Genomic DNA, 144,179 nt, shown 5'->3' on the forward strand with positions numbered 1-144,179 from the left:
GAGACACGTCTATTCACGAAGAGACACGTCTATTAGTCGCACCCGTTGGAAAACTATAAATAAGGGTCATTTGATTTCATTTGAAATATACACTCTCATTCGAAATCAGTTGTACATATACACACATTCAGATTGTGTTTCGATTTTTATTCAAGTTATACAAGTTTGTTTATCACGTTCTAGAGATCAAAGATCGTGTCGGGCCAACAGCTACAAGAGAGTTCAGTCCAGATTTGTTATTGGGTTGGGGATGTACCGGAGAGGTGTTCTTAGGTTGGGTTGAGCATAATACATTAGCCCCTTCAAAAGAAGGTGTTGGAATTGCTGTTGCTGTTAAAAGGCTCAAGAAAAAATGGGAATTAGGTCCTGATGAATGGGAATTAGGACCTGATGAATTGGTGGTAAGTATCACCAAATGTACATCCATTTATATCTGTAATGAAGGTCAATTTTTTTTAATGTTTATAGAAGAATGTAATACCTTGAATGCTCCGGTTCTATTTTAATACCGAACATGCGTAATCTAGCATACTTATATTAGGAAATCAACGTGTGTTTTCAGCCACAATGGCGAAGCTTGAAATTTTCATCGGAGGGGTCGAAAACGTATATACCCAAAAATTTCTATAGAACCGGGGGGTTGAAAACGTATATACTCAAAAATTTCTATACGAAAACTACACACTCTCCACTACTAAGCGAAAAGTTCAGGGGATCGGCCACCCCCTCCCGCCCTACTTAACCTGCGCCCCTATTCGGCTATATAAATGCTGGAGTGATGTGTTATGGTTGGATGGTCTAATTTGTCATGATTTTGTATGTTTTCACTTGGAATTATGCTTGGAATATGGTAACTTTGTGTGTATTTTGGTTGTTTAGGTTTGCAGCAAAGATATCATGATTTGTTGGAGCTTTACATGTACACAAGGATGGAAACAAAGCAAAGACAAGCATAGACATAGCCCTACTCCCACTCAAATTTGATATTTGGGTGTATTGCATGGGAATTTTAAAGATTCAGGAAAATGGACTTTAGAGAGGCCGTAGCCCTACTCTCCTGAGCGTAGCCCTATTCCTGCAAACGAACAAAAACGGTTCCAGACGGTTTTTGATGTTTTTCTATGATGTTTTGACCAAGGATCTCGACATTCAACACAAGGAAGTGCCAAGGGACGACCAAGGAAGAAGAATCTTGAGTGACAAAGCCTTTCTATCATCCTAATCATGTCTTTCACTTCCGAATTCCACACTTCATCATCATTTCACACCATCATGAGTAGCTAAATCATTCATGGTTGCATCAAGGTCTAGGGTTTGATCTCATTTAGTATTCAATCTGAATTGTAAGTACATTTGACATGGATTTGCTTTGATTTGTTAAGTACTTGACATTTTCTTTGTGATTTCATGTGTTTATCATGTTTCAATGTTGAACAATGTACTATTTTGAACACTTCACAACATTGTTTCTTCTATTTGGTGTTTATCATTAGAGAACAAGGTGTTTTGATTGATAGCGTCGGATAGTGTTTTGATAATTGATAATAACCTCATCCTACAACATAAATTATTCGGTCTAGAATCGTTAAAAGAGTTGTTGTTTGATTGAAGAGTCTATTGATTATCCAATGTGTGAATGTGGTAAACTTCACTATGTCTATATAGTGATTAATGTGCTATTGAATTAGATTGTTTATTGAATGTGCAACCCGATCCTTGGTGTGACCATCTCTTAATTACTTGTGATAAAATCACTTTAAGTTTTACTTTTGCGAATTACTTAATTTAAACAACTCAATCAAAGAATCAAGTTTACATTATGTTCATGAATCAATTGAGTCTAAACACTAACCAAAAGCTCTTCGTGGTTCGAGACCCTACTTGCCCTAACTAAATTAAGGTATTTAGGAAAACAATTCTCTCTATCTTTGATCGGTACATCAACGCCGATCAAATTTTGGCGCCGTTGCCGGGGAGTTTCTACGCTTAGTGTTTATTTTAGTTGATTTGTTTTAATTTTCTGTTTAAAAAATTCCAAAATCCAAAAACATCATAAAGATTGCTACTTTTTATTCACGGTTACGCGAGGTGTGTTGATTGTGCAGGTAATAGGTTTGATGGATGCATACTAGATTATCTGGAAGATCATCACCGTTAGTATTTGAACCAGAGATAGAAAGATTTGCAAGACATAACTGAGTTGTCCATAGAGCAAGCTTGACTTCAAGCCCAATTTCTTCAGACATTTCTGATTCGGAAGGAAGTGATACCGAAAGCACAAATATGGCAGGTGGCGAAGGTGACCCACCACTACCCGGAGTAGACACTCATTTCAGGCCGACGATCTTTAGAAACCCATCTCCAATTGTTACACCGGTTTTAAATGGGAGAGTATTTGAAATCCGGCCTCAGTACTTGGCTATTTTACCAACCTTTAGGGGAGTTGCATCAGACGAGCCTTACACACATTTGATTGACTATGCAACAATATGTAGCACCATTGGGAAACAAGGCTTTACACCCGACGAGGTAAAATTACGTGTTTTTCAATTTTCACTCAAGGATAGTGCTAAACAATGGTTTTCAACTTTACCATCCGATAGTATTCGAACATGGGATGAAATGCAAAGAACTTTTCTTGAGGAATACTATCCGATGAGTAAAACTAGTGAAGCTCGAAATGCTATCAAATCTTTTAGTCAACATGTTGGGGAAACATTTCATGAAGCCTTCAAACGTTTTAATGAGATGTTTAGAATGTGTCCTCATCATGACATCCCTAAATGGGATTTGGTCAAAAATTTTTATGATGGTTTAGTTACCGAGGATCAAAAAGTTGTCTTTGCATGTAGCAGTGGAACCTTTTTGACTCATGATGAGAATTATGAATGGAACTTTTTAGAAACTTTAAGTAAAGGTTTAAAAACTCAAGCTTCCGCTGATCGAAGTGTTAAACCACACCAAATTAAAGTTGTAAATGACCAACCTAGTAATGAGAGGTTTGATGCATTAGAAAAGAAAATTGATATGATCTGCCAAAAGATGGGAAGGGATGTTTCTCTTGTTTCGCAGGTACAAGAGTTATGTGAAATATGTGGAGATATGGGGCATGTTGCTTTTGATTGCCCTATGAATTTTGGAAGTAGTGAAGAAGTTAATCAAGTACATGGGGAAAGGAATATGAATTCTAACACGTATCATCCCGGATTGCAGAATCATCCAAATTTCCGATATGGCAACCCCGCTAATCTAATGAATCCTAACTTTCAAGGATCAAGTCAACAAGGTGGACAACAACAATTTCAGCCCCGTCAACAAAACTTTCAAGGTAACTATCAAAGGGGGCAATTCAATCAAGGCTTCAATCAAGGTGGGTACCAACAAGGAATACCTCAACAACAAGGGTACTCAAGAAATTACCAACAAGGTCAAAGTCAAAATCAAAATCAAAATCAAGGCCAAGCAAGTTCGTCACAAGGAAATGCAAACAATGAAGGTTCAACCAAGTTAGATGAGATTTTAGGAATCTTGAAAGGGGTGGTGCAAGAACAAGAAGTTCAAGGTAAGACCGTAGGATCTTTAACCCAACAAGTTGGTCAACTAGCAGAAGAAGTAGCTATAAGATGACCGCGAAAGCTTCCAAGTGACACAACAATCAATCCACAACATCAAGGATCATCATCAAAGAGCAACAAAAATGCACACATCAATGAGGTATGTATCCTTAGAAGTGGTAAGTCTTATAAGAACAACGATGAATTTTCACCACAACTTGTTGAAGGTATAGTGGAGGATGTTAGTGATGAACCTGAAAGTGATCATGAAATTGATTCAAACTCCACTAATGTCCAACCCAACAAAATTCCTGAAAGCTTAACAAACCAAAATGTTTTGAACAAAGAATCAATTAAGGCAATGGATAAGGGCATGGAGGCTAATACCGTCCCATATCCCTCTGCTTTAGTAAGTTCATCAAAAACATCATCCTTTGGGAAAAAGGGGCCCCAAGCTGAAGAAATGTGGGAAACTTTTCGTCAAGTGAAAATAAATTTGCCTTTAATTGATGCAATTCGTCAAATCCCATCCTATGCAAAATTTTTGAAAGATTTATGTACTCAGAAAAGACAACATAAATTACCAAAGAAACTTGATTTGACAGCTAATGTAAGTGCAATTTTATCAAATTCTCTCCCACAAAAACTTAAGGATCCCGGGGCACCCCTCATCTCCATCCAAGTGGGTGATGTTGGCATTGAACGAGCACTGTTAGATTTGGGAGCAAGTGTTAGCATTCTCCCAGGGAGTTTATATGACCAACATGACTTTGGTCCACTTAAACAAACTGACATTACTGTGGTAATGGCTGATTTATCACCTAAGCTCCCTAGAGGAATGCTACATGATGTAATTGTGAAAATTCAAGACTTTTATTATCCCGTCGATTTCTTAGTGCTTGATTCTACATCAAAACACATAGATAAACAAGCTAATGTGATTCTGGGAAGACCTTTCTTGGCTACAGCCAATGCTCAAGTTGGTTGTAGGGATGGGACAGTGGACCTCACTTTTGGGAATAGGAAATTGAGATTAAATGTGTTTGCTAATGTTACTAACCCATCTGTTGAAAGTGATTGTTTTGTAGCGGATGTCATTGATGGTTGTGTCCAAACTTACACTTCATGTGTAGAGGAGGATAACAACACCAAAGAAAAGAATTTTGTTTATGACAGGGATGCTTTGGAAGAAATTAGAAGCATGATGGATGAGGAATGCCCGGAAGCAGTTATGGCAATTGAAGATGGGAGGCCACCATGGACCTTGCAAGTAGAAAGCCTTCCTGAGCATATTGATTCAAAGCTCAAGCCATCTCTTGAAGAATCACCAAAGGTAGAGTTAAAAGAGTTGCCTAAACACTTGAAGTATGCATTTTTGGGCGAAGGGCAAACTTTACCGGTGATTATTGCTTCAAACTTGCAACCCGAGCAAGAACATGCATTAGTGGAAGTATTGTCAAAGCACAAATCGGCTATTGGATGGACCATAGCTGATTTGAAAGGAATTTAACCCTCTATAGTGATGCATAAGATCATCACTGATCCAAATACCAAACCAAGTCGGGATGCTCAAAGGCGACTCAACCCAAATATGCGTGAAGTTGGTAAAAAAGAAGTTCTTAAATGGTTAGATGCGGGTATAATCTACCCAATCACCGATAGCACATGGGTTAGTCCAACTCAAACCGTTCCAAAGAAATCAGGTATTCAAGTTGTTAAGAGTGAGGATGGTGAGCAAATCGCCACTCGGCCCATAACCGGGTGGCGTGTTTGCATTGACTATAGAAAATTGAATGCAACAACATCTAAAGATCACTTCCCACTTCCATTCATTGATCAAATTGTTGAGAAGCTATCAGGTCAGAAATTCTATTGCTTTTTGGATGGCTATTCCGGGTATAACCAAATAGCGATTCACCCGGAAGATCAACAAAAGACTACATTCACATGCCCGTACGGCACTTTCGCATTCAGGCGAATGCCGTTCGGTTTGTGTAATTCCCCCGCCACATTCCAACGATGTATGATGAGCATATTCTCCGATATGGTGGGGGAGTCTTTAGAGATTTTTATGGATGATTTTTCGATATTTGGTCATACTTTTGAGACTTGTCTTGGTGAATTAGAAAAGGTTTTAAAAAGATGCACCGAGACAAACCTTGTGTTGAGTTGGGAGAAGAGCCATTTCATGGTTCAAGAGGGAATTGTATTAGGTCATGTGATATCTCAAAGAGGAATCGAGGTAGACCGGGCCAAGATACAAGTCATCTCTACTCTTCCCCCACCAACAAATGTGAAGTGCGTACGATCATTCTTAGGACATGCGGGTTTTTATAGACGATTCATCAAAGACTTTAGTGCAATTTCAAAACCGTTATGTAATTTATTGCAAAAAGATGCACCATTTGTTTTTGATGAAGCATGTCTTAAGTCCTTCAATGCATTAAAACAACACCTAGTTGAAGCTCCTATTTTGCAATCGCTCGATTGGTCCTTGCCTTTTGAAATCATGTGTGACGCGAGTGACCATGCAATTGGAGCTGTCCTAGGGCAACGAGTGAACAAAAAGCCCGTTGCAATCTATTATGCTAGTAAAACCCTTTCCGATGCCCAACTTAATTACACAACCACCGAAAAGGAATTACTAGCTGTTGTTTATGCTTTGGATAAGTTTCGATCGTACATTTGGGGTAGCAAGGTGATTATATTTTCTGACCATAGTGCAATTCGTTATCTAATGGAAAAGAAAGATGCCAAACCGAGATTGATAAGGTGGGTGCTATTGTTGCAAGAATTTGACTTTGAAGTCAAGGACAAGAAAGGTTGTGATAATGTTGTTGCTGACCATTTGTCAAGAATCCCTGAAATCAAGGATGAAGATACAAGAGAAATCAATGACAAATTTCCGGATGAACATTTATTTGTTGTTTCTAAAATTCCTTGGTATGCTGATTTTGGGAATTATTTGGCTGCAGGTAAGATTCCCGAGTTTTGGACATCAAGAAGAGCGAGCCGGTTCAAGGCCCAAGCAAAGTACTATATATGGGATGAGCCTGATTTATTTAAAGTTGGTGCAGATCAAATTATCCGCAGGTGCATTCCTGGAGAAGAGGTTCCAAGTGTCTTGGCACATGCGCATTCATTTGCATGCGGAGGCCATTTCAGTGGTCGAAAAACAGGTCATAAGGTTTTAGATTGTGGTTTGTATTGGCCTTCAATTTTTCATGATTCCTTTGAATATGCTAAACAATGTCATCGTTGTCAACAAGTTGGTGCATAACCAAACGAGATGAGATGCCTCTTAACCCCATCCTTGTGGTGGAAATCTTTGATGTTTGGGGCATCGATTTTATGGGTCCCTTCCCAAACTCGTGTGGTCATCTTTACATTCTTGTGGCTGTAGATTATGTATCTAAGTGGATAGAAGCCATAGCCACAAGAACCAATGATCATAAGGTAGTTTGCAATTTTGTTCGTTCAAACATTTTGTCAAGACATGGAATTCCTCGTGCTATCATAAGCGATGGGGGTTCTCATTTCAAACATTTTCAATTTGGCAAACTACTAAAACATTATGGCATCCACCATCGTGTTGCAACCCCATATCACCCACAAACAACACTACAAAAAAGACGGGCATTCGGGACTAAAAAATCAGTCTTTGATGCTCCCTAATCAGTACCTAATGGTTTTCAGGGACTGATATGCCAGTCCCCAGTCAGTGCCAGATACCTAGTCCTAAATAGTGGTTTTAGTAACTGAAAATCAGTCCCCATTGTATGACACCATCAGGTACTAACAGTCAGTCTCCGATGCATAAAAGTTCAGTCCTTAATTTGGCACTGGTACCACATCATTTTAGTCCCTAAAACATATCTTCAATGACTGCAAATCAGTCTCAGATACTATGATATTTCTGTCCCTCTGTGTAACTTTAGGGACTGAAAATTAGTTATCTAAACAAGTATATATAGTCCCTATTGGTTTCATTACATCATCATTCCATATCAAATTAGTCTGCAATAAACTGTTTTAAAGACCGGGAATTAGTCCCAGGTACGACTCGATTTCAGTCGTTAATATGGCAAATTTAGTGACTAAAAATTAATATCGGATACTATGTTATTTTAGTCTCTAATATGTACTTGTGGAGTCTAATAATCAGTCTAAGATAACATTCATGTTCAGTCTCTAATATATTTATTTAGGGGTCTGAAAATCAGTCTTCTAAATCAGTCTCTAATATGTTTTGCAATGACTATTTTTTTAGTTTATATATTAAAATACAGTCACTAAATTACAGTAATATAATTCATAAATTTGCCTTTTGCTTCCCAAAATCCTAATACATTCAAGCACTAATGTCATAACAATAACCAAGCAAAATAACACCAAATAATCGGTTCTAAAGTTTGAAAGAGTACTAGATGAAAAAAGATAATAATCATCATAACTAACTACCTAAATTGTATTATCACTAACAGCTTCATCACTCGCATCTATGGGTATTGTGCTTTCAAAGTCTGGAAACTTTGTGCCAATGAACTCAAACATTCTTTCATATTTCTCCTTATCTCGTTTCTGTTTCGCTCGAGTGCAATAACCTTATTTCTCAGACTTTCGTTCTCACTTGAGTCTCGTTGAGATGATTCAGCTACCGATTTCATCCAACTATCTTTTTTCCTCAACACGGGCCCAACACCAACCTCCCATGCTGATTGTATTGTTTTCTTCCTTCCACAAACACTTTTTATGGCTTCTTTCTCAAGTTGATGCTCCATAGTAGCGGTAATTGTTATTCCTTTTGAATTTAATTCATCCAAGGCTGCCTGCTTATGTTCAATGATGTTTTCCTATCATAATAAAAGGTAAGAGAATAGTATTTAAAACTAGTAGCAACGCCGAATATATATTTGACAAAAAAATCACAATCAAAAGTTTTTAACTAGAAGATACTTACATATTCAATACGTGAATTTTCATTTAGCCATCCTTGTTTCGTGGCATTGAAATGCAGCTTGTGATAAAGTTCTAACGGGCTAGGCGGCATCTGAGTCTCGGGTTTATCTAACATTATAAAAATTATAATAATGAAGATTAGATTTATTCTGAAAAGAGTAAAATCAATCTTTTTATAACAGATATAAGCCTAAGAAAAACTCATGAAATTCTACTACTACATTAACATCAATAATATATTGCACTATGAGTCGAAAGTCTAAATCTTACCATTTGAAATGTATGATTGGCTATCGACCGAGAGCCCCCTCTGCTTATATTAACTTGTTTTGCTCTATTAGCTTCCATCTTATCACTATATTTCTATAAATAATAAAAAATCGTCATACATGTCAGACCCGAAAATTAAGAAAATAATTCACGTATATGTATTGGATTTGTAAAAAAAATAGCATACCTTAGTTTTTTCTAACTCCCAATAGTCGCACAAATGATTCCATTCTTGAATCGAGCAATCAGATTTCCTTTTAGATCTTGCTAGCTGCGGATTGTTTTTCCCTCCATTCTTCTTCCAATGTTCACTCCATTTACCTCGGGTGCATTTCCACTGGGCATGTAGTCGAGCATTCACATACTCCACAAAAATGGCATTTGTTCGCAATAACTCGAATTTTCCCTACATCGAATCGAATACATTGTTAATGATAGAAACGAAAATGTAACATCATAATAGCTTCTAAATATTTAAAAGTAAAAATAATACAACTTACTTCTAATTTCTCATACAAGCGAAAAATGAAACATTTTGACTAAACTGGCAAAATGGCCTAAACCACAAGCACTAAAATGGCATTTAACTCTTTAAATTTAAATGCGAGTGTTGATAAATATTTGTTTTTTATTTAACATATAATATATTATATAAAATTTGGTTATTTTTTGTAGGAACCGGTATGGAGAGCCTCATCCCCAAGGGGATGGGCCGCCACGTCACCACCACGTAAGCGGGGGCCTAAAGGGGATGGACCTATGGGGTGGGGGATGAACCCCTTTATATATATATATATGTATGTATGTATGTATGTATAGCTGTATGTGTGGGAGTGAGGGGCGTCGAGACCGTCGCTGGGGAGACGGAGAAGCCGGGCCTGGCCCGACGCCGGAGCAGGGGGGTGGGGAAGACGGGGCGGCGAGCACAAGCCGGGCATGGGGACGGCCCCCATACCCACTAATCTAAATGGTTCCATATGACCTTCAACAACCTCAACTGCCTTTTAGTGACCATAGCATGGGCCCCGCCCTGATATCTAATAGGAAATAGCCACGTTTTTAAAGAGTCTAGATAGACACTATCTAGATTCTTTAAACACGTGGCTCTATCTAGACTATTTAAACACGTTGCTATTTATTATTGGATATAAGGGTGGGGCCTACATGATTTAAAAATCTATTTTGTAGACGCTTCAGACATGTGTTAAGGTCTGAAGTGAATAAATTTTTGTGTGTTCCCTTACCTTAGCCACTTTAGATGTTTATTTTGGTAAAATGAGTTTGGTCAACGTTCATTTTCGTCAAGTTTAGCTCACGATCCAATCCGCCTAACCAGCCTTGTTCTCACCGTTAACAATACAAAATAGTGGTCGTAGTTCGACGCGTTAAGGTGGCTTGGTTATGTTAATTGAAACATAGATAAAATTAAAAAAAAAAAACACGTTGTGCGGCGAGGATGTTGAATTGAAAGTATATTTTTGCGGCGGCTCAGTTTTGCATATTGAAACGTTGATAAGACACAAACTTAGATAAAATAAAATGCACGGTGGTAGTATATTCAGAACTCACAAAAAGTTATGTCGTAATAAAACGTTAAAAAAATAAAAAATGATAAGTATTCATTTCAAAATTTGTTTATTAAATAAAAAAAATCTAAAGTAACAAAACTTTCTAAAAAAACATGGAAAAAAACAAAACGAATAAAGAGAACAAAATATAAAAAAGAAAAATAAAACATTCTTAGTTGGTGATGAATTGGGAAGAGGGATTCGAACATTGGGACAACAATATTAAAAGCTTTAGAACAAACAAGGATCACCAATAGACCACTCTATTTGTTTGAAATTAATGCAGCTTATTTTTTATATATAAAATATGATAGATGAATGTTGGATGTTGGTAAAAAGGCCCAATCCAATTCGTTTTATCGATCATAAACTCCAATACCTATTAATTATGGCGATTAATTTATCGATCATCAAAACTGAATATTTTCTATATCAAAAGGCATTCAAGACTGAATATTTTCAGTCCCAAATACATTTCTTTTATATTAGAGACTGAATAATAGTTTCAAATACATTTGTACCATATTTCATTATATAGGAAATATATTTGAGACTGAAATTCGGTAGCCAATTAGTATCCCTCCAAAATTATATATGGCACACACATATTTGCGACTGAAATGTAGTCTCAAATAAGGCACCTATATATCAGCGACTACTGAATATCAGTCGCTAAAATGTGTTGTGTAAACATTAGTCCCCAATGTTATCAGCAACTGAAAATCAGTCCCAGATACGATATATGCGAGACTGAAACATCAGTCTCTGATAATTTAGTCCCTACTGGTCACTTTTTTTGTAGTGCAAGTGGGCAAGTCGAAGTTTCCAACCGTCAAATTAAAGATATTTTGCAAAAGACGGTACGTCTCGATCGCAAAGATTGGTCTTCACGTTTAAACGATGCTTTATGGGCGTATCGTACCGCTTTTAAAACACCGATTGGCACAACCCCTTATCGACTTGTATATGGGAAGGGTTGTCATTTACCTCTCGAGTTGGCTCACCGTGCCCTATGGGCGGTGAAAGCCGTGAATGTTGATTTTGATGCTGCAGGTAAAGAAAGAAAGTTGCAATTCGCGGAGTTGGAGGAACTAAGAGATGAGGCCTATGATTGTTCGGAAAGTTATAAGGCTAAGATGAAAAAGGTTCATGATGCTAAACTGCGCCTCAAGACGTTTGAGGTAGGGCAAAAAGTTTGGCTTTACAACTCCAAGCTAAAGTTCTTTCCGGGCAAACTAAAAAGTAAGTGGACGGGCCCATTTATTGTCAAAAGTGTTGGAAAGTATGGAAATATAGAGATTGAAGACGAGAGTGGAGGTCAAAACCAAGTGGTAAATGGACATCGTCTAAAACCTTACATTGTTGCTATTGATCAAGAAGGTGCACCGATTGAAGTGGTGAAGTTCCTTGTGGATTCACCAACTTATGAGGTCGACTAAATGGGCCAGGTAATGTCGGGCTGAGGACATAAAACTTAGCGCTACCCGGGAGGCAACCCGTTTGTTTGTTTTTTTTTCTTTTTTTTTGTGTGCGTTTTTGGTTGTTTTCTTTTGTTTTTCAATCACCACACCAAACCGTTCATTGTTCACATGGTTCCAAGAATCTAAGTTGGGGAGGACACAGTTGGCAGTCACAAATATGTTGTCACGTTTTACAAACTCATTTCCACTATGAATGCATTAAGGGCAATGCACACTTCTAAGTTGGGGAGGGGAGTCTTTTTAGATGACAACATGTGTCTTTTATGAAAAATGGTTTTAAAATGTAAAAAAAAAAAATTTAATGTGGTTTGAAAATGTCGATAAAAATTGAAACCATTTCAAGAACATTATTGGAGTTGTTAAATGCATTTTGGGTCTAAAAAGAAATTGAAATTTCAGTAAATGAGTTTTGGGAATTAAAAGTTTGGTCAAGAGTATCACGTTGTTTTTTTAATAGAAACAGAAATCTGGCACATTTCACAAGGTGATTTGGCAAAATAAATCATAAGTGTACGCTGGGTGGTGCAAGCATACGTTGAATGCAAAGAAAATCTCAATTTCTTATTGTACTACGCTTGCTGTACGCTGATAAAGTGTTTTCAGAACACCGTAAGCATACGTTTGGCACCGTACAAATACGCCGATGCTGCTGAATAAGAAGTTGAAAAAGGGGGGCAGTTATAAGAAAAAAATTCAAATTTCTCTCTCCAAACGCCCCATTATCCATCAATTCTCAGATCATTAACCAACTTTTCCCTCATCTATCTCATTTTTTCTTTCAAAACCTCTCAAGAACCCTAGCCACCATTTTCATAATTTCTTCAAAACGCAATCAAAATCAATGAGTTTGGTGTCAAAACATTCATGTTGACGAGTATATCGAAACCCATGGAGTAATTTTTCAAAAACATTCGCGAGTCAAACGATTTCAGTGGTTGAAGTTCACGAATTTGGGTTGTTTTTGTGTGTTTTTGGTGCGAGCTTTCATCTAATCACATTCTCACCATCACGAGATAAGTAAGGTAAGAAATTTTCGTTTTTTATTTTGCTAGTACTTTCACGAATGCTGAAAATCTTGCATATTTATCATGCTAAATAACTAGAAATGGTGTTCATGCTTAGATTATTTTCCTGTTAAGTTGTTAGGGTAAAAATGAAAAATTAAATTGAATAATTGTGGGTTGAACATGCTGCACTGTGAGATGTGTGATGGATGTGAGAAAAGTTGAAAATTTGAAGTTTAATTTTAAGATAGAACATGAAAAATGATAATGTGGGATGCTGTGAGGTCAAAAAAGAAAAAAAAAATCATATGTTGTGTAATTTTGGGTGAACAAGGTTAGGTTTGATTGCTGACATTGTGTTATGCTAGATGGATGGTACAGTTAAGTTAGGAAGGAAGTTTGTGAAATCGCCAATTTCAAATGTTAAATTGTTAAAAAAAATGGTTAGACTACTTAGATAGGAAACAAACACACATTTACAATTGATTTTATGAGAAATCGTTATATCATGTGAGCTAAATGGTGGTTATTTTCTTCGTTTTCGCAAAATGGCACCCAAAAGGAAAAGTTCAAAGGAAGTTGCTGAATCAAGCAACAAGAAGCCATCTTGGGGAAGCAAAAAGTTATTGGACATAGAAAAGAATTGGTGACCACAATTATATAGGGAGAAACTGGAAGATGTTAAGTCTGAAGAGATTCTTGTGCAAGAATGGAAAACTGAATTGGATGATTTCCATCATTTTGGGTTGGTTGAAGGATTTTGAACGTTTGGGATGGTTGGCTGCACTAACTTTCAACAACAAGGATAATCCGGAAGTATATCAAGAAGAGATTATTGAGTGGATGTCTACTTTAAGGAAAGTGGAGGGTGATAATCATCCTTGGGACACAAAGTTAATTGGTACAGTGAATAAAACTGAAGTAACAATGTCTATGAAGTCTCTATTGAAGATTGCTCCCTTTGACACTTTACCTCAAGCACAATATGAAACTCATCCGGATAACTACATATGTCTTGATATAAAACAAGCAAAAGGGCCAGAATGGGCTGAAATGTTGGAGACATTGTTTGAAGTTCCACTTGAGCAATTTTCTGAGTCAATGCCTTTGAAGGCGAGTGATTTGAAACCATTGCCTCGATTAATCTCAAAAATTTTTACTTGGAACATTATCTCAAGAAGGAGTGACAAAGCTAAAGTAAGACATTGTGATGTGAGAGTTCTTTACGCACTTGTGACCGGTAAACCAATTTTCCCTTTTCGTCAGTTAATCATGTTAAATGTTTGGGAAGCACATGAAAAATCAAAAAGAGCCATCATCCCACATTGTCGGTTGTTATCGTGTTTATTGAAGAATGCAAATGTCATCTCTAAAAGAAGTACACCAAGGATCGTGCCTTTCACAGATTTTTGCAGATCGCAATTGGGAAAAGGAGAATTTGCTTATAAGGAAACTGTGACCCATTTTGTTCTACATGATATGAGTAATAGGCGGGTCCATGAGATAGCTAAAGACGTAGTTATGGGGGAGAATGATGGGGGTCCTAACGGTGAAGAAAGAGAGTATGATCATTTAGGGAGAAATGGGCCCATAAATCCATATCCAGGTCGGCATCCCGCATATAGAAGCTGGAATTCATTTCAAAGAGCAATGTGGGATCGAAGTACAATGGAGTATGAAGAAGCGAGACAATGGAGGAGCGAGCAACGGGAATTGCTGCAATTGTGTGTGTACCAACAAGAAAGGAACTATCAAAAGCTCTTTGATTATGCTGAACAGGTTCGTCATCATGAGGACTATCGTGCAGGTTTGAATTACTTCGAGAATGTTTCAAGGGTGGACTATAGCACTCTACCGCCTTGGGATAAGGATGATGAAAACTTGACACTCCCGTATTACCCACGGATGCCATTTCCTAGTTGGAGATCAATATTTGCACCAGCTCAAGTTTATGATCAAGGAGAGAGTTCAAGCAATGAGCAACATATGGATCCGTACACAACTCGGCCTCTTGCGCGTGGTGTTATGGAGTCTTTCTTTGGCCCCAATCGCGGGCCAAACTGATCAGAGCACTCTCTGATCTCAATTGATCAGGTCCACGTGCACTTTCTATCCCTTGTACTTTATCGTTGAACTTTTTAGTCTTTTGTGTGTTGGTGTTTGGTGAACTTCGTTGCTTTAGTTTGTCATGTTTTTAAGACTTAGTTAATTTTCTTTAGTTTAGTTACTTCATCAGTTTGAATATCATTGAAGTCCCTTATGCATGATGCAACAATGATTCAAAACCCCATTCGCACATACTTTCTAGCTTACAAAATATACATTGGGGACAATGTATAACTCAAGTGTGGGGATGAGGGGAAATTTTAAAATTTTTGACGAAAAGTCCTTTGAGTAAATCTTAATTGTGCACGAAAACAAAAATTTTCAAATCATCAATTCATTACTTGCCGGTGCACATGTATAGGTCCTTAATCATGGTTAATTCTTTAAGCTACAATCTAAAGTTTCTCATCAAGTTGTTTTCAATATAATAAGAAATGCCTGATTAGGGGTAACATACTAAATGGGGGACAAATCTACATGCTTCACATCGGCAACCCTATTTGTAAGGCCTCCTAATCCAAGATCTCACTCACCCAAAGCAACCAACAGGTGTGCGGAATCCACCTGATGATCAACCACTGTAGATGAACACAAGAATGCAAGGATTTGAGAGAGAAATCAAGAATACACTGAGTATTATTGATGAAGATGAATGGCGTCACTCACACAAAGCGCCGCCAGACAAAAAGCACAATGATTAGGGCACAGAAATTCACACAGAAATCGTTACCTTGTCTATTCCATATTAAAGTATATATACAAGGTGAAACCCGGACTTTCAACACTAAATAGAAAGCCCGGACAAAACATAGAGCACAAAGCCAACACAGAGTTTTTGCCACAAAACTCAGACAAGCCTAAACTATACAAAACTCAGACAAAGCTAGTCTATATAAACTCTGTCTAAAAATAAACTCTTTCTAAAATAAACTATTTCCAAAATAAACTCTTTCTAGCCATAAACTCTTTCTAGCCATAAACTCTTTCCAAAACATAAACTCTTTCCAAACTTTGGACATTGTTCAATAAAGACCCTAAATGTTGGAAGCCTTGCACTTATCACCCAAAAGTGCATTAACAAACTCCCCCTTGATCAGTGCATGGTCTTCATTGAACTTGAGATCTTCAATTCTTCCATTGGTAACATGGGAGTCATGCACTTATCACCCAAAGTGCATTAACAAACTCCCCCTTGATCAGTGCATGGTCTTCATTGAACTTGAGATCTTCATCCGTTCTTCGAGAGCTGCTTCCTGCCCAGACCTTGTTCTTCACACAGTACTGAACCACCTTGATGGACTGGTCAGCTAGAACACGATCTTCTTCATTGTATTTTAGAGGCAGGCGCCGAAGCTTCTTCAGATGTGCTCCCCTTAAGTTTGCAAGCCAAATCAGATCCAGCACCTTAGCAATCTCCTCCGTCACTTTCGTTTTAGAAATCACTGATTCCCCAGTCTTGAGATGCATGATCCAGATGCACACAGCTTCTCCAAATATTCCATCTTGAGATGAACGATCCAGATGCACACAGCTTCTCCAAATCTTCCATCTTGAGATGAACGATCCAGACCTGAAACACTTAACCCAGGATTAAGAAACTTGACCCCGAAGATATCGGCCCAAACCTGGATCCCAAAAATAACTTCCAATACCCCAGAATAAACAATTGAAATATTAAACAATCAATATTTAATAACTTATTTAAACAATTTTCACAACCCTAGAGTATACTTAATATGATAACTCGCACATAGAAACAAGAAAGCAAAATCTTTTTGTGATTTTTCAAATTTTGACTGAAAAGGAAATAAAACCTAGAACGTATTTACACTAATTATCTTTTTGTGAAGTCGGAGCAAAGGAATCATATCGGTTTTTCTGTCGGTATCCAACACAAAAACCATAGCATTTAGCTTTAACGTTTTAGACTAATGTTGACAGTTCAAGACGTTCAACGGTATTGTGGTCCACTTAAGTTTTAGCACGCTTTCGAACACTGTTTTCGAGATATGGAATTAAGTGTATTAAGCTGACATTAACTGTGTTTACCCACCTCAGAATATACTCCCGTATCAAGGTATGCGCGAGAGATCATCTTACTGGTGAGTATACCATTTATCATCTGTTTTTGACGTATAAGCTAATGTGAGATACTCACTTATTTGAATTTCAGATGCAAAGGGCACAGGAGCAAATCATTTGTGATAGAATCACTTATTGAGGATAGACTTGACTCCCGCAAGATTTTGAGGGACATGTGATTGTTTATCACTTATTCGGGTCGGATGCATCATGTTTTGAAGATATTTACACGTATGTATGGTATCATGGAAGATCTAGACTTGCGTCCCCGTTGTTTTCCGGTAAAAGAAGCAACCATGATACCCAGATGATAAACATCATAAAGACCACGTATCTCAGAACCTCGGCAATCTATCAAACGAAATTACGGTACCAAGACCATATATCCGAGAGATGCGCCACACGAGTTACGCAGATCATTATGTTTATATACCAAAAACGGGTTCTTATTTACGCGTAAAACCTACCGATGCAACGTATAATGAAGTTGTCACATTTAACAGTTAATCTCATATATATATAGCCATAGTCCTGCACCAGATACGACTAACCGATGTACTATCATTTCCCTTATATCTCAACACGACTTCATTTTAGATTTTTCAAATGTTTTTGTATTTTTCTGAAATTTATCCTACAACTAAGTAAAATATTTTTGGAGTTTTTCAATATTTCGAAAGCGGTAAGAACTATACAGAAAAGATAAAATAAAGTTTCTATGCGAGTTTTGAAAGCATTTTACTCTGGGTTGATCATGCCAATCATTCGGACCAGATTTTCAAATCTAGCCCGATCGAATGTTTTCATAAACAGGTCGGCAAGATTATCCAAGGTGTCTACCCTAACCACTTCTATCAACCCCTTCTCAGCACAGTCGCGAATAAAGTGATGCCTAACATCTATGTGCTTAGTGCGTGAGTGATTTACCGGATTGTTTGTTATGAAAATGGCAGAGTTATTATCAACAAGGATAGGAGTTCGAGTAAAATTTAAACCGTAGTCCCTCATTTGCTGCTGAATCCACAAAACCTGAGCACAACAGCTTGAAGCAGCAATGTACTCGGCCTCGCACGTGGATAGAGAAACGGCAACTTGCTTTTTGCATTGCCAAGAGACAAGACGGTTTCCAAGAAGTTGTGCGCCGCCAGAGGTTGACTTTCTGTTCATCCGGCACCCTCCGAAATCTGCGTCAGCATACGCCATCAAATCCAGACCACCTTCAGCTGGATACCACAATCCAAGCTTAGGCGTTCCTTTCAGATATCTGAAAATACGCTTGACAGCTTTCAAGTGCGATTCCTTCGGAGTTGATTGGTACCTAGCACACAAACAAACAGAGAACATAATATCTGGTCGTGAAGCAGTTAGATACATCAATGAACCTATCATTGCTCGATATAGAGTCGGATCCACTTCAGGATCTTTCTCATCATCGGGTGAAAGCTTGAGATTTGTCGGTAGAGGCGTGTCATAGGGTAAGCTATCTTCCAATCCAAATCTCTTGAGAATCTCGTGGACATACTTTGTCTGATGCACATACGTCCCGGTTTTTTCTTGACTCACTTGAAGACCTAGAAAGAATGATAACTCGCCCATCGCACTCATTTCAAACTTTGACTTCATCACCTTCTCAAACTCACGACACAACTCTTCATTTGAAGAACCAAAGATTATGTCATCAACGTAAATTTGCACGATCAGAAAATCTTCCCCTTTCTTCAAAATGAACAGTGTGGAGTCGATTGCACCACGCGAGAACCCATGCTCCAAAAGATGTTTTGACAACGTCTCGTACCATGCTCGAGGAGCCTGATGGAGACCATAGAGAGCCTTGTCCAACAAATAAACCTTGTTGTCTAACCCTGGAGCTTCGAAACCCGGCGGTTGGGACACATACACAGTTTCATGCAATTTCCCGTAAAGGAACGCGCTTTTCACATCCAACTGATAGACCTTGATACGCATGTGTGCAGCAAAGGCTAGAAACAAACGAATAGCTTCCAGTCTTGCCACCGGTGCATAAACTTCTGTATAATCAATCCCTTCTTCCTGATTGAAGCCTTGAACAACCAACCGTGCTTTGTTTCTGACCACGACACCCTTATCGTCTTTCTTGCACTTGAAAACCCATTTCGTGTTGATTGCATGCTGGCCTTTAGGAAGATCGACCAAATTCCACACCTTTAACTTGTCGAACTGAGCTAACTCTTCTTGCATCGCCTCACACCAAGAATTATCCTTCAGAGCCATTTGATAGTTCTTCGGCTCTATCTGAGAGATAAAGCATTCATGCAGGCTAAGATTGTAGATTTCTTCTTTCTTGATAGCAGAGAACAGACATTGCATCTCTGAAATACTCCTTCGCGTTTGCACTTCGGCAGTTGGATTCCCAATAATATTATCAACAGGATGATGAATATTTGTTCTTGGAACTGGGATTGCCGGAGCTTGAAGATTGTTTCCCAAGTTCGATTGAATCTCCCCCTCAGCATGTGCACTACTACAAGAAGCTTCACCATTACCAGAAGACGCAACAACATTTGGATATGCTGAAAAGTCAACGTATAGATCACCACTCGTAGTTTGAGCCGCTGCATTGGGAATCTGCTCAGCAACAACATCATTTACGATCGAAGAATCAGCGACTGGAACATTCGAAGACACATTAGTAGGAATACTTGCTCTCCAGCTCGCATCCACTTCATCTTGGTTCACAAGATGTGTGTATACAACCTCCGAATCTTCTTCTGAAACATCAGGAAGATCAAACGAATCAAACAATTTATTATAATCATATCCGCTTTTGGGACCGAATTCGGACGGTGGAGGATCGAAACTCAAAGGAGTTATATCAAACACGATCTCCACTGTTCGCTTCTTGATGTTATAAACGCGTTTGTTTGGAGTTCCATTGGCATAACCCAAAAAGAACCCAATTTCACCAACTTCCCCCATTTTCGGAGTATCTTTGGTACGTTTGATAACACACTTAATCCCAAAAGGCTGAAAACCAGATAAGTTCGGTTTCCTGTTTTCAAGCAATTCATAACAAGTTTTATCTTCTCTTTTGACAGTAAGCACATGATTTAACACATAACATGCAGTGTTCACCGCCTCGGCCCAGAAGAAAATTGGTAATTTTGATTCAGAAAGCATAGTGCGGGCCGCCTCAATCAGGGTACGATTCTTCCGTTCTGCAACTCCGTTCTGTTGAGGAACATATGGAGCGCTGAACTGATGAATTATTCCCATTTCATGACATAACTCATCCATATACTGATTTTTAAACTCAGTGCCGTTGTCACTTGGGATTTTCTTAATGGGAAGTGAATAATTTTTCTCAAGTTGTTTGAATAAATCTCTTAAAATACCAGCGGTTTGATCCTTTGTTTTTAAGAAAAATACCCATGAGTAACGTGAGAAATCGTCAGTGACAACTAAACAATAAGACATACCACCGATGCTAGCAACATGGATCGGGCCGAAAAGATCCATGTGAAGCAACTCAAGTGGTTTTTGGATTGAGTTAACTGTTTTCGGTTTATGAGGTTTTCGTTTGATTTTTCCTTTTTCACAAGATTCAGATTTGTTGTGCATATTAAAACTACGTAAAGGAACCCCCAACACCAAGTTGTTTTTCACTAAGTGGTTCATTTTTCGCAGATGCACATGGCCCATTCTCCTATGCCAGAGATACGATTGATCTTCAGTCGCCTTTGAAAGTAGACAAGTCACTGGAGCAGATGAGTTAACCAACGGGCGCATGTCCATGACATATGTGTTATTCACCCTTGGAGCTCTCATGACGATCCAATCTTCAGGAACAACAAATCCCGGACGCAAAACGAAGCAAGCTTTATCAGTGAACAGCATCGTGTACTTGTTATCACAAATTTGAGAAACCGACATCAAGTTATGCTTCAGTTCTTCAACGTAGTTCACTTTATGCAGCGTGATTTTTCCATTTGACACGGAGCCTTCACCGGTGATGTAACCACCCTTTTCACCGGCAAAATTCACATAACCACCACGAATTTGTTTAAAGTTGTTCAATAATTCTTTATTTCCTGTCATGTGTCTGGAACAGCCACTATCGATATACCAAATATAGATAGCCCTCTTCAGCTGCTCCTACACTCCCCAACAAAAATTTAGTTAGAGTGTGGGACCCAAGCCATGATGGTCTTGGGTCGTCCTGATTCGTCAACATAAGAAAACTCTTTGAAATAACCATCATCGCCTCTGTGTCCACCATTTCCATTTCGGAAATTGTTGGAATGAGTCCCCGCAAATCGTGGATTGTACGGAGTTGACGATCTGTTGGTATAACCAGAGTTTCCATACCCTCGGCTTCCATAGTTTTGGTAATTGTAATTTTGATTCCTGGGTGACTCAAAATTCCTACCAAATCTAGGAGCATCTTCGTGTCTTGAGAATGATCGTGGATGATTATCCGAATGCGGTCTTTGATTTGGAAATCGGGGGGGTGACGCATTTCGATCATTCACGAATCTGTTCTGTGCATGAGGTCTAGCATAGTTGTTGTTCGAACCTCCAGAACGTTTGTCATTCTCAACTCCTTGAAAGGTGACATGATTTTGTCGTCTGTGAGGGGTTTTCTCACGAGTATCATGTCTTTGAGGCACATTTTCTGATCTGTCCCCACGGTTAATAACAGCGGGTTTCTCCTCTTGATCCTGATTTTGTTGTGATTTAACATTTGGTTTAACAACTGGTTTTACTTCTTGTTTAATCACTTTGTTTTTCTCAACCTTTTGATTTTTACCATTTTTCTTTTCAACATTAACTGATTCATTTTGTGGTTTGTCAACAAAAGGTTTCTTTTGATCAGGATCAACAAGTGATTTACCCCTGTCATCTGGACAGTCTGCTGCTAAGTGTCCTTTCCCACGACACTTGTAGCATTTGCGAATTTTCGCAGCATTCTTCGGACGTTCCTCATGATCGGTCGAAGATGATGAGTCGTTGGTGGAAATTTTCAAAATTTGGTTCACAAACTGAGAGTTGGAACCTGTTTCAATTTTTACTTCTTCTTTGATAAAATCCTCCCCTTTAACAAACTCAGTTTTAGGGACATTTTTCAAAGCCTTTTTATTTTTCCCACGTGACTTTGGTTTTGATTTCTCATTTTGAACTTGATTGAAAATTTCCAAAATCTTGTTGCTTATCAAATTTTCAATGTTTTCAAGATTTACTTCATTTTTCTTTGAAACTCCACTCATCTTCGACTGATCTGAGTCAGTAACTTCATCTGGCTCAGATTCTGACTCACTTTGTGGTTCAACCGTTAGAGGAGTCTTTGGTACAAAGTTTGCCAATTCAGGATCGATGCTTGGCATTGATGTATAATTATGGTTTACCGGTGGAGGCACCTTGTTATAACCAATGCCAAACATTCCTTCCTCAGATTCTTTGAGACGTTGGCTGTTAATACAGAAGTTCATCACTTCAGATGAATCCCTGAACTTTTCAATTTTTCGTTGCAAATCCAAAATCAGATTATCTTTTTCCAAAATGATTTTGTTCTTTTCCAAAACCGAATTTTGATTCATTTCAAGTTCAGATTTTAATTCCTGATTTCTAAGATTACCCACAGCCACAAGTCTCTCAAATTCAGAGACATCATTTTTCAAAGCTTTTATCTTAATTCGGTGTTCTTTATCCGAATTAGACAAAACCGCAATGAGTTCTCTGGATTTTTCTAAATCTGCAATTAAGTTTGTGTTATGAAGTGCATATCTATCAATCTTAGTCACAAACTCAACACATCTAGCACATCGCTTATCTACAGAAGATGATTTTACCTCAATGCCAGCCATGAATGCACAAGCCTCGTTTTCTACGGAATTTTCTTCCAACCTTTTAGCTTCTGCATCCGCAAATTGCTGCATTTCAGCTGTGGAGATGTTGAATTCAAAGCGTTCTCCTTTTTCTCCATCTTCTGTCTTGCTAGGCTTTTCAACAGTCTCTTCGATCGAAGGACTTTCATTCTCAGTAACATTTCCGGAATCCAACTCTTCCCCAAGAACTTCAGCTACAACTGCAAGCTCCTCAATGCTTGTCTCTTCAACCACCTCTTCATACACTTCTTCGTTCACAATTTCAGCTATAAAAGCTTGTGACACAATAGCTCCTGAGATGTCTTCCAAAGCACAACCCCAGTCATAAGGCTCAGTCACACTCTGTAAAGGTTGAGCCACCATAGCATTGTTTGTCGAAGGTGTGGTATTTTCAGACCCACTTGAACGAGCACTTGAGTTGGAGGTAGCATTTGATGCATTGTATTGAGGTCTTGAGTTGTTTCCTCGGGAGTTGTTGTCTCTGTCAGATCTTTCCATTTTCGGCTTTCGACAATCACGTGCGAAATGCCCGTAGATCCCGCAGTTGTAACACTTTACCTTTGACATGTCGACCCCCATTCGAGTCTTTGTCTGACCCCCTATGAACTTCCTACCCGTCTTCAGCAGAAACTTCTTCGCTCTACGGACTAGCAATGCCATATTGAGTTGTAGATCAAGTTCTTCCATCTCGTCTTGATCTATCTGATCGAAGTCTTCATCGAGACTTGACGGTTCAACGAGTTTTCCAAGACAGAAATTCTCGTATGCAGTCATGAAGGACGCCAACAGACCCATATTTTCTTCAATCAACTTCAACCCGCTTGCATCTATCTTAGGAATGTTCACACTTGTTCCTTGAAATTTCTGAGCGCCACTAGAAGAGTACATCCCTTGATTTGAATTGGTTGTTCCACTTGAACTGACTGTGTTGCTTATGAAGGCGTGTTCACTTGCATGACCTTCATTTTCCGAATACAAAGCAACACCGACTCCACCATTACTACCCTTATCCGTTGGTTTCGAAGCCTTATACAACTGAGGATCTTGGATCTTCTCGAATTCAGATGCTTGATCTTCCATATTCCAAGCGTAACCCCTCAGCTTCTGAACAACTTCTTCCAATGTAAGCTCTTCGTAAAGAACACCCTCTCTGATCAAAGCGGTGTACATATTCCATTCTCTCGAAAGACAATTCAGAAACTTCTCAACCTTCTCGAATTCAGTGTAGATACCCTCTTTACTTCTATCAAGTTCGCTCAGCAGATGATAAAATCGATTCACTGTGTCATCGAACGATTCATTCTTCAAAGCCTTGAACACAACGAATTGAGTCTTCAAACGTTCGAGACGTCGTTTCTTATACATTTCGTTTCCTTCATATCGCTGGATCATACTATCCCACAATTCATTTGAGCTATTTCTCTTACGGAACGTATGAAGTATAGATTGTGTCATTGCCATCGTTATCATTGACAAAGCTTTCTCTTCACAGTCATAAAACTTTTTCTGATCATCAGTGAGTGCCAAATACGTATCAATCGTCAACGTACGTACCGGAGTAGCACCACATCCTTTAACGATGCACAACCAGATTTTGATGTCTTTTGCTCGAACATACCTTTCGAAACGCTCCTTCCACTCAGGAAAATCAAGTTCGTTGACCAACAAAGGAGGTTTGTCGTTACTTCCTACCTCAGTATTGTGCTTGAGGCTTTGCACCATCGTAGTCAGATTGTTGTTTGCCATTTCAGACAACAAGAGAACTTCCAAGCAATGAAGTGAACTTTAATCAGAGTGTGACACCGGATCACTGAAACCTGAAACACAGAACACAAACAAAAGAACTTGGACTACACGGTTAGAAGTTTAACCTCAGACACCCTAAGAGATAAATATTAAAGTCGGACTCTAACAAATATTAAAGACGGACTCTATATATATTAAAATATCTCGGACAGGACAAAATCAATTAAACTCAGACTAAGTGATATTATAATAACCTCGGACTCAAAGATAAAAAGAAAACTCGACTTGAATTGAAATTAATTAAACTCGGTTGATATTAAAAAAATAACCTCGGACTCAAATATTGTTTGAAATTAATTAAACTCGGTTGATATAACCTCGGACTCAACTATTTATCTCTAAACTCGGACAAAAGATTAACTAAATAACTCACTCAAATATAACACTTAAGTAACTCGGACCTTAACATATAAAATAAAAAAACTCGGACACTTTAAAATAATGACACTAAACTCGGACACAACCTAAAATAATGGAACTAAACTCGGATATAACAATTAAAACTCAGACCACCTTAATATTTAAACTCGGACAACACAAAAAATTTAAACTCGGACACCTAACTATACTAAATAACTGAATAATTAAACTCGGACTCTAAAACAACTAAATAACTCGGACTTAATATGTTTAAGGAAATTCGGACCTCTCCTAAACTCAGACTAGACTAAAGAAATAAACTCAGACTCAAACTAAAAAACACAAACTCAGACTCAAAATTACCTAAACTAGAGGAATTCGGACCAAACTAACAAAGAAACTCAGACACAATTTACTCCAAAAGGAAAACTCAGACAAGGAGAAAGCTCAGACTGAAAGAACTGAAACTCAGACAAGTTTCAAAACTCAGAAGGAACCAATCTTCGGAGTATCTCCCCAATGTGACTACACACTGGTTCAATAATACCCCGGAGACACAAACACAAAGTGTAAACCTCAGACCAAGCTTCCAAAGATCAAAACTCAGAATTTTTATCTCCTTCAAAGCTCTGTATGAACAAGAACAAAAACCCCTGTAAAACCCAGATGAAGAAAACACTAAAAACTCACTAAACTACTCAAAATCCATCATCCAAACACTAGAAATGAATGAAGAATCATGAATAACACACACAAACTCACTAAAATCTCACTAAACCCAATCAAAGTATGAACTAATCTCACCAAAACCTTCAAACTAAGAACACCTACAGTAGTATGAGCACACTGCTCTGATACCACTTGTAAGGCCTCCTAATCCAAGATCTCACTCACCCAAAGCAACCAACAGGTGTGCGGAATCCACCTGATGATCAACCACTGTAGATGAACACAAGAATGCAAGGATTTGAGAGAGAAATCAAGAATACACTGAGTATTCTTGATGAAGATGAATGACGTCACTCACACAAAGCGCCGCCAGACAAAAAGCACAATGATTAGGGCACAGAAATTCACACAGAAATCGTTACCTTGTCTATTCCATATTAAAGTATATATACAAGGTGAAACCCGGACTTTCAACACTAAATAGAAAGCCCGGACAAAACATAGAGCACAAAGCCAACACAGAGTTTTTGCCACAAAACTCAGACAAGCCTAAACTATACAAAACTCAGACAAAGCTAGTCTATATAAACTCTGTCTAAAAATAAACTCTTTCTAAAATAAACTCTTTCCAAAATAAACTCTTTCTAGCCATAAACTCTTTCTAGCCATAAACTCTTTCTAGCCATAAACTCTTTCCAAAACATAAACTCTTTCCAAACTTTGGACATTGTTCAATAAAGACCCTAAATGTTGGAAGCCTTGCACTTATCACCCAAAAGTGCATTAACACTATTCCACCGTTTCCGTGAGATTTTAAGCCTATTCACATTTATGTGTTTGCTTAGATTCTTTGGTTTGAGTGTTGCCATTATGTATTTCAATTTCAGAACTTGTGTAGTTTGATGCATATCAAGATCATGAACCAAATGCTTGCACGAAAATGATAGAGGCACTAGGATTAAACCTTTGTTTGAAAGCCCGTTTCTTTGGTTTATTTTACCCACTACCTTAACACGATCCCTTAGTTGCCACTATTGAGCCTTTACCTATTCGTTTGTTAAAACCCATTTACACTACCCATTTAGCCTTTAGCCTTTTTTTTTTTTTTAACCTTGTGTGGTGAAATCCGAGTAAATTTAGGTCTAGTAGTTATGTATTTTTGTGTATTTTGTTTAGTCAAAGAAAAAAAAAAGAGTGATATATTGGGTCAAAAAGACCAAAGCAAAAAAAAAAAAAGAATAAAAAAAGAAAGAAAGAAAGAAAAAAAAAGGAAAGAAAAAAAAAGTAGAGCTACGTGTATGGGTCACATTGATCCAAAGTTTAGTGTTCGTGCGTTTAGATTGTTTATATAGCCTAACTACTTGGATTTTCACCACCTTAGCCATTTTTTTTTCTCTTTCTATATTCCTTTACCATACCCTTAACCTTAGCCAAATTACAACCCAATAAGTCCTCTTGATTCGCGCATTGTGTTTGTGTTATTTGGTGGCGATTTGATTGCTATACAAGCTTATGGTAATGATGTGCATATTGGTTTTGAGTGTTTACATATATACTAGTGCATCTTGACTAGTCCAGAAATAAACCGAGTGGTGTGATTAATTGTGAGGGGTGTGAACGCATGTAGACTAGAAACCTGAAGTATGTTAGGCTTGGCCAGGTAGTGTCTTGTTTATATCAATATAAATTGCTTGTTGGGTTATAAATATGTTTGTCTTAAGAAGTGGGCATGACTTTGGACCTTAGTTCACATATGGTAAAGAGATGTTTTGATGCGTTTGTCTAATTATTGTCATAGTGTTACAAGAGAGTTTGCTTGAGGACAAGCAAAACATAAGTGTGGGGATGTTGATGTGTTATGGTTGGATGGTCTAATTTGTCATGATTTTGTATGTTTTCACTTGGAATTATGCTTGGAATATGGTAACTTTGTGTGTATTTTGGTTGTGTAGGTTTGCAGCAAAGATATCATGATTTGTTGGAGCTTTACATGTACACAAGGATGGAAACAAAGCAAAGACAAGCATAGACATAGCCCTACTCCCACTCAAATTTGATATTTGGGTGTATTGCATGGGAATTTTAAAGATTCAGGAAAATGGACTTTAGAGAGGCCGTAGCCCTACTCTCCTGGGCGTAGCCCTACTCCTGCAAACGAACAAAAACGGTTCCAGACGGTTTTTGATGTTTTTCTATGAAGTTTTGACCAAGGATCTCGACATTCAACACAAGGGAGTGCCAAGGGACGACCAAGGAAGAAGAATCTTGAGTGACAAAGCCTTTCTATCATCCTAATCATGTCTTTCACTTCCGAATTCCACACTTCATCATCATTTCACACCATCATGAGTAGCTAAATCATTCATGGTTGCATCAAGGTTTAGGGTTTGATCTCATTTAGTATTCAATCTGAATTGTAAGTACATTTGACATGGATTTGCTTTGATTTGTTAAGTACTTGACATTTTCTTTGTGATTTCATGTGTTTATCATGTTTCAATGTTTCAATGTTGAACAATTTACTATTTTGAACACTTCACAACATTGTTTCTTCTATTTGGTGTTTATCATTAGAGAACAAGGTGTTTTGATTGATAGCGTCGGATAGTGTTTTGATAATTGATAATAACCTCATCCTACAACATAAATTATTCGGTCTAGAATCGTTAAAAGAGTTGTTGTTTGATTGAAGAGTCTATTGATTATCCAATGTGTGAATGTGGTAAACTTCACTATGTCTATATAGTGATTAATGTGCTATTGAATTAGATTGTTTATTGAATGTGCAACCCGATCCTTGGTGTGACCATCTCTTAATTACTTGTGATAAAATCAATCACTTTAGGTTTTACTTTTGCGAATTACTTAATTTAAACAACTCAATCAAAGAATCAAGTTTACATTATGTTCATGAATCAATTGAGTCTAAACACTAACCAAAAGCTCTTCGTGGTTCAACACCCTACTTGCCCTAACTAAATTAAGGTATTTAGGAAAACAATTCTCTCTATCTTTGATCGGTACATCGACGCCGATCATAGAGCTACAAAGCCAATTTTTCTTTTATTCTTAGTTTAAGACCAATGTAATTCAGTGTTGTAGTGATGTATAAAATCATAAAATTACATGTTTCTTCAGTTTGTTGCTACCTTTGTTTGATTAAAACTAAAAGCTAGTACAAAAAGTATTCAGATGAGTCATGAGTGAGAGACAAAACACATGTAAAGAATGTTATGCTTCAACAACTTAGGAGTCTGTTTCATAGAACATTAGTAAATACTATTTTTTTTTTGTCTTATGATTTAATTTCATCCATGTAACCTCAAAATTTTGTGAGTTCAGGAAGAGGTATACTTTTTAGGACTGTTCACTCATCCTAATATCAATAGACTCTTGGGATATTGCAAAGATGAACATGAGCACTTGCTTGTTTACGAGTACATGCCCAACAAAAATTTTGGGAACTTTTTATGGAAAGGTAAACTGTATTAGGATCTCTCTAAAACCATTATCCTTTTATTTTTTCTTAGAAGTTGAATTACTCTAATTAAGTAACTATGTAAGATGAATAATTTTGCACCTGAACCAGATATTGCCAAACAACTTTCATGGAGAACACGACTTTTGATAATGATAGGAGCTGCCCGTGGACTAAATTATTTGCATTCGAACAATTTCAGACTTGGCGGATTAAAACCCTCTAATATATTACTGGATGAAGTACTCTTTAACTCTTAAGCTATTTAAGATTGATGTTTGTGATCAAACTACTTTGAAATTCTGCTTTTATGCCATAAAATTAACCATGTGTTTTGCTCTTTCTTATTCCAGGATTTTAATGCAAAACTAGGGGGGTTTGAGTTGGCGAAATATTACTGGGAAGATAGTTGTTATGCAGGCCCAGAGCATAATGGTGTGTCACCTTTTGTCTAAAATTTGTATTTTAAGCACAATTGAAAACCAAGTTCATTTATGTAAAAAACAAGGCCTGATTTTGGAACCTAATTGGCAAAACTAACCCTGTTTCAACCCCCACCACGGCCACCATCACGGTCACTATATGCCACTAGCAGCCATGAAAACAGATACATCGGATGGACTCATTTTGATACTCTTTTCTAATCTTTTCCAATATGACCTGTTTCGAATGGGCTCATCTTTTTCAAAACTAGTTTTGACACGTTATTCTACTTGACCCACCTGCATCGCAAAATAAAAAAAAAAACTGTTAATAAACTTAAAACACCATAATTTTGTGATCCTGAACATCCTTCACTTTTACAGGTAAGTATACTACAAAGAGTGACATCTATGGGTTCGGAAGGGTGCTGTTGGAAAGTATATTAGGTATTGAAAAGGAGATCAGCCATCCTTCCTATGGGGATGATGAAGGGTACTATTATTGGGCGGATTTAATCAATTCAGACAAAAGAATGCTAAAGGAAATACTAGATCCACGTTTTAAAGGAAAATACCCTCTAAAAGGTGCTTCCAAATGCTTGGCACTTGCATTAAGATGCGTTTCAAACAATGCCAAGGATAGGCCGTTAAGTGAAGAAGTTTTGCAGAGGTTGGAACATATATATGCGCTTCACAATTAGTAACCTAACCTTATTGCTAAGTATGGAGGGAGAGTTGTCATGTGCGAAGCTATTAAGGGGCGGGAGGGGGCGTCCGATCCCCCGAACTTTTCACTCAGTAGTGGAGAGTATGTAGTTTTCGTATAGAAAATTTTGGGTATGTATGTTTTCGACCCTCCGGTTTTATAAAAACTTTTAGGTTCGGTGATTTTCGTCCCACCGGTCGAAAATTTCAAGCTTCGCCGAGTTGTTGCGGCAACATTGCTGATTCGTGACAGATTTTTAATATTTATTTAATTATCATTTAATGCAACACATATACCAGATTTTATTTTCCTTTTTTATACATAAGCTACAATACAATATGCTCTTAGGTATATATCATGTTGAAAATAACAAGTTAATTTTACAAATTGGGTTGTTCAATAAAAAATATCACAAACAAAGATTAAATAAAATTTAACTTGATTTGTTTAAGTTTCATATTAATATTGTTGATCATAACGGTTGAAGGGTGCTACTTTAGATAATATCACTACTAGAAAACTACATTTTTTTTCTACAAAAGTTTCCTACAAATTTTACACAGCTCATTTTTTGCTACAACTTTCTTACAGATTTCCAACAAAAAAAAAAAAAAAACAAGAAAAACCCAAAACTTTTCCACAATTTTCAAACAAAATTGCCACACAATAAGTATTTGTAGTAATTTTGTTGAAAAATTTATTACCTTGCGAAGAAATTCCTACAAAATAAATTAAACTTTCATATTGTTTGTTCATACCGCAAAACAAATAATTTAAAAATTAAAACTCCTAAATTTGCAAGAAATTTGTAGCAACTAGCTACAAATTTGCGATAATTGTTAGTTATTTTATTTTTGATTTATGAATTTTAATAAAATAAACAACTTAAAATCTAAAATGTTAAATTTGTCGAAAATTTGTAGCAAATTGACCCCGTTTGCTACAAATTTCCTAAAACAAGTCATTTTATTTATTATTTCTTAATATTAGTAAAGTAAATAATTTTAAAAAATAAAATGTTTCATTTGTCGAAAATTTTATAACAAATTGACCTTGTTTGCTATAATTTTCTAACAAAAAATAGTTATTTTATTTGTTGTGTCTTAATTTTAGTAAAGTAAATCATCTAAAAATAATGTTTTATTTGTCGAAAATTTGTAGCAAATTGACCTTGTTTGCTACTGTTCCCACAAAAAAAGTAATTTATTTGTTGTGTCTTAATTTTCGCAAAGTAAATAATTTAAAAAACGTAAAATGTTTCATTGTCGAAAATTTGTAGCAAATTGACCTTTTTTGCTACAGTTTTCCGACAAAAAAGTTATTTTATTTGTTGAGTCTTAGTTTTAGTAAAGTAAGTAATTTAAAAAAAGTAAATTGTTTTGTTTATCGAAAATTTGTAGCAAATTGATCATGTTCGCTCCAGTTTTCCGGCAAAAAAGTTATTTTATTTGTTGTATCTTAATTTTAGTAAAGTAAATAATTTAAAAAAGGAAAAAGCTTCATTTGTAGAAAATTTGTAGCAAATTAATCCTATTTGCTACAATTCTCCTACAAAAAAATTATTTTATTTGTTATTTCTTAAAGTAAATAATTTGTTATTTCTTAATTTTATTCACACCACTCTTTCAACCTATAGGGAGGACAAGTCGTCCCTGCAGGACAAATTTATATAATTTTTTTTTATTTCTATTTTATCCTTTTTAAGAACTATTATTACTAGGTGTTTTTTCTTGTCGCGTGTTGTCACACCCCGATTTCCACGTGTCACCGGTGGGCCCGGTGGGGGAGTATCGTGACGTGGTTGGCAACGTAATAGTCAAACAACACAATATTTAATATGCACAGCGGAAGCAATTTAAAAGATGTAATACAACTGAATTTAATTATTGTAATATCAAGTATCACAACGTTCGATTGTTTATTCATAGACGGATCGAAATAAAATATGAGACAATAGTTCAACAGACTTCAAGCATCCTAAGCTTGCGAAACCTTTTTATTGATGCTAAGGAGATAATCCAGCCAATTTCGTTTAGTACCAGCATTCAGTCTTTTTGGAAAAATACGTCAGTTTACACTGTTAAATACAATCAACCGACTCATTTTGGAAAATGATTGAAAATTGGTTTGGATGCACGTGGCATAAACATTTTTATTTTAACTTGGGAGAATTATTTAATATTATAATCTTGTGAACGAATTACATGTTACTTGTGCGTTCAGTAGCCCGGATCTTGTCCGGGTTAAAGATTAATAGACACACCACATCATAGAGTTATACACTGACAGGCGTACGCCTACACCCCGTGCTCAGGTCGTGGCCATCTCGTAAGATGATGCCAAGGATATCCGGGACATGGTCATTAACCCCCCAAAGACTTTAAGTAATCAAGACTGTTTAAACGAGCCGATCAAATTATTCAACTACCCACTTCACTGTGGAGATTTGATGCTCGATCAAGCGGTATGCTATATACCGTAACCCAAGCCCGTATAGGGAAAATAAGTTAAAAGTATTTACCTGAGTAAGTATTAATCACAATAAGCAAAATGCACGTAGCTTTTACTGGTCCTCCTTATCTGGAACGAAGGTTTATAATAACCTATTAGAATTCTAACGGGTCTTTTATTAAGCTTAAGCTTAGACCGGCTAGTTTCAAGATACGGTTCGTACGCACGATTAAGCGAAGACCGGATAGAATGTGATTCAGACCCGACAAGTTTGAAGACTTGCTTAATATGGGTTTATTATCCACATTCTGGATTTTGAGATAAAACCGTTAAGGTTTGACCCGTTTCGGTTAATTTATGTAAACTTGTTACATAAACCGAACCGTACGCGTAATAAACGTGATGGGTAGTCATGAGAGCTATACACAGGTTTCCTAAGTTAATTATGTCTCAAATATGTTGTGACATCAGTAAGGTGTCTTTCATTATGCCCGAAACGTGTTTAAACACAAACTAGGCCTCGTAGGGGTAGTTTGGTCATTTTAAAGGTTGTAAAAAGGTTTAAGTGTTTAACTGAGTTACAGGTCTGATTTAATCAGTAAATATACTCCAATTAATGAGTTATATCAGTAAGATAAAGCATATGTGTGAAATTTATCGTTTTTAACCAAACTATGCCCCGAAGGGGTATTTTGGTAATTTCACATAAGCCGAAAAGCTCAGAACTGAAGTCTGAGTTTATCCACCTTTGCTTACTGTTAAAATATTATAATTTGCCTCTCATATCAGTAGGTATCAACCCGGGTATGTCCAATATGATTTTAAAACATACTATGCGTTAAAAACGCTAATTAAGGCGATTAAAGGCCATTTCCGGGTTCGATACTTAAATCTGATATTTTTATATTTCCAGAAGGCTTAAAAGAATTTATTTATCATATGTGATCAGTAGCAAAAGGTTTGGAGTCGTTTAGATATGTAAATCTCATTTTATGGCCCGTAAGGGCAAAACCGACATTCACCGAATTAAGCCTACGACTATGAGTTATGCTCAACCTAAAATTAATTAAAAATCTTTAAAAATCCCAAAATAATATATTACATCAGTGGGTTAAAGATTTGATACCAAAAAGTATGTTTAACTAGGCTATACGCTAATTACGCCATTTTATTAGCATAAAGCATTCATTTTGCGATAATGAGCATAACTCTTAATCTACAAGTCAAACTGATGTCAAACTTTGCACACAAGTCTATATATCAGTGACTAAGGTTTCTACACTTTTACATTTTCATAAATCACGTTTTAAGGTAATAAGGGCATAACGGTCAACATATGAGCAATAAACGGAAACATGCATATTAATTGGATAACTAATGAACCAAGATGTATAATCACAGAGGGTTGTTCTAACATGTAACCTAGTCCAATTAAAGCTCTGGGGCATTTCTAAAACATCCCATAACGGGTCAGAACTGAAGGTCAAAGTATAAGTCAAACTATGCGACTTTCGGTTCCGAACCGGGTCTAAACAAGAAATTTTCGGGTTGAACATGTTTAGACATGTCCTTACACTAGTTACCAAGTTATATTAATGATAAAACAGGTTATACGTGTTCTACATTGTTAATCATGCATAAATCGCATTTTAGACTTCCTGTTGACTTTTTAATTACACGTTTGACTCGACATTAGACCTAGTTAGAATGGGAGTCAGGGGAAACCCTTTTAAGGTTTTATTACCCACAAATATACCCACCTAAAGGTACTTTTAATTCGAGATTTGACTGAGTCGTTTATAATTAATCTCGAAGTCAAACCGTAATTACGACGGTTTGACTCTTAGCTAAATTACTAAGCTAAAGTCAATTTAGAAAGGTTAAGACAACTTACAAAGGTCTAATGGATGATTAGGAAGGCTTGGAGAGTGCTCTTGTGCTCCACACTTGATCAGAAGATGTTGAGGAATGAATGATCAAGTGTTGCACTTGTGAGTTCCTTATATAGTGATCCAAGACACCACAACATGTTGACAATTAAGTCTAGGACTAACCACAACATTCCCACAGGTGTCCTACATGTTTAGGGGTTGTTTAGGGGCCAAGAGGGATGAGAAAGAACTGTTAAATCTGGTTTCATGCGCGTAAAACAGGTAACAGCCGGTTTTCTGGTCGCTGGCACTAGCTTACGGACCGTAAGCCCTCCCTTGCGGTCCGTAAGCCTGTCATCAGGCACAAAAATCTGTTGTTCCTTGGTGTTTCAAAGGGGCAACCACTTGTTTCGAATTTTGGGACATCTTTTATCAATTAGGGGCCTCCAAAAGTGCTTAATACAGTAACATACCCTACCATTTTGGTATGCTTTCTTGGATTCTTCATAAAAGTACCGAAAACTAAGAGTTACCGTAGGAATTTCTTCGTAGGGGACCACCGATTGATTCATGAATCAGTCATTGCTAATATTCCCTGATCTTGAACATACACTAGATGTTTTTAATACGTTTTTGAGTCTTGGGATTTATAACGAGGTCGTTCAGGGGTGAAATAGTTAACATGACGACACTTTTAAATCCTGTCAACCATCTTTAATAAATCTGAGTTTATAACGCTTTTTGTCTTACACGACACGTGTCGTTACTTTATTTAACACGAATTTTCGAGGTGTTACACGTGTTGCGGCGAAACAAAACAAATGATAATATAAAACAAACATTATTTGAAAATGTAGTATGGTGCTTAGAAAGCCAAACCGTTAGAATCGGTTCATTTTATCATTGTATCATTTTACGATATCAAATAGATACTATATTTTGAATATAAATTCGTTTGTAAGGATGGAGGGTATGAGGGCGCCACCCCCGCCAGCTCACCATGTATAGCGCCCCATAGGGCTCCATCACCACACCCTCCATTTTAAGAGGGGGACGCCATAGTGTGCTCGCCATTTTGTTAACGCTAAGGTTGAAGGGTTCAGGTGGGGCCCATTTATTTTGCACCAATGAAATCGTTTTTTATTTTGTTTAATATGGGGCTCCATCCACACCATGCAAATTAAAGGGAGCTCCATGGCTAGGGTGGATCCTAGGTGGCGTTAACGTGGCCTGATAAAGCCCCTAGAGGGCTCCAACCACACCCTCCAGCCTAACAAAACTTATACTGATCGAGTGTAATAATTACATAACTATGTACTTTAGTTTTTGGAAAAAAATTAATGAACATAAGTTATTAAAGAAATAAAAAATTAATTGATAAAGTAAAGATGATTTAAAAAAAAGAAAAAATATTCATTAAAAACAAAAATAAATGATTAAAAGTAAAAAGTAAAATTAAATAGGAAAAAATAAAAATATGTTAAAAGTAAAAAGTAAATATTAAAAATAATATATTGATATAATAAAATATTAAAAAGATATATATTATTTTAAATTTAAAATTACTATTCATGTTACTTCGTAAACTATATATATATATATATATATATATATATATATATAGAGAGAGAGAGAGAGAGAGTAGGAGTTGTGTGGAAAGTCTATTTTTCCTAGAAAGTCTAGGAAGCAATGAGAATTGGACATGTGACATTGAGTTATTTTAACTAAAAGGGCAACTATGTAATTTCACATTTTAATTTTATTTTTGCAATTTATTTTTCATTAACTAACATTCCATGATTTTCGGAATTTTTGTTTTTTTCGAATTCAAATCTGGAGGTCAATGTGTTTATTTGGAAAACTATCAGCAGGTCTTGGCGATGTGTTCTACCAGTCAGAGAGGTTGAAGTCAGTGTGTTTTAACACTCTGAAGTCAATATATAATCAGGTTGTGTTTTAACAGTTCTTTTTGCATTTTAACACTCTGAATGTGTTTTATGTTGTTGTCTATGTCACATTACATCACATTGTGTTTTTTGATGATTACATTACATCATAATGTGTTTTACAACAGGTTGTTTTTATACCGGAGTTTAACAAATCTGATTGTGTTTTAAGTCAGCAGATTTGCTGGAGGATTCTTGATATTGTGTTTTAACAGCAAGCAGATTTCTTGACATTGTGTTTTAACAGCAAGCATATTTCTTGACGCTGTGTTTTAACAGCAAGCAGATTTCTTGACGCTCTGTTTTAACAGCAAGCAGATTGCTGGAGGATTCTTGACATTGTGTTTTAACAGCAAGCAGATTCCTTGACATTGTGTTTTAACAGCAAGCATATTTCCTTGACGCTGTGTTTTAACAACAAACAGATTGCTGGACATTGTGTTTTAACAGCAAGCAGATTTATTGACGCTGTGTTCTAACAGCAAGCAGATTGCTGGAGTATTCTTGACATTGTGTTTTAACAGCAAGCAGTTTTCTTGACGCTGTGTTTTACCATCCATGCTGGTAATCCTTCCATTTATCAAGAACGACTCAGAAAACACGGTACAAGCCTCTCTACAATCATCATTTAAAACAGCAAAAATGCAGCCAAGTTACAAGCATATTACGACCGAAAACGTATATGCACTTCAAGAACTTTAATCACAACACAAGATATGAATACCTAGTGAAGAAAAGGGGTATGAACAAGCCTTGGAACCGAAATCTGAATGCTCTTGGGGTCTTGTTTTGCGTCGCCAGCAGCAAGGGGAAAGAGATCGCAGGTTTTATTAGGTTTAGGGTTGGATTGGAGAGAGAGAGAGAGAGAAAATCAAATTAATAATGGAGAGAGAGAGGGAAAATCCCATGAAAGTAGGGATTGCGGTTATCTAATTGATTTAAAACACGGTACATTGACAAAATTGCCCCTAGTCTTTTAAAACAATGAATTAAATAAACTAAAAAATTACAAGATTGCCATTGACTTCATCTCAACCATTAAACACACCCATTGGATGACCCAGATCGCTTTCTAGACTTTCTAGGAAAAACACACTTTCCGCAGGATCCCTACTCTATATATATATATATATATATATATATATATATATATATATATATATAGGGGAAGGTTCAAATGAAAACCACTAGTTAACGCGAAAACTCGAAAACTAATTAAAAAAAGCCAAAAAAACATGCAAAAAATTTTTTTTTTAAAAAATTTTTTTTTTCAATCAAATTTTCGCAGGTTTTTTTATTAAAAAAAAAAAAAAAATTTCAAAAAAAAAAAAAAAAAAAAAATTTTTTGTGTAGTGCACATGTGTAATACTGCACATGTGTCTGTGTACTACACATGTGTATTATTACACATGTGCACTACACAAATTTTTTTTTTTTTTTTTTTTTTTGAAAAAAAGTTTTTTTTATATATAAAAACTAGCGATTTTTATTAAAAAAATTGAAAAAAAAAAAAAAAAATTTTTTTGTGTGTTTTTTAGGCTTTTTTTAGTTAGTTTTCGAGTTTTCGCGTTAAAAGTGGTTTTCATTTGAACCATCCCCTATATATATATATATATATATAGAGTAAGGTTAACATACAAAAAGCCTTATCATACATTACGTAGGAGACAATGGTAACCGTTGGATCAGGGGTATAATCACGCATGGGACCACATGATCACGCATGGGACCACATAATCACGCATGGGACCATAATCACGCACGTTCTATGATAATAACGCACGTTATATTTTGTGTCATGTATGTTAATGTAGGTTAAGCCTTGAAGTACATTATACTTTCTCTATATATATATATATATATATATATATATATATAATAGGAAAAAATAAAAATATGTTAAAAGTAAAAAAGTAAATATTAAAAATAATATATTGGTATAATAAAATATTAAAAAGATATATATTATTTTAAATTTAAAATTACTATTCATGTTACTTCGTAAACTATATATATATATATATATACATATATATATATATAACTAGTTTATAGCCCCGTGTGTTACACGGTTTGACGAATAAAACCAAATGATGATATAATAATATTTCCATCATAAAGGGAACAACATATTGTTAGAATATCGTAAAAACCAGATAGTGTTTCCCAAAATCATCTTCTCGATCTTTAGGATTAAGGTATTCAACAGTCTCGGACAATATAATATAAAGGTACACGTTACATTCTACAAATCTCTAAAAACTTCTTTGTACACGACATTTGTAGTTTTGTTTGTAATTTGACCATCATCATCAAGTATCAATAGGTTGAGCCCATCTCTACTTTTTACTCTTCATAATGCCACATCTAGCTGGCCATGTGTAAAAACTGGTTGTTTTAGAAACAATCCAACCTGCACCAACATAAACAAAAAATACAAAAAAAAATAGATAATAGCGATCTTGGTAGTTAAAGAAACATGTTGAAGAAAACAGGACAAAAAGAAACATGGACACTTGAGGCTCATAATTGATAAGACGTTGCGGCTGCAATAGAATGACCAGGAGAAATCCAACTGCTACCTAAACCTTGATGCTAGATCCATGCCACTAAAAAAATAAAGTGGTGTTAGGCGTGTAGGATTTCTTATGGTCATAGGCAAATTACACCGGCAAAAAAAGTAAAAAACAACTCACATCTTTAAAAGATGTATCTTAGTATAGCAGTCCTACATATTTCTTTAAATCAAAGCTCAATGACACCTAGCATTATAAAATGGAAGGCCCATGATAAATTAATTGTTTAATTCAAAAGCAATGTATATGTCCACTTAGTTAACCTGGGCTTTTAATTGGGTTTAGATCCTATTATTTTTATTAAACTCGGAGATGCACGACTGAAGACCAATCACCGAGTGATGAATTTTACAATTCTATAGTGCAAATTATAATTCGCCACAATCAGAACATGCCTACACCCTAAACCTTAAATTATAAAACCAAAAAGATTGTAGTAAACTGTTTCACAGAAAATGCAAGTACCTTGATTACACAACCCTCACCAATGACGCTCTGTGTAACATCAGCATTCAGCATCTTTGAAGGTGGTAAGTATCATGGTTGGGTATATATTGGAGTAGAGCGATCATAGAAACTGCAGAGTGATGAATATGTATTTTCTGTATATTATGCTGCCGATTTAACAAGTTTATTGTAAGTTGTATAACAAGCTGACCTGAAATCTGGTACTGGCTTTTTGGTGATCCCCAGATTTGCATGATAGAAAGCCTCTATGGTACCAATATCTTCCCAGTAACCATCATACAGGTAGGCTTGTACCTAAAACGAATAAAACAATTGTCTTAACGTTTAGGCATACTATCTACATTAACTTTTCAGATGAGTTTCTATGGGTCGTGCTTGTGGGTTAATAGATCAAATCAAACACGAACCCGAAAATTTGACACAAACCCAAACACGACACGAAGCTGAAAATCGTGTCAAACACATGAACCCGGAGAAGACACGTGTTTTCATGGGTTGGCACTAACTTAACCCGAAAATATATATATATTATATTGTTTTTTTTTTCATATTCACTTAGATTACAAATTTACAACAAAAATATAAATATATATAAAAAAACATTTAAACTATAAAACCACATGCTCATTTCTGTTTTAACTTCACAAAATATCCAATTAGTTTAACCTATGATTTAAAACACATTTTTTCAAAAACAAAAAATAAAATAAAACAGGTTAAACGGGTGAAACCCGAGCACGACCTGTTTAGCTAAATATGAAGTACCATCTAAACACAAGTCTACAAATTTCGTATTAGGTTTATGTCATATCTGAAATGCATGCCCCTAAATTATGATAAATCGTTAAAAATGGGAAAATGCATAAAGTAAGCGCCTATACTTACCCCCAAACCGATTGAAGTTGCACCTGGAATTATCTCTCAGCAAATCCAACATTACATTCTTACTGAAAACATATATTCCCATACTTGCAATAAACGGCATTTCTTTGCTCGCTTATCATCCAGACCGAGAATGGAAGTATCAACCTAAAGTTAATATCTAAAATCAATAACATTTACACGAAGAAGATACAATCAACTTAGACTATCTTTTCCTTTTTAAGCAACCATAAGATCCCATTAAGCAAAACTCACGGGCCCCACCAATACACTGCTAACAGTGCAGGTGACCTTCAAAGGGTTAAGGCACCCACCCCTTGAAGGTTCAAATTCGACTATCTTCATACCTTCATTGCTTGTAACTTTTCTCCCTTCGGCTTTTTTGAAAACTCGATTATCCTACCTTCCTTTTCAATTTTCATCAAACCGAACGCAGTGGCACGTTTCTCATCCATGGGCAGCGCCGCAACGGTTATATCAGCATCGCTTACCCTATGTGCTTGAATAAACTTTTCATAGTCCGTACGATACAAATGATCACCAGCAAAAACCAAAAATTCCAACACATTTTGTTCTTCAATCAACCATAGATACTGCCTTACAGCATCAGCTGTACCCTATTCATTGTCCACAACTAAACATAAATCACACATAAAAAATCCAACTCACCAAGTCTAAACTCACTCACTCAGTTGATTGTTAACAATTACCTGGAACCAGTCGGTATTCTCGGGACTTTGTTGGGCTGCAAGAACTTCAACAAAGCCTTCATTCTTGTAGCCACTCATGTTGCTTGCATACGCGCGCAACTAATGATAAGCAAGTTCAACAACTCCAAAAAAAAAAAAAAAATCAAAAGCAAACTGAACCGACCATATGTCATAAAAGAGAAGCAACATGCCCACAGAGCATGAAGAAAATAAAACTCACAAGTTGTTCCTTACAATAGGTCAAATAAAGGTATATGATAATAAGAACATACCATTTTTATAACACTCTCTGCACAAATTCAAGTGCCTTTCGGATGTGCTTTCAAAACCCAAAAATAGTTGACTGCAAATCGAATAAGATCTATGATAACCTTAACTTCACCATCATCTAGTCAATAACAGGAACAAAATCAGCATCTCAAAAACGAACTACAAAATTAGGGTTTACACTCATCATCGAGTCAAAAAGGAAACAAACCAGCGACCTCAAACCAGAATAGAGGGGTATGTGGAATCATTCGTCTAAAACAGATGCAAGTTAACCAGAACCATAACATACCATAGATCAAGACCCAATACGTAGGGTGATGGTAGGCATACGACAGTTTGAGGCACAGAACAGCACCATCGCCGCCTAGGAGAACGCCAAGAACAGAAGGTCCCGACAGCCCCTGTTAACCCCGCATCTTCTCTGTATATTTTTCTTTCTCTAACTCCATCTCCGTCGTGGATAAGGTTGATTAGGGTTTAGGAGAGATGGAAATGCGAATTAGTGGTGGTGGGGAGGGAGACGGTTGTGAACGTGAAAAGGGAGACGCTGATTAGGGTTTCGAATGAAGCATTAGAAAATGCCACGTGGCATTTGAATGAATTAAGGGGAAGAGAAATGTTGACACGTGGACTTTCTTGGATTCTTTTATTAGATTTAGACGAGTATTAAGCCCCCGCGTTGCAGCAGTTGTTATAAAACTGTGTTAAGTAGTAGCAATACTATACCATTGTCAGCGACCACCAACATCGGAAAAACTCATAAAAACAAAATAAATAAAAACGGGAAAAAAATAACGTCGAGCGCAAAGGCGAAGTTTAGAAGGGGCGAGGGGGGAGGGGGCGCCCGACCCCATGAACTTTTCGCTCAGTAGTGTTATATATGTAGTTTTTGTATAGAAATTTTTGGGTATATACGTTTTCGACCCCCCCCCCCCAGTAGAGGCCCAAATGTACTGGGGAAGATTAAGTCCAATATAAGACAGAAAGTACTTCCTTTACTTTAGCAAATCTCGAGGTTGAGATTTCTTTTAAGGGGGTGAGGATGTAACACCTCGTAAAATCACGTCCAATAATGTATTGACACGTGTAATAAACCATAATAAAGTCAAACCTTGAATTTAAGGGACTAATTTTTTGAAAAATCGAAAAATATTAATTATAAAAGAACTGGAAGTGCTAACATACCTAAAATAAGTTTTTAAATAACCTCGTACGGTTTTATATTCACAATTGGGCCACTTGTTGATCAAGTGTAGCTATTTGTGTAAATAATTGAAAGTTTGCGCAATAAAGGGTTGAAAGCGTCAACATGTTAATTCTTACCTTTGAGTGACCTTTTAACAAACCGAGAGCTACATGATGTTTGATTATACTCTCGGGAATGCCAATCGTTGGCCGTCCAAGGCTTTTATGTCTTTAAGTGACGTTACGCGCAACTTTGCAAATATAAGGGGTTAAAAGTGTCAATATGTTTAATTATACCTCTGAATGATCTTTTAGCAAGCCCGAAGCATTATGATGCTTCATAATACTCTCATAAATACCTAATATGGATTAGATAAGGCTTCGATGCTATAAAATGATGATATGCGCAAGTTCGCACATTAAAGGGACTATTTGCGTTAAACTGCAAAAGTATACCGATTCATATGGTATCGAACCTTCTGGAATATGGTCATAAGTTAAACATGCCCCAAATATCCTTTACATAACTAAGAAATAGGCTTTGAGGTGTTTGGTGCGCAAAAATAAACTTATTTGATCAACAGGGACTAAAAGCGTCAAAAAGTGCATAAGTTTGCATTTTCGCGCATATCTTACGTTTTGAATATATCCGGACATCCAAAAATTTATGTAAGCACTAAAATATTTTATTTTAGTGATTGTCTTGATAAAATTCCATTCGTCGCGTAATTTGGTTCGTTTTTCACGTCCGTCCGTGTTTCGTCGTAATTAACCGAACAACGTGACTGTACGACTAAACGAACCGACATCCGACATGTTTTGACTTTCAGTTCTGACCCGGTTCACAACCGAAAGTCGCAAAGTGCCTTAAATATGTTCCTCTAACATGTTTTGGCCGTACGACCAAACGAACAACGTGACTTAAATATGTTCCTCTAAGTATAGGCTCGGTTCACAACCAAAAGTCGCAAAGTTTGACCTTTTCTTTGACTTTCAGTTCTGACCTGAATTAGATTAGTTTAATTATGCCTTAGGGTTCCTTTGTGACCATATTATATGTTAGTATAACCCCCTGAAGTTATACTACTTGGTCCTTTAGAATTAGAGTTCATTGCATGTTTCCATAATGCCTAAATGTTGACTATAATGCCATTTTAATATTAAAACAAGATTTTTGAAAATGTGAAAGGACTAAAACCTTTATTACTGATTTATAAACATGTCCATAAAATTTCACACCAGTTCGCAATCTAAAATAGGAGTTATGCACAATAGCGTAAAATAAAAGCTTTTTATTAATTAAACGACATTTTTGGCATAAAGCCTATTTTAACTCAAATTTTGCCATCAAACCTTTTACCTACTGATATAATATAATATTTTGGGATTTTTGGAAATTTTTATAAAATTTTAAACTGATCATAACATAGAATTATCGCATAGACTCGGTAATTGACGATAATGCCCTTTTCGCTAATAAAATGAGTTTTACACATCCCTTACATACCAAACCTTATTCTACTGATTTTATATATTAAGTAAGTCATTTTAAACAGTAAGGGCTGATAAAAATCTCGGATTTCATTAAACAACCCGAATATCGTCAAATACCGACTTTTATGCGATTAAGGCACATAGTATGGTTTAAAACCATATTAGGCACCTAAAGCTTGACACCTACTGATGTTATGAGTAAGTTTTTATACTTTAACAGTAAATAAAAGTTTTGCACTCAGAATTCCAAAATTTACCCTTAAAGCATATGTGAAATGACCAAAATGCCCTTCGGTGCATAGTTTGGCCATAAATGATAAATTTCCCATATGTAATATATCTTATTGATATAACTTGATAAAATAAATATTTTTACTGATTATTTTTTACCAGAACCTCAGATTACTATTCAATCTCTTTTATAATATTAAAAATGACCAAAATACCCCTACGGGGCAAAATTTGTTTTAAATTCGTTTTGGGCATAATAGAAGGTATCCTACTGATATCACAACATATTTAAGGCATATTAACTTGTGGAACATGTTCATGACTCATTTGGGTACCCGTTATGCACTTTTTGCGTTCAGATCGGTTTATGTAACTAGTTTGCATAAATTAGCCGAAACGGGTCAAACCTTATCATTTTCACTTCAAAATCCAGAATGTGTTTAGTTTACCCATATTAGACAAGTCTTTGTACTTGTCGGGTCTAAATCACATTCTAATCCGGTCTGCGCTTAATCTTGCGTTTTTAACCGTAAACCTTTCCTGAAAACTAATCGGTCTAAGTTACAACTTAAACAAGACCCGTTAGGAATCTGATAGGTTAATAAAACCTCCGTTCCAGATTAAGAGCCCCAGTAAAGGTACTTGTGCTTGCTGATTAGGATATACGGCTGAGTATAAATTGCATTGCTAGCTCAGGTAAATACTTTTAACTTATTTTCCCTTATACGGGCTTGGGATACGGTATTATAAAAATACCGCTTGGTCGGGTGTAGAAACCTTTTAATCGGAGATGATTAAATTGCATAATCCCGTTTTAATCTGTATTGCTTGATAACAAATAACATTAGGGGTTAATGACCGTGTCCTGGATATCGTTGGCTCATTTAAAAAGTGAATGGCCACAACTTAAGCACAAGGTGTAGGCATAACACCTCCTGTTGCGTATGTAAAAGATATACTCACTCGTAAGGGTGTCTTCTTGTGAGATTATATTTGTGGTGTGTCTATTAATCTTGATCGGTTTGTATAATCACCGGCCCTAAATGTTGGACAAACATGTAAATCGGATACAAGATTTTTATTAAAAAAATTGTCCCAAGTTATAAAATAATTTTTGTGCCTTGTGCATTCAAATCAATTTTCTTAAACATTTTCAAAATGAGTCAGTTAAATTGTATTTACCAGTGTAAACTGACGTATTTTCCAAAAAGGTTAAGTGACAGGTACTGTACGTAATTGGCTGGGAGCTCAGGGCGTTAATAGGGAATCTTGCAAGTTCTACATGCCTAAAGTCTGTTGAACAGTTTTTCTTTTATTTGATCCACCTGTGGATCCTTTACATACCATTTGTAATACTTGATATTCTCATTCGGTTTGTAATATATTATCTTTTGCTTCCGCTGTGCATTTAATTTGTGTTGTTTGACTATGATGATATCAACTACGTCACGATACTCCCCACCAGGCCCACCGGTAATATGTGGAAATATCGGGGTGTGACAGGTGGAACACTATCCTCCACTCCAGGAGAAGTGATAGGATTTACAATATGGAATGGTAGGAATTTAAGAACATGGTAGAAAGAAAATTATGCCTTCCCAGTGAAAAAGAACAGATAGCAAATAAGTTCCTAAACCTTAGGATGACGGGAGTGGATAGTAAGGGATACACTACGTTATGCTTTGAATATGCTAGAATAGTGCCAACCCTTGCATCACCTGAACCAGTGTTAATCTCTCGTTATATTTGGGGATTAATTAGTGAAATAAGACATGTAGTCAAGGCGGCTAGACCTCAAACCATAGAAGAAGATGTAGAACTAGCAAACACCTTGACAAATGAATTAGTACGTACACGGGAAGAGGATAAGAGGAAGAACTTAGATCAAAGGCTTACTGACGTGATGTCGTGGTCACGCAAATTTAATCCTAAGAACAACTATGTAGATAGTGGCAAGTGGGTATCGAACACAGGGAGTTTGTGGAAAATGTGTTATTTAGAAGTGTATCTAAGTTAACTAAAATTAAACTAATTGCAAGAAAAAATAAAATTCAAGAGTTGGTTTGATTTGATTGGTTTAAAAACTAAGATTAATTAACTAATTTGCAAAATGAAAATTTGGATTGTAAACAATTGAGAGACAAATGACTATCTTGAGTTTCCGGTTTGGTTCGACGTTTGTGTTAACATTTCACTAGAAAGAACTACATAGACATAGTTCATGTATAATCAATTGCAGTGATGAAAGGGGACTAAGTACTCAGATTCCTAGAACGTGAGGTTGTCACCCGATGATCAATCAACCCTTACCCAAACCTAACTATACCCATGATATCTCGATTGCCAACGACACCAAGAACGTATGGTTTCTAATTAGTTCAATTTAAGAATTAACAAGTTACTAACAATCAATCATACACCATAACAATCAATTCAAATAAAAAGCAATTGTTATTCTAGAAATATGAAATAAAAACACATAGTCTTACTCAAACCTTCAACACAAGATAATCACCAAGTATTTAGCCACTCATGGCTTTAACTAACATCATACCAAAATAGAAAGGAAATATTGTTCACAAACTTCACCAACAAGAACTAGATCAAGATTTAGTGAAAGGATAGTTCCAAGATGATTAGATATCCAAAAGATAATGTTTTAGAGCTCCCCAAGTTCCCTTCTTATGCTCCTCCCTCATTTTTTCAGCTTTGTAACCGAAAATCCCATGATAAGCACCATCAAAATCCATCAAAATGGCATTAAATGCCATAGGTAACGTTTTTGGATCAATCGGAGCCGTAAGCTACGGCTCCCAGCCGTAGCTTACGACTGGCAATGAACTCTTACGCCATCTTGCTCCTGTTTTACGGTGGCACATCATTGAAACTATTGGGGCCGTAACCTACGGCTGGGAGCCGTAGGTTACGGTGCTAAGTGTTAAATTTCCTTTATTTCTCCATCAACCCTTGCATTCTTCAACACTTTGATTCCCTAACTTTTAGCGTCCACTCGTGCCTCCTAAAACCCACCTTTTGAGCACTTTAACACCTGCATAACCAAACACAAAGTGGTTATCTAATTCAAGCAATTAACCGAATAGAGTGAAGAATATGCGTTGTATTAAACCTTTTAAGGGTTGTCCTACGGACCACCCGTCACATCCCCACACTTACCCGTTGCTTGTCCCAAGCAACCACCTCAAAAACTATTTTTAACCATAAGCAACCAATCGTGCGAAACAAACTAAAGTGCCGTCCTTTTACTAACTTTTTATCATACCACAAAACACACCCCTCAAAAAAACTCTCGGTGACAAGAAAAATTAGCAAGTTATGCTAAACCACTCAATGCGTATATGTGTGTGTGTGCGACAATAAGCTTGTATGAGAATCAAGTTTCCTCCTAACAAATATTTAACATGCTTATGAATCAAGGGAACTTACGGGTTGTAACGGGGCTAGGTGCAAAGGTAGGAAACGGTGGAATACATATAAGAAGACTAATTGATTTGACCCGGTTTTATTTCCACTACTAAACAAAGCAGACGACTATGTACAAAACATCATAAACTTCTAAACTACTATTGCAACTAATAACTTCTTTTTGTATTTTTCTCATATTTTTCTCTTTTTTTTTTCAACAATATATACAAGGAAATCACAATCACAAACTAAATTCCTAAACCGAGTCATCTCAACAGGGTATAATTTATATGGGAAGTAGGCTTTGGGCTTCAATCGAATGGCTTAAGGATCAAACATAGCTTTCTAAAGACCAAACCCCCACCCCTCACAATACCAAGCTCATATATGTAAAGTATGAGGTCCAACCCACCAATCCCGCACTCTCACACATCTAGACGAGGCTTCCTAAAAGTCCCCTATCATCCTCAAAAGCATGCTAACTCTAGGATTTAACAAGTATTCACACACAAGTTCTATTAACACACAACACACACCGCCACTCAAACAATGAAATATCAATAACAATCATGCGTGGCTCAATTCTCACCAAGAAAAGACTAGGAATGGGTGTCGGTGTGCCAAATGGAACAATATCAAGTTTTCAAATTTGGACACTTTTACTTGGATTTGCAAAAATTTTGAATTTCTCAAAAATTTCCCCCATCCCCACACTTGGGATACATTGTCCCAATGTATGGTTTTGAGGGAACGATCGCTTTATCCAAAAACACCAACATTTGCTTATACTCTCAAACCCCAAGTTTTTTTTTTTTTTTTTTTTTTTTTTTTTTTTTTTTTTTTAGAGATTATAAAAGACACCACCAACTCTCACAACCCAAGAACATATTAACACAAACACCACCCAACCTCCCAACCGCAACATAAACATAAACACATAGACATATATACAAAAATGTACAAAGGAGAAAAATACAACCTGGCTAGTAGTACTTCGGCTGTGGAGGCCCAAAGATGGATGTCATCATATCCGTCCACTCACCAAAGCCAAATGCTCCACCGCTACTACTGCTTCCTTGATCACTGCTTGGATTTGCTTGTTGATAACTCATAGCATGCGGGTCCACCCACTGAGAATGGTGCAATGGCGGGGTGGGGTATGACACACTACCATCGTATGGTGGCAATGTGGTGTAGTCCACAATGGGCGGATCTCCTACCACTGGCTGCCCCGCATGCCATTGGTCATGCATGCGTCTCTGACGATCATCCAAGTAACGATTGTTTGTTTCTTCTTCACGGGCATATCTATGAGCACGGTTCCATTGCTCATTTCTATCGTACCTTCTTTTGATAGCCCTTTCCACACTAGCACCCATGAATGTTTGTTGATCAAAGAGCATCTGGTTTGGTTCACTCCAATCACCAAAAGTGGGTGGCCGCCTTTGTTGAATGATTTGACCCATATCCCCCGAATGGGCCCAGTATGGGTCATAAGCCTGCTGTGCATAATCAAATGCACGACCCACATAACCAGATTGTACGCCAGCTCCTTGAACCCCCGCTTGACCGGCAACCCTCACCTGAGCATCTACCATGAATGTGTCTTCACGATAATCATCATCTCCACTTATTTCATCATCCGCTGATTCGGGTTCCTCTTCCTCTCCCGGTCGTAACGGTCTCGCATCAACTTTCAATGCTCTCCACCTTCTACCATCCGTTTTCAACATATGAAACCTTTCCGATTCTGTGTAAGTCCAATCCGACCCAAGATTCTTAAGGTCGAATGGTCTAAACCTCTTATAAGAACCTTTTTCATCTCCCCGGCAGCGGCGCCAAAATTTGACGTGATGTCGTGGTCACAATCAAATTTAATCCAATTACTACTAAATAGATAGTGGCAAGTGGGTATCGAACACAGGGAGTTTGTGGAATATGTGTTATTTGAAGGATTATCTAACTTGACTAAAACTAAACTAATTTGCAAGTAAAGTAAAATTCAAGATTTGATTGAGTGAATTGGTTTTAGAACTAAATTTAACTAAATAAATTGCAAAATTGACAAGTTTTGGTTGTAAGCAAATTAGAAACAAATGACCATCCTAGATTTCCGGTTTGCTTTGACATTTATGCTAACATTCCACTAGAAAGAACTACATAGACATAGTTCATGTGTGATCAATTGCAGTGATGAAAGGGAACTAAGTACTCAGATTCCTAGAACGTGAGGTTGTTACCCGATGATCAATCAACCCTTACCCAAGCCTAACTATACCCATGATATCTCGATTGCCAACGGCACCAAGAACGTATGGTTTCTAATTAGTTTAACATAAGAATCAATAATTTACTAACAATCAATCACACACCATAACAAGCAATTCAATAAAGAGAAGATTGTTATTCTAGAAATAAGGAAATAAAGCATAAAGTCTTACACAAACCTTCAACCCAAGATAGTCATCAAAAGTTTAGCCACACATGGCTTTGACAATCATCTTCACAATTAGTTCAATGTTCATATGGATTCAAAACACTAACGAAATGATTAGAAATTGTTTCCAAGCACCAAGAACAACCAAAAATCGTCCCTTAATTGCCCCGTACTTTTTAAGCAATGTCGTAATCAACCGGCAGTGAGGTATAATCTTTCTTTCCCCACTATTCTTGCTCAACCAAATGTTGTTTAGCACCAAAAATCGGAAAGGAACCTTGGGTGACCCATGCATCATCATATATAAGATTGGCACTTCTTGATGTCGCACTTCCATCTTGTCACCCCGCCTCGGCATGACATTGTACATGCACAACGTCAGTAACAACTTTGCTTCCATTCTTAAATTTCTTCTATATAGCTTCCCATGTGTTGTACCCGGAAGGAAGAGGTAGTCAAGCATATTTTGCCATTGTGGATGTTTAGCGGGCTCATGGTAAAGATCCTTGAGACTCGGGTAAATGTATTCATTGACCGCCCCATCATCAAACTTTGCTACCCGGCGCAAAGAGTCATATCACATTTCTACTTTCACTCCATTACACCACCCAACTAACCGCATCTTGTTCGGAGCCTTGAACGGGGGACATTCAAGTGATGCCACCCACTCTTGAATCTGCGTATCATACATTTTTTTCTTCTCACCATCATAACATTTTGTAGCCGCCCCCCAACCCAACGTGTTAAACTTGGCTATGATCCCGAATGGTCCGAAATCAACCTCCCGGATCTCCTTTTCACAAATAAATGCTTCTCCCCTTTGTTTTAGCTTGTTCATTTGTTCATGAAATAAATCCTCTCTCCATTCCGCGGGTTGGTCTAACAATGAACCGGATGTCCAATCCGGCTTTGGCCCCCTTGGTGGTGCATCCTCCACCGGGTCCGGGTCACCAACCCGAACCAATCTCTTCCTTTTTTGTTGTGCCGCATCCCCTTGAGAAGAACTTGCAACTCCTTTCCCTTTCCTAGACGCCATGCCTACACACATTCAAAAATCATGCAAACAAATCAAGTTAGTTTTCTTATCCAATCTTCCCCACACTTGCTTCATGCTATGGGTATAGATGTGCAAAAACCAAAAATTTTATTCTTTCAAACAAAATTTTGGCATAATGTCCCCTAAAATCAGAATTTTTCCAAAAAAATTTCATTAGGCATCAACACATTTATACCTATAGCACTCAATGGTTCACAATGTTCTATCATCTATCTCATACAAGCAAGTGTGTAAGCAAAAACATAATGAAAACTTACAAACCTTAATGTACTTCAAAGAATGAAAAGAACTTGCATACCTTGGTGTTGTAGAAGATGAGAATCACAAAAGCTTGAAGTTCACACAAAAACCCACAAAAAGCCCCAAATTTTTGGCACTCTTATACTCAAATCCGAACCCAAAACAAAGAAATCTTCAAAATACAAGCGTAAATCTAGATTCCTTGTGAAATTTCACCCAAAATGGACCCAAAAATCACTAAAATCGGGTTAGATTTGAAGGAGATATGAAGTAATGGGGGTTATGGTGATCTAGGGTTCTAAAGAAAGAAGAAAAAAAGTGGAGAAGAAGAAGATGATATGTGGTTGGGGATTGATGATGGAATTGTGTGGGTGGGGTTGTTTTATAAAAAAAAAATAATTATTATTATTATTATTAATATTTTCGGATTTTATTATTTCTCTTTTTTTTTTTTATGAAACGACGACACCAAAGGGACCCCAAGACCTGCTCGGTGCCGTAAGCTACGGTCACCAGCCGTAGCTTACGGCTGGACCTGGAAAAAAATGAACCTGTCGTAAGACAGGAGCTTGGGGCCGTATGGCTCTTTTTTTTCTTCTTGGGACCGTAAGCTACGGCTAACAACCGTAACTTACGGCTAGAGCTGGCAATCACATTTATTCAAAATTTTTTTTTTTTAATTTTTAATTTTTATGTGTTTTTTATAATTTAAGTGAAAACATAAAAATATTATCCTACCCCCCGTTAAAAAAAACCCGTGTTGTCCTCAACACTATGTTCGGGAAATCCGTAAAAATTTCCCCACACTTGTTTCAAACACCGGTTTAAACGAGACTTATTCAAAACGCAATAAACTAAACTAAATATTTACAAATACCAAACCTGGGCCTCTTTCACGTTTCCTCGTCATCCACTGGGCGTAAAATGTAACCCACTTTGTCTAACTCGAGATTGTTGATATCCTTACCTTCCAGGTACGGTTTGAGCCCATGCCCGTTCACCATTTGTTGCTTATTTGTTTGTTCGTCTTGAATATCAATATCACCGAATCTTCCCACTCTTCGGACAACGTAAGGACCCATCCATTTGCTTTTGAGTTTCCCCGCAAACATTTTCAACCTTGAATTGTGCAACCACACCTTTTGACCCACTTCAAAGTTCTTTTTCTTTATCTTTGCATCATGAACTTTTTTCAGTTTGTCTTTATATGCAGATGCACATTCATATGCTTGATCCCTTATTTCCTCTATTTCGTTCAATTGAAGCTTCCTCGCTCGACCCGCTTCATCATAGTTTGCGTTCACCGTTTTAATTGCCCAATACACCCGATGTGCCAACTCCATAGGCAAATGACATCCTTTCCCATAAACCATCCGATAAGGAGTGGTATCAAGTGGAGTTTTGTAGGCCGTTCGATAAGCCCACAACGCATCGTCAAGCTTGCTTGACCAATCTTTCCGATCCGTTCTCACCATCTTCATTAAAATTTCTTTAATTTGTCGGTTGGAAACTTCGACTTGACCACTCGTTTGCGGGTGGTACGGTGTAGCAACGCGGTGGTTCACATTGTATCTCTTAAGCAACTTTCCGAAATTGAAATTTTTGAAATGCGAACCGCCATCACTTATTATCACCCTAGGCACACCAAAACGAGCAAAAATATTAGATTGCACAAACTTACATACGACGGAGTGATCATTGGTCCTTGTTGCAATAGCTTCAATCCATTTCGACACGTAATCAACCGCAACCAATATATATAAAAGCCCATTTGAGTTTGGAAAAGGATCCATGAAATCTATTCCCCAAACATCAAATACTTCTACTACCAAAATCGGTTGTAACGGCATTTCATCACGTTTCGAAATACTTCCCATTCTTTGACAATTGATGCAATTCCGAGCATACTCACAAGAATCCTTGAAAATCGTGGGCCAATAAAACCCACTAGATAACACCCGATAACCCGTCTTGTTCCCACTAAAATGCCCTCCACATGCCGATGAATGAGTATGGATCAAGATCTCTAAAACTTCCGTTTCGGGAACACATCTTCGTATCACTTGATCGGCCCCGATTTTGAACAAGTCGGGTTCATCCCATATGTATTGCTTCACTTGACTAAGAAACTGTTGTTGTCTCTTCTTAGTCCAATGATTTAGTATTGCACCCTTAGCCAAATAATTAACGTAATGGGCATACCAAGGTGCAATATAAGTAGAGACAGCCAACAAGTGTTCATCGGGGAACCGTTCATTGATTTCACTTGGGTCATCAACACCTTCCAACGGGATTCGGGACAAATGATCCGCAACAACATTTTCACATCCCTTTTTGTCCCGAATCTCAAGATAGAATTCTTGTAGCAAAAGCACCCAACGAATCAACCGGGGCTTCGCATCCTTCTTTTCCATCAAATATCGGACCGCACTATGATCCGAATACACTATCACTTTGCTCCCCCAAATGTAAGATCTAAACTTGTCCAAGGCATACACCACCGCTAATAATTCTTTTTCGGTTGTGGTGTAGTTGAGTTGCGCCTCGGACAAAGTTTTGCTTGCATAGTATATCACCACCGGTTTCTTATCAACTCTTTGACCCGAAACCGCTCCAATGGTCGTGTCACTAGCATCGCACATAATCTCGAACGGCTTTGACCAATCCGGTGGTTGCAAGATGGGAGCCTTCACCAACTGTTCCTTCAAAACATGAAACGCTTGCAAACATTCATCAGTAAAATCAAATGGAACATCTTTTAATAATAGGTTACATAAGGGTTTTGTGATTACACTAAAGCCTTTAATAAACCTTCGGTAAAACCCCGCATGTCCCAAAAAAGATCTCACCCCCTTAACATTCTTTGGTGGGGGTAAAGATGAAATTACCCGAATCTTTGCTTTATCTACCTCCATCCCCCGGTCCGAAATGACATGCCCCAAGACAATACCCTCTTGAACCATAAAATGGCTCTTTTCCCAACTTAGTACCAAGTTTGTCTCAACACACCTTTTTAAAACTTTTTCTAATTCATTAAGACAAGAGTCAAAACTTGGACCAAAAATGGAAAAATCATCCATAAACACTTCAAGAGATTCCCCGACCATGTCCGAAAATATACTCATCATACATCTTTGGAACGTGGCAGGGGCGTTACATAGTCCAAATGGCATTCGCCGAAAAGCAAATGTACCATATGGACATGTAAACGTGGTTTTGTGTTGGTCGTCCGGGTGAATAGCAATTTGGTTATATCCCGAGTACCCATCCAAAAAACAATAATATTTTTGACCGGAAAGTTTCTCAATTATTTGGTCAATGAAGGGTAACGGAAAATGGTCTTTTGAGGTAGCCGCGTTTAATTTTCTATAATCAATACACACTCGCCACCCGGTTACCGGGCGGGTGGCGATTTGCTCACCTTGTTCATCTTTCACTACTTGGATGCCGGATTTTTTAGGCACTACCTGAGTTGGACTTACCCACGCACTATCCGAAATGGGATAAATGATCCCCGCATCCAACCACTTGATAACTTCTTTCTTCACCACCTCTCTCAAATTCGGATTTAACCTTCTTTGTGTTTCACGGGTCGGCTTTGCGTCCTCACTTGTAATAATCTTGTGCATCACAATGGATGGACTTATGCCTTTTAAATCGGCTATCGTCCACCCAATAGCCGCCTTATGAGCCTTCAACACCCGCATCAATTCTTTCTCTTGAGCTACCTCCAAGTTGGAAGCAATGATCACCGGTAAAGTGTCATTCTCCCCCAAAAAATGCATACTTTAGGTGCTTTGGTAGCTCCTTCAACTCCACACTTGGTGGACTTTCCAAAGAAGGCTTTGTGCCCGAATCGATTTCCACCGGTAAAGTATCCGTTTGGTAGGTCCATGGTGGATTCCCTTCCTTCACCGCAAGAGCTTCTTGCTCTTTCTCTTCTTTTTCCAAATCACATGCGTGCACCTGCAAAGACACACCACGAACACAAGAACCCAAAATCTCTTCCTCAAACTCCTTTGGGTCATATTCATCTATGAAGTTTGCTACAAAACACTCATCATAAACATTAGTACCATTAGTAAAAACGTTTAATCTCATCTTTCTATTACCGAATGTCATGTCGACCGTACCATATCGACAATCAATAACGGCATGTGCGGTGTTTAAAAACGGCCGACCCAAAATAATATTTTGTTGTTGAACTGGGTCCGCGGATGAGTAGTCTAGCACAAGAAAGTCCACGGGATAATAAAACTCATCAACCTTAACTATCACATCCCGTACAATCCCCCGAGGAAGTTTATGAGACAAATCGGCTAATACCACCGTTGTCTCAACCCGTTTCAATGGACCGAAATCATATTGGTCGTATAGTATAACCCCCCCGGTAAGATACTTACTCCGGCTCCAAGATCCAATAACGCCCTTGCAGTTTGAAAATTTCCTATTTGAATATTTATAAAAAGGCGTTCCCGGATCTTGTAACTTAGGAGGAAGATCTTCTTTTAAAACCGCGCTTACCTGCTCTTTCAAATCAACCAATTTAGGCACTTTTTGTTGCCTCTTTTGGGTACACAATTCTTTTAAAAACTTCGCGTAAGCGGGTACCTGTTTAATAGCTTCAAGCAAAGGAAGGTTGATTTTAACCTGTCTAAAAACCTCCCACATTTCCTCTTTTTGAGGACCCCGTTTTGAAATAAAATTTTTTCTACCCGGATCTAATAAAGCCGAAGGAAACGGCACTTCACTAGACCCCTCACCCTTATTTACTTTTTCTTTTTCTTTAATAATTTCGGGTTTTTCAAAATTGGGTTTTTTAGAAGAAACAATGGGTGGTTCATTTTCTTCCTCACTATCTTGACCCGTTATATCCTCAACCACCCCATCAACCAAATCCGGTGAAGGATTGGTTTTGTACTCTTTCCCACTTCTCAAAACACTTACATGATGGATATTAACATTGTTACCTCTTGAAGTACCATGGGATGGATTTACCTTAGTGTCGCTTGGTAATTGACCTTTACTCTTCTTCAATTCGGACACTTCGGTGGCAAGTTGACCCATTTGAGTGGTCAAAGTTTGGATTGCTTTGTCTCGAGCTTCATCCTTTTGTATGCGAGCGTCATCCATTTGGTTCCTCTTTTGCATTTCCGCTTGCATGCTCTTCAACATTTCCATCATTTCATTACCACCCGAAGACCGCCCTTGTTCTTGACCCGTTCGATATTGCCTTTGGTATCCTTGGTTGTTCCCACCTTGATATCCACTTTGATTATTGTAAGGTTGGCGCGAACCATAGTTCCCTTGGCTACCTTGAAAGTTCGGGTTTGATTGATTCGAAGGGTTCCCATAACGAAAATTCGGGTGGTTTCTCAACCCGGGGTGATAAGTGTTAGAATTCATATTGAAATTTCTACCACCCCCTCCTTGACCTTGAACGACATGAACTTCTTCAAATTGCCCTTCCACCATTCCTTGGCAATTTTTCACCGCATGACCTATTTCATTACACAATGCACAAACATCATAAATTTGATTAGAAGTTTGTATATTACCGTCATCAACCGCATGCACTTGTGTTCGAGTAACGGCCGGTCGTGCTCTCCTCGATGCTTGAGCCTTCCTTTTCGAGGTGATTGCCATTTGCTCCAAAAATTCCCAATCTCATGCTCATAGTTTGTGCCAAATGTCCCATTTGTAATGGACATCAAATCTCGTGCATCTTCGGCACACAACCCTTCATGAAAGGCGTTCATTAACTCCCAAAGCTCAATCCCATGGTGTGGACAATTTTTAATCATCATGTTTAAGCGCTCGAAGGCTTCATGGAACATTTCGCCTTGTTGTTGTTGAAAGCTCCTCAACCCTTTTCTCGCATCATTGGTCTTTTGGGCGGTATAAAATTCGTCTAAAAATGTTTGTTGCATCTCCCCCCAAGTATAAATAGATGCTGATGGCAAAGTGTAAAACCACTTCTTTGCCTTATCTTCCAAGGAAAATTGAAATAAGACCAACTTTACATCATCGGCCGAAAAACCTTGACTCCCAAGAGTGTTGCAAATCGAGTCATAAGCCTCTAAATGGAAGTAAGGCTCCTCCGTTGCCAACCCTTTATATTTTGCTAAACTTTGCAAAGAGTTGGTCCTTACTTCAAATGTTCTTCCTTGGTTATTATGAGGGATGACCACCGGTGAAGGATTGTGAGTGATAACCGGTCTAAAATGTGCTTCAATACCCCTCGCATTTTCCCTAAGATGCCTCCTTGGCACACCAAATCGACCCCTTGGACGAACTTGACCCATTGGTCTTTGTATAGGCCCTTATGGTGCAATTGGTTGTTGAAATTGTTGTTGTGGCACCGGTGGGTGTTGAATTGGCCTTTGGAATTGTGGTTGCACATTTTGTGGGCGAATTTGCTGCAAAGGAACCGGACGTTGCAATTGCGGCCCTTGTGGCCTTGGCCTAATATGTTGAGGTATGAGTTGTTGTTGTTGTACCCCACCAACATTTGGAATCACTTGTACTTGGCCTTGCATATAACCGTACTCTCCTTGCTCTCCATCACCCCCATAAGCGTACCCGTCTTCATCAAAACCTTCAAACTCCTCATAACCTTCATCATACCCATCTCCTTGAATTCCCGACGATTGCCCAAATGGAAGAGTCGAGTATTGGAAACCCGACTGATTTGATGGTCGATACGGTGTAGCATGGACAATAGATGAAATTGGTGCTATGGTATGGGGCTCGAATATGACGGACTCGCACTCGGGAAAAAATGGGATAATGGTGGTATAGTAGTGGAAGGGTTAGATGTGATGGTTGGTTCTTCTTGTGTAGTAATGGGCTGTGTGGTGTTGGTTGATGTGACATTTTGAAGTATGGTGGGTTCGGTAGTATTTAGTGGAATGGTGGTATTTGGTGAAGGTTGAGTGGATGTTGGTATAAATGATGAAGTGGATTCACCCGTAGTGGGTGGTGGTGGTGGTGGATCCATGTATCGAAGTGGTGTAATCGGTGTAATTGGTGTTGTTGGTGAACTGCTGATTGTATTTTCCCTTAACAAAATTCGGTTTGCTCGCAAAGTTCGCTCGATTTCTGGATCAAACACTAGTGGTGAAAGCTTGTGAGAGCTTCTAGTACGCATGCACCTGTAAATACCTGCACACTAAACACACCTCGCGTACACCAACAAAATGACAAACTCAAAGCAAGAACAAAAATAACACACGTTGCGCACTACTCCCCGGCAACGGCGCCAAAATTTGACGTGAGGTCGTGGTCACGCAAATTTAATCCCAAGAACAACTATGTAGATAGTGGCAAGTGGGTATCGAACACAGGGAGTTTGTGGAAAATGTGTTATTTAGAAGTGTATCTAAGTTAACTAAAATTAAACTAATTGAAAGAAAAAATAAAATTCAAGAGTTGGTTTGATTTGATTGGTTTTAAAAACTAAGATTAATTAACTAATTTGCAAAATGAAAATTTGGATTGTAAACAATTGAGAGACAAATGACTATCTTGAGTTTCCGGTTTGGTTCGACGTTTGTGTTAACATTTCACTAGAAAGAACTACATAGACATAGTTCATGTATAATCAATTGCAGTGATGAAAGGGGACTAAGTACTCAGATTCCTAGAACGTGAGGTTGTCACCCGATGATCAATCAACCCTTACCCAAACCTAACTATACCCATGATATCTCGATTGCCAACAGCACCAAGAACGTATGGTTTCTAATTAGTTCAATTTAAGAATTAACAAGTTACTAACAATCAATCATACACCATAACAATCAATTCAAATAAAAAGCAATTATTATTCTAGAAATATGAAATAAAAACACATAGTCTTACTCAAACCTTCAACACAAGATAATCACCAAGTATTTAGCCACTCATGGCTTTAACTAACATCATACCAAAATAAAAAGGAAATATTGTTCACAAACTTCACCAACAAGAACTAGATCAAGATTTAGTGAAAGGATAGTTCCAAGATGATTAGATATCCAAAAGATAATGTTTTAGAGCTCCCCAAGTTCCCTTCTTATGCTCCTCCCTCGTTTTTTCAGCTTTGTAACCGAAAATCCCATGATAAGCACCATCAAAATCCATCAAAATGGCATTAAATGCCATATGTTACGTTTTTGGATCAATCGGAGCCGTAAGCTATGGCTCCCAGCCGTAGCTTACGGCTGGCAATGAACTCTTACGCCATCTTGCTCCTGTTTTACGGTGGCACATCATTGAAACTATTGGGGCCGTAACCTACGGCTGGGAGCCGTAGGTTACGGTGCTAAGTGTTAAATTTCCTTTATTTCTCCATCAACCCTTGCATTCTTCAACACTTTGATTCCCCAACTTTTAGCGTCCACTCGTGCCTCCTAAAACCCACCTTTTGAGCACTTTAACACCTGCATAACCAAACACAAAGTGGTTATCTAATTCAAGCAATTAACCGAATAGAGTGAAGAATATGCGTTGTATTAAACCTTTTAAGGGTTGTCCTACGGACCACCCGTCACTTACCCAAGAATTTCACTCTGGAAATTCCAACCGTGGGAAAAATATAGGTTCTACCTTGCACCCTACTGCAAATATTGCAAAAGGAAGCATTCTGGAAGATGCTCCATATATTGCAACTTCTACAAAGTATCCGGACACAAGGAAGAAGACTGCAGGAAGAAACCTAACAATAGGATATGCTACAACTGTGGAGTAAAAGGCCACATCAAGCCAAACTGTCCGAAATTGACTCCAGCAACGAACAACAAGAACACCAAAAATGCTAGAGCATTTTTTCTGACTGCAAATGAAGCCAAGATGATTCCGGACGTGATCACCGGTACGTTTTTAGTTAATGATGTTTTTGCTAAAGTATTATTTGAATCTGGTGCGAACCAAAGTTTTATTAACACTTCGTTTTGCAAAATTCTTAATCAACCATTAACTAAACTCCCACAAGAATGTCTAGTAGAGACAACAAATGGAGAAACTGTTAGAATTTCTGAAATCTTGCAGGGAGCAAGAATAGAGTTTTTAAATCAAAAGTGTAGTGCAAACCTTTACCCAATGAATCCGGCAGGATTTGATGTTGTATTAGGAATGGATTGGTTAATAGCCAATAAAGCCAGTATTTTATGTGATCAAAAGTCAATTCAAGTAAATTCGCCAAGGGGTGAAAAGATCACAATTAAAGGAGATAAGCCATCTAAATCCACAAAATTCATCTTTGTGATGAAAACAGCAAGTTATATAAGAAAAAGGATCATTAGTGTATTTGATTTCTATAATCACCAACACTAAAGGAAAAGAACTAAAAGATATTCCAATAGTATCTCAGTTTTCAGATGTTTTCCCAGAAGAATTACCAGGACTACCGCCAGACAGGGAAGTTGAATTCAGAATCCACCTACTACCAGGGACAGCACCAACTGCCAAAGCAACTTACCGTTTGGCACCCGCCGAAATGCAGGAATTGAAGAAACAGTTAGATGAATTGTTGGAGAAAGGATTCATACAGCCAAGTTCATCACCATGTGGAGCACCAATTTTATTCATTAAGAAGAAAGACAGATCGATGCGTATGTGCATTGACTACCGCAAATTGAACAAGGTCACGATTAAGAATCGGTACCCATTACCAAGAATCGATGATCTGTTTGATCAATTGCAAGGAGCTTGATTTTTCTCGAAAATCGATTTACGCTCAGGATATCATCAATTAAAGGTACAGGAAGAGGACATTCCTAAGACTACATTTAGAACAAGGTATGGCCATTATGAATTTACTGTCATGCCATTTGGTTTAACCAATGCCCCAGCTGCATTTATGGATATGATGAACCGAATATGTAAGCCATATTTAGATAAATTCATAATTGTTTTTATAGATGATATTCTCATTTACTCTAAGAGTAAAAAGGAACATGCAAAACATTTGCACGCACTTCTAAGTCTATTAAGAAAGGAAAAGCTATATGCTAAGTTTTCGAAGTGCGAATTTTGGTTAGAACAGGTACATTTTCTTGGACATTTAGTCGGCCATGAAGGAATTCATGTGGATCCTATCAAGATCGAGGCGATTACTAAATGGAAAACCCCTTAGTCACCAACCGAGGTTAGAAGTTTCTTAGGATTGGCCGGTTATTTTAGAAGATTTATTCGAGACTTTTCCAGAATAGCCATTCCTTTAACTAAGTTAACCTGTAAATCCATTAAGTTTGAATGGGGACCAAAACAGGAAGAAGCCTTTAGAATTCTTAAGCAAAGATTAATCAACGCACCCATACTAGCGTTACCATAAGGAACTGAAGATTTAGTAGTCTATTGTGATGCTTCTAAGTTAGGTTATGGATGTGTGTTGATGCAATGCCAAAAGGTTATAGCATATGCATCTGGACAACTGAAGAATCATGAAGAGAATTATTCAACCCATGATCTAGAGTTAGGAGCAATAATATTTGCTTTGAAAATTTGGAGAAATTACCTTTATGGTAGTAAGTTTACTTTTTTTACAGATTATAAGAGTTTAAGGTATGTTTTTGGGCAAAAAGAGTTGAATATGTGGCAAAGACATTGGATGGAGATACTTAGTGATTATGATTGTAATATCCAGTGTCATGCAGGAAAGGCTAATGTGGTAGCCGATGCTTTAAGCCGAAAGTATCACGAAAAGCCAAAAAGGGTACGTTCTCTTAAATTAAATCTACAGGTAGATTTAAATGAACAGATTAGGAGAGCATAAGAATAAGTAATCAAGGATGATACTAAAAAATTAAAAGGAATGATTAAGGAATTAGAACAAGGAACCGATGGAATTTGGAGATTCCATAAGAAAAGGATGTGGATACCTAAATTTGGAAACCTACATCACCGTATACTAGAAGAAGCTCATAAGTCTAAGTATACGATGCATCGTAGAAGTAATAAGATGTATCGGGATTTAAGAAAGAATTTTTGGTGGATAGGAATGAAAAAAGATATAACAACTTATGTTTCTAAATGTCTAACTTGTTCACAAGTTAAAGTTGAACACCAGAAACCCTTAGGTTTGTTACAACAGTTAGAGATGCCATTTTGGAAATGGGAATTGATAACAATGGATTTTGTTACTAAATTACCCAAAACAAGAAAATGTAATGATACAATCTGGGTGATTGTAGACAGGCTAACTAAGTCAGCTCATTTCCTACCAATGAAGGAAACTTTTAGTATGGAACAGTTAGCTAAGTTATATGTAAATGAAATAGTTTCATTGCAAGGAATTTCTTTATCAATTGTTTCTGATAGGGATAGCCGTTTTACCTCACATTTTGGACAAGTTTCCAAGAAGCCATGGGAACCAAGTTAAATCTAAGCACAACTTATCATCCTCAAACGGACGGACAAAGCGAAAGGACAATTCAGACAATGGAGGATATGCTTAGAGCTTGTGTAATTGATTTCGGAGGTAATTGGGACGATCACTTACCATTAATAGAATTTTCTTATAATAATAGCTTTCACACAAGTATCAATGTTGCACCATTCGAAGCACTTTATGGACGAAAGTGCTGAACTCCAGTCTGTTGGGCAGAAATTGGGGAAAAGCAATTATCTGGACCTGAAATAGTGCAAGAAACAACCGACAAGATCATTCAAGTCAAGGAACGACTGAAAACAACACGTGATTGACAAAAGAGTTATGCTGATAACAGGCGAAAACCGTTGGAATTTCAGGTAAGAGACAAAGTATTACTGAAAGTCTCTCCTTGGAAAGGAATAGTAAGATTCATCAAAAGGGAAAAGCTAAGTCCCATGTATGTTGGAACTTTTGAGATTATTAGAAGAATAGGACCTGTAGCCTATCAGCTACAACTGCCAGAGGAAATGGTAGGAATACATGATGTGTTTCATGTATCTAATCTCAAAAAGTGCTTAGCTGATGAATCACTCGTAGTGCCTCATAAGAATATAGAGGTAAATGAGCAGTTAAAGTTTGTAGAAAGACCTCTACTGATTGAAGACAGGAAAATTAAGAACCTCAAACACAAGAGATTAGTTCTGGTCAAAGTGAAATGGGACTCCAAAAGAGGACCAGAATACACATGGGAACTTGAATCAGAAATGCAAAGGAAATATCCACACCTATTCCAGTAAGATCTCGAGGACGAGCTCTAAAACAAGGTGGGGAGGATATAACAACCCTCAAAATATTTTTGACACCCTAATATTAAAATGTCCCAATATGTCCTAAAATACACCCCATATGCGAAAACAAACCCCGAATACCTTTATTTTTATAAAAATTAAATAAAAACAAGAAAACTAGGTCTCTCGCGGGGCGCGTAAGCCACCCCCTTGACCTATGCGGGGCGCGACAACTCAACAACGAGGCGCAGCCCTGAGACGACACGTGTCAACATCGTGTCAAAGCTATATCCGGTGAATCAGCAACCCTAAGCTCTACACCCCTACTACGCGGGCCGCGTAGCCCATGGCCACGTCTTACGCGGGCCGTGTAAAACTCGAAATCAGGCCCTATATAAGGAGGGCATCGGCAGTTCAGTCGAATCGTTCATTTCCTTTTTCTCTCTCGAATTTCTTTATAGTAGAAGCTATTCTCGGGTATAATACCCCCCTAAATAACGAAGTTCTGCTCCGTTGTAAGTATCATAACCCCGGTTACGTATTAGATACGCTGCCCGATTGATCCAGGGTTCCGTAACGGCTGTCGAGGTTCTGCCCGACGTAGTCGTTGGAATACCGTCTCGGGGAGGGTATTGCTAATGTAAATATTGGGTTATTATACTAACATGCGTGCATTTGTGTAAATAATAGATAATCACCACGAAACCCTTACAGAAAACCTAAGACAACAATGTGAGTAATCTCCCTTTTGTAAACTCACAAAACCTTAAATATTTTACAATGTGATTAGCAATGATTGAGTCTTTGTAATTCTTCAATTACTACCGGTATGTTGGGGTTTTAAATACAAAATGTGGAACACATTACCATTGGATAAAGAGTTAGCCAATGGGTAATATGACCCACCAGTCAGGATTGACAGTACTGAATGAGTAATTATGTAGATGCAAACATTGTAATCGCTCTCAATACTGTGAAAATTGATAAAACTCTTCTTGATTAAACTGGGATTCACTCACCAGTATTTCCCATTGACAAAATGTTTTTAAGCGCGTTTCAGGTAACAAAATGTGAAAGCCAACTAGAAGCTAGCTGGAAAGCACTGAAGGCTTGGAAAAAGTGGCTATAGAAGTTACCTAAATAAAGAAGATGTTTTATTTCAATAAAATATGGTTTACCCCTATAAATCAGTTTGTAATGAAAATTTGGGTTTTATCCCAATATGCTTATTTATATAAAAGGTGGTGTTTTACTCTGATAAAATATTTCCTAACTACGGTCCTGATGTAAATTCCGCTGCCAAAATTGATATAACAGCAGATACCACCGAAACTGAGCTCGCAGCCGCCCGTTCCCGGGACAGATAAGGAGCGGGGGTTGCGACAGCATTCGAAAAGCCGTTTTAGGGACATCTTCCTCTCGGACTCTCATCTTATGATAGCCCGATCTTAAATCGATCTTCGAGTAAAAAGTTGACCTTTGCAACTGGTCAAATAGGTCGTCGATACGTGGTAAGGGATAACGATTCTTGACGGTCACCTTGTTGAGTTCACGGTAATCTATACACATACGAAAGGACCCGTCTTTCTTCTTCACAAACAGAACTGGGGCTCCCCAAGGTGAAGAACTGGGTCGGATAAAACCCCCATCCAACAGTTCTTGAATTTAATTGGACAACTCTTGCAACTCTCCAGGTGCAAGACGATAAGGAGCACGAGCGATTGGGGCCGTTCCTGGTGTAAGATCAATCTGAAATTCCACTTGACGGTGAGGAGGTAAACCAGGAAGTTCCTCAGGAAACACATCGGAAAACTCACGAACAACCAGCAGGTCTTTGATCTTCCTCTCTTCAGGCTGAGGATCAGTAACAAGTTCTAAAATAGAAGGATACCCCTTTCGCAGACACTTCTGAGCTTTCATAGCTGAGATGATACCAACCATTGCACCACTGTGATGCCCTTGAACTGATAGAGATTCTCCATTGGAGAGAGGAATACGTACGACTTTCTCTTTACAAAGTATGTCAGCACGGTGCTTGGACAACCAGTCCATACCAACCACTACGTCAAAACTATCGAGGGTAACAGGAAGGAGGTCAATATCAAACACTTGACCCACAAAATCGAGTTTACATCCCATAATAATGTGTGAGGCTTCAATTGTCTTACCATCAGCTAATTCTACTACATGCTTAGCTTCTAGAAGTGTTGGAGTTAACCCTAATCGTTGACTGAACTCTAAGGACACATCACTCCAATCGGCACCGGAATCAAATAACACAGAAGCAAAGAGGTTGTTCACAGAAAACGTACCAGTCACGACATTGTCATCGTTCCTAGCATCACCAGCCCCAATCGTAAATACCCTTCCACGAGCACCATTGCCCCCATTGTTGTCGTTATTGTTGTTCCCAGCATTGTTATTGTTATTCTGACGGTTGTTGTTATTGTTGGCATTTTGATTCAGCTGAGGGCAATACCGTTTAATGTGACCCTCGTCCCCATGCTGGAAACACCCCTTTCCTATTGCCTTGGTTCTGATGGGGCTGCTGCCTTTGCTGATGCTGATGCTGCTGTTGTTGCTGCTGATTCTGCTGCTGCTGTTGCTTTGGGAACAGAGCTCTACAGTCCTTTGCCATATGGCCCACCTTATCACACCTATGGCACGCTCGGACACACGGTCCACGATGATGATAACCGCACTTATTGCACTTTGGCTGCCTACCAGCGTAGCAGCCTTGACTCGGATTGTTGCTCTGGCCTTGGTTAACAGAGGAGGACTGACTGAAACTACGATTATTGTTGTTGTCTGGCCTTTTCTGCGATTGATTCGAGTTGGACACCTTGTCCGTATCATTCCACTTGCGCTTGTTATCACTAGCAGCGGTAGTAGTAACAGTAGGAGTAGCAGAAACACGAGGCGGTAGCGAACCGTGCTCGACCTCTTGGTCTGTAATCTTGTGTGCTAAACGGATGATCCGAGGCAAGTTGTTAAGATTTGCAGCAGTGACCAAACTTTTAACTTGCGGTGCTAAGCCTTTGATGTACAATTCGATTCTTCGGGGTGGTGCTCGTGATAAGTTAGGGCACATGTTTGCTAGCTCATGATATCGTTTCGTGTAAGCCTCAATCTCGGACCCTTCCATCTTCACGTTGTAGTACTCGTTCTCGAGTTTCTGAATCTCGTCACGAGGACAGTACTCCTCCCGCATCAATTCCTTGAAATCCTCCCAAGTAGTTGCATTAGCCATTTCGATGCCCAACATCTGCACTTGGGCATTCCACCAAGTTAAGGCACCATCCTCCAATGTGCCTGTAGCATACTTCACCCGTCCCCCACGGGATAGTTACACATAGCAAAGACTGACTCAGCTTTCTCAAACCAGCGAAATAGCCCCACAACTCCTTCAGTCCCACTGAATGTCTGTGGCTTACAATCCATGAACGTCTTAAACGTGCAAACAGGCGGATTGTTTTGATTCTGATTCACTTGTTGACCTAAGGACGAAAGAAAATACAACACACGGGTAAGGGTTGAGTACACGACACAAGAATAAAGAGTATTTGGCACATTTCGTACCAACCTGTTGAGCCGCCAAGGCTTCAGCCACACGAGTATTGATCAAATCGGTCAATTTAGCCTGGGTCATATTAATGTTGCCACGTCCACCGCCGCGGCCACCACCACGTCCACAATTACGTCTACCACGTCCACTCATGATTCTATATAAGATAAGGGAAAAGGTTAAGGGTCGGAATTGAGTAGGAGTAAAACATCATGATGACTTCTACAGACTACTAAGTTTACATCAGACAACAGAGCGGAACCCCTTTCACACTCGTTAAGCCTCACTGGGACTCACATTCACCCCACATTATTATTATGTGTGCACCCATAATAACAATGCAATTTGCATGTTTATCTCAGCTCCTCCCAACTCGTGCTAAAAGGTTCCTCAAATTCGAGTAGCAAGACAAAAGGCATCACAAAACATGAACCATGAAAGTCTAGAGGAATGTTGCATTGTGACTCTAGCAACCACATCACATAGGCAAGTAACACATGAATTCAGTCTGTAGTGCTAAGTGTGCAATAACATCATACATAAGTGTACACTAGATATGATATGCAATAAGTAAACGAGAGACGAACCTTGCAATCTGGAGCTGAGTGTCATGGTCGATTTCGAAGCTGCTCGGTTATAGTCTGGTTTTATAAAAAACGTTTTAAAACCTAGTTCACTATAACCAGTGTCTCTGATACCAAACTGTCACACCCCCAAAATACCACATGCGGAAACACCGCGGGACGTGTGACGTACCAGGATCCAGCCACCAATCACATTGAACTATAACATGATATTAAATAAAATTTTCCATTTATTTCATAAAGAAATTCCAAATCACAACTTAAAACACATACGTTCCGCCGGAAGCATTATGTAAATCATTATTCAAGTGTTTCAAAACAAATGTGCGAAACCAATAAACATGTATCCAAGAGCCACGACCCATGACCACTCCAGCACTCCTAGATAGCAAGTTCCATAACCATGAATCTAACGACCTGCAAGCATGCAGAAAAGTGTATCAGACAATGCTGGTGAGTTCAAAGTTTGTTATCACGTTTAGTTACCAAGTATAAGTTTAAAGCTTTTCAGAAATACAATGTTGTTAATAACTCGAGTACCGCCAGATGGCTCCAGATTATTTGCCCTTCCCCAATGCTCTATCAAACATCGGTCGAGTGGTTAAGGTAATTAGTTCACATCCGTCCTCCCCGGTACGGTGTGAGCGTGCCAAACCTAATAGCGCTATCAACTAATAACCCCGTTGCCTTCCCGGCAACTAATTCGGTATATAATGGGACTTAAATGATAGATATGAGTGTATTAACCAACATCCCAAGTTTAACATTCCAGTTAAACCCATTTACCCTATATTCCTCCCCGAAATATTTACCAGATGTCCCTCCCTGGGACGCATGCTTGAAAAAGACAGTGAACTCACCTTAGATTTGCTCGGTATATTAAGTTACTCGTTCCAGTTAATTAACCAAACCCTACTGTGGTTACCAATCGAGATCAGTTTCATAATCAACCAAGTCACGTATTCTCACTCATGGCATTAGCCGCAAAGTTCACTGATTAACACATAGCAATTTCTCAAATCTCATACACATTATAATCTGTATATTTTTTTACAACCGTTTTGATTGTCAACTAACAACATCTCCACGAAGAATCAATTCTTCGTGGGGACGCTCTTACGGCGAAGAATCAAGATGACGAAGATCCCCACTTGGCGAAGATTCAAACTTCGTCAAACATGATTGCGAAGAAGTATCCCGATTGTTCGTCACAGGCTTGTCGACGAAGGATCAAACTTCGTCGACATGGATACTTCGTGGGGAATAAGCCTTTGTCGCTGCCTTAACAGTTTCGTGATTTGCTTTTTAAACTATTCTCCCGTAATTTCAGTTAACATATTCAATATTACGAAACGGATCAAACCATAGGATTTCATCAGTTATCATTCATGATCATATACGAATTCCATAACTGCAACATACAACAGTTTCCTTAATTTTCATAACCACTAATCATAAGCAACCCTAATCATCATGCTCATCATATCACAATCTAGATCATCCAATAACCATTCGCAACAGATAACATAACATAATATAAATTCAACAGATAGAATTATCGAACCGTGTAGCGAACATGAACGAATACAAGCCATCAAACCCTCATCATGCACGTTCTAATTTCTTTGATTAAACAATGAAACATCAAAACCCTAATTAACACAATATGAGAGTATGGTTTCTAACAAAATCCTATGTCCACAGTAGATCTCAAGCATCACAAAACAATCATTAAACAACGTGGAGTGTGGTGGGATGCTAATCGAATAATGAGATGATCACGAAGGTGCAAAAAGGGCTTCGAGGGAGATGAAGGGTGCTGCCGACGTTCACAAATGAGGAGAAGAGCTTAGGGTTTGACAGGTTTGTGTTTAAATAGTGCGAACAGGGCCGAGCCACAACTGGGTTTCATTTGGGCCGAGGCCCTTGCGGCGAACAACACCCTCGATGGAGGATCAAACTTCATAGAATGACGGATGACGAAGAATCAATTTTCGTCGAATGGCTGATGACGAAGAATCAGTCTTCGTCGAAAACTGTTTGTGACAAAGAACCATCTTCGTTGTGACGAACTATCAAAGTGTAAACATTAAACAATTCCTAAGTTTCATTAAATAACCAAACATAACAATACTCCCATTTATTCACTAATCATGTATAAGTTACAACGCAAAACGAATTATGAAAACAGAATCGTGAACAAGTGATGCGTAGAGAAAAGACCTTGAAATCTCGGGTTGTCACATTTACATTCCTACACGAACCCAAAATTACACAATTTTTTCAACATTTACATACTAACATATACATATTTTCACCAAATACACATAATTTATACATTCTTACAAACACCTACATAAACACATACGTAGACTCACATACACATATTATAACCAAATACACATAATCTATACATACTTACAAGCTAACATACACTTATACATACTAGTATACACACATTTTCACCAAAATACATAATCTATACATACTTACAAACTAACATACACATGTACATACTAACATACACACATACATAAACTTACATACACACATTTTCACCAAGTTTACATATATTATACATTTTCACATACATTTACTAACATATACACATTTATATACAAACATACATCCTTACATACACATTTACATACCAAAATTACACAATTTCACATCTTTAAACAAAAATAAACATAAACTATCCTTAATTTGAAGTTTCTGGTAGGTGGTGACGGTGGAGACGAGGTGGTGGCCGGAAAGGTGATAGTGGTGGTCCGATTTATCTACCATACACACATACAAACACAAAAATTAAAGTGGATGACATATATAACATAAATTATAGAAGAAATTTAACAAAATCTAACAAAAAAAAACCTTTTAATCGATCTTGGACCATTCACGTCGACGGAGGGGAAATGAGGTGAAGAGATTTGGGGGAAAAGTGAGAAAGGAGGGAAGAAACCCGCCTTTAGAGGTCTGCTGCATTTTAGGGTTTTACAGGCGACACATGTCGCCGCTATTGACCCTTTATGTCGCCGCTATTGCCTTAAATATACCCTAGATGTTCGATCATGATAAGGAATGAGTGGCTGGGGTTTATTGTGGGACACTGGGTTTCGGATCGACCAATAGCGGCGTCATATAACGTGTCGCCGCTACTGGTGTGACTGCTATTGCCCTATATTCTTGTCGTGTAGAGACGTGGTGTGCTATGTCTTAGTGTTTATGCAATGAAGGGATAAGGCTTGTGACCTTATGGTCTCAAGTTCGAATCCTGGAGCACACCCGAGTTTTCTATTACAGTGCATTTACTCCAGAGAGTCTTGACTCTTGTGGAGGATGCAACTGCCGGGGATGCCGGTGGGCTGGAAATTTTCTCGGGGAGCGCCAAGCCAAACTCTGATACCAAGCGTGGGCCCGGTTAAGACAACATAGTCTTGTGCCAGAGTGAAGTGGAGAGCCTGCTAAACGGATTCGATACCTATCGCGTGTTGTAGAATATCGCCGTTAAAAAAATAAGTAGAGGGTTCAACTTTAAATCCTGGAAGGTGTCCATATAGGAGTTTCTAGAAGCAAATTAGTTTATGCTTAAAAAAAATAAATGACCTAAGTTCTAAAAACACTAGAAAGCAGAAGTTTTATGCCAAGTGTATAATGATACCGTGTAGATATATATTTAAACTATATTGTACTATAAATGATTGAATAATTTTTACAAAACATGTTACATCAACTTTTGTTATCTTTTATAGAGTTAACTTAACCTAGAAAGCGTCTTATGGTACAAAACGTATAAAAGTCATGAAAAAGTAAAAAAAAAAAAAACACGGTGGTATTTTCGTAGTTATTTGCTTGTAGGGTAATTATCAAAATTACTCTACAAATAATCTTGTATAGTAATTTTGATCTTATAGGATAATTTTGTAAAATGTGATTGTAGGGTAATTATCAAAATTATTCTACTAGTTTATCAAACAACATAAAATTATGATACTTTACAAAATTACCCTACAAGATTAAAATTAGCTTACAAGATCATTTGTAGAGTAATTATGATACTATTCAAAATTACCTTACAAAGATCAAAATTACCCTATAAGATGGTTTTACAAAATTACCCTACAATATCAAAATACCCTATAATATCATTTGTAGAGTAATTTTAATAATTACGAAAATGCCACCGCGTTTTTTCAGCAAAACCTTCAATTCGTACATTTTGTACGTTAAAGATATTTGTATTTAATCTTTAGTTTCTTTTGTATTGACTAATGACATAGACGACAAATTCAACATAAAGAAGAACGGATTGGTTTATTTGTATGTACGTAATACAAATGTTGACTTGGTACATGCGGGGTCCACCTCTCTTCCTAGCAAAATGATTCTCATTTTGTAAGTTGAGTATAATCCTTTTACATATCATCATCCATCTATGTTCATCCGGATCAATTTCTACCTTTAGCACATCCATAATTATACATGATCTTTTCTGCTGGCGATGGCAAGGAGTCTGAACCCTCCACTCCACTTCCTCCTCCATACAGTGGTCACAACCATGTCGGTGACATCGAATTTCATGAAATTCTAGCAGGAACTGATAACTTTGATGAATCATTAGTAATTGGGAGGGGAGGTTTCGGCAAGGTTTACAAAGGTTGCATAAACCATGGAGAGAATCTGGTTGTTTCCGCCATTAAACGTTTGGATCCCGAGTCAAGTCAAGGGGCATCCGAATTCTGGTCAGAAGTTCAAATGCTTTCAAGGTTGCGTCACTGTAATATTGTCTCCTTGATTGGTTATTGTACTCATGAACAAGAGAAGATACTTGTGTATGAATATATGCCCAATGGAACACTTAGTGATCATCTCCATAAACAAGGTACCCCTCTCTCATGGTTTAGGCGACTTAACATCTGCATAGGTGCAGGTCTTGGGTTACGTTACCTGCACAATGATGTCGGAATTGACTCCGGTGTTATACATCGAGACTTTAAGAGCTCGAATATTTTATTAAATGAAAGTTGGGAATCTAAAATTTCAGACTTTGGGTTGTCGAAAACTTGCCCAACAAATCAACTATCTACTCATGTCAACACACTTGTTAAAGGCACTTTTGGGTATTTGGATCCCAATTATTTCAGAACTGGAAAGCTAACTAGGAAGTCTGATGTGTATGCTTTTGGGGTTGTGTTGTTGGAAGTGTTGTGTGGGAAGCCTGCACTGGAAGAACTTGTTGACGGAGAATGGAGGAATTTAGCGACGTGGGCTCAAGATTCCATCAAAGAAGGGAATTTAAAGAATATAATAGATTCAGATATAATGGGTGAAATTTCCCCAAAATGTTTGAGGAAATTTGTTAAAATGACAGAGAGATGTTTGCATGACAATACAGAACAGCGCCCAACCATGGATGCGGTTGTAGTTACTCTTAAATCCGTACTGGCCTTACAAGAGAAATTGAGTATGCAAGCTGCAGGTAGTAGAACAATATTTGGACGCATGGTGGATTTGCTTCCCTTCCCCACCAATGGAGAAAATTCTGGTATTTTTAGCTCCTCTTGAATTGTGTTGACATATTCTATAATGTATTCTGTATTAGAATTTTGAGGATATAAGCAGTGTCGTCTCCGAGAATAATGAAAAAAATTTGGGCCTCAGACGAAACAAAAAACTGGGCCTACTTATTATCAGAGGCGGACTTAGAAGTTTACTAGGGGTAGCACGGGCTACCCATCAACCCCGTCTCCGTAGTGTAAAAATAACCTTTAACTCCATTTTCGTAGTGTAAAAATATCCCTGAACTCCGTTTTCGTTATATAAAGGATATCACTGATCCTAAAAAAAATTAGGATACCTCTAACTTTTTGGACTAGTTCCACCACTGCTTATTATAATATAAACTCATCAAATATATATCAAGAAACAACAATACGACGATAATTGTTATAAAACAAACCAAAAGTAGTGTAGTTTGATAAAATATGTTTATACACCCATGTATATATAAATATCTGATTCAAATTAGTGATGTTAGTAGGCATAACATGTCGTGTAATCTTACTTTATAAAACATTTGTTAACGTGCATTAATTCTTGTCCATTCATTTTCCCTTTATTTATTTATTGTATCCACATGGTATAGAGCCAGTCTATCTTTCTTACTTTCTTTTTCCCATATTCCCCCCTCCCCTTCGTCTTTATCTCCTGTCCATGGCCTCCCCTTCTGTCCCTAATACTCCTGCACCTATGAACTCCATCATGCACATGATAGCCCTAAAACTCACTCCCACAAATTACCTCTATCGGAAAAACCAAATGATTCCTCTGTTCAATGTGCAAAATCTGAGTGCACATATCAATGGTTCTGATCCACCCAATGCTGAGATCGTTGATGGTGATAAACGCACCCCGAACCCGTTGTATGTTGCGTGGCAGACTGATGATCAAAAAGCTGTTATGCTTCTAAATGCTTCCCTCACTGAAGAAGTTTTAGGAGAAGTCATCGGTCTCCCCACTGCATATTCCATTTGGCAGGCACTTGAACAGGCCTTTAGCAATACATCCGTTGATCGGATTCAGAATCTGCGCGATCAACTGCGTCTGATTTCGAAGGGTACCTCTACTGTGGCTGATTTTGGTCGCCGATTCAAGCACATCGTGGACCAACTTACTGCCGTCGGCCAACCCGTTGACGATGCTGAGAAATCGCACCTGTTTCTTCGTGGTCTAGGCCCCGGATTCGAGATGTTTTCCACAGCCACTCGCACCGTCAAGCCCCTGCCATCTCTTCGTGATATCATAACACAGGCCGAATCATACGAACAGTTCCATTCTTCGATTCATGGTACCGGTACTCCTCCAGTTGCTTTTAATGCTAATAGGGGACGTGGTAATCGTAGTGGAGGTCGTGGCTATCGGGGATCTGCTTCTGGTGGTAGGGGTCGTGGTTCTCGTCGACCCCCGCACTGTCAGTTGTGCCGAGAAAATGGTCACTATGCATCGGCATGCCCCCGTTTGTCATCATTTGCTGCCTCAAATTCCTCCACTGTCGAGGATATAGCCAAGGCGTTTCATGCTACTTGTAACATCAACCGCTCCACACCTGACTGGTTTGTTGCCGATACCAGCTCCACCGATCATATGGTTCATAATACTCAGTCTTTGCAACACAGTTCTCCCTATGGTGGTGACAATAAAGTAACATTTGGCAGTGGTAACTCTTTATCTATATCTCGTATTGGCCATAAAACTATTTCTCCAAATATACGATTGAACGAGGTTTTAGTAGTACCTCGCATCGTGCAAAATCTGTTATCTATTAGCAAATTAACCAGTGACAATAACGTGGATGTTTTGTTTTCCCAACCATATTTTTATATACAGGACCGGGCAACGAAGCAAGTTCTAGCACAAGGAAGGTGTGAAAATGGCCTTTACATTCTCCGGTCTGAGCCGCGTGCATTTTTGGCGTATTCAAATAAAGCTTCGTTTGAGTTGTGGCACGCACGATTGGGTCATGTATCTCATGATACGCTTATGTTACTAAATAAAAATGGTTGTTTAACATTTACTTCAGTTTTACCTAAGCCGGTTGTTTGCAACTCTTGTGAATTGTCAAAATCGCACCGCTTACCCTTTATTACTAATGAACAACGTGCATCAAATCCGCTTGACTTGGTCCATTGTGACCTATGGGGTTATTCACCTGTCACCTCTATCGATAATAGCCGCTACTATGTTATTTTTGTCGACGATTATTCTCGATTCACCTGGTTTTACCCATTGCAAACAAAGTCTCAGTTTAAAGATGTTTTAATAACTTTCATCAAGTTTGCTCAAACACAGTTTAATCGTAAAATTAAAGTATTTCAAAGTGACGGCGGCACCGAATTTTTAAATCATCGTGTCAAGAAAATATTTGAGGAGAATGGCACCTTTCATCGGGTATCTTGCCCGTACACGCCACAACAAAACGGGCGTGCGGAGAGAAAGCATCGTCATATCGTTGAATCCGGTTTGGCCCTATTGTTCAATAGTCATGTTCCGGCTATCTATTGGGTCTATGCCTTCAGCACCGCAGTCTACATTATAAACCGTAAGTTCGAGACTTTTGGATAATAAATCTCCATTTGAGGTGTTATTTCATACCACACCAGCTTATGACAACTTTCGGGTATTTGACTTTTGGATATTGTTTTTAGAACATTAATCGTTACAAAATCATTAACTAAAAATAAAAGTTAATCATTGGGTTTGAACTCATTACCTCAAAACTATAACCCAAAACATTAACCAATGAATCATATAATCATCTTGTTAACAAGATCAAACTGTTAATTAATTAAGTGGATTGATAAATAAAAATGTAGGAGAATAATAGTTGAAAATTGTATGAATAAAAATGCAAGGGAGTTAATTAGAACCAGTGACTTTGGGTTTCATATTTAAGTGTCTTAACTATTGAACTAGCTTCATTTTTTGTTATTGAACTCATTTATTAAACATTTAACATAACGGTGCTCACTTAAAAATCTACCTTAAAATTTTGTCGGGCCCTATAAACTCTTTGGGCCTTGGCGTCTGCCCGGGCTGCCCAGCCCTAAAACCGGGCCTGGATATAAGTTCTGTTGAAGCTATGTATTATCCAGTGTGACATGGTTTGCAGAGGCTAGCAGAATGTATGCTAGGATAGAGACTGTCATATTACATGAAATAAATATGTTGACAGCAATGACCCTTCAAATTGCATATTGCTGTATTGGAAAACTTAAACTTACTCATATACGTTCCTAGGTCGGGTTGAGCATAACACATTAGCCCCTTCAAAACATGGTGATGGCATTGTTGTGGCTGTTAAAATGTTAACTTCAAAAACTCGTCAAGCATATGATAAACGGCAGGTAAGCATCACCAAATTATGTATGTTACTTACACATATAATCTTCTTTTTGTTATTGTTTATTAGCGTAATGAAAACCAATTTTCCTATTTCAAAATTACTCAGTTGTAACATGTGTTAAATATGTAGCCGTTATGGTTTTTTTTTTTTTTTTTGGAAAAAGATTCAGTTTTTGTTTAATTTACACATTTTATACACAGATGAACAAGGAACTCCCCGCTACTTTGTAACCCAGACCCCACAAGGAACCAAATATTGGACTCCTATTGTTGACAAGGAGTTCCATCCGGTTCTTGGAAAATCATACGACATATTTGAATTCCGTGACAAAGTAATGCATTTCCCCATATAAAAAAATTACAAGTCTAATCAAACAAGTATTCATGAAACTTTATGAAAAACTTTCTCCTTGATAAATATTTTAACGTAAAACTAAATTGAAAAATATAGATAAGAGTACAGAGATCCCAATGAGGTAGTGGTACGTGGAGTGGTTGGGGAAAGACTTGGTGTTCCTTGTGACCCATGTTCGACTCCCACTCTCCGCATTATTTTCTGCAGCATCCAGGTGAAGGGCAAATACGGGTGGTGCCGGTTTGTCATGGATGGGAGGCGAGGTTTTACCGATTATTCCACTGTCGTGCCTTCGGGCGGGTGGAGGTCGGGTTTCCGCGCATCTGGGAGAGCCAAGGGGCTGGCAGCAGTCAAGTAGTCAACCTTGGCCACAACGCCTGGTGTCACGATGGTTGACACGTCGTTACTTGCCATTCAAAAAAAAAAAAGAGTACAGAGATGGTTTAGATGAGTTTTACTCGGTTAGTTTGTTAGTAGGTAGTTAAAATTCTACTTAGTTGCAAGTTATTGCAAGTTGTAAACGTAAAGTACCAGACACTTAATTAGCTTTCTCTATCTACTAATTTCATATTAAGGCATCAAGTGATCTTGATTATCAGATTTATGTTTGAAATTAATTTAGTTTTTTGTTTGTTTATCCAGTTACCAAATCAAGTTTCAATTCTTAAATCGTAAGCAAATGGTTTTTAGAAAGAAACTTGTGAACATTCAGATCAATAGACTGTAAAGTCTATTTAGACTAGTTAGAGATAATACGCATAAGTAAAAAAATGATATGACTGGTATTCTACATAGTAATATGTTAACTTTTCGTTCTGTAGATTTTATATTGTGAATGAAACTAAGGAGTCTCTTTTATAGAGAACAATACCATCTTCTTTTGTTGTATGAATCTTTTTTCTAAACGTAACTTACAAATTTGTGACTTCAGACAAAGCACATAGCAGAGTTGGCTCATCCTAATATCAATATCGGAGGAATCTTCGAATGCCGTGATTCAAAACACAAATATTTCAATCAACTTTTATTCCCAAGTAAACTATATAAGGATCTCTCGAAAACCATCATTCATTTATTTATATTTCTTGATAGTTGACTTATTGCAGTAAGTATTTTTCAGATAGAGGTAATTTTGCTGAACCACTTTCTTGGGGAACACGACTTATGATAATGATAGGAGTTGCCCGTGGACTCACATATTTGCATTTGAACAAAGTACATTGTGATATAAGACCCTCAAATATATTATTGGATGAAGTACGTATCTTGAGCTTTTTCAGATTGATGAAACCACTTTGGGATTTTGCTAATTATGTTAAACCACTTATATTTGCTGTTTCATATTACAGGAATTTAATGCAAAACTAGAGGGAATCACTAAAACTGTAACCAAGGAAACACATATAAGCACATGGGTCAGGGAAACAATGTATTATATGGCACCTGAGTATTTCTGGAATGGTATGCTACTATATAGTGAAGTTGTGTCGATGTTCTATTTGTCCGGCTTACCAACCGTAATGGTTAATGCCCTTCAAGAGGCGTTTTCCGCCACATCAACATGATAATGCCCCTTTAAAACATGTGTAATGGTTAACGCCCCTTAATACCCTTTCAATTATTACTTTCCGTTTTGTTTTGTTTTCTTTCCATTAGGCATTATACTAGAAATGTTCATTCCTCTTCATGGCTCTATAATGCCCAGTTGGAGGCGTTATCAAGCTCCTTCACATCTCTATAATGCCTCATTACGGATGACCTTACAAACCAGACGATAAGAATATGAATTTTTATATTATTATAAAAGCAAACATTGTGCTTGTCACCTTTTCATTGACGCAAAACCCAATGCCTCCATTTTGGAATCAAATTTTGCAAACTACAACTGATATTTTAGAAACTTAAACTATCATAATTAGCATCATAATATGTGATATTTAGGCCGGAGGGTGTGGGGGCTCCATCACTGCCACTTCACCATGTATAGCGCTCATATGCCCCACCTCACCATGTGTGGGGCCCATTAGTTTTCAACCAATCAAATGTTTTTTATTTTTTAATAGGGGCTCCATCCACATCATCTAAATTAAAAGAGGGCTCTATAGGTGAGGTGGATCCTAGGTGGACTTGATAAAGCCCCATGGGGCTCCAACCACACCACATATCCTTATAACCCTTCAATGATACAGGTGATTTGAGCATGAAGAGTGACATCTATAGCTTCGGAGTGGTGTTATTGGAAAGTATGACAGGCCGAAAGGCCTGGGTCTACGGTCATATTGAAAAAGCTAGCTTGGTGGATTGGGCAAGTACGGTCAAATCAAGGATAATATATCTAAAGGAAATAATGGATCCACGTCTTAACCACAATTACCCCCTACAAGGGGCTTTTGAATGCTTTGACCTTGTATTAAGATGCATTGCCAATGAATCCAAGGATAGGCCTTCAAGTAAAGAAGTTCTGCAAACTTTGGAACGAATTTATGCACTAAACAAGTAATGAAAGGAACTCAAGACAGCCGTACAGCGGGCTACTAGACAACAAATATAAAGCAAATATGGTTGATTTGTATTATTAATAGTTTTCCTAACCAGCTTGCCAAATAATAAAAGGTATGATGTTATAGACATAAATAAAATTCAGGCGTGTAATGGAGGAACTTCAATATATGAACGTTTTGTCCTCTCTAATCCTTCCTGGCACAAAAGCGACAATTTACAAATACAATTAAACTAGAACTCCGTGTATTACACCGATTAAATAATTGTAATTTTATATATTAAATAACAAAACAATATATTATACAGATTGAATAAACGTAAATTTATAAATTAAATAATAAAAAAAAATTAAATCTTTAAAAACCTCGTGTATTATACAGATTGAATAAATGTAACTTTATATACCAAAAAATAAAAAGTTATATCTTTAAAAATCTTGTATATTACAAGGGCTGAATAAATGTAATTTTATATACTAAATAATAAAAAAATTATATCTTAAAAAAACTCTGTGTATTGCACGAGTTCAATAAATCTAAGTTTGTATACCAAATAATAAAAAGGTTGTATTTTTAAAAACATCATGTGTGACAATTGGCAAAATTCCGGTAATTCCGTACAACCCGGACACTTATTACATTATTTATTTTCATATGTTTAACTTGATTTTATTTGATTAAGTCTTAAAAGTCTAGGAATTATAAAAATCATAGCTTAGTATGAAAACAAAGCAGTTACGATTGGAAACTATATCCTAGACTGACTGTAGGAACGCGAACAGACAATACTTGTCAGTACTAGTCGATGTACAGTCTGACACGATAAAAACAAGACACTAGTTACTTTTATCTAGTGTCACCTTACTTTAAAGTATGAAAGCTTTAAACATTATAGAAATTTTTATATAAATTATCAAAGTTTATGAAGGTTTGTATAAAAATCAAGTTTTTATAACCCCCCCCCCCCCTTGCCACTCACCTTTCTAAGTTGTGGTGTTGGAACTCTAAATGGAGGATTAGTGTTTTGGAAGATCATAATCAAAAAGAAATCTTTACACTCCATCTTTTTCATTTTCCAACACAACACTCAAAAACTTTCATCTCTTCTTCCACTCTCTCTCTAGAAATCGGCTAGAACCTCCTACCACCATCTTCAACGACACTCAAAAACTTTCATCTCTTCTTCCACTCTCTCTCTAGAAATCGGCTAGAACCTCCTACCACCATCTTCAACATTCAAAAATCTCAAACTCAAGAAATCATACTAACATGGAGGTGCATGGTTGATTCAAAGCAATTTCAAGACTTGAAAATACACTAGAAGCACACTAGGAGTTCTTGGATCATCATATTTTTGTCATCACCTTCATCTTGTTCATACTAGCAAACTTGTAAGATTCTTCACTAGTTTCTACTTTAGTATTATTTTCGATTTTGTATGAATACAAGTTCATCTTGAATCAAAACATAACAAAACCCACTTGAAAAACATTAAGAAAAACCAAAACCATTATTTTGATTTTATGATTGCTTGATGATTTTGGATGAACTTGAAAAACACTATGTTAAAAATTATGAATCTTGTTTATTCTTGAACAAAAGTATGATCTAAACACATGCATGTTAGATCTAACAAGATTCATCAACAAATGTTATGAACATGAGTTTTTATGATTGAAATAGTTACATGCATGCTAGAAAAACATGGGTAATTATTTAAATCCAAGAAACTAATTTTTTGTTAAAATACTTGAATAAAGTTTCCATTTCTAGAAAGAATCAAGAACATGAAATGTGTTAGTAAAAAGAGTTTTGAATACATGTTTATACTCTAAATGACTACATGAATCATCTAAAACATAAATTTTGAATAAAATTATGTTCTACAAATTTTTGGCAAAAATCATTAATAAAGTTTCCTTTTTGAGAAAGATAGAGAATACAACATGCTCATAACACTTTTGTTGACAAAATAGCATGGTTATTGATACTTGATGGCATTAGAGATTGGAATGATTTGAAACACAAGTTTTGTATAAACTTGGGAAAAGTCCATAATTTAAAGGAAACTATGGCAAAAATTTTATAAATTTTGTTATGATCAAAAGTTGTTAAACAAAGGAATTGGTAACTAGAAAACAACTTGAAATCTTTAAACTTGGTTAAACGAATTTTTGGACAAAAAGTTATAAGTTCATGTTTTATAAAGATTTCTAAACTAAAAATGACAAAGTATATATTTTAGATAAAATGTATACTTTAAAGATTCATCAAGTATCATAATTATACATTCTTGTATGTATATTATGTATTTAGTTCATGTAGGAATAAATACAAAATTATACACTTCCACTAAAATTACAAAAAATATATATTAACACTTGGAAAACAAAACTATAAAAATGGAATGTCCATCCTTGGACATAAACAAACAATCGAACAATTCGGACACTTTGGACAATATGGACACTTTGGACAATATGGACACTTTTGACAAATTCGGACAAAATAAAATATGTGGCACGGACGAAACAAACGACATAAACGCGACGGACAACACGAACGGGACAAACGACACGAATAAACCAAATTGACATGAAATTGTCATAACAAAAATACAAGCCGTCGCACACACTTTAAAAAGCTTATGCACTAGAAAGATTAAATATTGACATACGTAACAACTTTTATAAAAACTAGGTTTTTTTTTAAAATACAAGTATTATGATTTATGATTAAGTCCACTTTTAATATTGGGCTAGGCCCACTTTTATAAAAAATATTTGGACTAAAACCTCTTTTTAGTTAAATTGGGCTAAAGTCCACTTTTGCAAGAATACTTGGGCTAAAACCCACTTTTTATAAACTAGCATGGGCTAGATCCACTTTTTAGAAATTAGTTTGGGCTAGGCCCATTCCCACATAACCTATTTGGACTAAGCCCACTTTTGTAAAACTATTTTGGGATAGGCCCACTCCTGCACATCAATTTTGGCTTGACCAACTTTAAACAAAGACATTTGGGCTATGCGCATATACACTAAGCATACACATTGGACTTAAAACCTAACATATGGATTAGACCCATTCAAACATAATGTCACATCCTAACCGATGGCGGAAACATCGGAGTGGGACGAAATAGATTGCAAGAGACTTCATAACGCTAATATTTGTGACAAGTATTTAAATAATAAGTTTCATTCCATTTCTAAAGTGTCAATTACAAGGATTTGAAACAACACAACATAAATAACGAAAAACAATACAATAAGAATACAAGTTTAAAGTGTGTATCTAAGCATCCTACTAGATTCCATACATCACCAACATCATCGCTAAACCTGCAACATGTTTTAAAAGTGTAGTTCAATACAAAAGTATTGGCGAGCATACAAGTTTGGTGCGTAGTATATAAGTATAAAAACGATATGGAACAATCCACATGACAAACCTAGTTATCAAGATTAACGTATAAACTGGCATGTGATTTACAAGTCAACCCTCTGTTTACGCAAGTATGAATGAATAAACCTAACATGACCTCTTGTTCACGGGTGGTGCGTTACTCCTATAGCGCTATACATATTAAGTGGAGGCTAGTACAAAGCTAATGACAAGTTCATCACATAAGAATCACCCAGAAAACACGAATCAAGCATAACAAATAGTAAGCATGTATTGGATTGTTTGTTTATGTATTTGCATAAGAGTATGTATACTCAGTGTGTTTTGTATATAAAAACATGTTACACCCAAAAGTGTGAAAATGGTAAAATGGGTCAAGTATACTCACAAAATTGCATATGCTTTCCGATTATCCAATGTGACGAAGTTGTTGAGACTAGAAAGTTGAATGTGTTCGATTTGGAGTTTAAGAGGTGTTTACATATGGTTCTAGGGATTTGGAGTTTAAATAACATGAAAATAAACATATGAAAATAATCATCTAACACCTATGACACTTGTTCTTGACACTATGAAACTCTAAAAGAGTTTAAATGTTTTCATGGAACAAGGTTCCATTAGAATCGTGACAAGTTGTCAAGGCCTAAGATGATACAATCTACTAACTTGACGAATGTCCATTAGTTCATCACCAAGAGTTTGATTATTTGGTTGTTACATAAGTATTACATAGTGTATATTGCATCATATAAGTCAAGCATGAGGCAGAAGATTAAAGTCTTCATTTAGGCACCTCTAAGTATCATGGAATTCATACATGAGGTAGGAAGAACAAAGCTTCCATTTAGGTACCTCTATTGTTCACCACTACACTTGTTATTATAAACAACAAGGAGGGTCATGAACTTATAAGAAGTAATGAGATAACAACAACTTATTCTAAGAGGAAAAACATCGAGCCTTGTGTGGATTTTTAAGTAAGATAGCCCAAGCTAATCCTAAATCACACAATCATCAAACCTTAGGCTTGAACATCACTGTGGGTTAAACCCTTGAACAAAACAGAAAGTTTGTGAGGTTTTAACCTCTGATTTAACATGTCTCAACCTTGTGTTTAAGCCTAACTAACCATAGATGAGGTTATAAGCATTAGGATATAGGTTTGAGATGAGATTAACTCAAGTTTACTAAGTTTAACAAAGTTTAGATGAAAACAGAAAAGTCAGTCAACTTTCGAGCCTTTTTGTGACGTTCCAAGGCCTCGTTCTCCATGGAAAACCAATGGAAACGTAGCTAAGGTCAATACAAAGAAGTAGGAAAAAGAATCGAGTGAATCAGATAAGAAATGAGTGAGTTATGCTCACTTTTATGAATGTTGGTATTTCTACTCGAACTTATGGAATCAGCTGTGATTTAGAGATTGTTTAAGAGTGTTTTAGTGTTGCAAAAGTGGTAAGGAGACTGGTTATAAGTGGTATTTATAGGGGGAAGGATTAGGATTAAGTTAGGTTGGCATTTAATACAAGTAGCTAAGAGTTTAAGTAATAAAAAAGAGAGATAATTCAGCAATATATGGCTAAATTGCAAGGGCTGTTTGGCAGCTTTTGTATTTTTTTTTTTTGTTGTTTAAATGATGTAAAATGTATAAATAAGATGTATTTTATATATGGTTAACATGTCCTACAATGTCTAGTGTGTATTGAATATGTATCAAGGCCTAAAGGTATATTAAACATGAATTAAAGTAAGAGTAAAAAAATATGTTATGCATAAGTATGTGTAACAAACCAATATAACAAGTATGTACGACATGTGACTTGAGGTATCAAATAAGCGTAAAGAACATGAATTTGCGTCTTGCAACATGTGACCAAATGTTTGCTTAAGAATCACGAACACATGGTAGTTGTTTGCGAGTTAATCTTCGTAATTATGAATTAAGTATAAACAACATGAATTTCATATAAAAGATCATCTTTTACTACAACCGAAGTCTCGGATTTACAATGGCTTGAAATGAATTACGATTACAAAGGAGACGGATTTTTGAAATTAGAAATATACGACAAGTTTTCAAATTAGGGAAAGTGCGGAAAAGCAGGGCGTTACACATAAACTAAATAAAATATATATATGGAAGATATATATATATATATATGTAAACATAAACAAAGAAAACAAACGAATATAAGAACTAAAAACGAAATTCAAGATGAAATACTTGTACAAAAAACAAACATATACCTAAGTGTCTAATGAGATGAAACTTTGGTGATATAAAGCGATGGATGTCTCTAAGAAAGCTAAACGGGTCAAATTGATGTCTTGGTGTAAACCGGGAAGGTTACACGATTAAAGACTTCAAAATGATGCCTGGATAATGATGTAATAGTCATTATAGGCGTTAGCCGAGAAATGGTAACGCGGAATACAAGTAAAAAACTCAGGTGTGAGTATGACTAAAAGATGCGTGAATTCCATATAAAGGATTCATGTTAAGTTTGTTCAACTAGTTATAGTTGAACGGGTCGAATAAATGACACACATATAAATAACGGCGCATAAACTTCACGGGTAATGCCCCGGAAATTCAGAAATGTTCATATAGATCAATCTCACACAAAATGAAAGTAATAAACCAAATTTATGGTTTAAAAATCTAAATGGGTCAAAATAACTTGAAAATAATATAAGCAGAGAGCTTAAATTTAAGAATTTTATTGATTCAGATGTCGGGTTTTGACTCCATATTATAGAGGAACGAATTACGATCATGTAAGAAGAAACGGGACGTAATTCGGATCAAAATTGAGAAAGTTATGGTCATTTTAGTGAACATATGTTTAGCTAGGAATATGCAGCTCTGAACTAACATCTTTCCGTCGAAATAACATCCTCGCGCCCCGCGACAAGATGTTGAGCCTCGGTCGCGGCCCGCCACAGGGTGTCATGGCACGCGACAGCCTTCCCCTATTCTGCCGCAGCACGCGATAGCATAACAGATGGCCAATTTGTTGTTGTTTGCTTGTTTTGGGCCAATTTGTTGTTGTTTGTTTGTTTTGATCTTAGGGACTTGTTTAAACATGTATTAAACACTCATAACTGACATTTATGATTGTTTTGACAATAGGTATCTAATACGAATATGCGGATGACGATCAAGCTAGTGAAAGAACCGAACACGCACACGAATGAAGCTTCCACAACTAAACTATGTCTTTTGTTACTAAACATTTTTGTGTTGTTTGCAAAACTTGTGTAGCACTTTTATAAATTTGAATGTTTTAACATATATATATATATATATATATATATATAGTTTGAAAGTTTGAACTCTATGCAAACGTCGTCACACCGAAGTTTTTTTTTTTTTTTTTTTTTGAAAATCGGCATTTTTAATATAGAAATGCAAAAGTTATTATAGGAAATATTCAATGTTTTGTAAGGGTCTTACACCACCCAACACCACCGCCACCCGATGCCGTCACCCACCTCCGCTACCATTGCCGCCACCAGCTCCAATTACCACACCACGCCCACCGATGCCACCCACCGATGACACCACCACTGCCACCACAGCCATCGCAGCCATACCCGTCACTGCCACCCACCTCGGTCCCCGCCACCGCCACCAGCCGTTGCTGCCATCAACCTCCGCCACCGATACCCACCTCCACCACTGCTGTTAATTGCCACCGCCACCGCTGCTACCACCTCTGTCCAATGTCGCCACCACCATCACCACCACCATCGCCACCGCCACCGCCACCACCCACCTCTGTCATCACCCACCACCGCCAATATGCCACCATTGCATAATAACATGACAGAAATACCCTCAATATGCCACATGCATTGTTTTAAGACCAAATACATAAACTAGGAGACAAACACGTCAGACACAAGCGGATAGGAGGATATCCGACTTGGTCGACTGCGAATACAGACTCGATAACTGATAAAGACCGTACAAAATACACATAATTACAAGACTAGTAACAGACACACAAAAAAATGCATCAACAAACTCCCCCTTGTCTGTTGCTTGTCTTCGGTCTTCATATCTTTCTTCTTCAGTGACGTTCGGACTAGGAACTGCCCGAATGGATTCCCCGGTAATAGCAGTAGCAAGCAACACGTTGAAACTTCAATGGCTGGTGTGCATCCTTGTCTTCATACAAGATGTCGTGCCTGTAAAACTTGGCGATGTCGGATGCAGACATATTCACCAGCCACATCGGATCCAATATCCTGAAGTTCTTATCATCTTTGAACACAATCACTGCCTCATGCGTATCTGAATCATAGCACCACAAACGCATGTCACCAAGAAAATCCTGCTGCATCGGCATTAACGGAATCTTCTCAACCACTCTCACCGGCTCGTACACAAGCCTGTATCTCCTGGTGTTGGTTTCCGGATCAAGCATGAACTTTATCTGTTGATGCCTGGGGAACTGAGGCTTGTAAGACTTGTCTTTCCACCCCGATTTCTTGTTCATTCGAATCAATCGTTCAAATAGCGTCGCACCATCAAATTTTGAGCGATTAATGAGATCTATCTTTGTCAAGGCAGCCACATCATAAAATGGCAAAGATAAGATGCTCAGCAGCGACCTAAAATACTGGATCCCGAACTCCCTCTTGATCGCAACACAGTGAATTTCCTTAACAAACATCCAACACAGTATTCGCCCACTTGGCTTAGCCTTTTCTAGCTGTAAGAAATCAACTTGTGTAGCCTCTTGAACTGGCTTTGAAACCTTTGACAAAAACCGTTGACGCCATGCAGCGAACGCATCTGTGGCATTCTCTGAAGTATCACGGTTTTTCAGGTGTTCATCAATATCTTCAACGTTGTCTTTCAACCAGTCCTCATCAAACGGAGCAAATTCGGTACCATCTTGTCTCACATATGATGATTTCTTCACATCACCTTCAAAGACAATCTCATCAACATTTTCAACATTCGCAGATTCCGGCTCACTCTGCATCTTTTCAATTTCCTCATCATCAACGTCTCGCATTGCTTTCAAAGTGATCAATTGTTGAGGCGTGAGATCATCAACAATCTCACCCTCTTCAAGAGATTCTCCGGTAACCGGATGCACAACCTTCGATGCTAAATCAGCTGAACTAGGGACGGGGGGTGTACCAGCTAAAGCTTCAAGTAATTGTTCTTCACCGACTGTACCACTGGACGCCCCTTCAGATGACCCTATCACTGACGGCTGATAAACGACTACAGCAGATGATGTACCAGCTGGGGGCTGTTGTGGTGTAGCAGCTGAATCAGGATTCCCTTGATCCTCAGGATCTTCATCCCTTTTCTGCAGAATTTCTTGCTGCTTACACCTATCCTCCCACAAAGTAGCAACTCGTTTGCGGAGAAAGTCGAAGTTAGCCCTCATCTTCCTGGCCCCTTCAAGTATTGTGGTATTCCGCGAGTCATACCACTCTTTCATCACATCACATCTATTTCTCAGGTCTTCAGCCAATTTTTGGAGAACCGAACTCCTTCTATCCCTTTCAGCTTCGGAAGCTTTCATCCTTTCATTTTCAGCTTTAAGAAGATCGATCTCTGCTTGTTGGCGTTGGATAGTAGCTTGCTGTTCACCAACAGTAGCTTTCAACCTATCAATCTCTACCTGATGATGGATTTGATCATTCTTCGTGATACGAATAAAATCAGTCTGTCTTTGAATGCGGTCTGCTGCAGCCTCATATTGACGGAACAGAAAATCATTCTTTTCTTCTTGAGTCATCTCCGAGTAGATCCTTTGACGTTCACTACTCGGTTGTTGAGAAGTGGTTGCTCTGATTGCAGCAGCCATGGATCGTTGTGGAATAGGTTGCGGAGATACGATTTGAGCTGCAGGAGGAGAAGAGACTACAGGTGGTTCTGGAATAGGAGCTTGTGGCACAGAACCTCGGGAGGAGGTACTCAAGTATTTCCGAGCTTTCTTTTTCTTCTGATGCTCTGCTGATTTTTCGGCTTTCCTTTTTCTTGCACGTTCCGTTTCATGATCAGAAGGAACATATTCTGGATCATTTTCCTGTCTGATCTTTCTGTATCTTTGTACCCCGCGTTCATCCAGATACATCTCGTATCCAGGTTCAAGTAAGAGATCATCATCAGAATCTGAATCAGCCTCATCATCACCACCGGCTGATGTGTCACCAGCTGACACTCCCCCTGCTGAGGTACCACCAGTAGTTCCTACGCTTGATGCACCAACGGCACCAGCATCACCACCATCACCACCTTCATCACCATCATCATCACTGTCCGATTCATCAGACACAACTGGTTCAGGACTAAACTTCTCACTCATCATTCTTTTTAACTCAGGCTCTTCATCATCAGATTGGCTATCTTCATGACGCCACTTGTTGTCTGCAGGAGCAACGTACGCTGTGTTATGAAGAGCACCAAATAATTTTCTTGGAGGAATGCTCTCCTTGTATCTTTTATGAGCTAAGTTCTTGATGAGTCGTAATGAGTGGAAGTTCATAGCTTCCATCTTCAGCACATCGTTGTCTGCTTTTGGAAGACTTGGATGTTGAACATTCATTATCATCTGCAGAAACCGTGGATACATCCAATACTTGCTTCCAATGGTCCTGTTCTTTCCAGTCCTTGTTAAATTCTCCTTCATGTTCTCAAAGATGAACCTTGAAATGCTAAACGGTTTGTTTAGCACTAAGGCCACCATAAGACCCACGAGTTCGTTGCTAGCCATGTCGTAACTGGCCTGTTTGTTGCTCAAACACTGGATCAGAATGTGTAGCAGAAACTTGTATCTTAGCGGCAGATCACCCTTGTTAATTTGCATACTAAAGATATCTCCGGTGCTTTTCATCCGTAATAAACAGCCTCGCGTACACCTAATCGGGACAGAATCTGGCACGTCCGGACTATCCTGTAACTGAAGGACTTCATTGAGAATATCCGGTGACACAATCATATCCACATTCTCTACCCGTCCACTGATAACTTCCTTGCCATCCACTTGACCAACATTCGCCGAATCCCAGAATGCTTTGATGAGGGACTTGTATACAGGCGTTGAGAACGTAACAGCGTAGTTGATACGTGATTCCCGGATCCATCTAGTAATGTCTTTAAGCTCAGCAAGTTTCTCCTCCGGATCCAAATATGCAACCTGGTTGTGGCGTTTTTCTGACATGATTTCCTCCTCCGTCTTATTTTCTTTCTTTGTCGTCGGCTTTCTTTTCCCTTCTTTAGGTGCCATCTGCAATTTGAAAACGTCTACAATAAGTAATAATCACTTACATATACATTTGGACATGTATGGATACAAGTTCATGTATCCATTTGACAGACAGACTGTCAAGCCATGTCCACTATGAACAAATTGCAAACTGTAAAATTTTCTAAGGCATGGTCGGCGAAACAGAGATCGTTGACGAAACAGCAGATGGTTTGACGAAACAGAGCCTGATTGTTGACCAAATCTGTTTTGTTGACCCACTCTGATTCGTCAAGAGATCCTTTGACGAAACAGAAATGTATTTGATGAAACAGAACTTGGTTGTTGACCAGTTCTGATTCGTTGACCATTTTGATTCGCCAAACAAGCCATTGACGAAACAGAAGACTGTTGTGATTCGTCAACGAATCTGATTTGTTGACTATCTGATTCGTCAAAGATGTGATTCGCCGACTGTCTGTTTCCCCAAATGTCTGATTCGCCGACATTCAGATTCACCGGAGTTAGGGTTTGGGATTTGGGTGTTTCGCCGAATGGGATTTAAAACAAGAACAAATCAACACAACTAGTAAACGGTTACATGTCTAACCAAAACCACGTATAAATTATGTCCAGAAACCGATGGAGATGTGATTTTTGGTCGAAAATTCGTTCAATACCCTAATACCCATCCCAAACATTAATCCCCTGTTTTTCTATTCAAACCTAAACTCCAAACAAATCCTAAACAAACATATAAGCACTTAGATATGATACATTTACAAGAAAGCCACGTCAAGTTATGCATCAAATACAACATATGAAAGCAAATAAGTTCACAGAGGGGTCTCCGAACGGTTTCCGGTGAAAACCGACGGTGCCAAAAACTGAAAATATGACAATAAATAACATTGCACCTTTGAGACTTGAAGAATTTCTATGAAAAACTGATGAGTTTAGTGAGAAAAAGAAGGTAACCGAAGGTATGGGTTTTGGGTGTTTTGGGTGAGAAGATGAAGAGATGGAACTTGAGTGTTTTGAAAAAGTGAACCAACTCTTCTGACATAAGGACTTTTGTACACCGACCCACCTTTTTGGCGAAACAGAAGTTGACGAATCAGGTGATGGGCTTTGACGAAACAGAAAATGGGCCTGAACTTGGGCCTGTGAAATTAGCCCATGGCGAAACAGACTTGGGCTCCCTGTTTCGTCAATGTCTTCGACGAGACAGATCTGTTTCGTCAAACATGAAACAGATTGACTTAAGGCTGACCAAGACTCATACTCTGACTTTGACCAGTTCTGTTTCGTGAACAGCGGTTTGATTCGTCAAGCAAGTTTTGATTCGTCGACTTCTATTCCAAAATCACCAAGGCATGAAACATTTTGCATACTGCACACAGGGTTTTAGCAATTTACCATTTTGACATCCGTTTGAGTTTTCAAAAACAAGAACGATTTATGAAGTAGGTTTCAGGTTTCCGGTCATAAACACCAAGCAAACATCTTTGGCACAATCAAAAACAAACTTAAATACTACACTACAAATAAATCTTAAAACGCTGAAAACTAAACTAAATGCAATTGAAATTGACAAGATAATCAACAGTACAGATGCAACTTTTGCGAGTTTCAAGGATAAGGAATCATACCAGCTTATGGTCTTAGTCAACATGATTTGATTTCTGTTTAAAGTTCTTGATAAGTATACTACCTCGATTATCGATATTGTTGTCCACATAAACTCATGCTTATCAAACGTAATCACACTTAGGAGATACGCTTTACGGTAAGAGTTATACTTACAAGTCGATGTAAAACCACTTCACGAGACATTCCCGTATCAAGGTATGCACGAGAATTCATCTTACCGGTGAGTATACCGATTATCATCTGTTTGACCGTATAAGATGTGAGATACTCACTTATTTTGATTTGAAAACCAAGCCCTATGTGATAGAATCACTTATTGATGAGGAACTTGATTTTCGATGCATGAGGGCACACGAGCAAGTTTGTGAACAGGTCAGTACTTTCGTACAGCAGAGAGACGAACTTGACTCCCGGATAGATGTGATATTTTATCACTTATTTGTTTGGACATGTGATTGTTTATCACTTATTGAGGTCGAATGCAGTATGTACACGTATGTATAGTATCATGGAAGATCTAGACTTGCATCTCCGTTATTTTCGGTAAAAGATACAACCATGATACCCAGATGATAAGCAGCATAAAGACCGAATATCACAGAACCTCGGCAATCTATCAAACGAAATTTCGGTACCAAGACCATATGCCAATGAATGGTTCCCACCTGACTTGAAGTCTGTTAGGTTTGTATCATCCTGCACATTTTAGTTTGATTGTGAGCCTACCGATACATCGTTAGAAGTGATACTTATCATTTGTTTAACGATTTTAACCATGTTGACCGACCACACCAGTGAATATCATCACCTTCCATTTTCCAAGAAACTCATTTTTGGGTTTTCTGTTTTTTTTTTATTTTTGAATTTTTCAAATGAAAAGACAGAATCATAAAGACATATTTTTGGATTTTTGAGATTTTCTAATGTTTTTGTATTTTCTTGAAATTTTCTCCCCCTAAAATGCTAAAAGATTAAGAAAGTGAAAATCTTTTTGTATTTTTCGAATTTTGAAAGAAAAAATTTACAAAAACGATTAGCCAAAGCGGTTTACTCGGGTATCACCTTAATGCCGTTGACCAAAAGTAGATAATCAAATCGTGATTTATCAAATGCTTTTGTAAACAGGTCGGCACGTTGGTGATCGGTGGGGATATGAACAACATCGATTAATCTTTTGTCAAAACAATCACGTATGAAGTGATATTTAATTTCGATGTGTTTGGTCTTGGAATGCTGCACAGGATTTCTAGTGATCTGTAAGGCAGCAATGTTATCAACAAAAATAGGAGTAGATAGGAATTCAAAACCGTAGTCACGCATTTGTTGTTGTATCCACAAGACTTGGGAGCAACAACTGGAGGCAGCAATGTATTCTGCTTCACAGGTTGATGTAGCAACACATGTCTGCTTTTTGCACTGCCACGTAACCAGGCGACTTCCTAAGAACTGACATCCTGCTGTTGTTGATTTGCCGTCAATTTTGCAACCGCCGAAATCAGCATCACTGTATGCGGTCAAATCAAAGCTATCATCCCTAGGGTACCAAAGACCGGTGTCTGGACATCCCTTCAAATAGCGAAAAATCCTTTTTGCAGCTGACAAATGGGAGGCCTTCGGATTAGCTTGATATCTTGCGAGCAAGCACGTTGGATACATGATGTCAGGCCTCGAAGCAGTAAGATACATGAGAGATCCGATCATAGCACGATAATAGGAGGAGTTGACGCTTTCACCATTCAAATCCGGAGTAATCCCATGATTCTGCGGAAGTGGGGTACCAATGGGCGTTGCATCTGACATCTGGAACCGGCTCAAGATGTCACCAACATATTTAGTCTGATGGATGAATATCCCAGACTCGGGTTGCTGAACTTGTAGGCCCAAAAAGAAATTCATCTCCCCCATCGCGCTCATCTCGAACTTTTCCTGCATAATACTCTCGAATTGCCTGCACAAAGACTCATTAGTAGAACCAAATATAATATCATCAACGTATACCTGCACCAGCAGAAGATCTCCATTTTGTTCCTTGATGAAGAAGGTGCAGTCAATAAGGCCTCGTCTAAATCCATTCTCCAGAAGATAGTTGGATAGGGTTGCGTACCAAGCTCTAGGTGCTTGATGTAAACCATAAAGAGCTTTGTTGAGCAACCAAACCCGATCGGGATGGACATGATCTTCGAAACCTGGAGGCTGTTCGACATACACCTCTTCTTGAACTATCCCATGAAGAAAAGCACTCTTGACATCCATCTGGTAGACTTTGAATCCTTTAAATGACGCATAAGCAAGAAAGATCCGAATAGCTTCCAGACGAGCAACTGGTGCATAGACTTCATTGTAGTCAATCCCCTCGATTTGACGAAATCCCTGAATGACCAATCTTGCCTTGTTTCGAATAACCACTCCACGGTCGTCCTTCTTGCATTTGAAAACCCATCGAGTGCCAATTTTCTTGTAATTTTCTGGTCTTTCAACAAGCTTCCAAACACCTAGCTTTTGAAATTGCTGCAGTTCCTCCTGCATGGCTTCAACCCAAACATTATCTTTCAAAGCTTCTTTCCACGATTTTGGTTCTTCTTGTGACACGTAACACGCGAAGGACCAGTCATTCTGAAGACCAGATTCTCTAATTGCTGAATACAAACCAGCATTCTGGTTGTTTCTCAGCTGATTACGCGTCTGCACACCGCGTTGGACATCTCCTATAATGTTCTGATGTGGATGGATATCGTGAATCCTCATTTCAGGATTTTCAGAAACACGTGCATTAATACCCAAATTGTTAAGATTAAGATCAACAACCAACTCCACACCAGGAATGTGTGTAGAGGTGGATGCATTCCCTTCAGCAGTGTCTATATTCTGCACATGAGGTGTATCAACAGAGGCATCTTGAACAGGAGCAACTGGAGCTGAAGATCCTTCTGCTGCATCATGATATTCATCATCTTCCGAAGACTCATTGTAATCAGCAGCATCTTCAAATACCTCATTTTGAACCGTATTGTTAACCGATTAAGAACCTTGTGGGTCAACAAGAACAGGTCTAACCAATGGCGAGACAGCAGCATTGTCGCTTTCAAATAACATTCTAGCAGCTGCTGATTCTTCGTCAAAGGTTGGCAGACTGAAGGAGTCAAATAGTCCATCATAATCGAACATCCACTGATCACCCGGAGCCCTAACAGGACTCGTGTACCTTTGAACCCTCACCTCTGTCACACCCCGACCACGTTAAAACAACAAACCGTGGCGGAAACGTCGGGGAGTGTTGCAACAGAATTATTGTTTCACAACCATGGTAACCAAATGTTTTGTTTTATTGAATTATTTCGTAATGTACATTGTCTTTAAATCAAAACAAACTAACTACATATTGTTATGACTGTTTTTAAGTCACTAAGGCCCCGTCCAGGTCCTATGTGACACAAACTTCCTAGCAAGCAACATCACCTGAAACATATGTAAAAAGTAAAGTCAGCAAGGAAATTGCTGAGCGAGTACATAAGTTTTGTGGGAGTATCGGGTTCATGGCTTGTTTATTTGTTGCAATACCTCGTTAGACTACAAGAGTCAAAATACAAACCTCGTTTTGAAAAGTGTATTGCAACATAGTTTAACCAACTCAAATCAAGATGGTTATGATTTATAAAATCTTGTAGCCATGACTCCTAACCCAAAAACATTTGTTTTAGTAAAATAATTTGGAAACATCTCGTAAAAGCTCGTTTAATAAAACTCGTATGGTTTATATCGTTTTGAAAACCTCGTTGTGTGATATCGTTTCAAATCGTTTTCCCAAGTGAACTAAATAATGACACGCAATGTAATATGATAGAATCACTTATATATAAGAAGTACCAGCGGCGTATCTACCATGATTCTATCATACTACACCCGTCCCATTATTTAATCACTACCCAAAACCAATCGTTTAATTCGTTTATCTCGTTTCAAATCGTGTATCTCGTTTCAAATCGTGTATCTCGTTTCAAATCGTTATCTCGTTTCAAATCGTTTAACTCGTCCCAAAATCGTATTCGTTTTAATAGTGAAAAAGATACTTTTGGTCGTCTCGTTAACAACATTCAAACCTTTGTGACTCGTTTAACTCGTTCCTCGTTTCGCATTAACAAACCACCAAAGGGTAAGTTAACAATCATCAGGTTCGGTCGTTACCTACATAACCCCCACACATAACCATGGGTGTAGTCTGATAACGGGATTTGTCAGATCCTATGGTACCATAACCTAATACTGGTCGGCTTGATCAGAGCTAATGAATGTCATTTGTTATGTAATAACAACCAACAAGTCTTGTTCACCTTATTGAAATCGTTATTAGTTTTGTATAAACCATCTTAATCGTTTTTTGAAATCATCGTTTAAACCTTGAAAATCGTTTTGCACATATGTTTCACCCCAAAACAATTGAAAACAATAAAATAGGGGAACTATGTACTCACTTGAGATTGTAGGGTATCCTTGATTTTGTGGACTATCGATGCACGGGCAATCAAGGAATCAAGTGGTACCTAGTATCGGATCGCTAGATAAATAAAATCGACACCTAAATCGGGAGATAGGATGGAATGAGGTTCTATAAATCAAATGAGTAATTAAACTCATATGGTATGATTTAATAGTCCCAACATTCTGATTGGAAAGCCTACCTAAGTGCTTTTGACCCGTTTCGACCCATTATGGTAACATAAGCCACTATAATGCGTCGTTAGCGTAAAACTATGTTCGGACGGTAATCTATGTGCTATGCCAAGTCTTACATGCCCAATTATCCCTAAACATGTTACTAAATCAGATTACAAGTCAAAAATATGTTCACATAGTCAAATTACGGATTTTAGCTTCAAAAGGGCATTTTGGTCATTTCCTATGGGCATACAAGCTAACTAGCAAATGACTAACCGATCCTACGTGATCATAAGGTATAACCTCAGTGGTTATTCCCTATGGAATTATGATCACTAACTAAGCTTGGTCGGATCCAAAGATCGACCAGACGGGTCGGGTTCGGAAGTATAAGCGGTTGTTTAGACCGCTTATCTTACGACCCTAAACAAGCACAAACTAATAGTGTCGAGTTAGACATGTCAAAACATGTCTAACCTACTGATTTGGTATCAAAACAAAGTGTTTTGATACCCTAAAGTAGTTCCGTTGCAAAATGCGTGCTAAAACGCATTTTGACCGAAACTTTGACTCGACACTATAACTAGATAACGTGGTAATCAGCGGTTATAATCGCGAAGGATTATAACTATCGTGATTACAATCACGTTTCAAAGTTCAATTGAACTTTGACTTGACCAATTGATGGTCAAAACCGAAAGTCAAACACTGTTTGACTTTCTGCACTACATAAGGAAAAAGCAACTAAAAGAATGAAAGAAGGCTCACCCAAGTCCTTGCTATCTTTTCTACAAAGAAGACAAGTCCCAAATGCTTGAGAGAGAGCTCCAAAGCAGATTGAAGAGAAGAGAAATGAGAATGAGCAATGAAATGAGAAGTTTGGATGGCTATTTATACTTGTGGTGAGTTAATAGGATCATCACAAGTGTTTTGCTTGGTCATTAAGCATTAATCCTAGCCATACATGTGTTACAAGCTGATTAGAAGCCTTGGTGAACACACAAACTTGCCCACCACACAAAGAAATTGCACAAACAGCCCCTGAATTTGCAAACTGTTGCTGAAAATGAACATTCTGTCCAGATGGGGCACTCGCGTAGCGCGACGGCATAGGCCATAGGGCTCGCGCTACGCTAGCATGTATCAGGTTCAGCAAAGTTTTAAAATTGACAGAAATGGTCCCTGCACGTGTTTAAAGCCTTTTTTGATGCGTTTAAACCCCGTTAACCTCATTTCAAGTCTCTAAAATGAAGTTAAAGCATAGGGGACCTGAAATATGCTCGAAAACATCTCGGATGTCAGTTCGTTTGGTCGTACGATTGCGTTGTTCGGTTAATTACGACGGAAGTCGTAACGAACGCAAAAATCGACCCAAATTAAGCGACGAATGGAATTTTTGCATGGCGATCACTAAAATAAAAATATTTTAGTGTGTACAAAAATTTTGGATGTCCAGATGTGTCCAGAATGTAAGATATGCGCGAAAATGCAAACTTACGCCGTTTTTGACACTTTTAGTCCCTGTAAGATCATATAAGCATGTTTTCGCACACCGAACCTATCAAAGCTTATTTCTAAGCCATTTTTAGGTTATATATGGTATGTTTAACTTATGATCAAGTTCCGGACTGTTCGACACCATACGAATCGGTATAGTTTCGCAGTTTGACGCAAATAGTCCCTGCGATCGAATAAACTTGATTTCGGCATACCAAACCATCCACAACTTATTTCTAAGTTATGTAAAGGTTATTTAAGGTATGTTAAGCCTATTTCACTATTCCGGAGTGTTTGTCGCATTAAACTGACTGCGTTTACACACCAGTTTGCGTATAACTTTCCAGAAAGCGATTTAGAGCTTGAAATCGAACGAGAATTGATATGTGCAAACGATACACATATTTATAAAATTTCCAAGTATGAAATACAATATTTCATTGTTTTGGTATTTGTTCGATGGTCTTGGAGGCACAGATGTCACAGTCTCCCCTACTTCAGGAAATTTCGTCCCGAAATTTAATCAGAGGAAACTTGTGAGAGCTCGAAACATGAGGTCGGAAAGATAAGACAATACTGGTTGGGTTCTTGAACTTCTAGTAACTTTAATAACATTATGCTTGCAATGTAAGAGGGACACTTATATACAAGTATATGAAGTGTCATTGGTGCGTCCACCGTACCTCCATTACATTGTTCACATTCCGTCATTTTTGCCACTATCAGTTCTTACACATGATAAATCTTACTGTGGTTTCTGTGCACTGAATTCCATAATTATGTACGCGTCCATAATTACGTAATTCCTTGCATAGTCCCCGTAGTGTATTTGATAATGTGTAGGGAAGAACCAAATGAATGAACCTGTGATGAGCGTGACTAGACCATCATTGAGTCCTGTAGATCAATAAATGATCTTTTAAAACAGACTACCTAGAAGTCTTTCCAGCTATATCACATTTCATTCCTGACCAGATGTTGAATCAATCCTTAAATAGACCACTCAAGGGGTCTTTTTCGAAATATGAAATGGCACTTATATAATCCAAGGGTCTTAACTACCACGTAGAAGCCCGTTAAGGATTTAAGGTAGTACCTTTGAATATCCTACTATGAATCCCTCATATGAAGATATGGGAGATTCTATGAGGATTTCGAAAACAAATCGGATCGCACAAAACACAAAGGAGAACACATAAGCACATAATCACAAAATCGCATAATTGATTAATTCGACCTTTAATTTGTTATCTTTGGACCAGGGTATTTAAAGTACGCCAGGAATCCAATCCGTGGATTTCATTTGGCACTTTAAATATTTCCAAAAGTTTAACCATGAAGATAGGAAGATCTTAATAGGAATTCGGTTCTTGATGGTAAGCTTATCAAGCTTACGATAATAGATACACATACAAAAAGATCCATCTTTCCTTTTCACAAAGAGGGCAGGAGCTCCCCAAGGTGAAAAAGCTCGGACAGATGAATCCTTTTCTCGAATAACAATGGGTTTTTAAAAGAAATGAGCGTTTAAGGTTCTAGGGGAGATCACAAGTGATCATGGGATTGACAGAACCACACGAGCAGTTTGTCTTTGTGTTGACATTACAAGGTTGCTTCAAACATTCATGCAATTGCAGTAGTTTAAAATAAAACCACAAATTTTATTTATATAACAACCGCATTGTCTGTTAAATGTTTAAAAGATAACAACCAGAGGGATTCTAAGATACTAGTTGTTCATTGCCGCATCATCGATCGCCTCATTGATGTTAAACACTCGCCCACGAGCGGGATTCACATTCGCGTTTGCGTTGACATTCGGATTGACATTCGCATTTGCATTCGCGTTTACCAATCTTGGGCAATTGTTGCGGAAATGACCCATTTCTCCGCAATTGAAACACGAACCAGGTGGGAATCTTGCAGCATTCCCTTGAGCTTGTGCTGGGACCTGGGCAGCTTGATTTTGACCAAAACGACAAATGTTGGCCAAATGCCCAAATCTACCACACGTAGCACACTGTTTACAGGCCTGTTGGGCAACATGGTGACCATTACATTGAGTACAGTGAGGTGCGGTACCAGCATATGCTTTCTTTGCAGGAGGTTGATTCGGTGGGTTTTGAGGGTTCTGAGCAGTTTGATTGGTGACAACGAAGTTTTGGGAAGCCTTGCGCTTCCTTGATTTCTTTGATGCCTCATCCTGCTTTTCACCCTTACCCTTTTCAGAATCGGTTGACTTCTTTTTATCACCCTTGCGGGTGAGTTTACCCTTCCTGACTTGAGATTCAGTCAGGGTAGCAGACAACTCGATCGCTTGACGAACGGTAGTAGGATTAACGCCAGTCAGGATGTCCTGAATGGAGTCGGGTAAACCATCGATATACCTCTCAATTGCCTTATCCAACGGGGTAACCATCGTGGGACACAACAAACTAAGCTCCTCAAATCGATCCGTATAAGCACGGTGTTCTCCCCCGATTTGTTTCAAATCGTCAAATTCTCGTTCCAACACTCGAATCTCGTGTCGGGGACAGAACTCTCTCATCATGAGAGCTCGGAGCTCATCCCAAGTTTGTGCTAGTGCCACTTCGGCACCCCTATCACGCATCACTCCGTTCCACCATGTAAGAGCTCGCTTCTCAAATACGCTTGAAGCAAACTCAACTTTGCGCTCATTCGGACACTGCACATGTCTGAATGTGCTCTCTATACTCTCAACCCATTGCAGGAGTGCAGTTGCTCCTTGTGACCCAGAAAACTTAAGCGGCTTCGCAGAATTGAAATTCTTGAAATTACACGGCGCATTGTTGTTGTTATTATTGTTATTGTATAGCTCGTGGATTTGGGTCACAATGCCTGGAAGCACAGCAGCCATTTGTTGAGAGACAAGGGCTGCGAGTTCCTCAGCAGTATAAGTTCGAGCATCGGGTTGAGTATTGCGTCGTGGAGGCATTGTCTAAAAAGGAAACATGGGAAATGAGTGAGGTTGACAATTGGAGGAAAAAAAGAGGTATTGAAAACATCGACAAAACGCAAGGAAGGCGATCATTCGTTCGTTACCTCGAACAAACAAATGATACGCAGTGACAAATCAAAGTAAATAGGTCATAATAATGTATCGCGAAGACATGCTCGCCTATAAGTGAACACTCACCCCAAGAGTTCCCAGGTAAGAGTGACTGGTCCGATAATGCGGATTTGTACGAACACTCTAGCCTTAGACAGAAAACTCAGGGTACAGGCATTCACTCTTCCAGTTTGCACGTGTTCACATTATTTAAACCCAAACTTTGACGAGATTTTGAAAACTCGAAAGGCACAAAGCCAAAGATGAATCAGACTGGAAGGGTTCAAAACCTTATAATAGAAGGTTCAAAACCTAGTAATCAATCATCTAAGGATAGACGATTAATTTTCGAAGCGGATTCGTTATTGTGTTCTTGTTGTGGTTATCACCTAAGGATAGGTGACGGTATTGTTTTAAAATTTCTAAACACAAGTAAACTTGTGTTAGGGTCCTAAAGTTATAGTCTAGGTCAAAGCAATGCTAATAACCTAATTCCCTATAACCATTGGCTCTGATACCAACTCTTCTGTCACACCCCGACCACGTTAAAACAACAAACCGTGGCGGAAACGTCGGGGAGTGTTGCAACAGAATTATTGTTTCACAACCATGGTAACCAAATGTTTTGTTTTATTGAATTATTTCGTAATGTACATTGTCTTTAAATCAAAACAAACTAACTACATATTGTTATGACTGTTTTTAAGTCACTAAGGCCCCGTCCAGGTCCTATGTGACACAAACTTCCTAGCAAGCAACATCACCTGAAACATATGTAAAAAGTAAAGTCAGCAAGGAAATTGCTGAGCGAGTACATAAGTTTTGTGGGAGTATCGGGTTCATGGCTTGTTTATTTGTTGCAATACCTCGTTAGACTACAAGAGTCAAAATACAAACCTCGTTTTGAAAAGTGTATTGCAACATAGTTTAACCAACTCAAATCAAGATGGTTATGATTTATAAAATCTCGTAGCCATGACTCCTAACCCAAAAACATTTGTTTTAGTAAAATAATTTGGAAACATCTCGTAAAAGCTCGTTTAATAAAACTCGTATGGTTTATATCGTTTTGAAAACCTCGTTGTGTGATATCGTTTCAAATCGTTTTCCCAAGTGAACTAAATAATGACACGCAATGTAATATGATAGAATCACTTATATATAAGAAGTACCAGCGGCGTATCTACCATGATTCTATCATACTACACCCGTCCCATTATTTAATCACTACCCAAAACCAATCGTTTAATTCGTTTATCTCGTTTCAAATCGTGTATCTCGTTTCAAATCGTGTATCTCGTTTCAAATCGTTATCTCGTTTCAAATCGTTTAACTCGTCCCAAAATCGTATTCGTTTTAATAGTGAAAAAGATACTTTTGGTCGTCTCGTTAACAACATTCAAACCTTTGTGACTCGTTTAACTCGTTCCTCGTTTCGCATTAACAAACCACCAAAGGGTAAGTTAACAATCATCAGGTTCGGTCGTTACCTACATAACCCCCACACATAACCATGGGTGTAGTCTGATAACGGGATTTGTCAGATCCTATGGTACCATAACCTAATACTGGTCGGCTTGATCAGAGCTAATGAATGTCATTTGTTATGTAATAACAACCAACAAGTCTTGTTCACCTTATTGAAATCGTTATTAGTTTTGTATAAACCATCTTAATCGTTTTTTGAAATCATCGTTTAAACCTTGAAAATCGTTTTGCACATATGTTTCACCCCAAAACAATTGAAAACAATAAAATAGGGGAACTATGTACTCACTTGAGATTGTAGGGTATCCTTGATTTTGTGGACTATCGATGCACGGGCAATCAAGGAATCAAGTGGTACCTAGTATCGGATCGCTAGATAAATAAAATCGACACCTAAATCGGGAGATAGGATGGAATGAGGTTCTATAAATCAAATGAGTAATTAAACTCATATGGTATGATTTAATAGTCCCAACATTCTGATTGGAAAGCCTACCTAAGTGCTTTTGACCCGTTTCGACCCATTATGGTAACATAAGCCACTATAATGCGTCGTTAGCGTAAAACTATGTTCGGACGGTAATCTATGTGCTATGCCAAGTCTTACATGCCCAATTATCCCTAAACATGTTACTAAATCAGATTACAAGTCAAAAATATGTTCACATAGTCAAATTACGGATTTTAGCTTCAAAAGGGCATTTTGGTCATTTCCTATGGGCATACAAGCTAACTAGCAAATGACTAACCGATCCTACGTGATCATAAGGTATAACCTCAGTGGTTATTCCCTATGGAATTATGATCACTAACTAAGCTTGGTCGGATCCAAAGATCGACCAGACGGGTCGGGTTCGGAAGTATAAGCGGTTGTTTAGACCGCTTATCTTACGACCCTAAACAAGCACAAACTAATAGTGTCGAGTTAGACATGTCAAAACATGTCTAACCTACTGATTTGGTATCAAAACAAAGTGTTTTGATACCCTAAAGTAGTTCCGTTGCAAAATGCGTGCTAAAACGCATTTTGACCGAAACTTTGACTCGACACTATAACTAGATAACGTGGTAATCAGCGGTTATAATCGCGAAGGATTATAACTATCGTGATTACAATCACGTTTCAAAGTTCAATTGAACTTTGACTTGACCAATTGATGGTCAAAACCGAAAGTCAAACACTGTTTGACTTTCTGCACTACATAAGGAAAAAGAAACTAAAAGAATGAAAGAAGGCTCACCCAAGTCCTTGCTATCTTTTCTACAAAGAAGACAAGTCCCAAATGCTTGAGAGAGAGCTCCAAAGCAGATTGAAGAGAAGAGAAATGAGAATGAGCAATGAAATGAGAAGTTTGGATGGCTATTTATACTTGTGGTGAGTTAATAGGATCATCACAAGTGTTTTGCTTGGTCATTAAGCATTAATCCTAGCCATACATGTGTTACAAGCTGATTAGAAGCCTTGGTGAACACACAAACTTGCCCACCACACAAAGAAATTGCACAAACAGCCCCTGAATTTGCAAACTGTTGCTGAAAATGAACATTCTGTCCAGATGGGGCACTCGCGTAGCGCGACGGCATAGGCCATAGGGCTCGCGCTACGCTAGCATGTATCAGGTTCAGCAAAGTTTTAAAATTGACAGAAATGGTCCCTGCACGTGTTTAAAGCCTTTTTTGATGCGTTTAAACCCCGTTAACCTCATTTCAAGTCTCTAAAATGAAGTTAAAGCATAGGGGACCTGAAATATGCTCGAAAACATCTCGGATGTCAGTTCGTTTGGTCGTACGATTGCGTTGTTCGGTTAATTACGACGGAAGTCATAACGAACGCAAAAATCGACCCAAATTAAGCGACGAATGGAATTTTTGCATGGCGATCACTAAAATAAAAATATTTTAGTGTGTACAAAAATTTTGGATGTCCAGATGTGTCCAGAATGTAAGATATGCGCGAAAATGCAAACTTACGCCGTTTTTGACACTTTTAGTCCCTGTAAGATCATATAAGCATGTTTTCGCACACCGAACCTATCAAAGCTTATTTCTAAGCCATTTTTAGGTTATATATGGTATGTTTAACTTATGATCAAGTTCCGGACTGTTCGACACCATACGAATCGGTATAGTTTCGCAGTTTGACGCAAATAGTCCCTGCGATCGAATAAACTTGATTTCGGCATACCAAACCATCCACAACTTATTTCTAAGTTATGTAAAGGTTATTTAAGGTATGTTAAGCCTATTTCACTATTCCGGAGTGTTTGTCGCATTAAACTGACTGCGTTTACACACAAGTTTGCGTATAACTTTCTAGAAAGCGATTTAGAGCTTGAAATCGAACGAGAATTGATATGTGCAAACGATACACATATTTATAAAATTTCCAAGTATGAAATACAATATTTCATTGTTTTGGTATTTGTTCGATGGTCTTGGAGGCACAGATGTCACAACCTCACTCCATAGCTCAATCTTTTTGGTAGCCAGATTCCAAACACGAAAATTCGGAGTAGCATATCCAAGGAAGAAACCCTCGATAGCCTTGGCTCCAAACTTTCCATCTGGCTCAATCATAGTACATGGAGCACCAAAAGGTTCTAGGTAAGAAAGATCCGGTTTCCTTTTCTGAAGGAGTTCGAAACAAGTTTTGCCATGTCTCTTTACTGTAAGAACTCGGTTTAGGGTGTAGCATGCAGTCGACACAGCCTCCCCCCAGAACTGAACAGGGAGTTCCGACTCTACTAACATTGTTCTTGCAGTTTCGATTATCGTCCGATTCTTCCTCTCCGCGACACCATTTTGTTGTGGGGTGTAACGAGAACTGTATTCATGAAGGATGCCTTTAGAAGTATAGAACTCATCCATAACTTGATTCTTGAATTCGGTACCATTGTCGCTTCAGATCCTCTTCACTTTCAACGAATAGAGATTCTCCAACATAGTAAGAAGATCCTTGAGGATCCCAGGAGTTTCACTCTTGTGTGCCATGAAGGATACCCAAGAAAATCTAGAATAGTCATCGGTAACCACTAGACAATAAGCATCTCCGAAGGTTGTCTTGTGCTTCATAGGTCCAAAAAGGTCCATATGAAGACGTTCGAGAGGCATGCTGACAGTGTTGATTTTCTTCAAAGGGTGAGACTTCTTCGTTTGCTTCCCTTTTTGACACGAGACACAGATATCTTGTAAATGAAAGCTTCTCACAGGCACACCATTCACAAGATTGTTTTTCACCAAATGGTTCATCTTCCTCAAGTGAATGTGCCCCATTCTTCTGTGCCAAGATATAGACTCCTTTTCTGTGGCTTTCGAGACAAAGCAAGTGACTTGTGCAGATGTTGTAATCGCTTGGCTCATATCGAGAATATAAAGATCATTAACTCTCGGAGCTGATAAGAGAATCCATTCTTGTGGAATTTTGAACCCAGGTTTAAGCACATAACAACCGGCATCATCAAAATGCACGGTGAACTTTTTATCGCAGATTTGCGACACACTGAGAAGATTATGATCAATTTGACGAACATAATTGATCTTATCGAAGCACACAATACCATTGGAGATACTTCCCTCTCCAGTGATGTATCCGCCTTTGTCTCCCGCAAATGCGACATAGCCTCCTCTAATATTTCTCACGTCGTACAGAAGCCGTAAGTCACCAGTCATGTGCCTGGATGCTCCACTATCAACAATCCAATGACTATTAATAGTTCCTCCTGGAACACCCTGCACATGTCGTTTAAAGATCAGTTGAGGATGGGGACCCAAGCCTTAGTGGTCTTGGGTCGTCCCTGAGCATCACGAAACGTGATCTCAATTTCTTGATGATTCTCGAGTACAACTCCTCCCCCTGAATTATCACCCGCCTTAGGTTTCCAAGTTTGTTTTTGCCTACCAGATTGAGTGTTGTAAACAGTTTTTGAAGCTTCTGGTTTTACTGGTTGTGAAACACTTGGTTCCCTTTTAACTGTTTTAACTTCAGATTTCAAAGCTTTTTCAACAGTTTTTATGTTCTTACGTCGTTGTTTAGTTTCTTGTTCTTTAACTGTTCTTTTATCACGTTTTGGTGAAACTGAATGATGTTGAGGGTGAACTTTTTCAGGTGGTGCTTTCTCAACAAATTTATCCTTTGGAGTGTTTGGGTAGTTTTTAATGATATGCCCAAACTCTCCACATTTAAAGCATGTTCTCCTTTCCACAAATTTAGGAGAATTTGATTGACCACAAGATGTCGAACCCGTGGAACCTGAGGTACTACCCTTTTCATCACACCCGTTTGTATGTTGAGTGTAATTGTTATCACTGTTACGTTTTAAGATCGTGACTTGTTGTACAAAATCGGTGTTTGATTTGTTCTCAAAAGTCTCAATCTTATCAGTACCCTTGGATGACACGAATTTGACATCTTTCACTTTCTTTTGAAACCGAGCTCCTTTCGTTTCAGATTTCATTTGAGAGACATTAGGCTTTTGAGCTCACTTGACTGGTTGTTTACCATTAGAAGCACTAGGTTGTTGAGTGGTTGGTGATTTTTGATTTCCAAACTGTTTTCTGATCTCAGCCTTAGGAATTGGATCACATTGTGTTACAACAATTCCCGGAAGTGTTTTTCCCAAAAATTTGTTTGTGTTATCTTCAAAGACTTTATCAATCAAAGATTGATTGACATTTTCAATTGGAAAATCGCGATCTGAGTAGATTTTATCACTACCAACCAACGTATACAACACATTACTGCTTTTAACAGCTGACACAGATGTCTTGTCAACTTTGACAGGATCTATCACTTGTTTTTCGACTGATGGAACAGCAGGAGTATCAGGATCACAAAGGATGTGATTCTCAAGTGGAATAACTACTCCTTTCATCTTGCCAAGTGATTTATCCTGATCACTTACATCCAATTCAGATTCATCATCCGATGACTCATAGTCCTCGATAATTGGAGGACTTTGCTTCATGGATGCTGAAGTTTCTTGTTGCTTAGAGGATGTGTTTGCAGAATTGTCCGGTTTGAACCCTAGGCCAGTAGAAAATTCCTCAAAATTCAGAGGCACATTGGGTTCATACCGTGGCATATCTTCCTCATCAGGCATCTTGGTATAGTTATGCCTCAAAGGGGGCGGACATTTCTTATATCCTATTCCTTTCTGATTTCCCTTCAGTTGTTGAACATCTATGATGTGATCAAGCACAAATCGGGAGTTAGAATAACTTTCCAATTTTTGTTTGATCGCATCATGCTCGCATTGGGCAATGGCTAGTTGCTTCTTGGTTTCCTCAACAATATTTATGTATTCATTTATACTTACTTGTTTATGGTAAACCACTTTGTTCACTTCGGACACGCTTTTCTTTAATGTTTCGATTACAGATTTAAATTCTTTTTCGTTCCGAGTTAAAGCCATATTTGCCTCTTTGCATTTTGAAAGTTCAATAACCAAATTTTGATTATGACTATGAAGCTTTTCTGATTCAAGCTTCATATCTGCACATGATTTACAAACACTAGGAGCAGGAGGTTCAGAATTTACCTGACTCGAAGAGGCTGACACATTTGCCATAAAGGCAGTTTGAAAAGAAAAAGCTCCATCTTCCGAAAAGAAATTCTCCATTTCCTTAGATGCAGTAGCAGCCTTCTTGATCAGAATTGATTTCTGACATATGAGCTCTTCAGCTTCATTCAATAGATCTTCAACATCAGCACCTCCTTCTTCTTTCACATCAGGCTCAGATTGATTATCCCCAGAAATAGAGCCTTCTTCATCAGAACTTCCAGAATAACCAGAACTGTCATCACTTTCAGAAAACTCTTCTTTATGAACATGCTTGATGTGATTAATGATCTTTGCATAACAAGCTGTTCTACCTCCTTGATCACCTTCTCCAAACTGTATAGACCAGTCACATCCTTCATCAGCTTGAACAGTCAAAGCCCGATTGGGATTTGATGGTCCAGACTGGCTCTGATTGTTGTTGACTGCCACAATCCTCCTGTCACGGTTTTCTTGCTGGGCATTCACATTCGAAGTACTCGTCTGGTTTCTGAAAGGGTTATGATTGCCTTGTTTTGTTGGTCGAGTGCACTCACGTTTGAAGTGCCCTTTCTCGCCACAATTAAAGCATGTGACAGCATTTATATCGAACCCATACTTCGTATCTTTCTTTCCTTCCAACGAAGTTCTTCCAGTTCGAGCCATGAAATCTTTTGCCCTCCTAACTGCACTAGCAAAAGCCCATTTGATATCCATCAACTCCATTTCATCCTTGTCGATCTGTTGATAATCTTCATGGGTCATGTTGATGTTTCCTATATGACCCGCAACCAAACCGCAATAAGCGCTGCCCATAGTATTAATATGTTCTACATGCTACTTTGCTAGTTCAATGCTGATTTGAGAAAGGTTTGAAGTATCAACTCGGACAGTGTTAGGGTTTTGAGGTTGAGGATTGTTGGAAAAATGAGCTTGTTGTTGTGGTAGGACTTGTGGTTGTGATGGCACCGGAATGTAAGACCTTGGATCAAATTGTGGTTGTGCCGGATTGACTTGAGGTGGAGGTTGAGGTGTTGGAATATAATCCCTTGGATCGAAAGCCGGAGCAGTAGTTGATTGAGGAAACGGAAAGGAACTTGTGTTGGACACAAATGCAGTTTGCAGTTTTGGTTGCTGAGCTGCATTAGACCTGGCCAAGGCATCGAAGCCTGGAAGATACATTTCTGTATTCTGAGGAGCGGGAAATCGCTTGGCTTTCCTGATTTCTTCATCATTTTTATGTTCCAGCTTCTGGATGAACTCATAGATGTTAACTGTGTCTAGAGTACCTGTATGCTTCAACAACTCAATAAAAGAACTCCACTTTGGAGGTAAAGCATCAGCAAACCTGTTCACCATATCCTGTTGAGTTGCCAAAACCCCATAAGCACACATTTCACTAATCAAATGATAAAAACGCGTAGTCATATCATTAAGGGTTTCATTTTCCAAAAACTGAAAAGATTCAAACTCTTTCTTCAACAGATCATGACGAGACTTTTGAGTAGCTGCATTGCCTTCTCTTCTCGCAACCAAGGCATCCCACAATGTTTTCGTGTCTTTACAGTAGGAGAACTGATGATAGATATCTTTGTTGAGTGCTTGTGTAAGTGTAGCAAAAGCCTTTTTCTCCAAATCATAAGCTTTCTTGTCATCTTCGAGCATGTTAGCATAACCCGCTGAAGTGGATGCTGCGACTTCAAGATTGGGGTTGAACGCATTGATGAAACACGTCCAAAGCTCGGTACTTTGCCCTTGCACATATGTGTGAAAGCGGCTTTTCCATGATGGAAAATCATTCATATGGTTCAACTTTGGTGGACGATTGTTGCTGCCCGTTTCACTTTCACTAATCAGAAGATTTTGAATACTCTGACTTTGATTGGATACCAATGCCCATTGACTGGCACTGATTGCTGGTTGTGGAAACATACTTCTTGCCCATGCTGCTGTGGAAGTTTGATCTTGACCGGGTTGTGGATCCATACTCCAGTCCCAAGGACTTGTACAACTCATTTTGGATGACTACTAGCTGAAAACCTGAACAAACACTTGAGAACACACTGTTATGGTGAACTTGCTACCCTTCTGTTGAAAACTTTCAACTTTCTTGACGAAACTGAAATAGCTTTTGACGAAACAACAGACGACGAAACAGATCTTGTTTCGTCAAAGAAGATGGAAGAAACAGATAAGTGATTCGTCAAAGGGGCCTTTGGCGAATCAGCCTTTGATTCGTCGAAGGGACCTTTGGCGAATTTGTTTTGATTCGTCGAAGGGATCTTTGGCGAAACACTTTTCAGATTCGTCAAAGAGACCTTTGGCGAGATGCTTTCTGTTTCGTTGACTTTGTGTTTCGTTGAAGTGTGATTCGTTAAAAAGGTTGCCAGAGGTTGGCAAAAGTTGGTGAATTGTTTATACCCAGCCTGTCAAGTCACACGATTTTCAAACCTGCTATTCCTACCAACTTAGAAGTATGGTGGATAAAAGGGATGGTCAAACACTTTTCAAAACATACAACCTAATCACTTGGATTAAAAAGTTACTTTTAACAAGAACTATTGATGAAGATATGAAGAACACAATACAACCGGATGAACTGACAATTTCCAAAAACCAACTTTGACTAAAAATTTCAACAAAAACCAACTTGTAAGTATGAAAAACACACAAACAAGCAAGGTTTTCACTAAAATTTTAGCAAAAACACCAAAACAGTCAATAGTTTATGAACTCTTTTTCTAGAAAAGTATGTAGTTTTAAGAACCGAAATCTGTGAAAAACACTACAACTTGTTCAACAACCCGAACTATGTTTGATTTTAAACAAGGATAAGAGCCACTGCTCTGATACCACTTGTAGGTCCCTAAATCGGAGGACCGATTTTCACTACCGAATCCTTGTTTATAACAAACAAAGTTAAGTGTGCGGAATCCACTTAACTTAGCCAATCAAACATAGAATATAAAGAACACAAAGGTTAACCAAAGAAACACAATCGTTTGATTAACGGATGAGATATGGTAACTGATACAAACACAGTTCTTACAAGCTTGAAGGGTATACTCTCATCTCTAACTAAACTGTGAACTATCTGTGCCTATATATAGCAGCTGGGCTTAACATCTTGACGAAACACAAACTGGGCTGACGAAACAGGAGAAAGCCCAACATTAAGCCCAACAGTCAACGAATCACATGTGATTCGTTGACCACCTTGACGAAACAAAACCAAAGTCATCAACTCTGTTTCGTCGACTTGTCTTTGACGAAACAGAGTGTTTCGCCAAGGCCTGCAAACAGTTAACTGTTTCTGCATAACAGTTTGTAGAAACAGATGGCACAAATTGCATAATAACATGACAGAAATACCCTCAATATGCCACATGCATTGTTTTAAGACCAAATACATAAACTAGGAGACAAACACGTCAGACACAAGCGGATAGGAGGATATCCGACTTGATCGACTGCGAATACAGACTCGATAACTGATAAAGACCGTACAAAATACACATAATTACAAGACTAGTAACAGACACACAAAAAAATGCATCAACAGTTTTGTTGAACGAGAATTTCGAGCCCAAGTTATCAGATTTCAGGACTGCCCAAATTTTTTCGAAGTACGATCCTACTCATGTTGACACCCAAGGCAAGGGTACTCACGGATACGTCGATCCTCATTTTTTTCAAACCGGTATCATGAGACGAAATCAGATGTGTATAGTATTGGAGTGATGTAACTCGAGATTATTGCGAGGAAACCAGTACTGCATGATCTGGCTTTTAGAGGGGGAGAAAATTTGGTAGGTTGGGCTAAAAGGTATGTCATAGGAGGAAACCAGGAGATGATTCCCGATTCGGCTATATGGGGTCAGATTTCTTCTAAGGCTTTGAAAAAGTTAGTAAAGCTTGCTGAACATTGTGTGAAGATTGTGCCTGAGCCAACACCAGTTATGACAGCGGTTTTGGCGACGCTCGAGGAGATTCGGGCTTTGGAGAGTAGTGGTAGCTCGTGGAGGAAAAAGACTCAAGCGTTCTTGGATAACGTGTTTTCTTGATTGTTGCCTTATTGTAAGTATAATTGTTAATTGTTACTTTGAGTACTTGTCAATAAAGTAAATGCAAACAATTGGTAGTCAATACATGGTTTGTACGATTTGAATGATTTTTTGTTAGTTAAGTGTATTAGTGTATAGAATAATACAACAATTTTGTGTGTTGTAGTGTGTCGAAAAAGTTAGTGTTAAATCTGATTCGCTAATTGATCCTTGTGAGGTGAGGTGAGGTGTGTCATAAAGTTAAAAAAGTTAGGAGTCTTTCTCCTTTTCCTACTGTTGTGGATGATTACTCACAGGCGGTATAGTTATACAAACAGAAAACTTTCAGTTTTGGTCTGAAAATGGTACTGTGTTTACACATAACAAAGTTCAGGAGTCTTTCAGAATGATATGGATTTTTCATCAGACTTCTCGTGTGTATACTCCACAACAGGAAGGGTATTGTTGAGCGAAATGTAGCTAGGACTTTTAGGTTTCAAGGGGAGGCTCCTCTTTATATGTGGTCTGAGCGTGTTTTAACTGCCATCAGTGAGTGTTTATGAGGTCATTTTTCAGACAAAACCACCTTTGTCTCATTTAAGGGCGTTTAGCTGTTTATGTCTTTCAATAGTTTTGAATTTCGACAGTAAGTTTTCATCTAGTGACCACCAGCTGAGGGAACTTGTCAGATTCAAAATAAACAGTCTGTTATCAGGAAGTCTAATAAGGTAAGTCAGTTTCCTAGAAATTTTTCTGACTATGTGATTGAAGTTATAATTAAATATCATGCAAAAGATTAAGCGTTATAAGAGTACCATCTGTTGGGTTTAGACATGTTTTAGGCTTGTTTAGAGCTAGTTTAGGCTGTTCTAGGTTGATTCCAAGCTTGTTAAGAGGTTCAGGCGATTTTTGGCTGAATTTCGCTTGAATAAGCGTCGTAGTGTCTGAGAATGCGCCTTTCCAGGCGAAGCGCATATGCTATCCTGCACTACGCCCTTTGTGCCTGAGAATGGGCTGATTCGGGTTATGTTTTATACCAGTCAAAACGTCAAAATCCAACAGTTAGCTAAAAGGGTAATGGTTCAAGTGAGTCAAATAGGTCAAAAGTCACCCGGAGTGTACCTTTAAGTTTTATCGCATGAAACATTCTAAATGATACTATTCAAAAAGGAAATACATTATGAATTGTTTTTTTAGTCTTTTAATTTTGACACGGTTATTTAAATAAAAAGTTTGGACAAAAGCGCATTGGATCAACTTGACTCGTATAAGCTTATTTGTTTTTGACCGTTTCCCACTACCACAATCTGATACCTCCACATTTCAAGCATCTTGCTGTGCATATTCTTTTGGTTTGTTTTGTTTCTCTTTTCTCTGTTAGATGACATTCTTGAACTTAGAAATAGTCATAATATTTGGCTAGCTTAAATATTATGATTTATGAACAATGACGAATGCTTGAGAATCAAGGAACAGTTCCTGCAAAGTTTTGAGATATAATTTTTTATCTATTTTGTAGAGGTAGCACTTTTGTCCGGTTTACTTATAATGGGTTGGCTCGGGTCATATTATCAAAAATATATAAATTGTTAACTGAAATAAGTAATTTCTGTACTCATAGCCCATTCTTTCAGGGGCGAAGTATGGGGGGGGTGTCCGATCCTCCGAACTTTTCGCTCAGTAGTGTTATATATGTAGTTTTCGTATAGAAATTCTTGGGTATATACGTTTTCGACCCCCCGGTTCTATAGAAATTTTTGGGTATATACGTTTTCGACCCCCTGTCGTTCGGGTCAAGGTAATACTACCAAGAACCCAATCTTTGGTTTTTGCTTGTTTGTTGTATGAAAAGATTTGTAATGCATGGGGCTGATATGCTACTAGTTTTGTGCTTTGACTTCTAGTCAATGGGCCGCCCAACCTGCCAAGCCCAACCTGCTGGAAAATCTCATTTAACCCAACAGTATTATTGCCCAATAAATAGTTTTTGAAATATGTAATCTATTCTAAATATCCAATCAAACTAATCAAGTTTTGGTGAATTCTAGTTTCGTGTAACTCCACATTTTCTATTAGTTTGAAAGAGCCCGATTTCAAAAACTTTAGGTTTTGACACCTCATACTTTGCCTCCCTCTCGTTTCATTCTGTTAGTTTGACCGGTTGTCTGTGGGGTGAAAAGACCATACTACCCTTTTCTTCTTGCAATATGGGCCAACGTGGTTTCGTTATTATGACTACGCCGGAGATCCCAAGTTTATATCGTGGATCAGGAATCGGCATCATTCTAGTGTTTGAAAAGCTTGTTTGAAAGATGTTGAATAGTGTTTGAATTTTTACAGGTTGAAGGACTACGCCGGAGCTTCCAGGTTGGTAATTGAGAAGCAGGAATCGGCATCTTTCTGACTAATCTTACAAGTGGTAGTTGTTGGTTATACTTTGAAGAGTTTATGTTTACAAGTGATGCAGAGGTTTCTGAACTGCAATTGGTAAATCAAGGACATTAAGTTGTACTTGATTTACTATTCATATGAGATTGATAAACAAGATGATGAACCATATCCCTATTGCTTCACAAATGGTAAACTTAAAAGTGGTAAAACAAACTCATTTTCCGGAAAAATCATTTTGATTAAAACAAACTTAAGTGTTTTGAAATCTAAATGAGAAAATGGTTTGTTGAAAGGGGGAGTTCAGATTGTTTATGCCGAGTGAATAGAGATTTGATGTGATTCGATATCAGTTGTCAAGTTTCTGTACAGTTTGTGTTGTTTTCTATGTTTTCAAGTGGGTCAAGAGTCTAGTAGTTTTCAAATTTCCTTTGAAATGTGTTTGCATTTTAAGGGGAGTAGAAAAATTTCAGAAAATCCAAAAACATTAGAAAATTTGAAAAAGACAAAAACATGATAAAATTCAAAAATGAGTTTAGTTGTGAAAAGAGGAAATGATAGTACATCAGTAGGCTGTCACAACATGCTAAAGAAATGTAAAGATAAATGTGATTAACAATCTTACTGTGGATATGTCAGTAGGTTTTTACACATTTAGTAAATTGTGACGAGATATAAAACTAAATTTCAAACTTGCTTGTTTTGTGGGTAAACACAAACTTGGATATATAGGTAACCCCTGAAATCTTGTTTGAAAGGTCCCTTATTCTGAGATACTAGGTCTTTATGCTCAGTGATATCTGGGGTATTATCCCGGGACTTCTGCTGTATGGAAGTACTGACCTAGTCCCCTGATAATGCTTTCCGCAAAAAGCTTGAAACATAGCTTCACCCTCAGCATGCTGATGAAACAATAAAATTGATAGTCGCTGCTGTTGAAACTAAAAGATCCTCTAAAGGGGACACACCCAAAAGTTGAAGCCGTCATCTCTCTGCGTATACGGAAGTGTCGACCTGAGCTCTCACGGCCCTCGCATCTAACCCCTATACAGATATCAGCTGTGGTATACTCACCTGTAAGACTGAATATTGGGATCTGGATACGGGAGTATATTCAAGTAGTGGGACACACGGATAAGTTTAAGTTCTTAAAACGTTAATATCGTATCTCGGATCAGTTGAACTTTGTGTGAAAATTTCAGTGGACCGATATACTGACAATCTAGGTAAATTGTTTAGAACTTAAAATGAAATCAAGCATAACGGTGTTAGTAACATGTCTCATAAACTGATATGATCCTCTTACATGAACTCACAAAAATATGTTTGTAAATATTTCATTGTCTGCATTTCATTTCTTTACATTGAAAAATCCAAAAAGATTTTGTGTGTGTTTTAGCATAAATTTTGAAAAATTCAAAAAGATTTTCGACAAACTGATGTTGGAAAGCTGATTATCAAAATTCCGAGTGCTAAACATGATGACATTGTTGTGAGGGGGAGTGCTTTTAATTGTCAATATATGTTGTTAAATCAACAAATGGTTCATTATATGTGAATGATCTGAAAGAGAGTTAGTGTTGTTGCATGCAAATTGTTAAAATTAGAAAATTTACTTTTGAGTTAAGAATGTGTAGGTGTAACCAAGTTTTGGATTCAGTGGACATAGCTAAAGCCAGGCTTCAAGTTTGAATATGTGAAGACCAGACAACGATCCTGAAGATGTTGCTGAAGAACAAATACCAGCAAATCGAGAGGGGGAGTCTGAAGACAGAGAGAGAGAGAAACTCGGAGGACTCATAAAGACTGAAGATTGTGAAGACTCGACACTTAAGACTCGTCAACATCTGAGGGGGAGTCTGTTGGTGCAGTCATCTGTCGTCTTCGTCTTATGTCGAGTCTCGGGTTTGTTATAGATCCAATCAAGCATGACATCACAGATGACATCAGGATTCAAGGAAAATGAAGGCTGGCCGTTTGAAGTCAAGGTTGGCCGTTTGAATGAAGGCTAGCCGTTTGAAGAAAATGGTTCCGTTTGAGAGTGTCCGTTTGAGAGAGGCTTGTTTAGTGACCGTTTGAGCGTGTTCAAACGGTCAGGTCATGTACTATATATAGATCTCAAACGGTTGTCATTTGTAACGATTCGGATATTTGAACCGAGGTGCTGCCGGTATTTTCTTGTACTATAATCACTGTCATATCAATAGAAAAGAGGTTTAAAGTGTATTCAAGCTGTTTTCTAGTGCGTTTCTTAGTATTCCGCCTCTGAAACGTACAAGAGCTCTTCCGATCGACTCATTCAGGTCACGAAACCGATCCTACAATTTTATCATGAAGCTCCCAAGGTCAAGTCACAGTTATGATACTATTTGGGTAATAGTGGACAGACTGACCAAGTCTGCACACTTTGTGCCAATTTGTGAGGACTATAAGGTGAACAAGCTAGCTCAAATTTACATCAAAGAAATAGCCTCGTGACATGGGGTGCCTGTATCGATCATATCAGACAGAGATAGTCGTTTCACATCTAAATTCTGGCAAAGTTTCCAACAAGAGTTGGGAACCAAGCTTAATCTAAGCACTGCATATCATCCTCAGACGGATGGGCAGAGTGAACGGACTATTCAGACATTAGAAGATATGCTTCGGGCTTGTGTAATTGATTTTGGTGGAAGTTGGGACACTCATCTACCACTCATCGAATTCGCCTACAATAATAGCTATCACGCCAGCATCAAAGCTGCACCTTATGAAGTTTTATACGGAAGAAGGTGCCGAACTCCTATCTGTTGGACGGAAGTAGGGGAAAGTCAACTATCAGGACCAGAAATCATTGTGGAGACCACAGAAAATATCCAGCAAATCAAAGAAAGGATGAAAAGTGCTCAAGATCGACAAAAGAGTTAAGCAGATCAGAGGTGTAAACCCCTAGAGTTCCAACTAGGGGATAAAGTAATGCTTAAGGTATCACCTCTGAAAGGAGTGATTCGGTTTGGAAAGAAGGGAAAGTTGAAACCCCGATATATTGGGCCGTTTGAAATAACAAGCAAAGTAGGACCAGTGGCTTATCGGCTAAAACTTCCTGAACAACTGGCAGGAATACATAATACTTTCCATGTATCAAATTTAAGGAAGTGCCTAGTGGACGAAGCCCAACAAATACCCCTGGAAGACGTACAGGTTGACGAAAAGCTCAACTTCATTGAAGAACCACTACAAATCGAAGATAGGAAGGTTAAAAAGTTACGCAAGAAGGAAATCCCGTTAGTCAAAGTCAAGTGGAACGCACGTCATGGACCCAACTTTACATGGGAACTAGAAAACATAATGAAAGATAAGTACCCTCATCTTTTTAAGTAATGACAAATTTCGAGGACGAAATTTTTGTAAGGAGGGAAGGATGTAATACCCCGAATCTTAATGTGCTGGTTATAAACGTGTGAAATATGTAACTTATATTTCATATATTGTTAAACGAGTAAGATGATTGTGTGAAAGGTGAAATATCTTGACAAACCTTGGCTAATATAGGAGACCGTTAATATTAATAATTAAATATATTATTTTATTTACCTTACTCCGTTTTTAATGAAACTTAGGTTAAAACGTAGATAAAAATATGATCGTTCTAATGACATATTCGTCGTTTTATAAAACGTCATATTTTAAAAGTTATACAAGAAAAACGAGTTAAGAAGCTGAATTAATATATATATAAGCAAGCAAGCTAGCAGGTCAAGCAGGTAGGTAGGCACGTCAATTGAATCCCACATCGACCAGAAAGGGATTTGAGGTGCCTGCTTGCTTGCTTTAAATAAGAGTCTCAGTAGTTTGTTTAGGCACCCGTTTCTTTAACGGGAATGCTCTAGTATAGAGAATCCTGAGTATAAGATACCCCGTTCGGTATTGTTAATAGTCGTTTTTGGAGCGCGAGTAGGAGCAGGAGTAGGGAAATCTACATCAACGTGGCGTAGATAGTTTTGAGGTATACTCTCGTTTAAGTTTATGTTTAGTTATTTATTATTTATTTTTAGTAGTTAATATTAGTAATAATATATTAGTAGTAGTAGTGTTAGTATTATTTTTAGGTACTAGGGTTATTGTCAGGGGCGGGTATTGGGTAGCCTAGCCTTAGTTAGGCATGGACTGATCACCCATGCTTAAACAAGGTAGGGATAACCAATATCCAACCATGATAATGACTAGTTTGGTGTACCATTACCTAACCTAGGATTATGTTATTGTGTCAAGACCTTGAGACATAACCCAGTATTACTAGCGGCTGTTAAGCAATTGCTAATTAGGTGAGTCATCATACTTGTCTTTTAAACTGTGATAGTATACTCGTCCATAACTGGTAATAATGAGAATGCTGCAGTATGCATTTGTCAGTAGGGGTATATGGGATCCTATTATGCTTAATGAGGTGTGTCACTCTGGGAAGGGTAATAAGGTGTTGTACCCACAGGCACTTCGTGCTTATAAGGTCCAGCGACACACACTCATGCCTATGTGACGGCCGTAGGGGGACACAGCTGGAGGACCAGTATGTCTCTTGTACGGTGGTTTATGACAAGTCAAATGTGACCTATAAGGTTCAATGAGGCCCAACCTGACTATAATGTGGTCACATGCCCATATTGTGTATGCATATAATGTAAACTGTGGTCTGTCTTTATAAAAATTGTATAGTATGAGCTCACCAGTATATATCTGACGTCGTTTTGAATATACTTATCTAAGGTGAGTCATGAGGAAAGCTATAGGAACTACTTGACAGTTGTGAAGTTTTAGAAGATCAAGGAGTTCTTAGTTGCCAAAAGTTTGTAAATTAATATAGTGTTGTACTCAGACTATTATAAGTTTTAATGAAAGTTTAGTTTGTTTATGCTGTAAGTGTATCAATTGTGCACAATCACCCGGGTTACGGGGTGGGTGTTACAGTTGGTATCAGAGCATATTTCACCTTTCACACAATCATCTTAACCTACGTTTTAACCTAAGTTTTAGAATATGACGTTTTTCTTACAGCCTATTCCTCCGTATCTCATATGGGTTTCATACTTATAGGAATTGCTTCGATAACCGATACGGAACTCAATGGAGCTATTCTACAAATAATCTCTCATGGCTTTATTGGTGCTGCACTTTTTTTCTTGGCGGGGTGTTGTTAATAGTCGTTTTTGGAGCGCGAGTAGGAGCAGGAGTAGGGAAACTCTACATCAACGTGCCGTAGATAGTTTTGAGGTATACTCCCGTTTAAGTTTATGTTTAGTTATTTATTATTTATTTTTAGTAGTTAATATTAGTTTTATTATTAGTAATAATATATTAGTAGTAGTAGTGTTAGTATTATTTTTAGGTACTAGGGTTATTGTCAGGGGCGGGTATTTGGTAGCCTAGCCTTAGTTAGGCATGGACTGATCACCCATGCTTAAACAAGGCAGCGTTAACCAATATCCAACCATGATAATGACTAGTTAGGTGTACCATTACCTAACCTAGGATTATGTAATTGTGTCAGGACCTTGAGACATAAACCAGTATTACTAGCGGCTGTTAAGCAATTGCTAATCAGGTGAGTCATCATACTTTTCTTTTAAACTGTGATAGTATACTCGTCCATAACTGGTAATAATGAGAATGCTACAGTATGCATGTGTCAGTAGGGGTATATGGGATCCTATTATGCTTAATGAGGTGTGTCACTCTGGGAAGGGTAATAAGGTGTTGTACACACAGGCACTTCGTGCTTATAAGGTCCAGCGACACACACTCATACCTATGTGACGGCCGTAGGGGGACACAGCTAGAGGACCAGTATGTCTCTTGTACGGTGGTTTGTGACAAGTCAAATGTGACCTATAAGGTTCAATGAGGCCCAACCTGACTATAATGTGGTCACATGCCCATATTGCGTATGCATATAATGTAAACTGTGGTCTGTCTTTATAAAAATTGTATAGTATGAGCTCACCAGTATATATCTGACGTCGTTTTGAGTATACTTATCTCAGGTGAGTCGTGAGGAAAGCTATAGGAACTACTTGACAGTTGTGGAGTTTTAGAAGATCAAGGAGTTCTTAGTTGCCAAAAGTTTGTAAATAAATAAAGTGTTGTACTCAGACTATTATAAGTTTTAATGAAAGTTTAGTTTGTTTCCGCTGTAAGTGTATCAATTGTGCACATTCACCCAGGTCTCCACCAGGTTAACGCAACACCTTCGAGTGTTCCAGTAGCAAATTTTACCCTACGATCTTCAGGGCATTTGCACATCTCAAATACAGACGAGCTTCTCGAACCAGTGTGTTTTGAACGTGCAAACAGGAGGTTGTGCAGGTCGACATGTCGCGCGAGAATAAAAGACATGGTTAAGCACAAGGGTTGGTTTGCGAAGGTAGGATCTAAACGTCCTAAGATAGGTTGATATGGAAGGTTATACCTCCTGTAGGGACAGCTGCGAGTGCCTCAGCAACTCGTTCATTGATCAAGGCCGTCAACTGGGCTTGAGTTAGGTTGATACGTCCTCCGCGTCCGCTCATGATCTTCACAACGAAGCAACGTAAGTGAGAAAAGTGTCGCGAAAGTGCGTAAGTGTGGGACGACAGGAGAGAGTAAGCACACAAGCTTCAAATAGCAGTTATCACGTTAACTAATGCACTCTGTGAACTATCTAACCGACAATATAAACATAATTTATACCACCAATTGTGTCGAGTCTTGCACGTGGAGCGAAGCGTCGTTGTGGATCGTTTGAGCACTGTACAGGTTATAGTCTAGTTTTGCCAAAAAGCTTTTCCCTTTTTAAAACCAAGTTCACTATAACCAATGGCTCTGATACCAATCCGTCACACCCCCAAAATCCACCATGCGGAGTATCACCGCTTGGAGGCGTGACGCGACCAGGATCGAGCCACCAATCATATTGAACAACGTAATTAAATAAATAAAACCAACCACAATACAATTGGTGACCAAAAGGAAGTAACTGACTTTAAGTTAACAACGGAAGCATAAAACAAAAGTCCAAAACATAAGTTCCATAGTTCATAAGTTTAAAATCTAAAACGTAGGTTTAATAAGTTTATAAGGATTAAATGTTTAGCACGGATCATAACAATCCATATTCCACAACAACCTCCTCCTCGTGCAAGCTCCATAAACATCTAGCGACCTGTAAGGGATGTAACAACGAGTCAACAACAAAGTTGAGTGAGTTCATGGTTGGTTGTTTAGTTTTGAGTTGTTTCAGAAAACAAGGTTTGTCTTTCGTTGGCTTATTTACCGTGGGGGTTACCCCATAGTTGAAAGTATGATTAATGAGTTCTTTCTTTATTACCGAAACCATATCCATAATCAGCGTGGGCTTCCCCATGTGAACTACTAGACCGTTATGATATCGACTACTAACGAAAACAAGTTGTGCCCTACATTAGTGTCTATCATCACTGACAGTTTGCCATAGTCCATTAGTACACGCCTGTCTAACTGGCACGGTGTGAGGTTTGTTAAACCTAATAGCGCTATTAACTAATGACCCGCTCGCCATTGGCCTCGGCGATTAAGTCGATATAAAATGAGGGACTTCATGATAGAGTTTTGTCTAGTAAGTTTTAAGTTTGTTGTCCTATCCAAGGAGGACGAACGTACGTATTCTACCCAAGGAGAATACACAGGATTATTATTGGCATCCTACCTATGGTGGATGGCGGTGCATATCCTACCCAAGGAGGATATATGTAGGTTCCGTTTTAGTTCTTTAACCCATTCCCAAACCACCTGGAATCCCATGCCTTAGAAAGTGTGTGAACTCACATCGGTTTGCTCGGTTAGATTAATTACTCAAATAATCAGGAAATCAAGCACGTCCTAATAAGGTACAGATAACAATCAGTTTCTCAAGCATAACATGTATCCCACGTACGGTTTATCTACTCATTACTTCTAACACATACCACACAATTCAAATGCCAAGTTATATCGTTAAGTTACATTATTTTGTCCTAAATAATATAACTAGTTCACAACATAAGCAAATAATCTCACAAGCGTTTTAGTATTAAAATATATATTCTAAATATATATATATTTTCCATTTTTTTTTATTTAAGAAAATCAACCTCCGACACTCGTATCTTGTTACAAAAATTATGGCGAAGTTTATATTCAAAACACAAGTTAAAAAGTATACTTGTAACACTTGTTTGGAAAAAAATATTTTCTAAGTGTTGGAATTTTTAGAAAATTTCGCCAGAGTTTCCTTTATAAACGGAGGTGTCCATGATTATTAGCATATCATTTTCTTTTCAAAAATTCATTCAACAATCATTAACCATCAATCTTTATATTACCAAGAGCAAAAATATATGTGTTACACACTAATCATGAACTTGATACTTTCTGAAAACGCGTAGTAACTTGGTAAAGCTTTTCATTGGACTTAGTTATCTTCCAAAACGTAAATATTCCTTTAGAAATCATTTTCTTACCAAAGTTTAGGGTTTACAACTTGTAAACAATTTTTACAAAAATTACCCTTTTGAACTCTTCTTGTAAATAAAATATTCTCATACTTGTCTTATTTCTAAAAATGGTGTAAGTGTTTGTATTAGTCATGATTTTCCAAAAACCGCTTCTCTATCTTGGTTTATTTACAAAAAAAAAAATCTTGTGTAAAACTTGGATCAACATGATCATCCATCAACTTGTTCACTTATATTTTAAGAAAATTATTTTATTCAAGTTCATGGTTAAACTAGAAGATGATTATGTCTTGTAACACATAATCACCTTCTTAGTCTTGTTAAACCATATTTCTAAACAAGATCTATATGATGATTAACATCACATAACCAAGAATCATCCTACAATCAACAACATTTTCATAACAACATCATACTAGTAACGTTTCACCTTCATGTAATCTTTTATGTTCATGATTCTTGTTTAACCCTTTTAGTGTTCTTGTTCTTTAGTGTTTTAAACACACTTAACATACTACAACTTTTAACTACAAACAAAAGATGAACAAGGGTTTAACAAGGACTTACTACTAGCACAAAGGCTAGGGGTGAATCTCTAGTAAAAAGATGAAGAAAATGATGGTGAAAAAGCAAGAAACAAAGCCTTTTGAAGCTCCACAAGTTGCAAGCTTCTTTGTATCACCTTCTAAGCTTGAATGGAACTTGAAAATAGATGATTATGGTGGTGGAATGGCGCTGATGGTGGCGGCACAAGTGAGCCGAGAGGGAGGAGGGAGAGAGTGAAGGAGATGGTGTGAAATGATGTGGGTAAGGTCTTGTAAGATCTTCCATACTTATAACCATTCTTCACATATTTTGTTCACCTCAATAAGCAAACAATCAAATAAAATATCAAATGAAATCTTGGAGGTATGGGGGGGTGGGTCCTTGTGACCGAAATCAGTTGGGGGGGGGGCTTGATGTAAAATTTTGACTAAGTTTGTAAGCATTAGTTAGTTTCCAAGTATATGTTTACATATATTAGTTACTTGATATTTAGTGGGTGTTAGGGTGTTCGGGGATCATGACTAGCCAAGAAATAATTAAACAATACTTCTTGCAATATTTTGGTGTCCCGGATAATGTTCGATTGTTTGGTTAGATACCGTTTCGTTAAAGTGCTAAGTTATTCCATATAGTGTCCTATATGTATCTTTTTGTGACACTTTTAATTCCTAACACTTAGGAAAACATTCAGGGCCATTTAGTCAATTTTCTGCACAAGACTAGTATGTTAACAAGCACATGTAAGTATGACGCAGTAATCAGAAAACAGTTAAGTAATTCAACACAGTCATCAAGCACTTTAATTATCATTAATAAATCGTACGGATACATGTAATTTTGAGGGTTGTCACAGGAATGGAGGTCGATCGAGCGAAAATAGACACTATTTCTCGACTACCACCACCATCCTCCGTTATAGCAATCAGAAGTTTTCTAGGGCATGCCGGATTTTATAGGCGGTTTATCAAAGACTTTTAAAAAATTTTAAGACATCTAACAAAATTACTTGAAAAAGATGCCCCTTTCATCTTTGACAAGGGTTGCAATCAAGCATTTCTAACACTCAAAGAAATGCTAGTCAATGCACCTATCATGATAGCGCCTGATTGGAAATTACCTTTCGAAATCATGTGTGATGCAAGTGACTTTGCAGTTGGAGCAGTCTTGGGACAAAGAAAAGAAAAGCATTTCCACCCAATTTATTATGCTAGTAAAACACTTAACGATGCACAAGAAAACTACACAACAACTAAAAAAGAATTACTAGCTGTGGTATTTGCTTTTGATAAATTTCGTTCTTATCTTGTTCTCTCTAAAACAATAGTCTATACAGATCATGCAGCCATTCGATACCTTTTCAAGAAACAAGATGCTAAACCCCGTTTGATTCGGTGGATTCTACTCCTCCAAGAATTTGATATCGATATCAAAGACAAAAGAGGAGGAGAAAACACCGCAGCAGATCATCTTTCACGCCTAGAAGACCCAGCTTTGGAGGCAACCAGGGACAAGCAAATCAACGAAAAATTCCCAGCGGAGTCCCTGGAAATGGTGGAATACAGAGAAGAACCACGGTATACCGACTATGCTAACTACCTAGCTAGCGGTATAGTCGCCAAAGGATGGCCACATCAACAAAAAAAGAAATTCTTTGCTGATGTAAAGCATTATTTTTGGGAAGATCCTTATCTTTTTAAAATGTGTGCCAACCAACTCATCCGATGGTGCGTACATGGTAGTGAAGCAAGAAGAATTCTCCGCCATTGTCATGAAGGTCCATACGGAGGACATCATGGTGCCGCTAGTACCGGACGAAAGGTATTTGATTCAGGATTTTATTGGCCTACCATTTACAAAGACGCCCAAAGTCTTGTCAAGACATGTGACGCTTTCCAAAGATCAGGTAATATTTCTTCCAAAAACGAAATGCCACAAAATGGCATTCTTGTTTGTGAAATTTTTGATGTGTGGGGACTCGACTTTATGGGACCTTTCCCACCGTCAAAAGGAAACAAATATATACTTGTGGCGGAAGATTACTTGTCTAAATGGGCCGAGGCCGAGGCAGTTCCAACAAATGATGGAAGAGTTGTGGTAAGATTTCTGAAAAAAAATTATTCTCTCGTTTTGGCACACCTAAAGCATTAATAAGTGATAGAGGTACCCACTTTTGTAATCATCAACTTGAAATTTTTTTTAACAAGATATGGGGTCTATCACCGGGTCTCAACAGCATATCACCCTCAAACAAATGGACAAGCCGAAGTGACTAATAGAGGTTTAAAACGAATACTTGAAAAAACCGTAGGGTAAAATAAAAAGGAATGGGCCGATAAATTAGATGATGCTTTATGGGCTTTTTGAACTGCTTATAAAACAACATTAGATACAACCCCATATAAGCTCGTCTATGGAGAAAGCTGTCATTTGCCGGTAGAAATAGCTCACAAGGCCTGCTGGGCAATTAAAAATGTAAACATAGATTTAGAATTTGCAGGTAAAAATCAATTTTGTCAATTAAATGAATTAGACGAATTAAGGAATTATGCATACTCTAACTCTGAAATTTATAAGGAAAGAATGAAAAATTTGCATGACAAACACATTAAACCTAATGAATTTCGAGTGGGAGATCAAGTTCTTTTGTTTAATTCACAACTTTGGTTATTTCCTGGAAAATTAAAGTCTAGGTGGCCAGGACCTTTTTCCATCACCCATATTTTCCCACACGGTGTAGTAGAAATTAAATCTCGGAATGGAATTCCATTCAAAGTCAATGGCCAACGGCTGAAGCTATATCAAGGATTCATTGAGGATGAAGAGGAAGAAATCTCGCTTCAAACGGTCGAAGAGTAAAAGCATCAACATCATACCTGGTAAGTTACGAACAAGCGGGATGACATCTTAATCGGTAAGTCTTCTAACCAAGTTTTGGGAAAACAGGGCACTCACACGAGCACTAAAAAAAAATTTGAATATTTCTCGGCACGAGAGCGTGTCCGCGCGACTGTCGGGATAAAACCCCTTTTTCATAACAGTTACTTCATTCCACACGCCCCGTTTCCCCGAAAACTCTTTGGTTCAGGCGATTTTCTGCAGGATTTCGACATCTCCTCTACTTCTAACAACATCAAGGTATGATTCTGTCATCTATAGTAGTTAGATTAAGCACTTGCATGTAGTTAAAACATCAAAAATTTGGGGAAAAATCTAGGGTTCTTGAACTTCATCCGGATCGAACCTCAAATTTTTGCATAAATCTATTAGCATTAGTTTAGATTAGTGTTATGGGAAGTAAATCCACTTGTATTGTTCATAGATTCGCCCGATTTCTCACAAAAAACTCCAAACCCTTGTTTTTGAACCGAAAAAGATAAAATCGAAGGGGTAAACGGTTTGTTTTGAGAAAAACGACACTTGGGGTTTCATTTTTGGGGGATACCGCACCTACTGGACCAAAAATTTTCAAGTTTTCGGGACTGGGTCGAAAAATGGAATTTTTGTGTAACAGACGTCTGGAGACGGGGTCGTGTCCGCTGAACACGGGGCCGTGTCTAGCTCACTGTTTTCAGTTTTCTCCGAAAATTTCACTGTTTCATGCTAACTTTTGGTATATTCTTTCAGATGTCGAAGAAATTCACAAGGTTAAATGCAAACTTTTGGAATACCCAAGACAAGTGTGCACGGATCTTTTGGGATTAATGAACCAATGGGACCGCTTCAACAACCTAGTCACCGGACCACTGAGAGTAGCCCTTACTACTCGCCTTCGCTCGGTCCCCGAATATACTCTGGAATTCTATAGCACATTCTTGTTCAATTCAAGGTGCGACCCATTTGATAATGAGGGAGTAGAATTCCGATGTGGGGGAACCAAGCACTCAATTTCGATGGCACAGTTTGGGTCAATGGTGGGGTTGTATGCGGAGGAAGACGCGGGTAATGAAGAAAACACTGGAGGGTTACGTGAACTCGGAGAAGACGAACGCCAAGCCGCTTAGGCTCAAATAGGAGATGGGCACTACAACCCAAGCAGCACTAAGAGCACTAGGTTGAGGGACCCTCTTTACCGTTACATTCATGGGGTCCTCACCTACTCTCTTAGTCAAAGGCATGATAGCAGTGGCGTTGTCGGGCTAAGAGATCTGATAGTTCTTCATTGCATTCATAACCGCAGACACCTCGATGTTCTGTACCTCCTGCTCCGAAACATGCATTGGAACCGACTTGCTACTCCACCAATCCCTATCTTCTTCGGGGGGTGGATATACTGTCTCTTCAAGTGCTTCGTGAACATGCCTCGGTCTTTCCAAAGGTGTCCATGGTCGGGAAGAGTGGACATACACATCTGCCGCTCCATGAACTAGATCTATGAAGCCGAAGACGGGTCGGTTAGCTTTCAAAGAGTCCAAGGGCATGCATGGAACCCGCAAGAGGCACTTGTCCTTCACGCTCCACAGTTCCAACCACCTCCTCAACACCAATACCAGCCCCATGGTGATCCGGGCCAGTCCTCCTCACAAGGAGGCGGTTTTCCTAACATTCAAAGTATACATGATTTGTTGTAGGAAAACCTCATGTGCACCAGGAACACCTATAACTTGGCAAGTAACACGTACAACCGGGTCGGAGCAATTAAGAGAAACATCTCCGATATTCAAGATGACATCGGGAACATCCGGGAGTACATGGCTGTGATGATAAGGATGAGGACATGGACTAGGCGAGTGGAGTAGAGGTAGGAGCAGCTGGTAGGAGGTCCCACAGGTTAACCCTCTTTTATCTTGAACAATTTCCGGCCTGCGTGCCGAGTGTTGAACAATTTACTTTCCTTTTAACTCTTTCTATTTTCTGCATTTGTTTTTCTTTTTAACTTTGTGATGTGGATGTTGAACTTGGTAATTTAGGATGTTTGCTATGGTTTGGTGTAGTGTTTATTGATAAAACAGGTACATACGAGGCTTAGAGTACTAAACATTAGTGCTACAAAAGATAGGACAGGAAAACCAGAGCCAGAAACCTATTTTTCACCTTTGCAGATTGTCTACACGGGGTCGTGTCCGGCCGACACACCCCCATGCCCACTTCCCCAGACCTTCTGTTTGTTTAATTCTGCAGATTTTTGCCAGACACGGGGTCGTGCCCAGCCAACACGCCCCCGTGTCCACCTTCTGTAAGTTTTCGTTACTGACACTCTGAACACGGGGTCGTGTCCAGACGCCCAGTAACATAAATTTTGCTTTTACACACCTTTTTACACATTCAATCAACCTAAAAACTTATTTTTGGGACACATTGAGGACAATGTGTAATTTAAGTGTGGGGGGGGGGATGCTAAAACCTTGAATCTTGCAAGTCCTAAATACTAGCCTTACACAAAACTTTATTGGAACCGCTAATTACCTCAAAATTTTTTCAAAAATTTTCATTTTTTTTACTTGTCTAAGTTTATGTTGGGAAATTCAAGTTCTAAAAAGGTTATATTTTTACAAATTTACAACCGATAGCATCGTGATAAAAAGAACCAACATAAGAAAATTATGAAACGGCATGACAAACATAGTTAAAATTTGATTATAAATACTTGATCACATAAAAACCCATTCCCACAAAAGTGAGTTTTGAGCCCTTATTTACAAATACATATCTTTAAACTAAATGCTCATTTTTCGTTTCTTGTGTGAATAGCCGCTTGGTTCGTGCGACTCTAGAACTTGCCACGACGATACATTCCTGGTCCTTACCAACCTAAACCCGAGTAAGTAAATGATGGAGGCATTAGGATTATCCCTTTTTATTTCTACACCATTATTTTTCTTTTTCTTTTACCACCTACCCAAAATCCCCCTAGTTAACCCCTTTGAGCCTAAACCTTTTCATTTCTTAACCCAAAACAAAAACCCTTTTACCCACCAAAACCCTTTTTCATTTTAAACCCTTTGTTTTAGTAACAAGCTTGGTTTTTATTATGATTCTAGATATATATATATATATATATATATATATATATATATATATATATATATATATATATGATGAAGCCAAAGAAATAAACAAACAAGTTTATCAAAAAAAACTTTGTTTGAAAGAAATGCTTCATCAAAATAAAAAGTTTTGAAAAATAACGAGTCTTATGAAAACCGACGCTTTTTACGCTTTTCGCCCTTTTTACTAACCACTAACCTAACTACCCACCTTTAGCCCAAGCCCAACCCTTCACCCCAAAAGTCCTCTTGATATTTACAAAGGTGTATAGTTAAAAAGGAGGAGGATTTATTGCTTGGCAAGCCTATGGTAGGAGTAAGTTCCATGCCGCTCTCGAGTGATTCACTAAAATACATCTTCGGCCGAGTGTTGAGTGATTCCCCCATGAGGTACGTGAACGTGTATATAAATGGAATTTTAAAAAGGCATGTTATGCCCTAATAAGTAGTTTATCTTATGAAATGTTCTTAATAAATCATGACGAATAGGATTGTAAATAAATAAGAATAAAACTTAATAAAGAATCTTGGAAATCCCGACACTCTATGACAAGCCCAAAAACCTTCTCTTCTACACATTCCATTTGGGAGTGTAAAGCCACATTATAAAGAGTTTTGCTTGAGGACAAGCAAAGATTTAAGTGTGGGGGTATTTGATGTGCACAAAATGCAACATATAAATTACATCAATTGTGGCATAAAACTAACCCTTTTTTAGTACTAATGTTGGAAAAAGTGTGGTTTTGTCTTCCTTTTGTATTTTCAGGATTAAATGAGCTCAAATAAACCAAAGAAGCAAAAAGACAGCTAAATCTAACATAAATACAAGAAAAGGAACAAACATGGCATGCCCGGCCTCCCCGACAGCATCTTCCCAAGCAAAACAAGAAAACAGAAGGCTGAACACGCCCTGTGCTCAATGAGCACGGGGGCGTGCCCATGTGTCAGTAGAAAAGACAAAGTTGTAGAAGCTTCTATCGCCCACCACGGGGTCGTGCTCAGCGGACACGGGGCCATGGTCAACTCTAAGATTCGCAGGATCTAGGGAAATCTTGATAGTACAGATACGCTTCTGCACATGGGGTCGTGCTCAGCGGACACGGGGTCGTGGTCAACTAATGCAGACAAACTGCAATTAATGAAGAAAGAGAAGGAGGATGGACACGGGGCCGTGCCCAATTGTTGGTGCATATTCTGTGACAACAGCTTAATAGTTTAAGTATTTAGTCTTTCGATATTTTGTATTGGGCTTAGCTTATTGGTTAGTGAGTTATTTGTTGTAATGGGCTTGGAAAATGGCCTAGTCCATGTAGGAAGCCCAGTTCACAAACATGTGGTATATAAACATGTTTTTGTGATTAGGGTTTTAGTTGTTAGAGAATTCTAGAGAGAGAAAGTCTAGAGAGAGAGAGTAATTTCGAAAGTTGTTTGAGGCAAGATCAGAGAGATAGGCTGTGAGGTTGTGAGGTCTTGAATTGATTGTAAACTGCAAGTTGGATAATCAAAAGAAGACCCGTTTGATTGGAATTTCTGTTTCTACTCGTTTCTATAACAAATCTGATCTAGAGGATTCCGCACTCTAGGGTAGATAAACAATTCTGTAAAAGATCCATACGAATTAAGGGGACCTACAATTGGTATTAGAGCATTAGGCTCTTGAAGGCTCGATTCAGAATTGGCTGCTGCAGAAAACTAGGGTTCTGAAGGATTTTCGAAATTTTTTGGATATTGTTCTTGAGATTTTTGAAATTTTTTGAGTATTTTGATCTTAATTTTGCTGTTTTTAGTGTTTTGGTTGCAGGAAAGTTGAAGATTTTGAAGAAAAACTTGAAGATTTGAAGATTTTTCTTCGTGTTCTTCGTGTTCTTCGTTGTGTTCTTCAAATTTTTATCAAAATTTTGGCTGAGTTGGTGTTTAATTTTGCAGGAAACTGTTAGAAGAATCTGGAAAATCTTCAGAAAATTTGATCAGATTGAGTTTCCAAAATTTGCTAGCAAAATTAACAATTTCGCAGCAAATTTAACATCTACACTGACAAACCAGCGAAATTGTGATCTAGCAACTCGGTGACCGGTGAAATTAAATCCTAGCAACTCGGTGACCGGCGAAATTAAAATCCAAAGGCGACTTTGGTGACCGTTTTAATTGTCCACAGCAAAATTATTACGGTGATCGGCGAAATTAAAGTCGTCGTAGTAGCGACTTGATTAGCCAGCGAAATTAACTGACCGCCGACCAGCGAAATTAACCAGCGAATTTGATCTGCTAGCATATTTATTCCAGCGAATTTAAAAACCAGCATAATTATAATTCCTCTACCAGCATAATTATAACTACTCTATCAGCATATTTAACTTGGTTTGCCAGCATAATTAGCGTCACACAGCGAAATTAAGTTGGTTTGCCAGCAAAATTAAAAGGTGGAGTATTTATTTAGATACGCATAGAGGAATTAACGTTTTCGTGAATAGAATTTGATCCGTAGCTCATCTGCCGAAACCGTTTGCACCGTTGAACTCAGGTGATTTTTAGGACAAAAAAAAAAGAACTCTGGAAATTCCCGAATTTGGTTTTCGACATCATATATCATTGGATTCGTTTTTTCGAGATGATTTTAACGGTATAATTTGGTAAAAACAGTTTTCGGAAAAATATTGTACGGTTTTATCAGTACGGTTACGGTAAAACGTGTTTAAAGATGGTTAAAGTGGACAATGTTGGTGAGAAAGTTAAAAATTGGCCAAAGCTTATAAATGTTAAAGAATATGCTGTCTGGAAGGAAGAGTTTGAATCGTTTGTGAAGGGTGAAGATACCAGAATGTGGTATTGTATGATAGATGGATATGTTGCTCCTACACGACGTGTTGAAGGAAGAGTTAAGGTTATTTCTTATGACAAGATGGATGAATCTGAGAGACAGGTGGTTGATGCTGAGAAGAAAGCTTTAGCTGCAATAAGAATGTCCTTACCTGATGGCATCAAGCATACCTTTACGAAGTACACTAATTCAAAGGATATGTGGGATGCATTAGAAAAGCGATATCAGGGAAAAGCAGATGTTGTGGTAGAAGATAAGAAGAAAGATGATACGGAGAATCGTAAGAAGAAGGATACAGAAGTTTCAAAGGGCTTGATTGATGTGAACGGACTTACAGCAGAGGTGAAGGTATCATCAGAATCTGTAAGTCATACATGTCAAAATTGCACTAAACTACAAGATAAAGTTAACAGACTACCGGAGCAAAACAAAATTCTGTTAGCTGAATTGGAAAAGTTAAAAGAGTCAAATTTTGTGCCTACTACACCAGCTGTAGTGGATCATATAGCTGTGGACTTGCCAAGTAGTCCAGAATCTTAGAAAGAATTTGTTGAGTCTGACAGTACACCTCATAAATCGGATGAGGATACTGAAAAGGAAAAGAAGAAAACATTTAAAAAGAGATTTCAGAAAAAGAGAAATTATAAGACAAAATCTTGTTTTAAATGTCACACCAAAGGACACGTGGTAAGTTGTTTTCCTTTGAAGAAGAATAAGCAAAAAGTTGATGAAGTTAAGGAAGGGAATAGGGTTGGTTTGAATAATAATGTGCAACCACATTGTCAATATAATCAATCAAGATTTCAATCTAAAACTTCAACATCAAGAAGATTTGATAGACCAAGAAGCAATTCTACACAATTTAGTCATTTAAATGGTAAATCAAATCGGTTTCAAAATCAAAGTAGAAATTTTGGATATCAAAATCGATACCAGACTTTTGGTAATCGAAATTTTCAAAGAAGAAACGAATATAGGGGTTTTAATAACTCAAATGTTCAACATAATCCAAAAAATTTTCAAAGTTCATGGTTTGATAATGGGAGAAGAAGGTATCAAGATAATAATTTTCATAGGTTAGAAAATCCGAGATTTTATTGTAACACTCGTGATCAAAGACCAAGTGGAAGTTATAAATCTTGTTCAACAACGTGTAAAACATCCAAGACACCAGTAAGGTGTGATGGATATTGGTTAGAAGCATCGTATGTGGATTTACATGGTCAACCCAAAACCGGTCAGGTTTGGGTTGTTAAGTCTAACTAAGTTGTTGAGTGTGTGCAGGATGACCAAGAAGGACTGTTGATGTGTTCGATAGTGGTTGTTCCTGTAAAGCATCTGAGGTGAATAGTAGGTTAAAATTGGTAACGAAGTATTTACTTTAGTGTTTGTTATGATAATTCTAAGCTTTAACATTGACAAACTTATTGTCAGATTGAAGTGGGAGTCTGTTTGTGTTTTAAATTTGTGTTTTTTTTGAAACTTACTCCATAAAAACAAAAATTTAGGGGGAGAAATTTCCCTAAAACCTAAAAGAGTTTAGTTAGTGCGTGAGTTTAGGGGGAGTAAGTTATAATTATAATTTAAAAATAAAAACCACAAAAATACAAAAAAATAGAAAAATCAAAAACATAAAAAAATAGAAAAATCAAAAAATGAGTTATCACTGTGTGAAAAAGAAGAAATGATAGTACATCAGCAAGTTAGACTGTCACACTGAAATTGAACCTAAACTGCTTAAGTGTGATAGCAGCTTCATTATACGATGTACCAGTAGACAAAAGCATGAAATAATCAACCTACCAATGTGATATAAACCTAAATGAATTGAATATGAGTGGGGAACACATCAGTGGTGTATGGTTTAATGACCTTAAATCTTGCGTTGATAGATTGCCAAAATCTGAGGTTTTGGGTCTTTATACTGTTATTTCATCTGGGGATATCAGGGTTGTCCTTCTGCTGCATCCAGATACATGCTGACCTAGGCACAACCAGGATATCTTAAAAGAGCAAAAAATGCCAAATCCCATAAATGATGAAGCTCTCATAGAGAGTCATTCAAAAAAATGCAAAAAGCATAAATCGTACCAAAAAATGGTATCTGTCTTAGCCCTCGATAAGATATTTTGGTCTCTCTGCTATACGGAAGTACTGACCTGTTCACCAATTATCTATCGTTGAAAAATAAAACGGATGAATTCAGTATACTCACCTACTACGATGAATCTTTGTGCATACCTTGATCGCGGGGGTATATCCTGAAGTGGGACACACTAGTATATCAGTAATTAATATTACCTTAACGTATCATACGGTAATGGTAATTAAAATGTTCATGCATTTTGTTTAAGTGGACAAACATACTGGTAATCGTCTTGGACTGCTTTTCACGAAAAATTAAATAAAGAATTATCTAATTGTGTGAAACAGTTTGATTGTGCTGATATGATCTTCTTACCAGTGATTCTCACAAAAATAGAGTGTTTATTGCTTTTGTAAATAGTTTACTGCTTTCTTAAAATATCAAAAATACCAAAAAGATTTCTTTTTAAAAGACTTCCATTTTGAACTGACAGGTAGTTGTTTTTGCAAATTAAGATAAAATATTGGTTTATCTTTAACTGTGAAAAAGACTAATGGTTTTTCGAGATACTTGCTTGTGTTTCTAAACAGATTGATGCAGTTATCAAAATGAAGTGCAGAATACAAGTAAAGTGCAGATTGAGAATGAAGTGAAGAACGTGAAAAGATGCATGGTAGGATCCTTCTACTACATTGCAGAAAGAGAAAGAGATATGGAAGAGTTGGAGCTTACTTGCTTAACCAAAGATTGCTAGCTAACTGATCTACAAAGGAAGTAAAGTTTTGGAGATTGGAAGCATCAGCTAAGGGGGAGTCTGTTGATGTCAGAAACTGTGTAGCTGACGCTATCCAAAGACCAAAAGAACACAAGATGTTTGAAGACAAATGTTACACTATGAAGCTATTGTCAAGGGGGAGTTTGTTGGTGCATATTCTGTGACAACAGCTTAATAGTTTAAGTATTTAGTCTTTGGATATTTTGTATTGGGCTTAGCTTATTGGTTAGTGAGTTATTTGTTGTAATGGGCTTGGAAAATGGCCTAGTCCATGTAGGAAGCCCAGTTCACAAACATGTGGTATATAAACATGTTTTTGTGATTAGGGTTTTAGTTGTTAGAGAATTCTAGAGAGAGAAAGTCTAGAGAGAGAGAGAGTAATTTTGAAAGTTGTGTGAGGCAAGATCACAGAGATAGGCTGTGAGGATGTGAGGTCTTGAATTGATTGTAAACTGCAAGTTGGATAATCAATAGAAGAACCGTTTGACTGGAATTTCTGTTTCTACTCGTTTCTGTAACAAATCTGATCTAGAGGATTCCGCACTCTAGGTTAGATAAACAATTCTGTAAAAGATCCATATGAATTAAGGGGACCTACACCAATGGACATGGGGCCGTGCCCGAGCTGCTGTTCAGGCTATAAATAGGGGTGCTTGCCATTTGCAAACCATCCCTTGGCACACCACCTCTCTCACACTTCACCCACCACCCACCACCATCATCCACCACCATCATCCATTATCCATCATAGAGTGTGTGAGTCGTCTCGGGATCCAAGATTGATCGTAAGAGTTCTTGACAATCAAAGGCCATGTTTGCCTAAGTCTCATACATCACTTGGTGAAGACAAGTGTTTAGTGTAATACTTTTTATTTTTAATCTTTTTCGCACTTTTTAATTGGTTATGTATTAATGACTTTAATAACTTGTTTCTTATGTTGAAGGTGATTCTTCCTTATCGTTTGTCAGTGGTGTCTTGGCATTATTTTACTGTCTATATAAAATAAAAGATTTTCACCATTCATATCTCCACGGTCTATATGGAGATATGTTGGCTACTTGGTCGGGGGTTAAGGGAACGGTTTGGTAAGAGTCGTGCCATTGTTCAGTATATAGATCCTGCAAAGGACCTGGGTCAAATTTAGTAGGACCTCCTTCAATACCCACCGGTATTGGATGGCGAGGGTCCAAACTCTTTGATCCCCTCATAAGTTAAACTACTATTAAAACCTTAACCCGGCTACTTAGGACTGTATCCCTGCTGAATCAGACTACTTAGCCGAGGGTAACGTCACCTACAAAAGAGGGGCCTACCACAATATGCATTAATAACTTAATTAACTATCTTTCAATAATCCGACCCTTTAGGATTGTATCCTTGCAGACTCAAATTACTGGGTTGAGGGTAACGTCACCTTCAAAAGAGGGGCCTACAACAATAACTAAGATAATCTCTTAAAAAGTGCAAAAGTGCGGAAATAATCAAAGGTTACACTACACACGAGTCGGATCCAAGTGATTCATCTTGTCTATCTGTTTTTACTTTTATTTTTCAGCATTTTAGTTAGTTTTATTTTTCTACTTTAAAAACTTTTTCTAATTTTTGATTTGATTAGACGTTGAGGATAAACCGGTACTAAAAGCTCTTGTGTCCTTGGACGACCTCGGTATCTTACCAACACTATACTACGTCCACGATGGGTGCATTTGCCCATATATGTGTTTAGTGTTAGTAAATATAGTGTTTTATAAATTTAAAACTTGGCAAAAAAGTGTAAAAAGGCTTAAAAATATACATTAAAAATCTATTACACTACACGCACATCACTATTCCCAGGAGATTTTCAAAGATATGGTAAAAAATGTTAATAAAAAATCATTTTTATTGTTTCCAAGATTTCTAAGTTTTTACTTACAAAAGAAATTTTCAAAGGATAATGCACTTGTGCTTATCCAAGGAAACCCTATTCAAATGAACATCCTATCTTCTGAAATATTTACAAGGCTGTCAAAACCTTCCAAAACACAAACAGAGGTTCCTGAGCAGAATTTAGCAGCAACCACTGCTCCTCAGGCTCTTGCTGTTGAGCCCACTGCTCAAGGTGATAACAGCAGCACAACCACTGCTGTGAAACCCACACCTAAAATCACCAAAAGACCCAAAAATAAAAATGTCCAAACCTCCCCCCCCCCCAAAACCACTAAAAAGGTAACTCTGGAAGATGAGGTCCTAGAGGTTATACCTGTGACAACACAAAACTCACCAATAACCACTGCTGCTACTTCCTCACAGCAGATGGAAGAAAGATCTCAACCTGAGCCTAAAACTCCTCCTACATCCTCTTAAAAGGATCAGGTTGTATCAACAGGGACACCACATTATGATGCTTTGGAATCACTTGATTCCATCATCCACAGCCCTCCTCCCAGGGCAAATTCTCTTTCTACCCCTATCCTGACTGCACAAATTCCACCATCAATGATACCTCTATTGGATGCACTTGATATAGCCTAGACACAAATCAGTTCTTCTCAATCACCTATCAATGAGAATATGCCACAACAAATGACTGAGTCTGGTGTCTCTATCTCTGCTAACCCACCAATAGTTGAGGAGGCTACACTGCAGGAATTACAAGTAATCCCTGTCAGTAGTTCAAGTGGAGCAGCTACTACAAGTGTTGAACCCACTGGTTTACACTTGGACAGTAGTTTCATAAGTCAGACTCCCTTGAAGGCAATTTCTTCTTTGGGAACCATAGTGTCCACTGGTGTGCTTCCATTATACACTGGTTCATTTAAAATGGTAACCTCTGCTGAAGAAAGAAGTGGTAACCTCTGCTGAAGAAAGAAGTCCCCAGTACCAAGAAAAAGGGGCATCAGTGGATGATTTCTGGGAAACTTTCCCTAAGTCAACCACCGATAAAACCACCACTGGTGGGAAATCAGATGATCCCATTAACTTGGGTGACGGTTTAAAATACAGAGAATTGACGGAGAGGGTTGATAAACTTGACACATCTGTTGCAGAAATCAAAACCATGCTGCAACAGTTGTTACAAGCTCAAAAGGTAACACCCACTGCTACAACATCTGCAACATCTGCTCCATCTCCTGTTGAGCTCTGGAATTTATTTCAACCTATGCTTCATCAACAAAGACAATATGCTGATCAACAACATGAAGTTCAAATTCAAATGATCAAAAATCTGATGGAAGCTAGGTTCAAGGATACACAAGCAGATATCAAGGCAATTAAGGCCCATTTACTACAAACCACTGGCACTGCTCCTCCTTCAATCATCTTTGTTGACAATCCTCCTGATTATGCCAAAAAGGGGGAGAAAAAGAAGAAGGGATATGAAGATGGTCTATACATTAGACCATATCCATTGTCTAAACTGGTTGTGGAAATCCCAAGCCCAGATGGTTCCAAAAAGGTTGATGAGACTCAAAATGCCTTTGCTGCATTAAAAGCAAACATGAAAGACTCAATGGAAATAAAAGGGTCTAAAAGGCACCACCTGTGAAAAAGCAGAAGACAACAGTTGACACATCAACTGCTGTAGTGACAACAGTGGTTGAAACACCAGTTGTTTCAACAACTGTTAGCCATACACCAACTACTTCAATCACCACCACTCAACCCACAAAAACACTACCAACCTCTCCTAAGCACAAAAGGAGAAGGGTAACCAACATTGTACTGTAAGATGACACTTCCCCAACTCCAACATCTACACAACCACTGTCCCTTGTCACCATCCCAAACCCTGTTCCATTATCTTGAGCTCAAGTTCTGAATTCAAACACTGCTATTGTTCCCGTGGGATTACAATACCCATTGGATCTTCCAATAGTCAAAGAGGAGATAAAATCATTTTACTCTGAAGATGACCCTGCAAAAAGGAAACTTCCTTCCATTCAAGGTTATCCTTTCCCAAGAAACATTGAAGAGTATCTCAAAATAAAAGCTTAATAAGCAGAAGATATATCTAAAAGAGATACAGAGGGAAAGTCTGACAAAGAGATTCAGAGAAATCGACAATACCTGCTCACTAAGGTCAGAACTTTAGAACAGTTCTCAAAAGATTTTTGCCAAAAACTATCTGAAAAGGATGATGAAAGCATGAGGCAAGACTACCTTGAATATATCATGGCATATAAGAAGTACAGGGCAGAAAATCACTAGTACAAGGAATGGACCATCAGTGAGCTAGAAAAGGAGACAGCCAGAATTCAAGAAATGATTAAAAACAAGGTAAAGAAGACTCCCCCAGTATGGGCCAAGTACAAGAAAAATGTACTAGAAAGGACCTTAAAGCTGAAAGGAATGAAAGAAGAACTGATAACTGCTGATTATGGGTCAAGGAACCAGGTCACAAGGTGGTCAGAGAATAAAGTGTTAGCCACTTACAAAAAGTTGGAAGAGTTGAGGAAAAGAGATCCCACTGCTCCTCAAAAGCCTGATTATCTAGAAGCAGTGGTTCCAGTCAGAAAACAAAAGTTACCAATCAGGAGACCCACTGTTCCAACTGTTGCCATATATTATCAAAGAAGGAAACAACAGCAGATGGATGCAGTAACAAAAGAAGACCAGGCTTTAGAAGAATATATCATGAAGATGGTTCTTCAGACACTTATGGCAGAAAATCAAGACTCAACACAATCCCAATACCCTGCCAAAGTTGTCATCACCAGGCCTCAATCTCCAAACTCATCAGCAATAAAAACTCTCCCAAGAAACCCATTGGATTCAAAGATACTAAAGTGGAAGTCTGATCAAAAGACCCACGTATTGACTCTGCTCAAATCCAATTGGTGAAGTGAAGCACATATCAAGGGAAGAAGCACTTGGCCTGGGTGTTGAAGATCTGCAGGATCTCCTTGAGCTTCCACTATGCAGGGATGAGGATGATACAAATTCCAAGGACTTTGAATTACAATTCAAAGGAAAAGTCATGGAATTATTGATGAGGCAATAAAAATCCAAAATAATGAAGAGCTTTGGCATCATCTGTTCCAGGGGGAGATTGTTGGGATTGAACCCTACCAAAGCAACAATTGATAAAGCCAAAACTGGATCAGATCAGTGGATTCAGAATAAGCATTTGTTTGCAACAGTTCTTTCCCCTTGAATGTGGCCTAACATCTGATGACCTCTATCTACTGTCCTTTTATAACAATTGCTGATCTTCAACAACTGATGAGACTTAAAGAATGTTGAAGATGAAACACTGATGCTCAATCTATTGTCATGGATCAAGTACTGCTGAAGACACAAAGCACTGCTAGGAGTATAACAGTGGAATGAGAAGCAGTAGTTTAGTTTGTCTTTTGTATTCATTATAATCAGTAGTTTGTTAAAGGAGTAGTTGTATAGATCAGTGGTTATAGGTTGTTAGGAGGTTAGATGTCACTTTCATGGTGATGTCAGCAAAGATGCTTTAGTGGTTTGTTCGGTACTATAAAGAGAACAGTACCCTGTACTGTTCTATTAGCTCTCTTCTTCACCAAGTCATTTTGTACGAACAAATCTCTCTTTGATTGTGTTGAAAGTTTATTCATCTAATTTCGCTGCAATTATTTCTATTTCATCTTCATTTAATTAAACAAACACAATCTTATCAAACTCAGATCCTAACAGGGTCATATCCTTCAAGTACCTTTGGATCTTTGATTGGGTTGGCTAAGGTGGGAGGAATGAATGGTCGAGGTTTGGTGACATTGTAAGGTGCAGATGAAATAGGATCAGGTGTTGGTATATCAGCATCATGCATCTGAAACCTTCTTTTTCTTGTATACACCTTTTTGGGAGAAGGTGTTTTTGTTTAAGTTTGTGGAACAAAAAGGATAATGGCTTGTGAAGAGATGTTTGAAGTGATGGGTGACTGACTAACAGTTGTTGAAACAACTGGTGTTTCAACCACTGTTGTCACTACACCTGTTGATGTATCAACTGTTGTCTTCAGCTTTTTGGCAGGTGGTGATTGTAATGGTGGTCTTGGTTTTGGTGTGGCTGTGGATTGAGTGATGGTGGGTGAAATGATGATGGCAGTGGTTGTCACAACACTTGTTGAAACCACTGAAGTATCAATAACTGTTGATACAACAGGTGTCTTAACATCTGTTGGTTTGGAGGTTGGTTTAGAGGTTTGATGTGAGGAACTTTTGGGGATTTGAGGAGTAGGTTTAGTGGTTTTGGAAGGTGTGGTTTTGGGTTGGCTAACCTTTCTGGTAGTCATTCTCCTTTTTGAAGTACCCTGCTCTTCCTTTTCCATCAAAACTTTCTTTTCCTGTTCAAATCTTTTAGAACCCTTTATTTCCATTGTCTCTTTCTTGTTTGCTTTTTATTCAGCAAATGCATTCAGAGTCACATCAACCTTCTTTGAACCATCTAGCCTTGGAATTTCTACCATCGATTTAGACTTTGGGTCTGGTGGTAGATATAAACCTTCTTTTCCTTTGTTTCCTTTCTCCCCCTTTTTGGCATCATCGGGGGCTTCAACATAAATGATAGTAGGAGGAGAAGTGCCAGTGGTTTAGAGCAGATGAGCTTTAATGGCATTGATATCTGCTTGACTATCTTTATACCTAGCTTCCATCATATTTCTGAACATTTGAAGCTGAATTTCATGTTGTTTGTCAACATATTGCCTTTGTTGATGAAGCATAGGTTGAAACAAGTTCCAGAGCTCAGTGGGAGTTGAAGCAGATGATGAAGGAGTGTTTGGAGCTTTTTGAGATTGTAACAACTGCTGCAGCATATTTTTGATACCTCCAACAGATGTTTCAATTCTGTCTACTCTCTCCATCAATTCTTGGTATTTTAAACCATCACCCAAGTGAATGGGATCATCTGATTTCCCACTAGCAGTGGTTGTTTCAGCAGTTAGACCAGAATAAGTTTCCACTTGTTCATCCACTAATGCCCTTTTGTCTTGGTACTGGGGACTTCCCTTTTCTTGAACTATCTTGTTTAACACACTAGTGGGTAGTATAAACACATCAGTGGTAACTTTGATAGCATCAGAAATAGTTGCCTTCAAGGGAGCCTTACTGATGTAACTACTGCCCAGGTATAAATCAGTGGATTCAATACCTATAGTAGCTGCTCCACTTGAAGTACTGACAGGAATTACTTGTAATTCCTATAGTGTAGCCTCCTCAGCTGTTGATTGGTTAGCAATGATAGAGGAATCAGACTCAGTCACTTGTTGAGGTATTTTCTTAGTGATAGGTTGTTGAGAAGAACTGAGTTTTGTGTGATCCATATCCAAAACATTCAACAGGGGTAAAAAGGATGGTGGAATTTGTCAAGTGAGGACGGGGGTTGAAAGAGAATTTGCCCTGGGAGCAGGGCTGTGGAAGATGGAATCAAGTGATTCCAGAGCTTCATAATGTGGTGTCCCTGTATATACAACCTGGTCCTTTTGTGAGGATGCAGGAGGAGTTGTAGGCTCAGGTTGAGATTTTTCTACCATCTTCTGTGAGGAAGTAGCAGCAGTGGTTTCAAGTGACTTTTGTGTTGTCACAGGAGTTACTTCTGGGATCTCATCTTCTAGAAGATCCTTTTTGGATGGGTTGGTGGGCTTTTTGGTAATTTTCTTTTTGATGGTCTTTTTGGTGGGTTTTGGTGGGGGTTTCACAGCAGTGGTGGTGCTGTTGTGATCACCAAGAGCAGTGGGCTCAACAGCAGAAACCTGAGGAGCAGATGTTGTCTCAGCTAAATTCTGCTCAGGTTCCTCTGTTTGTGTTTTAGAAGGTTTTGACAACCTTGTAAAAGTTTCAGATGATAGGTTGTTTATTTGAAAAAGATTTCCTTGGATAAGCACATGTGCACTATCCTTTGGAATTTTCTTTTGTAAATAAAAACTTAAAAATCCTGGAAACAATAAAAATGGTTTTTTCTTTTCTTTGATATTATTAACATTTTTGACCATATCACTGAAAATCTCCTAGGAGTAGTTAAAATAAACTTCAGCCATTATAGCATATCGTAGATATTGGATTTTCAATGGTATTTTATTAAAAGCTGTTGTTTTATTTGAAACACACATGAGGAGGGTATGGAATAAAAATCTCATGGGAGGTGGAAAACTCCCTTTTTGCAAAGTATCCTTTTTCATTTGTCCCTCATACCCCCTCTCAATCAAATCAGTTTGATATTCTTCCTTTGGGAAAGAATTTTTACCTGTATGATCATTTATTTCAAACACCTCAGAGATGGTTTGAGGTGTGACGGCAACCTGAATTCCCACAACTGTAGAAGTGATAGCCCAAGGCTTGTTGTCTTGAACTTCAATTTTTGCATCTTTCCAGAAATCACGAAGGGTATCCAGGTAAATTGGTGCATTGCACGTCAACAAAGTTTTGTACTTTGAAGAAGATAGGGCATCAATAACGGAGTGGAAGGTTGTGTTTTGACTTGTTTTCTCAAGTGTACACAGGTAGTTATGAGGAGTTTTTAGTGCGAGAGCCATTGTGATTTGAAGGTAGTGAAGCGAGAAGGAAAAAGAGATTTTGATGGAAACTGCTTTTGAAAGGAAGTTTGAATTTGATTCGATAGTGAAAACCCTGTTTGGGGTTTTGATCAGGGGTTTATACGGTGAAAAAGTGAATGTTGACGTGGCAGCGGTTACAAAAGATCTGACGGCTAAGTACTGTCCACGTGACAACCTTTGATGAATAATGGATGACAGTTGTTTAGGAAACCACTGATGGATCAATATCAGTGGTTCACACTGGTGAAAAATGAAAGTAGTGGCTGATTTTTTACTATCAGTGGATTAAAACACAAATGTTTAAGCAACAGTGAATAACAAGAAAATGAAAGAACAGAGGTTGACTTTCAGCAGTGGATAGTATTTAACAGACCAGATGTTTGAACCAGTGGTTATGGCAGACTTTTAAGGATTAATG

At 38.0% G+C, this 144,179-nt stretch overlaps 5 protein-coding genes, 1 long non-coding RNA gene, 1 other non-coding gene and 1 pseudogene across 7 annotated transcripts; 4 read left to right on the forward strand and 4 right to left on the reverse strand.

The window, feature by feature from the left end:
• Window positions 1–2,283: 2,283 nt before the first annotated feature.
• LOC110932846 lies at window positions 2,284–5,064 on the forward strand. Its single transcript, XM_022176101.1, has 2 exons — window positions 2,284–3,562; window positions 3,782–5,064. Exons 1-2 carry the CDS (start codon window positions 2,284–2,286, stop codon window positions 5,062–5,064), a joined length of 2,562 nt encoding a protein of 853 aa, XP_022031793.1.
• On the reverse strand, window positions 2,672–2,777 carry LOC118491962. Its single transcript, XR_004892407.1, has one exon. It is a non-coding gene; the product is annotated as a small nucleolar RNA R71 (small nucleolar RNA).
• A 2,814-nt stretch (window positions 5,065–7,878) lies between the features above and the next one.
• LOC118491702 lies at window positions 7,879–9,183 on the reverse strand. Its single transcript, XR_004891961.1, has 4 exons — window positions 8,971–9,183; window positions 8,784–8,876; window positions 8,515–8,621; window positions 7,879–8,407 (listed from the first exon to the last, which is right to left on the reverse strand). It is a non-coding gene; the product is annotated as an uncharacterized LOC118491702 (long non-coding RNA).
• A 3,337-nt stretch (window positions 9,184–12,520) lies between these two features.
• On the forward strand, window positions 12,521–15,062 carry LOC118491703. Its single transcript, XM_035989704.1, has 2 exons — window positions 12,521–12,854; window positions 13,399–15,062. The coding sequence occupies exon 2, from the start codon at window positions 13,515–13,517 to the stop codon at window positions 14,898–14,900; it is 1,386 nt and encodes a 461-aa protein (XP_035845597.1). The 5' UTR covers window positions 12,521–12,854; window positions 13,399–13,514; the 3' UTR covers window positions 14,901–15,062.
• Window positions 15,063–33,251: 18,189 nt separating this feature from the next.
• On the reverse strand, window positions 33,252–41,326 carry LOC110932845 (annotated as a pseudogene).
• Window positions 41,327–55,329: 14,003 nt separating this feature from the next.
• On the reverse strand, window positions 55,330–56,238 carry LOC118491410. The gene has a single exon (XM_035989181.1). The coding sequence runs from the start codon at window positions 56,236–56,238 to the stop codon at window positions 55,330–55,332; it is 909 nt and encodes a 302-aa protein (XP_035845074.1).
• A 15,982-nt stretch (window positions 56,239–72,220) lies between these two features.
• LOC110935667 (putative receptor-like protein kinase At5g39000) lies at window positions 72,221–79,803 on the forward strand. The gene is made up of 6 exons (XM_022178039.2): window positions 72,221–73,402; window positions 76,654–76,760; window positions 78,045–78,147; window positions 78,234–78,370; window positions 78,463–78,574; window positions 79,303–79,803. The coding sequence occupies exons 1-6, from the start codon at window positions 72,340–72,342 to the stop codon at window positions 79,611–79,613; spliced, it is 1,833 nt and encodes a 610-aa protein (XP_022033731.1). The 5' UTR covers window positions 72,221–72,339; the 3' UTR covers window positions 79,614–79,803.
• LOC110935668 lies at window positions 73,991–75,951 on the forward strand. Its single transcript, XM_022178040.2, has 2 exons — window positions 73,991–75,073; window positions 75,244–75,951. The coding sequence occupies exons 1-2, from the start codon at window positions 74,071–74,073 to the stop codon at window positions 75,282–75,284; spliced, it is 1,044 nt and encodes a 347-aa protein (XP_022033732.1). The 5' UTR covers window positions 73,991–74,070; the 3' UTR covers window positions 75,285–75,951.
• Window positions 79,804–144,179: the final 64,376 nt, after the last annotated feature.

Source organism: Helianthus annuus, chromosome 4 (genome assembly GCF_002127325.2).
Source record: "Helianthus annuus cultivar XRQ/B chromosome 4, HanXRQr2.0-SUNRISE, whole genome shotgun sequence".
Taxonomy (NCBI): domain Eukaryota; kingdom Viridiplantae; phylum Streptophyta; class Magnoliopsida; order Asterales; family Asteraceae; genus Helianthus; species Helianthus annuus.

Bases quoted from the DNA above. Each gene is read 5' to 3' on its own strand.
- LOC110932846 (XM_022176101.1), top strand. From the start codon at position 2,284: ATGGCAGGTGGCGAAGGTGACCCACCACTACCCGGAGTAGACACTCAT. The intron at 3,563-3,781 runs GTAAGACCGTAG...AACTTGTTGAAG, and splicing joins GCAAGAACAAGAAGTTCAAG to GTATAGTGGAGGATGTTAGT.
- LOC118491703 (XM_035989704.1), top strand. From the start codon at position 13,515: ATGTTAAGTCTGAAGAGATTCTTGTGCAAGAATGGAAAACTGAATTGG.
- LOC118491410 (XM_035989181.1), bottom strand. From the start codon at position 56,238: ATGTGGGAGGTTTTTAGACAGGTTAAAATCAACCTTCCTTTGCTTGAA.
- LOC110935667 (XM_022178039.2), top strand. From the start codon at position 72,340: ATGATCTTTTCTGCTGGCGATGGCAAGGAGTCTGAACCCTCCACTCCA. The intron at 78,148-78,233 runs GTAAACTATATA...AGTATTTTTCAG, and splicing joins CAATCAACTTTTATTCCCAA to ATAGAGGTAATTTTGCTGAA. The intron at 78,575-79,302 runs GTATGCTACTAT...TCAATGATACAG, and splicing joins ACCTGAGTATTTCTGGAATG to GTGATTTGAGCATGAAGAGT.
- LOC110935668 (XM_022178040.2), top strand. From the start codon at position 74,071: ATGGCCTCCCCTTCTGTCCCTAATACTCCTGCACCTATGAACTCCATC. The intron at 75,074-75,243 runs GTAACTCTTTAT...TTTTATATACAG, and splicing joins TAAAGTAACATTTGGCAGTG to GACCGGGCAACGAAGCAAGT.